The sequence below is a fragment of the Buteo buteo genome, chromosome 18 (assembly GCF_964188355.1).
Source record: "Buteo buteo chromosome 18, bButBut1.hap1.1, whole genome shotgun sequence".
Taxonomy (NCBI): Eukaryota; Metazoa; Chordata; class Aves; order Accipitriformes; family Accipitridae; genus Buteo; species Buteo buteo.
The window spans coordinates 5,511,981-5,655,717 of record NC_134188.1 but is presented as its reverse complement, the minus strand read 5'-3'; the positions used below and the strand labels follow the sequence as shown (position 1 = coordinate 5,655,717).

The 143,737-nt window shown below is 43.6% G+C and overlaps 3 protein-coding genes, 1 long non-coding RNA gene and 2 other non-coding genes across 10 annotated transcripts; 4 read left to right on the top strand and 2 right to left on the bottom strand.

Moving 5' to 3' along the window:
- Positions 1–35,021: 35,021 nt before the first annotated feature.
- Positions 35,022–74,520, bottom strand: USP12 (ubiquitin specific peptidase 12). 2 transcript variants are annotated; one of them, XM_075050693.1, is made up of 10 exons: positions 67,765–67,909; positions 66,804–66,884; positions 61,773–61,853; positions 55,816–56,029; positions 52,061–52,287; positions 46,878–46,954; positions 46,588–46,671; positions 43,922–44,119; positions 41,367–41,445; positions 35,022–39,272 (listed from the first exon to the last, which is right to left on the bottom strand). In XM_075050693.1, exons 5-10 carry the CDS (start codon positions 52,268–52,270, stop codon positions 39,171–39,173), a joined length of 750 nt encoding a protein of 249 aa, XP_074906794.1. In that variant the 5' UTR covers positions 52,271–52,287; positions 55,816–56,029; positions 61,773–61,853; positions 66,804–66,884; positions 67,765–67,909; the 3' UTR covers positions 35,022–39,170. The 2 variants fall into 2 exon arrangements, with proteins under 2 accessions (XP_074906794.1, XP_074906793.1); XM_075050692.1 differs by lacking the exons at positions 66,804–66,884; positions 67,765–67,909 and adding an exon at positions 74,241–74,520.
- A 2,810-nt stretch (positions 74,521–77,330) lies between these two features.
- Positions 77,331–89,341, bottom strand: LOC142041651 (uncharacterized). Of its 4 annotated transcripts, none has more exons than XR_012653508.1 (4): positions 89,271–89,341; positions 87,776–88,766; positions 82,264–82,348; positions 77,331–77,474 (listed from the first exon to the last, which is right to left on the bottom strand). It is a non-coding gene; the product is annotated as an uncharacterized LOC142041651 (long non-coding RNA). The 4 variants fall into 4 exon arrangements; XR_012653509.1 differs by having other exon boundaries at positions 89,295–89,326; XR_012653507.1 differs by having other exon boundaries at positions 89,161–89,295.
- Positions 89,334–94,321, top strand: RPL21 (ribosomal protein L21). Its single transcript, XM_075050690.1, has 6 exons — positions 89,334–89,473; positions 90,562–90,640; positions 91,248–91,309; positions 92,379–92,491; positions 93,147–93,297; positions 94,184–94,321. Exons 2-6 carry the CDS (start codon positions 90,574–90,576, stop codon positions 94,271–94,273), a joined length of 483 nt encoding a protein of 160 aa, XP_074906791.1. The 5' UTR covers positions 89,334–89,473; positions 90,562–90,573; the 3' UTR covers positions 94,274–94,321.
- LOC142041700 (small nucleolar RNA SNORD102) lies at positions 92,092–92,166 on the top strand. Its single transcript, XR_012653532.1, has one exon. It is a non-coding gene; the product is annotated as a small nucleolar RNA SNORD102 (small nucleolar RNA).
- LOC142041694 (small nucleolar RNA SNORA27) lies at positions 92,553–92,685 on the top strand. The gene has a single exon (XR_012653526.1). It is a non-coding gene; the product is annotated as a small nucleolar RNA SNORA27 (small nucleolar RNA).
- Positions 94,322–101,089: 6,768 nt separating the features above from the next.
- Positions 101,090–102,511, top strand: RASL11A (RAS like family 11 member A). Its single transcript, XM_075050412.1, has 4 exons — positions 101,090–101,298; positions 101,404–101,460; positions 101,543–101,622; positions 101,791–102,511. The coding sequence occupies exons 1-4, from the start codon at positions 101,178–101,180 to the stop codon at positions 102,241–102,243; spliced, it is 711 nt and encodes a 236-aa protein (XP_074906513.1). The 5' UTR covers positions 101,090–101,177; the 3' UTR covers positions 102,244–102,511.
- Positions 102,512–143,737: the final 41,226 nt, after the last annotated feature.

Sequence of the window (143,737 nt, the reverse complement as noted above, 5' to 3'; positions counted from 1 at the left end):
CAAAGTGTGAACTTCAGCAGCCAGGATCAGGTGCTGTGCAGTGCCCTGTGCTCTCTGGAAGCTCCTACAAGGATTTGATTAACTCGAGCAGAAAGTGAGTCTGTCTGGTCTAGCTGACAGGCCTGGCTGGTGTTGATACCGGGTTTGCTGTCTGTTACTACATGCTCATGCTCACCCATAACTCTGTGCCTTATGTAGGCAGCCCATAAGGCAGCAGACCATAAAATCCAGACGTATGGAGATACGACAAAACCGGCTGAAACTTCACCGGGGTGATGGTGGGAAATAAACATCCTTCCGTTTCCTAACACCTTCTTGATAAATGTAAAAGAATAAATCTCTTGGACTGAACAGCTCTATCACTAGTCAGAGTAGAGGGAACATGCTCTTCAAAAGGGCAGACAGACTCTTGTGCTGGAGATAGCGATCTCTGCTCTCTCCATTTGACCCCATAGAGATGCCTTCTGTGCAGCATGTCTGGTGCTGCTTCTTATAATTGGTGCAGATGATTTTCATGAGTTTCCAGTACTGAGAAGAAGGAACGATTTTCTTTATTTATGTCCTCTTGGGAACATGTTCCAAAGAGGAGCTTCCCTGAGTGACTGCATGGTCACGCACTTACCGTAGGCTCACAGACCCATAGGACAGTATGGGTTGGAAGGGACCTTTAAAGATTAGCTAGTCACAGGCCCCTTACCCAGCAAGGCTACTGGGTTTGAACTCCTAATTCTACTTCTTTACAGATTTTTTACTGTCTCACTTTCATGGGATTTGAAGCAGATGTCTACCCTGAGAGTCACTAACCAGAAAGGACATGCAGGAGCCAGCAAGATATTGGCTAATCAAAATAATTGACAAAATGGTTCTGGTTCCTCTTTGTTTAAAATTATTTACAATTTAGCAGAGCAGGAATAGTACAGTACTTAAATTCTTGAATGAATTCAAGACTGAATGAACTTCTTGCTGAAGTTCAAGGCTTCAGCAAATCACCAAAGACTTCAGGAAAAGCTTCCAGACTCCTGAAAAATAAACCAAAAGAAAATAAATGGACTTAAACAAAGACCTCTAGAAGTCTTTTCTGTGTGTGTGAATCTCGTAACATTCGAGGCTGAGATTTCATGGTGTTTGGAGCAGTCTACTGAAGACAGAGGCTCTCCTTGCACCATCGCATTTCACCTGACTGCTCTTCAGTCCTGAATCCATGTTCTTGTAACCACGACATCCAGGTGACCTCGCTATCACCCAAGGAAAATTCACCTGACTGCTTCCTCCTCACCCTGCGTCCCTCAGGCCACCCGCTCCCCCTCGGCTGATGGAAGCAGGAGTTGCTCCATTTTCCCAAGAGGCCAAGAAGTACAAACGGGCAGTCCTGCAATGCTCGGTATCGCTGAGCTCTGAACCATGGCCAGCTGGCTGGCTGTCAGCACGCAATCCAAACACTGTCCAAGGCTGCGCTGGCTGCAATAAAACCTTCAGGGCTGCAAAACAGGTCAGAGATCTCAAAGAATACAGCTCTCCCTCGATAATGATTAACAGGATAGTGGCAAAAGTCCCTGAGGCTTTGGCCAGCTCTCTGTGTGTGCATGCACACATCTGTGTATGCCAATGGGAAAGTTTATCTGTCCCAAGCCCAGAAAACCCTTTGCAGGGGCAAAGCTTCTCTCCTGGTGGGCTATTCATTCAACCCATACTATGACACCGTGTTCCTAATTTTCTCTGCGTTGGCAGAGAATTCCCTACTACTGTTACATTTAAAACCAAGAGCAGAAACAAGCGTGAGCGATCAGTCTGCTTTAGCATTTCTCTAACTTCTGTAACGGACAAGTATGCAAGACCAGATTCCAGTCTCTGGTTCACAGATGTAAATCTGAAACTGGAGTCAACTGGAGTTTTCTTAACTTCTGGACCTCCTGACTGAGAGTAGAATCTGGAAATCTGACCTGAACTGATGCTATATAATCTTTTGAGTGTTGTGATATGTGCCAGTGCATATCCTAAAACCAAACGGTTATCTGTTAAATTGTTAATTTCCAAAGCAAAATAACTTTCCAGTTACTTGTGGCTCCCATGCAAATTTTTTTACTTGGTCTTAACTTCTACTTGTTATGCTTTAGAATCATAAAGTCTAGGAATTTTTCCCATGTTTTACAAAGCATGCTATCATAACTTTTTGGAAAACAGGTGTTTAAAAAAAATTCAACTCTAAGCAGGTTACTGTTGGTATATAACTGTGTGTGTGTCTGTGTGTATATATACACACATATAATGGATCTATAATAGTACGCAAATGTGTTCTGGTTTTAGATGGACACTTAGAAAGAAAAACACTCATAATGAGATCAGAATAATTAGAAGTACCTTTTGTCACTCTTTCTATGCTCCATTATATTAAAAAATGTTCCAAAAGATGAAACACCAGGGGCTGATGATGGGAACATGGTGGAGACAAAATCCCCTTCTGACATCTCTTGGTTTCCCTTTGGTTGAGGGGTCAGCAAACAGACATGCAGGGACACTGCTGCGGTTCAAGCCCATTTCTCTTTTGAATGATCAGAACCACTTCAGCTGCTTCTTGCAGATAAAATTGCCCCGGCATGGCCATAACAGACGGTCTGCAACCTACACCAAACACCCACCACCAGCCCTGGACAAGCGTGAGGCTCCATTCTGCGCTGCCGAGATGCCTAAAGCAGCCAGCAAAGGGGCAGGGAGCTCCATGAGGAATGCCAGATCAGGTCCCTTGTAATCAATGGCCGTTTCCTTCCTTTGTCAGGATCTTGCCAGGCAATCTGATCTTTGCATGAGTTTCCTCTATCCCAAGCCAGTGTCAATAGAAAAGCAAATGGATAAAATGTAAATGGAGACCACAAAACTCCTGAGTAAGAGCGGATAACATTCCTTGACCTTCCCACTCATAAAGCTGCATTACTTCCTCCTCTACAATGAAGATTAGTTGTTATATAGTATTTACATTAGTTTATAGGGCTACATCCTCAAAGCCTTTATTGAGCCAAGTAAGGCTCTGCCAAAGCCCAGGTGTGGGTTTGCAGAGGCAGCGGGAGCTGTGGCCTCCTGTTAACATGGCCAGCTCTGCCTCATGCTCTCATTCATGTGCTCGTGAGAATGACTGGAAGACTGCAACGAAATAAATGTGCAGCTCTTAGACAGCGATTGCTAGGCTGCATGAATTCAGCCCCGTGAAAGAACACTTCATTTAGCTTACGCAAAGCGGGGGGGTGGGAACAGAAAGGCAGCTGAACCCAATTTCAGCATCAGAATATTTTTGTGCATATTGTTTTAAGTCTTCTTTTGTATGCATATGAAAGAGGAAAACAATAGCTGAAGGAGCAATCACTGGGATTAGGACTCCGGCTTTCAAAGAGCTTACACTAGTTGACAGAAAGCAACGCTTCCAAAAACAATGAGCTGATGTTGGTGTAACACTGGAGGGAAAACAAGCCTTCCGAATGAATGTAATGCAGCCCTTCCATTTGTTCTGCGCTCATCTGTAGCAGAAATATCAGGAAATCTCTTTATTCTGGAGAAATAAATTAAACACTGTGTCAGTTTCCCCTTTTAAATAAGCATTCTGTTAGGGAGCTGATTTTTTTTTTTTTAAACTCACTGGCTTATCTCTGAGAAGATAAATAGTTTAATTTACTTTATGATATTACTTAGATTAACTAGCTGGTGTTTACATGGCACGCTAAGTATGTAGAGCACTATAAATGTTCATACCTTTTGTAAAAGTCATTGCATGGAGCTCGGAGCACTTTTAGAGTATTTGTTATGAAAGGTTAAAATGTTCTGGACTCTATTCTTTGCTGAGGCTCAAACAGATGTTTCAAACACTCTCTGACTGACTTCTTAATATTATCCAGGAACAACATAGGAAAAAATGTAATGCTGCCTCAGACAGACTCTGTCCAATGTTCACCCATCCCACATGTCTCCCCTAGCCTTCCAGGAAGATCCCTGAGAAGCAGCCGAAGACACCGTTGAATTGTTCCTTTCAGTTACTTGCTGATTTCTACTTTGCGATTAAAAAATTTATTGATGATAGCACCTGGAGGTTATGCCCTTAAATAAAATTGGCTTCGGGATCTTCCTGAAAGCAAGGTTTTAAACCTTGCAGTATCTGATTATAGGGAGCTATGAGCACAGCTTCTTTCTTCCTTCCTTCCTTCCTTCCTTCCTTCCATAGCAGTGCTTGTGTTTTCCCTTGCTGCCTGTATTCTGCATTTTTCAGCCTCTTCGTTTGCTTCTTAGCAACACATTTTCAAGGCAACAGCGCCTACACTTTTGTCATTAAACCTCAATATTCATTGCATGAAGACACAACCACACAGTTTTTGGGTTAGCTGCTCTCTGTGTCGTGGTAAGGGAAGCAGCAAGGAGGAAACGACAGCACGCCGAGGTGCCAGAAGGGAGCGAGGCTGGTAGCCGAGGCACCCGAAACAGCATCCCTGGCCTGTCTGATTCCTACCAGGCATCTTTGATGGTGACCTTTTCCTCTGCCTTCCTTACAGTCAGTCTGCCTGGGCTGTGGGGAAGGGCTCGCCCGGCCAGATGAGGGTCAACCTCCGAGCCATGGACCTTGGGGCTCCTCCTGCAGCACACAACGAGAAGCAGGGTAATACAGACTTCTCCTGGCAAGACGGAGATGTGGATTGAAATGTGTTCAGGCAGGGACTGGGCTTGCACCCCGGCCGTCCTCGAGGCGTGCACGCTAGCCACAGAGCTGGGCAGGCAAAATCGGGGACAGAATGAGAGGAAGGCGCTGTGATGGCTTGGTCTCTGGTTCACTAATGCTGGTGTTACCAGCACATGGGGTCTGCAAAGCCGCCCTGAACGGCAGACGTCGCTTCTAGCTCTGGGAGGGAAAAAAGGGCTATGATCTGTGTATAAAGGAGTGTCAGTTTTCATAGCTATATGTTTCAATGACAGCCATTAAAGGCAAAAGTCACTCCTCCAGGGGCCATGCTAAGAATCTAGGAGAACTCCGTGTTAGGATCCAGGCTGCTACATCACATGAACGGTGAGACCAGACTCCACTTCACACACCTAGAGACTTTTCCTTGTATAACCTAGACCCTATCGGGAATTTAAGGTAGGCACTTAAATATTGCACACACCTGCAACTGCCAGCACAGGCTCTTTGCATTTCATTGCACACACCTGGAGTCTGCAGAGTGGCTTTACCCTTTGACTCGGGTTGATCTCCAGTGCCTGGTTCAAGGGAGCCCTAGAAATGTGGTTTGTCACTCTAAGAATGTGTCCAACCCCTCCCAAACTTAAAACGTCTCCCTCCAGGCATTCAGCAGGTGTTCTCCAGTGCTCAGTACAGAGAATTTCACATTCCTTATCACCTATTTCAGGCTGTGGCAGGATGCTGTGTCCCTGCAGGAATGAGAATTTGCTCATTCTCTGGTCCTGCAGATATTCCTTCCTTCCCCACTCTGGTCTCCACTATGACTTGCCTGCTCTGAAGCCACTGTCCCATGCGCAGGGACATGCTCTGTGTGCACCTCAGTGTTGTGGGGTTCATGCGCCTCCAAAGATTTCCCTTGGGCTTAATGAATGGTACGCATTGGCCTTACTTAGCATTTACCCAGCATTATAGACAGGTGACAGGGGATATTGCTTTATGGCTAGAAAGATAAGGAGAAAGCTGACAAAGGTGATCAAAGGTACAGAAAGGCTTCTGTACATGAAAAAAACAGGTAGAGAGAACTCGTTAGCCCCAAAAACAGACAGGAGGACATGCTAGCAGGTTGTAAATTACAAACGGCATGGAGAAGATGAAGAAGGAACCACCCATCAGCCTTTTCTAATACAAGAGCTAAGGCGACTCACAGAAAACCAGCAGGCTGCAATTTCAAGAAAAACAAAATGAGATTGATTTTCATACTGTGTGGAATTTATATGGTTGCACAGTGTTTAAATCTGTGATGCTCCCTGTGAGAGGATATTATAGATGTAAAATAAATGTGCCCAGGTTCACATATGTTTCGGACATCCTCAGGGAGGTGAAATCCACTGAGGTGTCTTAGGTGCCAAGGCCCCAGAGGCCCCTGAGCCATAGACTTCTGCGAGATGGAACAGATTTTTTCAAAACACCTCAATATACTTGCTTGGTCCTTCTACTTTTCCTTGAGCCTTTTCTGTTGGTTTTCTCCATTGGAGGTGGGCATCAACACAACTTTAACAAGACTAAATAGCCTCCTTCTCTCTTCAGCCATCTGCTAGGGGCAGGGTGCTGGGCTGGCTTGGTATGGCCACTCCTACATTCTCACCATCATCCTTATGCCATCCTGGTTTAGTGACTAGCAGTGTTCTTCTAAATATTTTGGGAACTGCTCAGGAACGGGGTTGGGTAACTCCCATCATACTCCAGCTGCTGGATTTACACACAGCTAATTGCAAATAATCACACAGTTGAACATGGGACTGAGTTGCACTCTTGCAGCTGCTCCCCTGCCGAGGGTCTGACAGTGCTCCTTGCAGCTGGGGATGCTGAGGATTGGGAGGAGGAACGCAACCCCCTCAACCTCCCCTCCTACCTCCTCACCCCAGGAAAAGGAAGGGTGAGTTTCTGACTATGCAGTTTCATCTTTGCCTCTCCATCACCTGTTTTTCTCATCCATGTTGTGTTTCAAAACAGCTATGCACAACGACGGACATGGCGGAGGTGGCATCCAGAGGTAGGCAGATTTTAGGAGCAGATGATCAGTGACTGGTATCAGCCAAGAAAAAACTACTCTAGTTCTGCCCAATTAATTCAGCAGCGCAGAGCTGAGCGCTGTTTTCTTTCCTTCCTGTTTCCCCTGAAAGCTAATACTTCTTGCAACACCAGCAAAATGTCAGCAACCCCATTATTATTTTACCCTCGCAGCAACTTCTGAGCACAAAGCTCCCAACCATTACAGCCACTTGAGTTTGGCCGCTGGTCCTGGCTCCGCACTCCCACTGTTTAATGCAAACGATACAGATGTAATCGCTGTGGTGTCCGAGCAGCCTCAGCACAGCTCTCACCGCAGCTGCCAAGCAAACCGTGGCAAATGGATGGATGCTCCCCCTAAAAAGGGGGCTTGTGTGACAGCAGCCACTGCGGAGAGTCCAGCTGTGACCATGGAGGCTTATGGCATTATGGACAACAGGACAGGAGGGATAAGAGACATGAGAAGAAGGAGGTGAGACCTTCTGTGTGCTGGGTGACCAAGAGGGATGAGGCTGGAGCACAGATTGCCACGGCAACGCAGTTTGGGGAGGCTTCGGCTGCAGCCGGTCCCGCCGGTGACACACAACGGTGACGCGGTGCCTCGGCAGGAATGCAGAACACATCGGCTGGACTGTGGTGGGCAAGGATGTGCCGAGCTGGACAGAGCCCAGACCTCGTGTCTGAAGGGGTATAGCAGCCCCGTTAGCCTTCCTCGGTGGCACAGGACACAGCCTGGGCCATAAAGCAGTTCTTATTCATTCACCTGGGCATCACACGGACACCTCCGGAGCAGAGAGACAGAGCTATGGAACTGGCTTTGCTTCATTTAAGATTTAGCTATTGTTTGCAATACCGGCCACCCAGCAGCCCACACGCACTGGCCAACAGAGCCATCAGCATCATTGCCTCGCCGCAGGGTGAGACTGGCCACTTTCCGTTCCTTTTGACCAACATGCTGCTTTTGACCCTGCCCGAGCCAGAGCTGTCCCCAGCAAAGGAGACGAAGCTGTGGTAAGGCAGATTTGGAGCTGCTTCAGGAGCTGTGCTCAGCCTTAGCCCTCCCAAAGCCTACGGACCTACTTTGCGACTGACTCCAGCTCTGCTTTCATCTGGAGGGTTCATAAGAGCTCTCACTTGTGCGGGTGCCTTGGCGTCTGACAAGCCAAGAGCTCAGCTACAGCTGTTTGCTCAGCAAAGTTACTGAAAAGGGTCCTTGTCTCCGTCTGGCTACCCACTTTCATGACATTTATATAGACACGATTTTCTTTGAAAGCTCTGTCCCGCTGCCAGGTCAGACTGTACTCAGCCAATGTTTTACACTCAATGTGGAGGGGACACTGTTAGCACAACCTCTCTGCATGCTCAAACTAAACAAGGCTAATAAGTGGTTACCAACAATTAACTTCCCATTTTGGAGGACACATGAAGAGAAGCCTAGTGTGGGTCTGCTCTGATTAGGTGTCGTTCAATGGGGTCATTGATAGGACAAGGGGTAATGGTTTTACACTGAAAGAGGGTAGATTCAGACTAGATATAAGGAAGAAATTCTTTATGATGAAGGCAGTGAAACACTGGAACGGTTGTCCAGAGAAGTTGTGGATGTCCAATCCCTGGAATTGTTCAAGGCCAGGCTGAACGGGGCTTTGAGCAACCAGGTCTAGTGGAAGGTGTCCCTGCCCATGGCAGGGGGGTTGACTAGCTAATCTTTAAGGTCCCTTCCAATCCAAACCATTCTGTGATTCCCTGATTCCATGATTATAGGGATGATGGAGTAAAGGGCACCCTTATAAAACTGGCCCGTGTCAGCAAACCAGGGGGAGTGCTTGGGAAGATGGGATTAGGATGTTGTATGATCTGGACTGACTGCAGAAATGGCCTGAAAGCAGAAAGACGGAAGACACGCAAAATAATATGCAAAGTTTGACACTCTTGAGGAACAACTGAGAGTGATATGGCAAGAGTCTTCAGGCAAGCATCAGGTCATTACACAAGGTATAGTGACCCTATTCTCTATCTCTGCCGACAGTAGGACAAAAATAACCTGGCTTCTGTAAAAAACGTGGGACACAGGAACACTTCCCAGGCTCTAGATCCAGCTGCCATGTCCCAGCTGCAGTTTGTGATGGGATCTGAGTGCACATCCCCTTCATTCCCTGAGATTCTGGGTTTGGAAGGACGGCCAAGCACAAGAGACAGGGATGGAGATGTCACACACTCCAGCAGCTCCTGTGGAGAAGGCACTGGCCTCACTGCTCACACCCAGTCTGGTGCACAGCGAGGCTTTGCTGCAGAGCAATTTGCTTTTGAAATTACAATATTTTTTCCCAGGGTACTGATGACTCCAAGGAAATTGTAGAATCCGTATGTAGACAATAGCAGGCCAACTGAAGGCCTTTGAAAAACAGGCTAGACAAAATTCTGTCAGAAGGCATCCAAGGAGATAAGTTAGACTAACTAATCTCCTTCAGCCTATTATATTTGATCTCTGATTGATAAAAAGCCAAAATCTTTAAACATTTTCTTTTTCAGAAAGGGGCATTTTATTTATTAACCCCCCCCCAAAAAAAAAAAATCCAACCCTAGTACTTTCAACTTGCCTTTGACTTCAGGAAATCATGATCATGCTGGGAACTTCTCTGTTAATTCTATCAGTGCTTGGAAACCAAATACCCTGGGGCCTTAAAAATGCCGTCATCAGACAGGCTAAATAGGTAAATAGACATTCATGAACCAGAAAGCTGGCAGGATGCATTGGGCAGAAAAGTCTTTAAAAGAGATTCTCTTTAATAAAAGACAATTATAACAACATGTGACCATAGCAACAGTGAAGCGATATGCAGAATGGAAGAGGTAAATATTCCCTTTAGCAAATGGATGTCTCTCCTGTCTTCCATTGAAATTATGTGCTGAAAGGCTAACATCAAAGATTTGTTCAGAAAATTGTTATCTCTGAATGCCCTGCACACACACAACTCCCCTGAGCCTCGGAAAAGCCTTTTTTCCATTTTACAATGTGAATGCTGTTTCATGGGGATGCATTCAGATTAGTTTTTAGAGAGCAAGCCTGGGAAATCTAGAGAACAGCGAGGCTCCCTCCTGCCTGATCTTCTTCAGCAGCGGTGCTGGGTCCCCGCGCCGTCCCCATGGAGGTCCCCACCATTCACTCCTTCAAGGAGCTGTGAACAGCTTCGGTCCCTACATCTCCAAGCTGATGTTAAAGACTGAGGTTATGGAAGCAGGGAAAGGGAATTCTTTGAGAAATAAATAACATAGCTGCCTGTTTTGCTCCGTGCTGCGTTTGTTCCTCTTGGAATGACAGAAGGCACAGGAGTTTCTCTTCCTTCCGAAAACCAGAGCCACCAGCCATGAGGCTGGGTCCACCGTGGCCGCAGAAGCAGAGAAAAACCATCCCACTGGCCAAATGAGGTCCTGCAGGCCTTTGATTTCAGTATTTACTCTTGCCTTTCGATTCCCTGCATGAAGTATTTCCAGGTGACCCTGTGTGGGTCAATAAATAATATATCATCCCCTGATGAAAAACACCTAGCTACGTCAAAGGCGCCTTTCAGTCTGAGGCTGGCGGGAGTTTATCTCTTACCTTCAACTGGCAGTTTAGAAACATTACAACAATCAGATAACCAGAAATGAATAAGCACTTCGATGGTTCAATATCTCACTCCACAAGTGACAATAAAAAGCTCATAACTTTTCCAGTGGCATATTTATATGTGCAGCAGGGCAGGGTCTGCTGACCCCAGGGAGGTGGCCTGCATGCAGGTTACACATCTGCCGCTTAAAGGAGAGCCCACAAGCACAGTTTTCCTCCAAATATTTAGGTCTTACCTGTAGAGCTTCGGACCATGCCTCCACAGCCTAGGTTGTTTTTTTTTTTCCCGGGGACCTCGTTAGGCTGCACAAAAAAAAGGGCTCCCTTTTTCTTAATATTTTGCAGGTAGAAAAAATGGGGGGGATGTACAGGTGTGGCAGGACAAGGTTATAATCCACAATTTGTGAGCTCCAGTTCAGTCCCTCTGATTGTCCCGAGCTTGTCCCTCCATCTGACCAGGACCCATGGGACCTACAGTGGGAGTTTTATAAAACCTCAAGGAAAATGCATGGCGGTTTCTAATGGAAACAGGAGGGGGTGAGCGGTAACAGGCTGCAGTCATCCCTGATATAAGCAAGGGAGCAGCCGACCTGCAACAGCTCGGGCAGCCGTGAGTTTAATTTGCCTCTGTGTGCAAATGTGCTGCATGCAGACGGCGGGACTGGAAGCAGGGGAGGCGGGGATCTCACTGCCCCCCCAAAAAGCGCTCCTCAGGACTGCGCAGAAAGCGGCTTCAGCCCAATTTTCTGTCGGGGGAACTTCATCTACACCAGAGGAGCCTTTTGGCTCCATTATTGCTAATTCCTTGCTAACCCTCCCCCGCGTCACCTCTGCGGAAGGAAACGTTGTGCACGTTCTGTAAGCAAAGACATTGCTTTTCAAGGTTTTTTCAAGGTTTCCAACCCTTTTTAGGCGGGAGGGGTGGGTCATACCTTGAAAGGCAATGGGGACCAGCTTTTGCAGCTCCAGATCTCCGCTTGCTAAGCAGTGGCACTTCACCCGAAGCCGGCTCACGTCCAGGTTAACGGGCAGAGCTGACAAACCGCCGTGGTCTAAGGTCAACCCGTACGACACAAGCGTTGCGCTGCCCGCTGCTACGACACGGGGCGTTAGCGATGGCATTTAAAGCGTTCTCGGGGCTGTACGTCACTGGGGGTCTCAAGTCCCCCACTGATCTGCAGGAGAGCGTACTGGTTTTGGCTGGGACAGGGTTAATTTTCTTCACAGTAGCTGGTACGGGGCCGTGTTTTGGATTTGTGCTGGAAACAGTGTTGGTGACAGAGGGATGATTTCGTTATCAGCGAGCAGCGCTTACACAGAGGTTCTCACCCCACCAGCGAGCGGGCTGGGGGGGCACAAGGAGTTGGGAGGAGGACACAGCCGGGACAGCTGACCCCGACTGACCCAGGGGATATTCCACACGACATGACGTCATGCTCAGCAATAAAATTGGGCGCGGCAGGGAGAGATTGGCGGCGGCCGGGGGCGGGGGGCTACAGAAGCTGAGGGGGGGGACACTGGCTGAGCACCAGCCGGTGGGTGACGAGCCATCATATCCCCTCGCGTCGCTTGTCGAGGTGCCCACCGGGGTTAAACGGCGATAACCCACACGGGGGGGTCAACACCCCGCCCGGACCCCCCTCACCCCGATTTGGGGACGGCCCTGCTCCACTAGGTGGCGCTGTGGCACCGTGCAGGCGGGCGGGGTGTCCATTTTGTGTGTGTGTGTGTCTGTGTGTCTCACACACACCCCCCCCCCCAAAATGGCGGCACCTCCTGAGGAGGGGAGGTGTTGCGGGAAGGTTGGGGCGCCCGGGCCGTGGTGCTCACAAACAATTTGGCGTCTCCGTCGGGAGGTTACGCTCCCTGCCGTCGGGCGATGAGGCCGGGACGGGCGGGTGGCCTCAGGAAAGGGGGCCTGGCCCAGCAGAATGGTGCTGTGGAGGGGCAACGCCATGGCGGGCCTGAGGTCCGCGTGAGGTGGATGGTCAGCGATGGGGATGGGGTGTCTGCAGAGGTCCGCGAATCCTCTCAGGCCCCCGAGCAGCACGTTGCGTGGAGGTGTCCTGCGGCAGGGGGAAGGAGTAGAGAGGGAAGAGTTGATGGAGATGGCGAAGTGATTTTCGAGGATGCGGGAGGGAAGGGGGACAGGTGGAAAGGGACGAGCCTGGAAGACCGAGCAGTAGGGTTGGGGAGAGTCAGGGTGCTTGAGCGGGAGGGTGTGCAAATAACTGTGCGCTGGGCCAAGGGAACACGGAGGCACACGTGCGCGCCAGCTGATTTGACAGCGAAGGTGAGGGAAAGCAAATGCCAGCTTCTGCGGAAAGGCAGAAGGGTGAGGAAGACGGGAAAGAGGAAGAAGGAAAATGTGACCAAAAGCGGGGGGGAGGGTGCAGAAAATGTTTCCCAAAAGCAAGGGCTGGTGCCAAGGCTAGGTGGGCATGGGAAAGCTGCAGGGAGGGCAAGAGCTGGAAATTTTGAAGTGGGGCTTGCTAGGGTGTGGGGAGGAGGTGAGTGGCTGCTGTTGGTAGATCAGCCCCCCCAAAACTACTTTATGCTCCGTGACACTGCTTTGGCAAAACAAAGTACCAGGGGGGTGGTACGTATGTAAGGGTTGAGATACTCTTCTGTTAGCCTGGACATAGGTCCCATGCTCCCATCTAGGCTGCACTGGCACAAAGTAAGACCAACACAACTGCAACTGGCAGTACTTGAGAGACCCATTTTTCATCCTCAGGAACTGGGAGTCTTTTCTAGAAAATTGTAAAACCTTGTTGAAGACAAGGCCGGTAGATGTTATAATCTGTCTTTCTGCCAGTGCTGAATTATTCTTAGAGCACATTCTCATAGCTTTATTTAGTTCCATTTTATACGGCCAATAAAAAAAATTCACTGTCTAATCCATCTTCCAGAAAGCTCTGTGGACATACAGCTTAAGTTTTAATTTTGCAGCTCGCACAAGCATTTCTTGTCCTCTGAGATGATTTGGGCTTAAGTTTAAGCAAAACAAGAACAAAATTAGTAGACTCATAGCTCTCAGTTGGTTTGGACTTTCAATATTGGCAACATACTGCTGTTGTTGAAGTTCGGTCTGGTGCAATAACCCTAGCTAACATACAGTAATATCTCTAAATACATTCAGTGTTACAAATACAAGCAATAGGAGAATGAGCAATAAAAAAATTCAATCATACTCTGACTCTCGGGTTGGTACTTCTTTGGGGAATCGCCTGTTAGCATAGAGATTGCCCTTCACGTAGTATGTGGTGTATCCCAGACTTTGAAAAGCCCAAGAATAAATGGACTTAAACTTGAATAAGTTGAGGCTGGCAATTACAATTTGAGGAGTGCTGTGAAAAGTGAGAGCCTGGGACAAAGTCTTCCTGGACGAGCAGGAAGATCAGACACAAGTTGTCTCCCTTGATGACTCGAATGACTTATGGAAAGGATGAGAGGAGTTTGTCAGCCGTGACAGCAGGTGACATGCTGTAGGCCTCTGCTCCTGGAGCCACAAGGGTTTGCTGATTAAAGCATGGGGTTACTCAAATGAGGAATAAAATGAGAAAGGATCGTTCCTACTCTCTGAGGAATGGAGAGGCGGTCGCATGGGTGGTGGCATTTCCCAGGTGCCGTCAGTGTTCTCTGCGATGTCTTCTCTATCATAGCAGAGGATTTGTAGGACGGCAGTGTGTACAGCCCCCTCCCTCCTCTCCTCCTTCCTTCCTTCCCTCTCCAGAGCACGTACCAGCAGTAATTCCCCTCTCCTGAACCCCAGGGACCTCACACAAGCTTTCACTGGAGGTGGCAGCTGACTGCATGGCTGTGTGGCCAACAAGCTGCTGCAGAACCCACAGGGGATGTCCACGTGCCAGTGCTCGTGCGTCCTGACTGCTAACCCCACGCCATCTCCACCAGCTGATGGCAGAGATGTTGCTGGCTGCAGAGGAATGCGAAGATTTGCCAGTGCTGGGTCCTGTTCCAGGTTTCAAGAAAGGAGTGTGCTGAACTGGTTACAGGCTGTTCTTCATCTGCTTATCCCCTCCAAGCTAGCTTGACCCCTTCTGCCCCTGCCGTCTCCAGTCTGTCTGTCTCCCAGTGCCCTCCTCCTCCTCCCCCCATATCTTTTATCCTTGAATGAACTTATTTCTGTCTGGCATTAGTACAGAGACACTTCCTTTCCCTCCTTGCTTCTCTGTGCCAGTGAGAGAAGTATCAAAAGCAGAGAGTTGAGAGGCTTTCTGGCCTCTGGTCCATGGCACCCAGGAGCTGATATAAACTATTGCTGAGGAAGTCCTGCTCTGACGTTGACCTGTGGATGACGCATGGGTCGTTGTCCCCTGGAGATGACCTGCATGCAGGGTGGGCAACGCGCCAGGGACGTGCCAGGGCAGAGCAGGCTCAGCGCCAGCATAAAGCATCTGCAGAGATGCTGAATTCAGAGGAGTCTCTGGGGAACACGTGAGATCTCAGAAAGCAGAGACTGATAAATTTCAAAAGCATTGACGGTTTGTGGTGGTGTTTTGGGCCCTGAACTTCTGCTATGATGGCCTGTGAGGTATAAAACAGTCATCTGCAAACATTTCTGCCTAATTTAGCTCTCAGAAACAGCTGGAACACCACAATCCAGTTACTAATAAGAAGCACAAGGCAGACCACTAGCATGGGAAAACTCAGTTCAAATGGTGCCTACCTGGCAAAATTGTAAAGCCACCGAAATCACAAGGATGGCGTAAATGAGAGCCTAAGCCACAGGTGGCACCACGTGCAGCATTCTTGGAAGTGATAGCTACAAGTCTGCTAGATAAGCTAGTGCCATCACACTCACTTCGTCCTTGACATGCACTAGCAATGAGTCAGTAATAGTAATTATTTAAATTTAAAAAAAAAACCACACAACAATTAAACAACCTTTTATTAAGTCATCAAAAAAAGTACATTCTCCCAAGCTGAGTCACCCCAGCATGACTGTCCTTCTGACTAATGAGGTTCTCATGCCACAGACCCTGCCACAGCATCCCTGCTCTGCTGATCTTCCTGCTGCCTTGCTCATTACAGCTTTATCCTTTGCCGGCTTTCATGTGTAACGATGACTGAAGCGAGACTGAGGGAACGATCTGCCTGCATTTAACACCAAACATGAAGTGGTTTGTGGCAGTTCTTATCAGTCAGGTGAGGTACATTTTCTGGATGGGACTGAGAAAGAAACAATAGAAAGAAAATAAACCTAGTGCAAGCCTATGTCTGGATACTTCTCCAAGACGAAACGCAGCATGGCTAGTGACTTCCCCAAGGAGACAGGGCAGAGTGGCATTGCTCGATCTGCATGAGTGAAGTTTATTTATCATCCTCCTACTCATGTAAGGAGAGGTGCTTCCCAGCTCAGGACAGTCCTTTTAGGCAAGGCTCAGCCTTTCCCCACTGTATAGACATTTCTTGCAATGAAGTTTTTATTTGTGTCTAAATTTATTAGCTTTAACTCTGTGCTGACTTTTCCAGGGTAGGTATTAGGTTCAGGTGGACTTGGAACAGATTGAGCCAAAATGGCTCCGCTCCATTTGCAAGCATGAAATAAGGGGAACTACCAAGGTTTTCAGCATTAGCAGCTTCCGAGGATTTGCTTCTGGAGAAACGGTTGCATCCCCAAGGCTGCTGGCCAATGTGACTGGCATGTCCGGAGTCCTCATGCTGCTTTTGAACCCTGCGCAGCTTTGGCCAGCTTCTAGACCGCAGTTTGCACTTGTTTAGCAGAGAGGTCTCCGTAGCCCCCATCTCTTTCTTCTCTAAGCCCGCTGTGTTCAGAAACATCCCTCTGCACAGCTTCATCCCCCCACATCCACTCAGAGCTCCCGTCTTCATCACGCACGGCTGGGCTTGGGCGCTAAGCCAGCAGCTTCTCCCTGGCCACCCATGACTCTCCCAAGGGCTGCTGCTGCAGGAGTGAACCGTCCCAGCGCTAAGCAGGGCTGCAGGCAGGGATTAGAGGACAGCCCTGGTGACTAGGCAGGAGGATGGGTGAAGTGGATGAATTCGGAGGCAGGCGGGGCTGGAGCGCTGGGGAAAATAGTGCCTATGTTAGCACATGAAATATATGACTGAAGGTCGTCAGCAGCTACTGAAAGTGTGGCCTTTTTTGAAGACAAATCTTCTTGTTCTTTTTCTCCATCTTCTCCCCCATGCAGTGAAAAGATCAGTAGCAATGAAGGATAGGGGCGCTGGGGGCTGCCTGAAGTGGCAGTAACTCTTGACTGGTGCAAAAGAGATGGCTGGTTACCGAGTGTGCTAAATAAGCCCAGCATCTCATTAATAAATCTCTGTCCTTGTCTGAATTAATAGTATTTTCTGTACAAGCGAGAAGGGTGCATCTTCCAATAGCCTGCCGTGCAATCCCAGGCACTCCCATTTATTTGCTTAAGGTTGTAGAGCTGCTGAAAGGCTGCATCTCGCATGCTTCACAGGAGTGTGCCTGTTCACCTGCGGGAAGGCTCCTGCGTGGGGGCTGCGCTCCCCGACTGCTTGTGTATCCCTTACCTCCTCCCTGTGGGCTGATTTGGTGGGGCGATGGGAGGTGGCAGCAGCATGGCCATAAGGGTGGCTCTGGCTCCCGAGTCCTGGGAGAGCCTAATGTGGGGTTTTGCCTTCCCCGAGGGCAGGAGGGAGGAGGTGGAGGGAGACAAAGAGGAATGTGCCCTTCCAACAGCCCCTGGAAAGCCCAGCCCCTGCCCACTGAAGGCTATTCTCCATCCTCAACCCCCTCAAATATGTGCCCCACCATCTCCCCCACACTCCTCCCTCCCTACTGCCTGCCTGCTGCCTGCAACAGAATTGAATTTGCCTGCGCAGCTTTGAGCCAGCTCTGGCATTTTGGAAGCTGCTGAGAAACCATTTCTTACTGAATAGATGTGCTTATGAGAGCAAAACCGTTACCTGGATCCCTGAGAGCTGGGAGACGCAGGCACAGTTTAAAGTCCACGGGTTTGTGAGTGATGTACTTCACACCTCCAAAGAATGTGACTCTGGGCTTATTTCTGAACCCAGGAAGCTCAAAGGAGTATCTTCTACAGCATCATATTCTTGAAACTGCTACATGCCCCACCCCCCTATGCTCCCCATCCCGGTCTTTGCTAATTCTCTTTCATTCTGCTGGTGAAAATCATTACTTAAAATATAGTTTTAAAAAACTCTAAACAGACAAATGGAAGAAAAAACTACCCATGACATCAGCAAAACAGATACTAATAGACAGATATCAAAGGGATGCTGCCTTCAGCTACACACTTGAAATACTGCTGACGTCAATCTGGGGCACATTTTAGCCTCCTATGCTTTGCATTTAGGAAGCTGAAGTACATTACATATAATTGGTTCCACCTACATACAATTTGTTGAGGAGAAAAGCAACAAGATGCAGGTTCTCACCACAACTGTAGGCACAAGGCATATTCCTGACACCCCAGCAGCTTTCCTGCAGACCAGCCTCGGATGAGCACCCACAGTGGAGTGCTGGTAGGAGCTCCCACCACTCCTGGCCACCACCTCCTCGTCCTTCCCCACCCAAACCGCAGACAGGGACCGGCTTTGGTCTGTGCACAGGAGGGACCATGGTCCCATACCCACATACCACATACAGCAGGTGATGAGGGGGACACAGCTTTTTACCAGGGCCTGTAGTGACAGGACTAGGGCTAATGGGTTTAAACTGAAAGAGATTTCAGTATAGACTGGACATAAGGAAGAAATTCTGCACTGTGAGGGTAGTGAGGCACTGCAACAGGTTGCCCAGAGAAGCTGTGGGTGCCCCATCCCTGGCAGTGTTCAAGGTCAGGCTGGAGGGGGCTTTGAGCAACCTGGTCTAGTGGAAGGTGTCCCTGCCCATGGCCTGTCATGGACAGATGATCTTCAAAGGTCCCTTCCAACCCAACCCATTCTATGATCCTATGAACTTTCACTTGCATTTTGAGCCCAGGAGCTGAGCGGGTGCTGTCCTGGCCATTGCAGGTTGCACAAGAAAATATTGATATTGCTGAAGAGTGTTTTTCCCCACAGCTGTCCCAGTGCTGATGGCACTGACATACTGACTCATCTGGGTGCCAGAAAGCATCCGTGGTGGACACAGGACCAGGAAGAGGTAAGCCTGGGGCACTTCAGCGCTTGGACCCCAGGTTCCTGTGACTTAGCCGACAGCGTTAGTGATGGTAAAAATATGTTGAAGGCCCTTTCTGTGAAGTGTGTGACTGCTGGCTTGATCGCTTTAATCAGAAAACAAGTTAATTGAAATAAATAATATTGCTACTGTATTTATAGCTGCACTAATGCCATCCCAGCAGGCAGGTCAGGATCCCATGTGAGCTGGTGGGAGGGTAGGGAGGCAGACAGGAGCGCGCTGCTCCTCAGGTGGAGAGGAACAGGTACTGCTTAGCAAAAGCCTTGCAGCAAGAGGCTTCGAGCTGGCAAAAGCTCTGGCTTGCCAGTGCCCCCACCCTCCTAGAAGGTCAGGGCATAAATGTTTTCACACCCCTCCAGCACCCTGCAAAGTCTCCACTGCTGGCCCTCAAGCAAATTTGTGTAGCAAGAGTTATCGGCCCACCCTTGCCATGCTGTCCTGTACTCCCCACATGGAGATGGTAATGCCAGAGGGTTTCATAAAAACCTTCATGCTTATCTCTGGATTTTGAAGAAGCGAATGCCCAGTTCTCTGAGGCAGTCCCACCAAAGTCATTCCCCCAGAGAGATGGGGGATGGTGAAGTGGGCTGCGGAGAGGTAGCGTGAAGACTTTCTGTCTTCCCACTGCTGTGCTGCTCCTCCGGTTGAGATGTAGCAGGATATTCCACTCGTGTTGTCTCATTTTAAGGTGCTCCTCCTCTTTCCTCTTTCCAGTCGCTGTTTTTCCCAAGAAGAAGGGCCCCCAGGGCCTCTCCAACCTCCCAACAGCAAGAGCCTTTCTTGGAGGAGGCACAAGTCGGGTGACTCAGGGAACGTGGACTGAGCTGACAGGCCCTAGTGTTCGTGTGTTGTTTCTCCAAGTTATTCTGTGATCCCCACCAAAAATAACTACCGAGGCCCATGATTGCCTGTAGCCATCATCTCTCATGGCACCCATGCCAGCAGAGCTAGCATCTCCTCCCCTTCACACTCCCCTTCCAAGCAGCTGCATACAGGTGAACACTCCTCCACCCTTCACATGCTTTAGCATGGCACAGCAAGAAGAGTAGGAGAACAAAGGACAACCCTGAACCAGTCACTGAATCGGATGAACCTTTTGCTCTGTAGGGATCTCACCTGACAACTGATTTCGGGCTCTTGCAGACCTACAGAGAATAGGCTGTGTGTGTGATGTACTGGAGCTCTGATTCTTCTTCATGCACACTGGGAGCTCCTGGCCTTTGCTGAAGGCAGCAGGCGGTACAGGTAGGTTGGACCTTTGGAAATCAGATCCTTTACCATTTGACTGCATCTAAAGGGAAGTTGGCCTATATCTGAGGACAGCAGGCAGAAGACGGAGGAATGAAGTTACATTTGTGCTCAGTCTGACCTACTAAACCAAACAGCCCTATGTGAGCATTGCAATGTAATATCTTTGCCTCCTACAGACTTGGATTTGAAAAAAAACTGTTTTGAAAACCTTCCTGTAGGTCTTGCTGAATCTTTTACTTGTCTGTGCCTTAAAACAAATGTGCTGCTTTAGCTAACCCAAGCTGGGTCTGGCTGCGTCTTTGGAGAAATTCTGGCTGACCGTCTGGAAGGACACGTTACCTCTGCCCTGTCTGCCAGGGGACATGAACGTCCTCATCCAGGTGAGAGCTTGGCTACTGACCCGTGGGCAGCTGGCGCTCTGCAGAGCTGTAGGGAGATGCCTTATAGGTGCTCACCCGTGGCCAGCCCCGGCTGCCCGGTGTCGAGCTCCTCGGGGCTCCCACAGCTGCAGGCAGCACCTCCTGCTCTCCCCTGCAGGTATTCATTGCCGCACCACCACGTCTGGGCGCCTCGCATCCTTTAATTACATCTCTCACGTAATATACCTGAAATAAGGACGTTTCATGTGAAGTGGGAATAATTCAGAAAGGTCTGGTAAATGACCGAGGCACTTGCAATGCTGACTTCCAGCATCTGTCCCTTCTTACCTCTCTTCCCCCACTGGAATAAAATACTCTGCATGGTGGCATAGACAGAGCAGGGGAAAAGACACTCAAACCCAGATTCCTGCCCTCTGACAGGGAGCTGCATTGAGTAAGCCGGGAGAAAATGCTTCAGAGAGCAAGTCACCCAAACCTGCCACCTCTTTTCAAGGCTCCTATATCCAACCTGCAAGGCGATGCCTGTGTCCATGCATGGCTTGGTGCTCGCACTGAGGCACTGGCCAGGGGACGGGAGGCCAGATGAGTACGTGGCCTGAGCACTCCTCCTGCTGAACCAGGGCACAGTACAGCAAATAACCCAGCCCACAGGTGGAAACCAAGAAAGGGGAAACCTTCTCATATCCATCCGGCAGTGTCCTCTCAGCCAGAGGGACAGGGCTCCTGTTCCTGGTCTCTTTATATAGTTTATACATACACCTGGGTAGAAACAAATCTGGAAGGGAGGCAATGGTTGTCTTTAACACTGGTCACTGCAAAAATCCTTGGCAAGGCTCTGGGGCACAGGGTAGAAGCACTTTGGCGTGGAGGCCCTCTTCAAGCCCACCCCCAGGGACTCTTCATTTCATTCCAGATCAAGAATATCTCTGCTTAAGTTTCAGTATCACTGTTAGGACTGCTTGCAAGCAGTTTTTAGCGTTTTCGTTACAACCTGATTCTCACAGAGGCCCTAACTACCACGAGAAAACACGGCTGGCAGCTGCTATGTGTTCAACACTGCCCATGCTACCCATGTACCCACTGCTCATCACAGCTAACCGTACACCCACTGCTCATCGCAGCCCAGGGGCCTTTTCTTGCTTGCTTTCTAGTATTGCTACCTTGAATAACAGTCGTCTATCTTTATATTCTAGCAATTTGTAAAACGTCAATCAATTAACTAGGAGATTGGTTAACCACACAGACCAGAGCCACCACGATGCTAGCTTGCCTGTCTACTAGAGACACCATTATATTGCTGCCTGGAGAACTTCTTCTCCTCTCTTTGGTACTTCCCTGCAGTCATTGATTTTCTAGAAGTATTTGCCAGAAGAACAGGTTATATTTTTCAGAGTTAAAGACGAGGGGAACAGTCCATTTTGCTAACAGCAGCACGCAATCCTCACCTGCCTGGGGAGAGAAGAAGAGCCCCGGTCCCCAGTCACTGTTGCGCCGAGCCCCCCTCCTCCCCGCCGACGGCAGCGAGCCGACAGACCCCTTGTCTTCCCCTTGCCTTAGTCAGACACACTTGAGGGGCTGACACGAGCCCGTCACCAAGCTGGCTGGTGTAAACCACGCTGGGAGGGATCCTCAGACATGGCGAGAGAGGATTTACAACTGGAAGTCCATGTCACTGCCTACTCCAGACAAGCAAACTGTGTCAGTGTGGGTGAATAATTCATATTAAGTGGAAAGATATTCATGGTCGCAACTGCAAAACCCTTTCTATGGGTTTATCATCAGCTCTAAAAATAAGTGACTGCCTACTCAAGTTCTTTCTGCCTTTGATCACAGCTGAAATATTTGCGGGACTTACTTTAATACATATGTCTAGCCTCAAAGCAGAAAGTGTGATTTAAGGGGTTAGAGGAGCACCTAAACAAGGCAGCCTTAAGGCAGGCGGGCTGGTCTCAGCCGAGGTATCGCACTTGGACGCTGACCTTAATTTCAATTACATTGGCCACAGCAGAGGGCTCGGAGGTCAATTCAGCTGCAGACTCCTGGGATATTTGCTTATACCAAGAGTATGCGCTATTTTGGGATGTTTCTAAGACCTACACACCAGCCAAGCACTGCAAGGCAGATTGACCAGAACTAAGGCCCTAGCACTGGTACCAGGGATAATATTGTCATATCATACCTGGAATCAAAACATCGTGCCATTACTTTTAACCCTGCCCCACCTCTGACCACCTTCCTTGTGCTGGGGTTGGAGAGCCCCTAATGGAAGCTTCTCGGAAAAGACCCAGTGTAAACGTAATGAAAGACTATAAATAATCAGCAAAAATGAATGCTGATGTGTGTTTTGGTAGAGCTATTGGAGGAAGAATGGAAAATACAGACTATGATGGAAATAAAATGAGATTCAGCCTAAAAAAATGCATAGACCCTTCTGTACAGGGGAAGTGCTGTAATAAGAACCTGAACTATTTGAAGAACTTGGGACGGCAGTGATGTTAAGGAGACAGCCCTGGGATTTGGGGCAAAGTCACTGACACTTGGCAGGGAGCTGGTTTTTCCATCTTCAGCTCTCAGCGCTGGTTTTCACTCCCCAATACCTCAAAAAAAAATTAAAGTTTTGAAAGCTTTAAAATAAACACCCAGTGGAAAAAAATAATTTGGGTCTTCTCCTTTACCCATCCATCAACACGCATGAAGTGTGGAGAAACTTGACCTTTGAGACTCCTGCGCCTTGCCTAGGCTTGGTTCAAAAGTTGCTGGAGAAACAGCATGGAGGGAAGGCTGCAGGTGAGGCACAAAATTCCAGGAAAGTTTTTCCGAGGTATGGTCTCTCAGGTGAGGAAGGCTGCCCTGCAGTGAGGAGGCATCGCTGGGCGCAGAGGGAGAGGAGAGGATCCCGTGGACCCCACCGGCGCGGCAGCCGGCACCCCAGCACATCACTGGGTGTCACAGCCCAAACCCCGCTCCTCTCCGAAGCAAAAGCAACCCATCTGCTCGGCTTGTCAAACTCCCAGATTCAGCACCTCCTGGTCAGGATTTTGTTCTTGTTTCTATAGTAAATGTCAGGGGAAAAGGTAAACACCTTCACCTCTGGTTTCCCAGCCTTCAAAGCTCTGGGAAATGTACTTTTCCCCCAGGACATGGCTGGCAGCAGCAGGGACAAGGGAAGGGGGGTCCTGAGCCCCCAGCAGCACACCAGGGAGCCACGGGCAGGGATGCTGAACAGCCACAACCCCCTTAGACCTCCCGATTAATCCAACCTGTTACCAAGAACAGTAATACCAACCATCAGGGTTTCCGTGGATTTCCCATCCATTGGGGAACAGGGATGAAACCTTTCCCTGTCGTCCATGGTGAGGTCTCCCCCAGGTTTGGAGACTCGATTAGCCGGGGCAGGCTGTCACCCCAGGCCCCTGGGGAGCCCCTGGCTGGTAGGGAGGGTCCGGCACAGCAGTAGCCGAGGACCAGGAGCCTCCCGAGCATCCCCGGCACCTCGGAGACAGACCTCACTTGCTGGACAGCTTCAGTGCCACCCAGCATCTCTCTCTGCACAGCCCAGTGTTCAGTGCATGCACTTTCCCTTTGGAAACACAAAAGATGAGAGTGTGATCTAGAAAAGAGAAGGTTTTTGAAACAGAAGCAGCTGCTTTCCCTTCCCCCAAGATTTCAGCAATAAATATGGACTGTCTGCACCCTTTGCATCACGGCATGTCAAAACCACTATGAAGTATAACTGTGAATCCCCAAATGACATCCACTTCACAGGAAATTTTAAAATCTAAAAATTGGTGTGTTGAGGCTTTCTGACTCGGAGGAAGTTTCCGACATTTGTGTATTTTTTCTCAGCTGGGATAGAGAGGAAATACAATACAAATATCAAACTCTCCCGCAAGCTGGTAATATCCGTTTTGCCCAGCACAACAACCGCCAAAGCAAACCAAAAGGCTGTTAGAGGTAGAACCAATGTCCGACATCTTCATCCTACCTCCAAATTAGAAAGTGCGGTGTGCTTGTCTCTGCTTGAATTAATACCAGGTAATTAGCACATCCCTACAGTAATGCTGCACAGGCACCAGCTGGCGGGATAAATTACAGCTCAGGAGCTGATTTCCCAAACAAGCCATGGCAGGCACGCAGCACAGCCTGGGGCTGGAGCCCAGCCAAGCAAGGAAGCGGCGCTACCGCCATCGGCTGTGGGGAAATAACAAGTGCAATTTTCAGTAACTGTTTATAAAAAAGATAGCAATATATTTTCATGTTTCAGCGTAATTGGAAGGAGTCCTCCTGACTTTGCCAGAGACTGTTCTTAGATGGGTAACAGCTTAAAGTGGATGGGGTTTGCCATAACTTTAGGTGATCGTAACTGAATGTCACTTTATTTATTCATCAAGGGGGATTTGTCAGGGGAGGAATACCACATTTTGAATTATCACTGGAGAGAGAGGTGCTGACAACTGTGCTCAGGTTTTTAGTACCTAATTAGCAGCATGCTGGAACTGCACCTCATCTCATTACTCCTGATTACAGCCTCACGCCGTTTTGTAAAGAATTAGCACGATGTTTATAAAACCCTTCCTCGAGAGTTTGTTTCTGAGGTTTTTTGTGTTGTTGCCAAGCTGTTCACCTCCCCTGGGGGGGACAGGAGCTGATATTTTGACAAGGAAAAGGGAGATGGGGGGTGCTGGGGAGACGTGCCCCCCAAGGCATAGCAGCAGGCTGCAGGAGCAGCAGCATCCCGTGAGCAACCTCTGCTCAGCAAGCAACTGGGAAAACTCCATCTCTCTTCATCAAAACCAGTGCGTCGATGTTTGGATGGATAGTAACAGCTCACTCCCCATCAAAAGCCCAAAAGCACAACTTTTCAGGGGTCCATCCTGCATCCGCTCATTACTTGTCGACAGAAACCCAGAAATTCTCAGCGCTGGTCCGGCAGTCTTCGTCAGGCAGAAAGCAGTCCTCTAGCAAGCTCGGTTTGTTATTGCAGAAGAGATGAGACAGGCCTGCTGTTAAACCCAGCAGCAGTAAGACAGCTGTATACAGAAAAGCTGTTGTAACACACTGTTTTATTGCAGCTTTCCCTCCTTGCCTTTCCCAGCATCTGCTGGGTTTTACAGGTGATGCTGTTTGGGCAAGCCGCCCTGCCCTGAAGCTGGGGGTCACAGCAGGGCAGCCGGAGCCCTGCACCCCACGGCTGCCTCCCCAGGACCCCCCCACTGCCCCCAGCCTCCACCGCCATGGCTTAATTACAGCAGCAGGAAACCCCTATGTGCCTGCTATGCAGGATAGAACATTAAAATGGCAATGCATTACATGGAGCTGGGAATGGGGAATCCCATGGCAGGTGGAAATCACCACCACCAAAGGAGGAAAAAAAATAAAGGAATTAAAAATAAGAGTGGACAAATTGCATCGCAAGATAAAAAAAAAATTAGTTTCCATCACTGTCACAGGGAATGCAAGTGTAAATCTGACCTCGACAGTAATGAATGCCTCCTGTTTGTGTGTCTAATATCCTCCATAGATAATGATTGCTATGATTCACCTTCCACAGCACATAGGGCCCCAGCCCCACTCGACTTGTGCTGGATAAAGAGGTGGCAATAACCTGGTCGCCCCTACAATTTCAGGATAACCCAGTAACACGCTGGGAGATAAAAATGGATACGAGTGGTGCAAATTTAAAATTAGAAAATGAGAAAAATTATTATATTATTAGCAGCAGACACAGTACATCAGCTGATTTTACAGGTGAGTTTCAAGGGTAATTTTGCTTCGGAAGGAGATAATGAAGTGAAGTCATCTTGCCAACGCTTTTAGTTTACAAATTACTAAATTTTAAGCAGAGCACTTGTACTATGCGTAAATGGAGATGAAGGGAAAGGTATTATGACTTTGTTAGGAAAATTAAGCTGACATGGTTGTCCAAGCCAGAGTGCAGATAGAGATGAGGAGCAGACCGCTGACAGGTAGGAAGTCTTGGAACTAAAGCATGTGGCTTCTGTATAGTACAACAAAAACACCGCACAGGAGAGAGGGTTTCCAGGCTGAAAACAGAGTAAGTGGTAGTGTCCCCTCTGGCAGGCAGAGTTGCTCAGGCCCCGGCGAAGGGTAACCCCGTCTTACACGGACTGTCTTGAGTCTGTGAATCTGCAGATCTCAAAGGTGGAACTCACCAGTCACAAGCCAAATGCTGGGGTTGGGGGTTAGACTTGAATCTGCAGCAGAAGCATCCTGCTGCCGAGCCTGGGCAGGGAGAGACCAAGGACTTCTAGTCCGAATGTAGAGGGAACAAGTCTCAGATTGACCCCAGAGGAGGAGGAGGGAGAGAGCAAGAGGAGAGCAGGGCTGGAGCTGGTGGGACGAGTTGGGCTGGGATTTGAGGCTGAGGAAGGCAGAGAGAGGAACTGCGAGCAGAATCAGGTGGGCGCAGACATCTGCCCTGAGATGCAGGTAGAGTTTGGATGTGGGGAGCAGGTCGTATGCAAAATGAGACTCGCACGCATGGAGAAGTTGGGACCAGAGTCAGGGAGAGCGAGGTGAAGGCAAACATGGGGAAGGAGAGACTAGTCAGATGGGAGGGGAGGAAATTGCTGGTTCAGACTGACCGTATACGAGGTAACATGAGAAGTGTGAAGGCAGCAGGAGAGAAGGGTGCTGAGTTCCACTAAGTAGTCAGAAATGCCAGCAAGAGGCACCTTAAATGAAGAGTCCTGTACCACTTAGAGATGTCCCACAGGAGCAGCTGCATGAAATTTATAGCTCTGTGATACACAACAGGTCATGTTAAGTAGTAATAGTTCTTTGGTTTTAAAACATGGAAAATGGAAGCCAGGCTATTCTCTGTGGTACATGGTGGGAGGATGGGACATAATTGTCATGAATTGACGAGAGAGTTCAGACTTGCAAGGAGAAACTTCCACAGCAAGGACAGTCAAGCAGTGGCACAGGTTGCCCAGAGAGGCTGTAGAGTCTCTGCTTTGGGCATTTTCAAGACCCAAATGGAGAAAGCCCCGAGCAACCTGGTCTGACCACAGACACTGTCTGAACACAGCTTTGGGAAGGGAAGAGTTCCTGCTCTTTCACTAACCCACTGTTGAATTCCCCAGAGCTAAAAGCAAACAAGAGGATGGCATGGGAAAGTAATTCAAAAAACTTGCCATGGGCAGGTGTGAGACAACGGAGCGTTAAGCGGGAAACAATCTTCTCCAGCCTAGGGAGTCAGAAGCTCGCTCCAAGGTCACCTATTTTCTTCAAAAATTCTGTGAAGCCCACTTGCTATCTCATATGACTCATCTCTTTTCATACCAAACTGTTCAGAAGATAACCATCCTATCTCTTGTTCTGTTAGCTCAAATGCCAGTTTTTTTTAGACAGATCCAAAGTTTCCAGTCCTTCTAGATACTGATAAATTATCAGCACAGGAAAACACCTCTGCTTCTCCCTGTTGCCTTTCATGAAAATCTGGAAAGGTACAAAAAAATCCCAGTGAATATTGTCAAGTTTGTAACATCAAGCATGCAAAGGGCAGAAATGGGAGGAGGAGAATCTTAATCCAGCCTCCCACTGCATACACAGTAACACCCAAATGCTTAGCTTGTGGAGAACTTAAAGATTCACAGCAGCCTCCAGAGATTTATGTTGTCTTAAAACCTCATGACTAACCCTAGTGGGCTCTCCCGCCACTGAAGAATTCACATAGCAAAGTTATGCACAAGTCCTAAAATCTGGGCTCCCCATAAACATGCCCGATGAGCTGGCAAGCAAGCAAACTGATTGCTCTCTTTGCTCTGCAGCTGTTTCACCACAAATTGGTGAGTTACGTTCCTACAAAACATTTCAGTTTTCACAGATCATCGATTTCTAACAAAATTATCTTTGCTGGAAAATTTCTGCCCAGCTGTAGCTCTCAAGACACAAGTGTACAAATGCAATAGGAGCTGACCCTCTTCAGCGAGCGCCGTACCCCGCTTGCAGATTTTACCCTGGCCCTTGACTGTTTGGCGATCTCCAGTCTGTCAACTCTAATCAGAGGGAGAAAGATGGGATTTGAGAAAGTTGAGGCGTATTCCATTGGCACTCTGAAGACCAGGAATAGCAGGATGGATCTGAGCCAGTGTCTTACTGGAAGCTAGCGCAGGGCTGAGAGCGCCGGGGTGTTGTGTTTATTGTGACGAGTGCTGCTTTGTAGGTGGCCCACTGCACGCTCAACAAGCTGGAACTCCTTCAAAGCTCCTGCAATCCTATTGTTTGCCCAAGCAAATTGCTGGATTTCATTTTTGACGTGGAAAGAGAAACAAGTTTCAACAGAACTAGATTCCCTTTTCTCACAAAGCTGCTCTTGCAGCCCTGCTTTTAAAAGCCTGTATCACTGGCATGAATGCAATTACTTTTCCTCACAACAGCACTCTAAACCAAAAATTCCCTAATACACCATTAGTCATCAGTGAAATTCCTGATGACAATCAAGTACTTAGCACATATCGTATGTGGCATTGCCTTGGGAGGACTGGTCTAACGAGAGTGGTTGAATTCTGCGGCAGAGTGTGATGTTTGCTCTCCCACAAGACAGCCAGAGCAGTACCTGAACCCAGGTAACAAGGTGTCCCGGCGGGACCGCCGGCTCTCTCCAGTTGGCATCGCTTGGGAGACACTGAAGGTTAGTCCCAGGGCGAACCTCCAGTTGCCTTTCCATGAAATCGTGAATTTGGATAAATCCGTTCCATAACCAGTGTTTCAGTTTTCCTTGAGTAATACGGAGCAACGCTAATCACAGTTTGTATGAAACTGGGTACATATATTATGTACAGTGGCCAGTATTCCTCTTTGCTTCCCAGTTCTAATCCAGCAACTGGAACACCAGATTTAGAATTTATTCTCAGGGCTCTTTGAAAAGAGCACAAGACAGGCATTAGGGAAAGGCCCATATTTACATCCGGCAACCAAAGCATGATTTACAAAACAAAAAAAACAAACCCTCCAGTCAGCCGGCCATTCTGTAGCTTAGAATTGCACTTTATTAATCAACATCATCATCAACGTTTATTTCAGTACTTTATGAAAGACATACACGGTTTCACAGAATTACATGTATGTATTTATATAACTTTGTAATTCAGTTCATTACATGCGATAGAAGGGGGCTTTTCTTCTCAAATAGCATGTATGCTTATCGAAACCAAAACCCCTAAGGTCCACAGTGTAAGAAAACAGAATAAGCAGTTCTCCAAGTATTATTAATTCAGTTTTGAAGATTTAAAATTCTGTATGTAGTAAGAGAGCTATTAGTGAACTGTGAATGAACTAATCATAACGATGTTTGGCTGCATTCTTCAACTCAGTTTTAGTTTGAAACTCATTCATTTGAATTTATAAAGGCATCCAAATTTATTGTGAGTGTTTTCTGCAAGCCCCAAATGGTATCTGAAGGAGACTAGGTTAAATTCTGGTGAGACATTTGTGAAATAAACTGAGCACAGTAAAGTTATGAGCAAAGACTGTTTTCAAAAGACTATTTAAAGAAGATAGAACTTCTCTCCCACACATAGTATATGAAAGTTCTTGCTGTTGATGTTAGTATTTTTGTACGAATAGCATTAATCATCCATAAACCCAAATCTATGCTCACAGAGCTTTGAATATGCTATGCTGTCATGCCACACTTAGAACATTCCTAATGCTTTGACCATTGCCATTATTAGCTCCAGTGATTTTAAGAAAATGAGGATTTAATAATGCAAAAATTTCTTTTCCATTATATGGAACTGTAGATTTTCATCACCGTCCATGAGATGGCTTCTTTACCTTATGTGAAGCTACTGAAATCTTCTATTAATAAGTAAGACCAATATTGTCAACTCCATGCAAAAAGTTAGGCTTCCAACTCTGTATTAGGCATCTACATTATAATGACCTTTCCAAAGACATTGAGATTATGTAGCTTCTTTTCATTTCAGGGGACTTTTACGGTTAACACTGAAAATATATTCAGAAGACAAGTAGAATTTTAAATCGTATTGAGACAATTAGCTTCAGGAACTTGCATTTCAGAAGTTTTTGTTTTTAAATACATAGCCTGTTTTCCAGTATAGAAGTAGCAGTTTGAAAACATTCACATTTAGATACTGCAGTTTAAGCATTTGCATGTCTACATTCAGTTTACATATGCACGAATATGTCAAAATGTTTTTTAATTCCTCCTCATGCTTTAGGATAAACATTCAAGAACTGACAGATTTGTGGAAAAAAACCCTCAAGTTGGCCATTAGCAAGAGTCAGTGATTTACATATAATTATCTAGACAACCATAACAGACTAATCTGCCAAATAAATGGAATGTTAATGTGACAGCTGACTTCTAATCTCCACATCTTCCTTACTATAATTTAAAAAATAACAGCAAAAATGGGAAACCAGCATTGATACAGGGAGACTTAGAACTTTAATTCACCAAACTTAATCACCTATAAGAAGTATTGCAGTAAGTTATTAATCACAAAACATCAAAACTGATATTCACTGAAAAACATCTCCAGTCTCAAAATTCATGTAGAACTTGCTTACAGAATGGAAAAAATGCTTCATCACTTTTCATTTTGCCAGAAAAGGTAAGTCATCTGCATTGAATCAGCATCTCCAAGACAATGCTTGGAGAGAGACATTGCTTTTTGAGAGTCCATATGCTTTTACAGAGCACTTGAAAGTTTTGTCCTCTCACATATTCAAGACCATAAACTTCCAGCACTCCTTGCTTCCACAGGAATTACTACAGCTTTTGCACTATACTATCCGTGGTCCTTATTGACAAAGGTATTTAAAACATGTAACTCCTATTAAATTCAATGTTTAATTGGATTTTTGTAATCTCCCTGCATGCTGACCCCTACGATCTTACCCAGCCCTGGAGGGAACTAAACAGAAAACGCAGTGCTGCTCTTAGTACTGGCATAAAATAGCCACGAAACATCAGGAAGTGCTTTCTAGCCATGCCCTGCCAGCAATGGAAATTGGAATCAGATAATGGTTTAATGAGATAATCTTCATGAGCAGATGCTAAATGCCCCTCAGTTAGAAACCACCAAACAGAGCAAGTTAGAACAAGGATGACTAGAATATAAAACCCACCAAGGATACGCGTAACTCCTAGAAGCTGCCGTACCTATTGCACACAAGTAGAAGAGCAGGCAACCAAGCTTATGTAGCCTTCTAGCCAGCCTTACCTCTCATTTTGCAAGGAATCTTTTAGAAGATAGAATTTTGATGTGCACTTCATGGAGGTGGCTGCAACGCTAGACTGCAGCGGAGTAAGTGGCAAGCTGGGGTCCTCCAGGGAAGATTTGTGGCAGCTCTTTGAAACACACATGTTTTTTTGAAGCCAAACACCAAGTGGGACTGAATTATTCAGGACTCTGGAGAATGACACTCAGCGTCGCCATAAACCCAAGATTTCTTTTTTTTTGGGACACATGGCAGCTGTGTTTTCACATTATTCTTTCTCAATTTCCAAACCTGAAGTTGATATTTGTGCAGTTAAAGACAAATATTTATGTGCTGTAACTATTATCACAGGTATGTTCTTTTTATAGAAGTCTGCTGTTGAATGAACAGCTGCATCTTCTGATGTATGTAGATATATCTGACATACAGCATACACACCAGGAGACACCATTTTTTGGACACGCAGGCTCATAGTGGAGGCTGGTAATCTGTATAATGCAGGGTGATAGGGGCAGTCTGTACAAACAACTTTTTTTTTTCTTTTTTCTTCCAATCTGATAGGATGGTCCTTGTTTTTAGAAGATTTCAAGGCTCTGGGGCTTTTTTCCATCTCACTCTAGTCCTTACAATACGCTTTCATTATGCTATTATTTTTAAAAGTTACTAAAAGTGGCCAAAACCAGTGTTTCACTGCTTTAACAACTACTATTACTCACTGAAGCACAAAATTATCATGCACTGTATTTTTTTAAATGCCCAAGTTCTTATTTAACCTTTTCCCCCCCAAATATATATTATCTCACACACAATCCCACTAATGAAGAAAGACAAAAGACAGCTTAGGAACTATAGTCACTTTTGTCTCATTTCTCCTCTTATGAATTATGATTTTTTTCTATATGCAATATATAGAAAAGAAGAGGCCAACTGGTGTTGTGATATATGTGTGGAACACACTTCTTGATCTCAACCTGTAGTCCCTCCCCCTAACACTCTACAATTCAGAAAAAGCTAACAATTTTTTCGCAAAAAACCCTACAGCCTATACATATCAAAACTGTATATTCAAAATGGTCTCCCTTTTATCCGAAAAAATGGAATGAAAAGGAGCAGTGACCAATCTCACTAAGCATATGCAAGGCTCCAAGTACAGTCCTGCTGAATGCAATTTTCTCTAGATATTCACTGAAGGTTCTTGGCAGCTGCTCTGCAAAATTTGGGTCCTACTAGAATACACTGGGATGAGCAAACAGTGACACCTCTTTGGTATCTAGCTCTTAATGGGTCTCGACATAACCTGCTACTCATTCTGAAAGCGCTCTCTGTAATATCGCCATGCCTCCACACTGGACTCTAAGCAAACTAAAAAATAATTCGAAGGATATCTTGTATAAAATAAATGTTTCCTTTTTCAAATATGCTTCTGGTTCTGTAACAATCTTAGGAAGAAACACTGAATGCCTTTCAGAGTCTCCTTAAAAAGAGGAAGAAAGGGGTATACCAACATTGTATTTGTTCAGTGCCGTGACTCTAAAAAGGTGTTTTTGATATTGAAAAGTACTTTCACCAGAGAGGCATGACAATTAGAAGACAAAAAGCTCTAGATATTTTCAGTGCAAAAATCTTAAATGTTGATCTCATCTCTGAAATACAACTCAGTAATTTAGCAAGCATTGCCTGTAGCTGCATATCAGCAGTCTTCCTTGACATGAAAGATGCAGAGAGAAGACTGACGTGACATAACATTAGGATAATCAGCTTCTAGAAACACAAATAAATGTGCACGCGTGAAAATATGCAACTCGAGCTGAATGTCGTTAGCACATGTCATCAGAGCTGATTAAAGCAGCAGTTACCATAAAGCAACATTTAGTGAAACAGAGTTGAAATAACGTAATGATCACAGCTCAGAGCAGTTGAACCCTAGCAACTTGTGTTACAATGTGATGACATTCAAATTCTGAACACCCGATACCGGACAGCAGTAAAATTTTAGGCCTCCATGGTTATTGAATCACTTAATGATATAGCATGCTAATAAAACACTTGGAGATCTTAAATTTCTTCTAACTTACAATCAGTAACAGAAAATACAAAAATGAATCCTAGTGAACAGCTGAAGATGCTTTGTAGATGAGATTGTTAAAAGATTATATTCCAGTTGATTGACATATGCATAAATTGTTTCTGGAGGAGCACTCACTAATACAATCATACCAACCTAACAAATTTGTGTACAGATGGAAAATTCAAATATAGGCTTAAATAGCAAATCATACACAAACACAGAGGCATGACTCTTTAATAAGCAACAAAAGCCTAGAACAGCAGGATGTTTTGAGCACCCCCTAAATTCTCCAAACACCAGAAATCTTTATTAAATGTAACATTTTATCTTTTAGGAAATGCTGCTTTTATATCTAGTATGTTAGTAAATAACTGTAAAGCTACTTCTCCCTATTCTCTAACAGATCCTGCTATGTGTTTTCTCTCCTGGATTACATAACCTGCAGAATGCAGATCAAGGACACGACTGATGATTCTTCTGTAATTAAAGCTCCCTAATGCTGCCAACAAGAGTTCTGTACCAAGAGCTATGTAGAAAGTACCTTGCCCTTTTCTGAGCCCTTACAATCTCTTATGCAGGCAGCAATCACAAGCCATTAGAGGGAAAGAGAAAATATAATTTATTTGTACTTTGGGGAAGAAAACTGGAAGATATTACTCAGGTCATATTAAAACTGGTGATGTCTGCAAACAATCCTCCTTATATACCCATTCTTGCACAAGTTCCCCCAAAGGGATTCATCAACTATAATAGCAGATTCTTAGGTTTAGCCTAAAAATTAACTCACTCAAAAAAAAAAAAAAGGTAAGATGCAGACAATTTTGCAGACATTTTTGAATACAGAGCAAAGAAAGTTTACTTCTGGCTCACTACACTCTATCGTTAAAACTGGAAACAATAGATTCCAGAGATCTCTGTATTTAAAAGATGAGACCTGTGTTTCTTTACACAGTCGTTGACTTGCATAGTTCATTCACGACAATCAATCAGTAGCAAAGCTGCTGCAAAGTGATGAACAACCCTTGAATACAGATTATGTAGAATATTAATTTCAGTAATAATTGAGTACTTGGAGGCTTGCATGTTAAGAGACTAATGTATTCTATATCTCACATTATGCTGTGAAAGGTCAGAGGACTCTGAAGCCTTACAAGACAGAAGACAAAATGTGCATATTGCATTATCATGAGGGAAAACAAAGACTGAGTTTCTAAGACACGCAAGCTTAAGATCAATCCAGACAAATGTGTGGGGGGGGGAAGCGGACAGCTTACACTGTAAAGCCACTCTTTGAAAGCAAACAAACCATATCTGGATTATCTAAACTTTTAGAAAAAAGTCACAAAAGCATCTGCAATGTAACACTGCAGGTCACAGATTATTAACATGTACTGAAATGAAGTTTTTTCCTCTTACAGATACAGGTAACTGAAGAGATACATGTACTGCTAGTTTAATCTATGAATACAGTTTCAAATAACTGCTCTCAGGCAACTTAAATAAGGGGAAAAAAACCCCCAACCCAAACCAACAAACCAACCCCAAACAAACAAACCACCACCCAACCCTTTTTGGCCCCTTAGTTGTTGATACATTTTCAACTTTCTAAAAGTCCCCACTCTCAGTCTTTCTGCCCAAGCTGAATTCTGTCATTGAACAAAGTCAGCAGTTAAACAGAAAAAAAGACATCACCTCTTCATGTGTGTAAGTAGACAAAGCTTTATGTGTAAGAGAATTCATCCCTTTTTTTTTTTTTTATAATCCATGTTGTGGAGGTATAGTATGCTAAGGGACAACTACTAATTTTAAATGAACAGTTCTGAAAAAAGTTATGAGGAAAGTTATGAGGATCTGTTTCCGACATTAACTGTACACAGTTAAGATCTTCCTGGTAACGGCAATTGGAAATCTCTGTAGAAAAAGGCAAGAAGAAACAAAGCTAAGTAAGTTCTGGTAAACAAAGACTGAAGATTTTGATTAGCAAAATTTGTGTTAGTTACAATGATAAGCTTAATAATAAGACTATACATGATCATCTTAAACCTACAGCTGAGAGACTGGACCAAATAGCACAAGATAAGGTTCCTTTAATTTTAATAAGGGAATTATGAAAGTAACTAGAGGCCTCAGATACTTCAGGTTTTAAACTTTACAAACATCACTACAAAAACAGTAACTAAGCAATACAGACTTTCATCTGTATGTGATCCAAACAGCGCATATGCAATAATGCTTGTGGCAACACCGAGACAGAGACACGGGGAACAAGCCAGGATGTCCTGTCTGGCTTCAAGCTGCCGCTCCAGAAGGACGTAGATCTTCTGTGGATCTTGTGTTATACCTGCCAGTCCTACGCAGACATCGAAGGGTATGGCAGAAGATCTGAAGCAGCATCAAATCCCTATGTGCTAACACCTGAATGTCACCTAAAGATATGCGATCTGATTTATGACTAACTTCAGAAAACACAATTCAATTTAACCATTCATACAAGTACCTGAAGACCTAAAAGCCACCACTCCCATGCAATGAAAGGCTATGCATGTGGTCATCACAACCACAAATATGGCAGGGTATGAGCCGTTTGTAAAACTGTAAGTACATATATTCATTACAAACAGTAGCGTATGCTCCAAGTGAAGAGTGACTTGATACCAAATCATACATGGAAATTGTAACCAGCTGCATCTTTTCTTTCTGATGCTGGACTCTCGTTCTTCAGTCAGTCTCTCTCGTTTGTTAGTCCTGTAAACACTCCTATTTTTCTTCTGTTTTCCCTCCCACAAGGTAGTGATCCAAGAAATCCCTTAGGTAACTCGGATGCATATTTTATAGCAAGGTACAGATTTTTTCTGAGGAAATGTTAGTCAAGAAAAAACAGTATTTCAAAACACTCCCTTGTCCTCTACCTCAGAAACGAACAACTTACTTAAAAACTAATTCTAGAGAAGTAGACCACCAAAAACATGGCTGCCACCAAACTATTTTCATAACAACACATTTAGAAAGCTATATAATGCAGTGTATTTGAACACACTTCTCCCTCCACGGCTCAGGGCACTTAGCTGAATACAGGAAATTCCAGATACTTTTTAGGTTTGAAAACACTGAAAAGCACAGAAGGCAGTTGACTGACCATTCGGGCTCCACAAAAGATACAGTACTTACCTTTAGAGAACATACTTTATTTAATAGAAGTTTTTTGCTCCAATATACAAAATAAGGGACTGTAGTCCCAATTAACATTTACATAGTTACACAGCAAATAATTTCCACCATTTACAACAACTGACGACTTTCCCACGCTCCCCACTGTATTACAGCCAAGAAGAAAATCCTATAATGTTTTACATACTGATCACTTATATTTTGTACTTCCCTGCCTCTTTTCATTTTTTTTTAAGTTGCAGTTTCTGATATCAGTTTAATTAGGAACTTACAATTATTTCAGCTGCACTAAAAGAAAAATGAAATATATAATTTGGAATACTATCTCAAAAACCCTATACAAAATAAAAGCCAGTATCTTATAAAAATACATAGCAGGAGTAAAACCAGTGAAACAACAAAAATGTTTTAAATTTTGTTAGGGTATAAAATATTTAGTAACTAGCCCCAGCTTTTAACTACACACACACACACAAAAAAAAAAAAAAAAAAAGTAAAAAAAAAACCAAACAAACCCAACCCGAACATTTTCAATTAGCAAAAAGTAATGCGACAGTTCTTTTACAATACTGTACCTTTAGTATGCAAAGGACTTCATCCTTCTAACATGCACAATTATCCAACTGATTCAACCCTTAACCTTTTTCCCACTGAAAGCTGAAAAGTTTTTAAATTATTTGAATCCTTTAAGAAAAATCCAATCATATTTTCTGCATCTCACCAATATTTAAGCTTTACTTCACAATGCTGGTAGTTTAATCATGATACATAATTTTCTATAAAAGAATTCTAGCCAAACCAAGGTTTTAGAAACTTTGCATTTTACAAAAGCAATTTGTTACAGTATGACAGTTGCTAAATAGCCCAATTTATTTAGTGACCCTGTTAAAGATTTGTTCAACTGAGTGAATAGGTGAAGTCGTTTCCTGAGCTAAAAGATACAGGTAAGTAAATAGTCAGTTATAGCAGCAGACAGGAGACATTCTTTTTAAAAGTTGTAACAGTATCAATAAAATAACCTTAGAAAATTACAACAATGTAAAAATCACTAGCTGAAGAGGGAGTGACAAGGACATCCAAGACCTGATTGCCATAATCTGGAATGCACATCCCATGACTTTCCAGAAATTACATTCAGCTACTGTCAGACAACGTACTGGTTAGTGGAAGAATGTCAAATTACAATAGTTCACATTTCTTACAGATCAGGTGTTTTGTCAAGATTTAATTCTTAATGCTGTTTCATAAACCTAAAGCAAGGTAAACTGCCTAGTTTCAGAAATTTTCACTCTGCAGGACTTAAGTATTATTACTTTTACAGGAATGTGGTATCTTCAGTCTCATGAAATTCCAAGCCTATTTCTTCTTATTACTCAGATGTAATTTATACTTGAGACATTGAGTGGGTTTTGAGATAGTCACCCACGTCATTGGGAACAGAAGTGGATCCATTTTTAGGAGAGGGAATAATATTCTTTAAATGGTGTACTTTGATCCAAATCATTCTAATTTTCCTAGAATATGAACCATTAACAAATTATTAAAGAACTATAAAGACCAGTATACCACCACTGCACCATCATTTTCTTACGATATGTGTTCTTAAAGTCTTCTATGTAATCATTTGATCACTTTTTTTCACCAATTAATGGAAAGAGGACATTCTAATTTAATTAAATAAAGTACCTCACTTAGATACCAGTTCCTCCAGAAGGAAATCTCGCTTCTGTGTTATTGATTTTTTACAGATATTGTAGTCATTGTTTTTAGAATTTATATTGGCTCTTCTTTAACATTTGAACATAATTAGTTTTAATTCAAATTGATATATAAAATTTCCAATACTTGTTAGAATAAAGGACAATACACAAGATCCTAAGTTACAATAATTTATAAATAAAAATAAACTATTACAAACCAAATCTTTCCCCATACGGAGATTAAAAGCCGTAATCTTGACTGATTGTTCCCGATCATACATTATAAATAACGTAAGCTTCTTCAGAGAAGCAAAACATACTTGCCTCCCTGACACCAGTTCATATCTTCAGTTAAACTACTACCATCAAGAAGGCAATTGTGTTGGGCCCAGTTATATCTTCTTGCTTACATCTTAACCCTCCCAACCTCATTCTTCTAAACTTAAGCACAGGAATCTAAGTTCACAAAGAGTCCTTTATCTTTTATACACAAAGTCTGTAAAAAATACAGATTTCTAATGCTCCTATTGCACCAATCTGGCAGTGCAGTTAGAATGTGATTCAAATTCCACTGAAGTCCATGAAAGGTTCTCCAGTGACCTTAATGGGCTTTGAATTAGGACCACAGAGATAGTATTACCTAACGGAAAGCTCCTGCAAGAGTGGCTGGTATCTCTTTTTGCTTATGGGATGCAGTGGAGATGTGTAGTCAGCATGATACCTGAGCAAATAAAATGAAAATTACACAAAGGTTTTAAGAATCCCAAACTCTTTGCTTAGTTGTGTGCAAACTGTGCTACTGCCCCTGGAGCTCCCTGCTTTCTTTTTTTTCAGTGCTTGCTCCATTCCAAGATAGGGAAGATGTGAGACATAAAAATCTCTCTTCACTACAGTTCCCCCTCAATCCCGAGACTGATAGAAGAGGATGTAACCAGACTCAGAGTTCTTTGAGATGTCTGATGTCAACCCGTAGAATTCTTCAATAGCTTGTGCATCAATTTTCTGCATGTAAAAACCCAAAAATTTAAAGTAAGAATATCTTGCATAACATATACATGACACTAAGTTCCACTCTAAAACTACTGTCAAACAAAAATAACTTTAACATAATTGTATAAAGTAATAAAATCCAAATAATTCCTAAACTTGTTATGTTTTGGTTTCCCCTCTGCCATCAACTGCACAGAGGGTAGTGGCTATATATATTATATAAAAAAATTTTTAAGTACTAAGGAAACGAGTGCAACCCAACGTGCATTGCTTCTGCAGGTTCCACACAGGAAAGTTTTAAAGACAACGATATCCCATTGAGACTTTATATCAATATGAAGAATGTAAGTACAAATTACCATTTCTAACTCTAAGCAGCGTAAGTCAATCAAGTGCAGAGGAGAATAAAGAGAAGGCAGAGAATGAAAGTTAACTTTTTGTATGTTTTTCACACAGAATGTTTGCTTGTGATCCTGTTAGCTTAGAAAGCCTCCTATAACCAAGATTTTGGGGGAAAGATGCAAAACTTCTGTTGAGAAGGTGAAAAGAGTATTGTCTGGTTTTGTCATCCTCTTTGGCTACAAAAGAAAGTGAAACTGAAAGCAAGCTCTCTTGCCACATTTTAAATCAAAGGCTATTAGGCTACAAACAACAAAAAGGTGGAAAGATAAATTTTCCTTCACTTAGGCAGATTTATTTAATCTCACTCCCATCATTTGGAATAAAACCTCTCTCAGAAAGGAGTGAGCCATTCCAACTTGATGAACCATGGGCCTAAATGTCAACGTTATAGACTTACGAACAAAAAGATTCTTTCCTTCCTCTTTAGAAGGGCTAAGAGAAAAACAAATACATTACTGCCAGGTGTTACTGCTTTGGAACTGGAGAGATTGTTCCTGATGTTTGTGAAATTATGTGAGATCTACTACAGCTCTCTCTGTTTTCCCTGGAGGAAAGTGAACTTTGACCCTATCAAGACATGTCAATTTACTGTATATCTTGATAAGACACAGAGGCAATCCTTTTACTTTCCCAATAGCTCTGTATATTTCCATGTTTGTCATTTCCTGTGTGAAAACCTGTCCATGCTGTGGCTTGGAGAGAACTCTTCAATACCCTTGACTCATCCTGCCTATTAACAATGTAAGTCCAATACCTCTCTCACTCATTTTTCTTCTTTTTAATTATGCAGTTCTTGTGTATTATAAGGAAAATGTAAACTACTCATTTTATAGATTTAATTAATTAAAATAAAGTCATGAAAAGGACTTGGACAGCATAATCATACCTCTGTTCATGCATAAGCATAGACAAGGGGCAAAAAGGAAGATGACAGAACAAGCAAAAAACCTGAGATGATATAATATAGGGACACCAGCAGTTTCTGCTTTTTCTCTCAATAAAGAATAAAAGATAACTAATGAAACAGAAAGATGACAAAGTCAAAACTGGTAAAGGGAATACTGCTGTTCCAAGAAATTAGTTAGAAATCTTTTTTTTTTTTTTTAAATAATTCCTGGTAGCATGGCTAATATTGGCAAGAACACCATCAGAAGCAAAAGGCTCCCGTTTCAGGGATTAACTTTTAAATTTTAGGGTGAAATCTCAAAAATCTGAAGTTTTTGCCTATTTTTATATTTGTTACACCTTTGCCTGAAACAATCCAGGATACTCAATAAAACAGGCTACCAGACTGATCCATTCCATCAAATCATAAGCTCCTAGAAAACATGAACAAATGGCTTGCTCCAAAAAATTGCCCTCAGAAAAGAATTGCAGTAAAACCAATTTATCTGTATCTTTATTTCCCCTGTCTTCTGGCTACAGGAATAGCTTATTAAACAAAGGTGAAAGACAGTGATCATAAACAAAGAAGCTTATTTTAATAAGTATAAAAACCAAAATGCAGTTCAAAGTATTGTACAATCAAATTGTAAGGCACAGCTCTGCACTCATAGTTATTGTTCATTTAGACTGGGGTTGAACCCTCTTTTCATTAGCATAGCAGTCCTTTTACTTTACTTTACTTAGGTAATCTTATACACAAGGGGCGTGCATGCGCTCTGGTCAGTATGAGAAAAAAGTCCAGGGTTACACAAAGCTTACCTCAACAATATCATCATCAAAAAGCAACCAAAAATCATGACTCTTCACTATTGCAATATAATGTCCTCTGTTAGGGCCACTGTAAAATAAAATTAGAAAAGAACACAGAAAATAACACACATGTATGTATAAATGTATTTCATTAAATGTTTTTTTTCTTGTAGAAAGGCAATACTTAATGGTAATTAAAATGGCTACCACTACAATTTCTGTTGGGATGTTTCTTTTCTTTTTTCCCCTCCACTTATACCATATTCATAATAAGGTCTTACTTATCTCTACATTTAATATTGTGCTAAAAAAAGGATTATAATTTCAAATGAGGAATAAGCAGAACAGGCATAGAAAATATAAATTAAATTAAAAAAAAAAAAAAAAAAGAGACACAGAGAAGTGAAATCAAGAAAACATTCTGATGTTTCAGAGGGACAAAACAGATCCCAAACTATTTCTGATGTTCAGAAAGAAAAAGCCGTAGAGCTGCTGTTCATCTACAGTCTCAGTCAGGAATTTCTTTATCTGGTCCACTGTAAACAAAAACTGAATTAAACTGACAGTTTAGAAGTCTCAAAAGTCCTCACAGCAATGAGAAGGGCTCCGAATTAAACTAAAACTGTTATAATGCACAGCTCTTCAGTTTATGGCAGACAAGAAATTTCTCCACAACTACGACAGAGAAAACTCCAAAACTTTAAAAGTGTCCTATTTCTAATCAGATTTCAAGTAAGGAAATAATACACTTTCTGAAATAGCTGAACCTTACAACTGAAAGTGGGCAACTAGTTAAAGCAGTTCTGGAACCGCCTTAACTGGCTAACAGCACTCGTACAATTTTTATGTCTACATCAGGGAGGGAAGGTTGCCATCTATGAGGGACATGTTTGTGTACCAAATCATGTAACTCAGTGAAAACAGGGTTCACCTCCTGCTATGGCTCTAAGAATGGGCAACTTCCTAAGACTGCAGCTTGAATGAGGGAGACAGAAATGGTCAGAATTGCTCAGAATGGTCAGAAATGGACAGAATGGATTTTGCTTAAAACTCAGAACAAGACTGTCCCAGAAAACTGTGACACAATGGGTTATTTTCCAAGACTGTCCTGGCCAACTTAAGATATAGTCACCTTAACTCTACTGTAATCCTAGGTCTACCTGGGGAGGAATGGGGGCATGGGTGGAACAAAGGGCAGTAACTGGCAAGTAGCGGGCAGGTCTGCCATTTTGAGGGACATCAAAAAGTTGGAAGAATAGGCTGGTAAGAACGTCATAAAGTTTAACAAGTACAGATGAAAATTCTTGTGCCAGATTAACTCCATCCAACAGCACCAGCTACAAATCAGCTGGCTAGGTGGGCCCAGGAGGTCAACAAGATGAGCTGTTAGCCAGCAGCGTGTCATTTTGGTGATAGGGCTGAGAGTACGCAGGGCTGTACTGTAAGAGTAGAGCCAGCAGTGACATGATAATCCCGCCACTCTGCATTCTGGGACCCAGAACTGGACACGGGATTCCAGACATGACCATGTCAATTTAAGTGAGAGACTGATAAACTGGAGGAAGTCCAGTGGCAGGCCACTACATTTGTCCAAGGGCTACAGGACCAGATGGGTGAAGAGAGGCTGAGGGAGCTGGCTTTATTCAGCCTGGAGAAGACTAAATGAGGAATCCAGCTGCTGTCTTCCACTACCCAAAAAGGAAGAGTTATAAAGAAACAGGAGCCGGGCTCTCCTCAGAAATGCACAGTGAAAGGACAAGAGGCAGTGGTCGCAAACTGAAGCAAGAGAAATTCTGACCGGATATGGCAGGGGGAAAATCACTGTGAGAACATTGATGGATTGGAACAAATTGCCCAAAAAGGCAGTGAAATCAGCATTCCTAGTCATGAAACTGAGCCCACGGTAACTTAATGTCAAAGTTAGCCCTGCTTTGAGCTTTAAGTAGTTGACCTCACAATGTAAATTTTTCTCTGATTCTAGATGTTAAATCATCATTTTCAACTTTGGGGCTTTTCTCTACTCAATAAGCAGTTTGTAGAGCAGCCCTGATTTTGAAGCCACAAGAACATTTGTTGAGTATAGCAAAATCATACAAATCTAACAGTCATATTTTGAAAGCAAGAAAACAAAGTAATCAACAAAACTCATAATATATGGATATATTTCAGAAAATGTTGCTCAAGCCTTAAAAAAACCCCAACAATGCTTTATAAAGGAATCTGTTCTATAATGCTTTCCTCCCCAATAAACTGTTTTTTTAAAAATGATCTTTAAATGTTATTAGAGTTATATGATATTGCATGTTTTATGTTTTTTTTTTTAAACATAGTTAAGTTCATACAATGATCTGTGATGTCAAATACACTGTTACCACTTTTCACAACGAACTATCGCAACAACTATGTTCTGTCATTGGTAGCATCTCCCCAAAATGCTTTCTTTTCTAAGAAACATTTTTTTTAAGAGGTCTTTAATACTATTAAATTATGTGATACCAGGTGCTTTGTTTTGTTTTTTAAACATAGTTATGCTTATACAAAAATCCCTTGTGTAAAATAATTACCTTCCACAATGAACTACCACAGCAACAAGGTCATACATTCTGTCAGGATTGGTGGCATCTCCTGAGGTGTTAAATAAACGAAGCTCTAAAGGAAAAACTACTCTATAAGAGAGTTTTGTGTATCGATGCAGCTGATCCATGTATTTAAATCTCTTCAAATGGAGAGCTAGAATCATAGGCAGCTTTTTTACTTTCATCCTGAAAAAAACAAACAAACAAAAATACCCAACAGTATTCCCAATATCCATCCAAAACATTCAGTTGATATCAACAAACAGGAAACCTGTCTTACTGAAATCTTTAAAAAATTTTGCAAGCATTAAAAGAAGCTCAATTAATCAGCTGTTTAACAAGTATGTCCTGTGTTGCTAAACTAAAGGTGGATTTTAACAATTGAGAGAATTGCAAGTGTATTTAAAATAATAAGCTATAATAATAATAATAACAACAATAACAACAGCCATGATGAACCCACATAATAACCTAGACATAATGACTGCTTGGCACAGAATTCAATTTTTAAACATACCTACCCATAGCTTTCCCAAGTTCTCAAAAGCAAAACCTAGATCCCACTTGGTATACAGTGGAGGTATTGCAACAAAGTGGTTCCAGAGATCCTGTTCCAGTTGATGTTCTCAGTAAACCAGCCAAGTTAAACAAGCTTTTTAAAATAAGCTTTGTTACATCACTTTGTTACATATGTATTACTCCGAGTTTTTGTATCAAGCCATTAATTTAACATCGCCAAGGGATACAAACAGCCCACTCTTACTCACCTTACCTCATGCTACCCAAACAAGATAAGGCTGTGCTCTAGCACAATAATTTTGTATAAATGTTGCAGCGGTATTTTATGGCAGTCAAAGCCAGAAAGTGATAATCTAGTTTTACTGAGGGCTCACTGGGCCCTTTTGCTAGTTTGAGGTACTGAGATCTCGCATCAGTGCCTACAAGTCCTCATCAGCCAACCGCAGCCGACCCAGCAGCAAACAGACTTCCACTCTCTGGGCAATAAATTTGCCCACACTAACAGAGCAACCAAGCCAGAGCGCTCTGCTTCCTGGCACAGCTAATTGCCTTAAATCAGCACTGTGCTGAATTTTTCAAACTGCCTTCAGCCCCAAAAGGTAACTCGTATAGCCCAGGTTTCAGACATGTATACTAAGACCGTATTTTCAGAATGTCAGGAAATATGTTTGTAAAAGACAATCCTTTTTCAAAAGGTAGGGGGCTGGGGGCAAAATCCTTGAAAACTCACCTTCCTTCCATTTTTCTCATTAAACTTAGACTGACAGTAACCTGTAGGTAACCCTGCTAGACTCAAATTTTCTCCATGGCCCGCAAGGGAACTGGGAAATGAAAAAAGCAGGAGAAGGGCAGAAAGATGACAGAAGCAACTATTTTTAGGGAGACTTACATTTTTATTATATTACTGAGATATGGACATAATTTCTACTCTCTTTCTTTTTTCAAAATGACGTCCTCTTCTTATAATGCAACTGTTTGATAAATGGAGCTCTTTCAGTGGTGAAGAAATTCAGTACACCACCTTTGCTAGTTGAGTAGACACTATCACAGATAAGCTCCGTGTTACAGAAATAGAAGAGAATTATGACCGTAGTGAAATTGAACTTAAGCCCCACATGAATAGCAAAATATAAACAATAAAAGCTGTGTTTTGCCAATATGGCAGTGCCTACAGTACAGGTTTATGTCAGCACAACTTATGTTGGTCAGGGATCACATTACCTCCCACACAGAAAAAGAGCTAAGGCAACAGAAAACAACAGGACAGACCTGACTTCACAACCTTCTAACACACACCAATTAGTAAGCTTAGGCAATGTGTGAAGGCAGACTTTGCAGATGAGATATGCCAAAAGCCATGTGCTGAATCTATGGTAAACCAAATAACCAGAATCAGTGGTATAACCAGCAGAGCAGAGCATGTCAGTGTTCCCACCCCTTCAACCAAATACTTTCTCAGATCATAAATACCACACAGTACACAAAATCAGAGGTTTTTCAAAGGTGTAAACAAGACTAGAAGAATTATTAGGCAGACAAGAATTGTTTTTAAACATAATGAATTTCAGGCTTCCACAGAGCTTCTGATGCTTTTCAGGAGCACCATCAAGCAGAAGTTTAGCATAACTTACTAAGCACTTTTAAGAAACCAGAAACTCAGTTAACAAAGTTATAAGCCTCATTCCAACTGAATCAGAAAAAAAGTGCTATCAAACTGATTCTTACAGCAGTTGGAAAAATTATCTTATTACCAAGACAAAATAAAGTTTAAAAAGTCACATGAAATCAGTGACTTTTCATCATTGCCCATAATCTTTGATTCGTCACTGGCAGTTTGTTTTAACTTGTCTTTTTAACTTATTCTTGGTCTTAAGACCATTCTTTTTCTCATTTGTAAAACAAATACAGATCAAAGGAGTCCCTAATGCTTTACATGGATTCTTATTACTCATGGAAGTAGGCTCATTGAATTCAAGCACGAAGAATGCAACCAAATTACTCTTAAATGGAAGAAGAGTGAGAAAAATTAAGGGAAAAAGAACATCCTCCCCTTGCCTCAAATATACACACAAGGAAATAAAAGTATTTTCATGAAATGCATGGGTTATTTTTTTCCCTCCCTATGTCTGATGTACCTTTTATGTGCTTCTTGCTTACTGCGACATTCTTCACAGTAATATTTGTATTCACTGCACAGAGTTTCTGTATTGCTGAAACCCCTGAATAAAAAAAAAAAAAAGAAATGCTGTAGATACTAGTGTCTTATCTGAAATACACTTATAAACATTACAATATAAACATAATTTTATACTCTTAAGTCTACATAAGCTAGAATTTGCTAAGCTTGTGAGCTTTTAATTTTACTTCTTGCTTTCTAGGTAACAAATATAAGGCAAATTACGAAAATTCATATCTTTGCGTCTACCTTAAACAATGAGTGATTGAAGTATTCTGCTCCACATCAACTGAAAGGTCTAAGAAGTCTTCATCTTTGCTGCTTATCTGCATGAAAAAAAGAACCAATAGATTATATTTAAAACAAGTTATACTAATTTACTTCTGGTTTTCTGTACCATTTTCTATTGACAGAATGCATCTTCTACCTTCTAACAGCCTTTTAAAATTGTTACAAGTGGCCTTTCTATTTCAGAGATTTGCTAGAACTCTGTTTCTGATTTTGTTCAGGAAGAGGGAAGTGTATATGTGCCTGTGGGGGTAATATAATGCCAGTTGTCATTATGCTGTGATTTCAGCTCAACAATATTAATGCCAAGTTCCTTCTACACCTCACTCTTTTCAAAAGAATATAATCACTGGAATTCTATTTAGTGCTCTCACGTCTGTCTTCCCCCATGATTCCCTCCAACAGAAAATTATGTATTTGCCTACCATAGTGTCCCTAATAAACAGCACAAATATTTTGAAGCCTCTTCCTGGCTAGATTCATACTCTTAAATGAGCAGCAGATAGCAAATTTGGTGGTAAATGAGAGCTTGGGACTGGGTCTGATAATGCATAGCCATTTCTTACAAAAATGCAAGAACAATTACAGTAAAAAAGAAATTCCTAGCAGCAGAGAATAAATTCCACCACAAATCCTGAAAAATGGTGATGGACAAAATCCACAGCTGCCTTGAAAATCAGCTATGTTATTAAAAGGTTTAGGAAAGAGCAATCTGCAACCTTAACTTTTGTCTGCTAGTGTTTCCCCTCTGTATATAGAGACACTCAATGTCACTGATGAGAATGTCCTCTGCCTATACTCCTAGGTACAAAGGTAAATGCTTTTAGAAAATTTGCCTGGCTGCAGTTTCTTGATTGAAAGCAGGAAAAATTAAACAGCTACCAGAGAACTAATGTAAGTTGGTCTTTAAAAGATATGAGAATTATGTTCCCTTTTCAACTCAGAATAAAAATAGATTTGGAAAGTTGTTCTCTGATTATTGAGAGATGAGAAACAGACCAGCCCTCAGGGCAGCATACATGGAGAACAAAAAGAAAAATACAGGTGGTCAAGACAAATATTTTTGAGGATTAATACCATTAGGCAAATCCCCAAACTTCTGAAATTAAGTTAAAAGCTTCTGTTAATATCTGTGAGAGGGCTGGGCAAGGATTCCTCCCAGTCTTCTGTAGCTGGGAGTAAGTGCACATGTACAAAAAATACGTCACATCTGCTACATCACTTAGACACTGAAGTGTAATGTTTATACTTTTAAAGGGATCACAGTACATATATGGAAAACTTCCAAGATGTTTCTAGAGTGGGGGACAAAAAAAGCGCCACCTGCATCTTCAGTGTGCTGCACCCTTCCTGTCTTCAGGGATGTTTAAGTGTGTGAACAATTCTTCAAAATATCCCATTGTAAACCACTTTTGGAATTACTGAACTTGAGTTTGTAATGCTAAGAACTCTGGTGGAAAACATCTTAGCCTAGGGATTAAGAACAGCTCAGAAAAAAAAAATCAGTTCTAGAAAATACTCTGCTGCACTCTTCAGCTAGGACAGCTGGATTTAAGGAGTCATGTGATCAGTGTTATTCAGACATGCAATTAGGTAATTCTTCCTCTATTGGTCTGATTCAAAGAAAATTCCATGAAACAATATAGATTTCATAGGCAGCTTTATTCCACACAGAAGCTGTATGAGCAGGGAGGAGATGGAGAAGAGGAAAGGCATGTGTTGTACTTGGTTAAAAAGGAGATTGGTACCGAAACCAGAAGTTCGCAAAAGGAATTCTTCCATCCTTAGTGATAATACTGATAATAGCGCCTTAAACAACTGCTCTCAGGTTAGCACTTAGGATCATGAGGAACCATTAAATGCTGTACTGAAAGAACAGTCAAGTGGATTTTTTCCATCTATGTTGATAATTTAGAAATTGCTACTCTTAATTTTTAAGATTTTTTGAACATTAGTATTTGAACAGTACCTTTTTTTCCAACATTAACTCATACATTTTTAATTAAAAAAGAAAAATTATTAAAAAGTCACCCTCTACTCCAACCAGGCCCCCCCTTCTTCTGTAGAGGTTCTGTTTCAAATAAACATCACTAAATTCCTTAGACTGAAGTTGCCAATGCTATATATTTCAATCATCTATAGAATGAAAAAAAGATCGACACAGTCAGAAAACCTCATCACTTGAAGAATCAAGCCCTGATGTGTTCAAAAAGCCGTCTGAGTGCTCCTCATACGAGCATCTGAGTAACAGTGAAGAATTTGAGTGTTCCAGTATTTTGGCTAAAGGTATGTTGTTCTCACATCAAGGGCAATCTGCACTCCAACAGCTCAGCTGTACTCTGACAACCAATGCCACACAGAACAGAAAACTCAGAAGGCTAACTCTCATGGAATCTGTATTTCTTTCAGTTTGGAATTTCACTAGCAATGTGAATCAGCTCACTGACAAAAGAGCTTTTGCAACTGTAGGCTCCCATGTGTGCTAAGACAGAAACTATTTTTAAATGAAGCTGAAACAAAGGCTATGATTTATCTTGGTTTAAGAAAAGAGAAAAAAAAGAGAGAAAAAAAAAGTAGGGCATAGTTAAGGCTTCTATGGTACTCGTGTAAGAGAGAAAACTGAGATTTTCCTTACTGCCTTCTCTCAGTCCAAAGTAGAATTGAGCCAAAGAATTTTATGCCTTGTAGTCACTTGAACACAAGAGCAAGACTATCAGCTGGAGGAAAACATTATCTATATGTTTGGTGCTTTTGACCAAGACAATTTCCTCTTTTTCCCTGTAGAAGTACTGCCCACAGTTAGCCATTTCAAATTTTATCTTAATGAAGTCAATTACATTACTTTCTGGTTTACTGTTATTCTTTCCTTAAATTGTGAGAGATATCTGTAAAACCAATGAACTTCTAGATCATTTTTATCAATTAGCCACAAAAATCTGTAATATTTACTTTCATCATACTGCCTCTATCAAGGAAGGGGGAAAGCATGGTAACAAGAAATCACATTAAAAACATGGAAAGATGACTTATAATCCATTTTGTAACTTATTTATTTTATCATGTGTCTTGACCCATGACACAAATCTTTGTTAAAGAATCATATCTATGTTCCTTATATTCCACTGTCCATACTTAAACTGAGGATAAATCTTTAGTCAGTTCATTTTTTTATGTTAAAGATGGGCTAATGAGATAGTGTGTCCTGGAAAGAAGCTCTTTTCTATAATCAGGACAATTGAAATTAGAATAAAATCTTGCCATGCTGATTTTAGGAATTTTGAGTAGGTTTGGCCAGTTCGAAGATGATAATTCTCACTTAGAGCAAAGATATATTATGCTTTATATTTAAGTGTCCATTAAATTCCAAATTTAAATAAAAAATATACTAAGGTTATTGTCTTATCATTAAGAAGCACGAATTCATCCTCTGTTGCTGTGTAATCTTCTACATGAGCTATATCGAAGTATTCCTGACATTTTACATTGTATTTCTAAACACGGACAGACTCTAAATGCCAACAGCTTCCAATAAACATTAAAACAATCATATATGCTCACTATATTTGAAAATAAGGCTCTATTCGCAGTAATATTACTTACTTAATGTGTCTAAATGTGTTTCTAAGTGCCATTTTCAGGTCACTGTGTTTCAATTAGGCACAAGCTGATACATTGAATAGACAGAAGCTGATAAAATAGCTTCCAGATTATCAGCGTTTGGACAACAAAGGCCCTACTATACTAAAACAAGTGTATTAGAACACTGAATTTAAAATTCAACTGGCCAAGGAGGCACAGTGGCAAACAGACATGGCATATCCTGTTCAGCAACAGCTAACAGAAAAATAGAACTGCGCAATATTAGCAAAACTCTCAAAATTGTGATAGGCCTGATAACTAATAAAATATGCTGGCAAAGAGCATATCAGCATTTTAAAATTGTATTAAGGACTGTACCTAGATCAAAATCCTGACAGTGGTAATTCACTATGCCATAGTGAGGAAAGGTAATGATGTCAGTCATGTTAAGAGACTAAGCTAAACTCATGTTTCAAGAAGAAAAAAAAAAAAACAGTTCCAGAGCTAAAAGAGAAGCAATTGACAGTTGCCATGAAATAGTTATTAGGGAGGGGAAATCTACAAGAAAAGAAAATATGGTAGCTAGAAATCAGCACCTAAATTACTTGAAGTATCATGATCTACTGAAGTCTGCAGTTACATTACATACAACACTAGGAAGCTATTTTCTTTGAAATAAGAGAGGTGGGTATTTCTAGAAGACTGAGAAAATTACATGTGAAATATACAGATTTAATCTGATTAATTCCTCCTTTCCAATGTCATGCTGAAATATGTGCATTTCTAATTAAAGTTAAGGAAAATAGGTATGAAGTCATACAAAAAATACAGTCATTTAGCATTTTACAATACCTAAGGCATAGACCATGACAGAATTGCTGTAATTTTCACAAATGTGCTGCTTTTTGTCTTTCTCAAGCAGGTAAAACTCAATCGTAATTTTTTCTGAAATATATGCTTGCTTTTATTGGAGAACTACTCTTAAAAGGAAATTTTAGTACAGCTTACTCAAAGAAGGAGTTTATTTCTCAGGGTCTACTATTAGAAGAATTCCTGTGGACAGACATTTAGGAAAGGATTACTTTTCCTGCACGTTATGTTCTTTGAGAATCCCAGTCTACTGTCTCAATGCCAAACCCCAAGCATAGTATCTTGATTTCAATGGCTTTAAATTTAAAAACTAGAAATTGGTGGAAACTGATTGAGAATACGTATTTATGGAATATATCACTAAGCATGACATCAAGTTATTAAGACATTATATGAGAACTCCACATCCCCAAGTAGCAGGCTTCTTTGCTCTTAGGAATACATCAATTTAGAATATTCGAATCTAAATTTTGAAGTTGATTATCATCACACTGACAAAAATTCAATTAGGCATTTTCCTAATATTGACCCAAAGCCTTTTCCTACAACCTAAACAAAGAAAAAATCCAAACATTCATACAAATGTAAAATTTCTAAAGAAAGAAACTAATCTAGTATGTTAGTCTGTTGAGATAAATGAATCATGAAACATGAAGTTCTGAAACACGAAGTATACAAAGTAGATACAGACTTACAGTTTCACATGTAAGACATCTGGTTTCATTAGTCAATGTTCCCTGAAAGATTTCATGAACCCAGGTTGGGTCTGGTGGGCTGTTATTTTCATTGTCGATGTTGCCATTAGGTAGGCGACCATTTTGTTTCTCTTGTTTTCTTTCCTCTTGCAAGATATCCGCAATTGTATTTAATAGATAGTTTAAGAACTCATGTGCATCCTGCTGCATGTAGTTATCAAAAAGCTCTACAAGATAAAACAACAGAAGATTTTTAATTTAATCGGTTGGTGCTATACTGCAAAAAAGTTTTTAAAAGAAGTCAAATTTCAAAACCAGTCTTTATTTCACATCTTGAATCATTCATGACAATACAAAACCAATCCAAAATGCATACTTCCTAAACCAAGGCAAAAATATAGGGGGTGGGAAAAGGGGAGGGCAGGTCAGCTTATATTCACAGAAATCTCTCAGCTGATCAGAATTAACAGAGGAGCAAACCTTTCTGCAAGAAAACTAGGGCATGATTCAACTACCTAAACATAGGTGTACATATAGTGCCACCTGAAATGTTATAGCTTATCCCATCCAGCCTCCAGATGCCAGTCCATGATGATTTGGATCTCCTACAAGGGCTATAGTATCTCTGCCAAGCTTAGGTCAATGTCTTCGATAATACAGGGCATCTCAAATGGCATTAGATGTTGATATTTTCCAGAAATTAACTGAGAACCTATGACAGGAAAAGTTTCATCATCTTTATGTTCTATCGCAGGAAGAACATGAACAATAAATGCTCAAAACATTGCTTTATTTATTTTCACTTTTAGGGTTTTAAGTCCACTGCTGCTCTGTCATAAGCACAGTGTCATCAATACCAGGAATGAAAACAACATTAAGACTAAAGACTTAAAGATACTGATATTTTTAAACAACTATTTTCTTAAATCTCTTTAAGTAAGGCAGCATTTGTAGAAGCCATATCAAATCAGCCTAAAGTTCTAGCCACAGCAAGAGCAAATGGGTTTCAAATTGGGACTGTCTTTCAAGACCTGAAATACTGTTTCTGGACATTTGTATATATGGCACCTTTATTACTGGTGGGCTTGTTGGATAGATAATGATGGATTCACTATGGTTCCTGGTTCACGTCCTCAGTTTGTCGATATTTCTAAGCATAATAGCTTTAGGATTAATTCAGTGGAAGGGGAAGAGTTTCACTGGCACATACTTGCGATGTATAGCAATGATACAGATTAAAGCATGAAGTTGAAATCTCTTTCTTGCAAGTCTACTCTCTTGTTTATGTTCAAATTAGTACCACCTGGAAAACATCGTTTATTGTAGTTCCCTGGGATATCAACCTGAGAAATCCTCTGCTGCTACAAATCCTCACATTAGGAATGGGACTAAGAAAACCATAAAGGCATTGAATCAGGTTTAGTAATAGTTACTTCTCTCTCTGACTAGGAATTGTTACAAGGAAATTTACCTGCCAATTTAAAAAGCATTCTATATCACTGCCTAATACCATACAAATCTTTTAATGTGCAATTACTTCAATTAATTGTAACTTGTAATTTGTGTGTAGTCCAAGAATATACTAAGAGACTGGTCTTCAGCAGAGGGATAGTTCCCAGGACTGGAAAGATGAATGAAAAAGATACACAGTGAAGCTTAAGTTTTGAAGTGCATACAGGGACTACATGGAAGCTTTACTATCATTCACATGATAGCATCCAGGAGTAAACTTCAAATAGAAAAAAAACAACCCCTGAGTTATCAGCAAAGTAGGGAGAATCTTATGCTAATCTAGATCACTTGTAGAGGTTAAGTAGTGCATTAGGTCAGCCAAGCATATGAACCAACTTTATTTAATGAACTACTACACTATTTTTGAGAAGTAACAGTAAGTTCAACTCTGAATCTAGCCAACTGTAAGGTCTTTATTTAATCAAGTAAGTCAAGGCAGAACAAGACCTACAAGTCTCTTGAGGTAAAACACTTCAGAGGTTCTTCACAGCAGTACATCATGGACCTCTCAGGGCTAGGTGCCCAGTCAGTAAATTAGCATTATGTAGAACAGAATGAAAGCTACACACTGTTCATTTTATGATCAGAAGAAATTTAAGCAATCATAACAGTATACCTTTGGCTGACTTCAAGCTAGCAGCTGCTTCCCAGCCAGTTAAGCTTTAAGGTCATTAATATATGTATGTAGTATTCAGACTTTGAAAATAAAGATGGAATAGCAGTGTTGTAGTCTGGAATACATTAAGATTATGTTCTCAGTCATAATCCTGGTATAGCTGGGTACTGACTGGAACAGAATCTAGATCAGTGTTGCATACCTACCTGATTCTTTAACTAACTCTTCTTTAAAGCTCAAAATTACATACCTTCACAATAAGCACTTAATAGCACATAGGATATCCAAGTAATTGCTGTCTGACAATTTAGCCATTTATTTGTAGAAAAGGTGAGAGTATCATCATTAAAAGAGACCCCAAAAGCCAACAAGAACTTAACTTTCACATCTGATTTCTCTAATGAAGATTTTCCAATGGCCTTCTCCTGCTTAGAATTTGAGAGTCATGACATAATTAAGCATTAAAAAGAATACTTTCGAAAAAGATCTTAATGGCTCCTGTGGTTTACTTTCTGCTTTCCATTTGAACCATTCTCCATGTTTGCCATAATTAGTCAACATTCATTGACACGATGAACTATTTCTGTAAATGCATCAACATACAGCATACATGCTCAAGTATACTTATCAAAGAACTGAATGCCAGTTTTCTATTCTGCATAGGTAAGAGATTGTACATTACCTCAGAGCTTTGTTTAACAATATTATTACAACTCATGGTGTGCATTTGCTGGAGGGGTCACTTCAAATTAGGAATGTCATTATAATATTTTATTTCTTGTTTGTACTACAGAGATGGTCATCATAACATTTAAACACTTTTTCAGTCTGCATATATAGTCTTGGAGAGATTACAACAGTAGAACATGTCTATTGCAGCAGTGTTAAATATGGTACCTCATAAAATTTATTTAAATTTAGCAGTTATTTTTTTAGAAAAGTTTCATGATATGTTTTTATAAAAGTGTATCCAAATTGAGTAGTAGATTACAAGGTTTCATTTATATTTTGACATTGAATTATTTTCTAAAACATTTTGACCAATTAGTCCTGCAGATAAGAAACAAGAAATGTTAAAAATCTCTAGAAATCTCTTGAAATTTAAGATAACAATTACACTAAAAAAATTTAGACAAAACTACTTAGTGATTTTAAAACTCATTAATCCTTTAAAAAGTAGGTCAAGCTAATTATTGCATACATTCTAAGTTAATTTAAAAATTTGTGGGTTTTTAAGCTAGATTCTTGCAGGGAAGTGTTAATGTCCTTTCCACACACTCAGCTCGGGAGACTGATTCCTGCATTCAAAGAATAATGCTCTTTTAAACAGAACAAAAGCTTTACAGTGAATTTAGATTATAAAAATACAATTCATAGAGAGGAAAAATTAGCAAGCAATTTCACAAGCAGCCACTGACAATACACTCAGTTCTACATGAAGACAGAGAGACAAAGATTCTCTCTCAAAACAGCTCCAGGGTTACACCCTTATTCTAGGGTCACCTCTTCTTTATACTGCAGGAGCAAGAACACTTTCCATGAGTAACAAGTATGTAGTTATTCCACTATGTGAACTTCAGAATTAAATCACAGTTGCTATAATTATTACAGAAGAAAAAAAGGTTACCATTTTCTTTTCGTAATCTTGTTATAAATTTCTTGGGAGGTATTACTCCAACTTTTTTCTTCTGGGTGGCTATACTGTGGAAGAGATCAGCTAAGCATGTAAGGAGATTCTCTTTTTTTCTTGGTTGACTCTTGTATGCTAAGACTTTGTCTCGAAATGGTCGACAAAAATAAAGTGCCTGAAGAACTGAATTGCAGTAGCATGTATTCCCAAACTATAAAATAAGAGAGAGAATTGTTAGGTTGCATTGTATTACTGTAGAGAGGTAAAATTAAATCCAAATATAAAAGAATGCATAAACAGGGGCAAATTTTCTGCAAGTCATTTCTTCTTGACTTTAAGATAGTAAAGCATATTTATGTTTTGCAAAGCATTAATAAGTACACTGTCTGTAAATGCAAGAAAAACCTAGGTAAATTTGAACAACACTATATAATTTTGTCTCACTTGTAAATTTTATATATTAGTAATGTTTTCCATTTACTTGGGTCAAAGTGTTCAACAAATACCACCAATTTCACAGCTCCCAAAATATGCCCAGGTAAAAATATCTATCCATCTACCACAAGTCAGCCACAACAGTAAAGAACAGGCACAGCATGACCTTGTACTGTGAAGAAATTCAGCTGTAAATTGAGAGCTTCTCAGACACTTCAGAAATTGGATTCTCCAAATCATATTAGTTGTGATCAAAGTCAGAAATAACTGCTTTAACCTGTTCCTATGCTTTCAGTTCTCATTTTAGGGAGACAGGATTGGCATTCAGGAGTTTTCTTAAAACAATGCAACGTGGCTTGGTTAGGCTTAAACCAGTGGCACAGCTGGTAATTTCAAATCAAGACTGAAAGGAAAAGAATGCACAATTTGAACACGCGCATTTTGAAGGAGGCAAGCCATGGAATTGAAAGGGGGCAAGCAGAATTAGCAAGAAAAGCATCCGTAACCCACTTTGTACCAGGACACTCCAGATGTCCCTCTTGCCCAGACTCATTCCAGATCTTAGGTTCTTGAGTCTTGTGATCACTGACACTGTCTCCAGCTCACCCCAACACTGCAAACCTCCCCATCACCTCTGTGAAGGCATCATGAGCTGTCGGTGGATTAAGCCACTCTCATTTTATGCTGCCCTTCTCCAAGTGAAACCTATTAACTAACACTGAAAGTGTGAGAAAAATCTTTATAAGGCCCTTAGCGAGTAATCCAACCTTTCATCTGTCGTCACTCAACCTGCAAATTTGAAGCACATACACACATTCTGTAAAATATGAAAATAACGTTCATATTTATGTTTTATATAAAGATAGTAGCATATACGGGTAGCAAATTCTAAGACTATATTGTGATGGGGAGACTGTTATATAGCAAAAAGTACATTTAGAGATATTTAAGAGCAGGTTCTTTCAACAGAGAAAAAGAACTAAAAGCTTTTACATCTCAGGAATAACAGGGAAGTAACTGGTTTTTGCTCTCTCCCAATTGAGACAATGACAAAGAAGAGCATTGTGCAATTTAATCACAAAACTGGAAAGTAAATTGTTTTCCGTTATTTTAAATAAATGAAATATGAAGAACTACTTTCTAAATACCCAAGACATACTCAAAGAATGAGTAAGAAGTGTATTTTACAAAAAGATATTAAGAAGTCTTAAGATCTCCATAAAAAGTGAGAAAATAAATGCCCATTATTTTTATTTATTTAAGCTAGGGAAAATGCTTATATTGCCTTCTTTGTGGTGCAAATCTGCACTCAAGTAGGTCAGTGAACTTAAGAGGAAAACCAGGGCTTTTTTCCTTAAAGGAAGCAGATGAAATCACACAGTAGTTTATGTCAAAACATCTAATATTGTAAGCTAACTATTTATGAGTTCATCATCTTTTTATGGCTATTTCTAATAACTACATTAAAATGTTAAGAAAGTTCTTAAATCAAATGGGAAAAGTGCTAAAACTTCTACAGCAAGTATCAAAAGATGAAAAGGCAGCAAATTAGGAATTGCATAACATCCCAATTTTAAAAAGGAACAGCCTGATGATAAATTAATTAGAACGGCAAACATGCAGTGAGAGATGACCAAAACATGGTCATCAACATATGAAGCGACAGAGAACTCAGAACACTGAACAAAATTCAGATTAATTTAATATAAATGTATGTTAACCTACATGCCTGTGAGTAGGAAACAAAAGCAAGTAGATTAAGTTCATAAAAGCTTTTCTTCAAATTCAGAAAGACAGTAGGCAACAGAAGATTGTTTGAAAACAAACTGCTGAAGAACATTTAATTAGTTCACATTTGTTTTATATCTAAAGCATCAATCTTCATCGCTTCAAAACCTACTATCTTTTTAAAGTAAAAGCTTCCAAACATTAAAAACTTATAATGGTACCTGTACTAAACAACAAGGGGGGAAAGGTGGGGAGGTTTCTAGACTAAGCAAATAGGGAATTTGTTACATGAATAAATGCTGGTCTTACCACAGTTATTACTTTACTTCCCATCTTTGACTCCAATACAAAAGCACACCCCTTATTTAGAAAACACCTTGCTCTAGTCTCTCCATCCTCCCACCACCTACTGAACACCTACACTTCACTTTCTAATTCTGCTTCTTCAATACTCAGCTCTCCTGCTAACCTGGCCAACAGAGCCCTTCCTTCTCCCCTCACTTTACAGTTAGCACTGCCTCAGAAGCACAACACTTGTAAGAAGTGCAAGCGCTGCACTCTATAACAAAACGCTCGTGAAGCCTGCCTCAGAATAACAGTAGAAAACTGTAAGAAAGACCATAATTGTAATTTTGTATCTTAAACTGTCAGCCTGTAGGGGATACTGAAACTCCTCTCTCTCATTCAGTGGAAGGTAATAAAGACTATATACAGCAGAGCTATTTTAACCCATGTTCTCAACTGGTTTCTGGCTTGCCTCCTTGTATCTGTGATGACCATCTTAAGATGCGTGTATCTAAGAAAAGTAAAAAACCACATTTTCTCTTTTTTTCAGTTCATATTGTTCTTCTGTTCTAAATTCTGAGAAGTCAGATTATTTCCTTTCACAAAAATACTGCACTCTGTATGTTTCCCACACACACGCCCTTTTTTTTTTTAAAATTCTGAAATCAAAGCTACCACACACAAACCTGTGCGGAAATTAAAAAAAAGAGGCAATCAGGAAAGCTGCAACAAAACCACCACACACTCACTAAGGCTTATAGCCTTATAGTTTACTCTTCTGATGCAACATACAACTGGGAGGAAACTTGGTTGTTGAGCCCCACAGATCTACAAAAACGAACAAGAGATCTACAAGAACTTAGATCTGCTTAGAATACTGTCTTTGCAGTACTAGGGTCCCTCCCAGCTCTGATGCATTGGCAGCTCTGACAAGTTTTATTTGTTGCAGTGGGCCACGCCAGTAAATAGGATTTTTCCAAAACACACAGATCCATTGCAAGAAACTGAGTAACCAAACTTTCTCCTCTAGAAGTCTGGTAAACTGCTGAAGGGATGCCAGAGTAGCTCTTATGAGATTAAAAATGTTCATTATTTCATACTCACTGGATAAAATAATTGATTTAATTTGTGAAGCACATAGATTTGAATAGCTTGCATTACTGCACTGAAGAGGGAAGGAAGAATGATATGCAGACTTGATGTTCTTTATTGTCCATGGGACATCATACTAGTAACATTTTCATCTTACCACGTATCTTAAATATTTCCTGCTGATTTAGTGAATGGTACTGTCCTTTCAAGCTTAAGCTGAATTTTCCATTTAGAGCTTTCATTGACAGAATCAAACATCCCATCAACCATCTGGTCTTCCATATGCTTCCCATAATTGCCCTTTCTTAATTCTTCTTTTACGTCTCAAATTGTTCTTTCAGCATATCCTCTGAATAATCCCTATATTCCACCACAAAGCTGGAGAGAAGACAAGATAGTGCTTCTACCTTCTCTTCCTTTACACTACCTCTGGATAAATGCTACATTTACCATTGACAGATCTCTATTTCAGAATTGTCATCTTTATCTAAAATCCTGTCCTGCATTCCAGACATCTCAAATGGCTAGCTATCGCACAGTTAGAAGGGAGCTACTGATTTCCACGTTACCTCCATTTTTCCATCACTCTGGACAAAGTTAGGACAAACCAAATCAATAAACAAATTAGAAAAATTTAGCAGTAAATGTTAATGAACCTCTAAGAGTTTCATTTCCTATAATTGTTATAAACAATTAGAGAAATCAATGAAGGCAAAAATTGTGATTTCTATCACTTCTTAATCTAATAGTACTCTTAATTTAATATCTAATTATCTACTATTTCTTTTAATTATCATTAGCTCTGTTGTTCTTTCTGAATGGCCATTGGCCATAGTTTGCTAATGAAGAGGTCACTACCTTTCCTTTTCCTGATAGACTTAAATTCTGCAAGCTTTTCACACATTTATGGGATATACATACTGTGTTAGTACACACAATCTGTAGAATGGATCTGAAAACCATCCAAGCAACAATATGACTGAATTTCCCTAGCCAACCACTGTAGCTGAAAAACACAGCACCAATGTGCCATAGATGTAACGGAATCCCATTTTACTATTTGTTACAATTCAAATAATTTTGGTCCATAAAACTTTATTGTTTGAAGCTAAAATAAGCAACATTTCTGTATTACACAGAAAGTTAAGAGTATAGCTGCCTGCCTCTTATGTGTATGGCTGAGGGCAATGACTTAAAAGACCAATCTCCCCTCAAATTTCTTACTCCCTCTGGCCTACAGAAAGCCAGAATTTGTTGATTCATTATATATTAGGAAGATTGCCCTTTATTGAAACTTTTCTTAAGGGTACCAAATATGTAAAACTTCAAGATTAGGCATACAATACAATTTTACTGTTAAGTCTTAAATCCCCTCTGGACTTGGACAAGAAATTAGGAAAACAGGTTATCTGTCAACAGAATAACAGACTTGAGAAAAGGCAAGAACAGCTTTGACGGAAAGCCTAACCTCTGCTACAGAACAAAACAACAACAAGTGTTAATAGTTAAACTACCGTATTTCCTCTTTTCAGAGAAACAACACATAATCTTGAAGGTATTTCAACTTTTGTGAGAAAGGAAAAAAATTACTAATTTAAGTCATGGCATTTGAGATGCATGTAAGTCAGCTTATCAGTAAGAGTGTTTACTGACTGCACAGTGTATACTTGGATTGCAGACTCTTGAACCATGTCAGTGCTAAGAAGCTAGAGGTAGAGACATACGTTATAGTAGCAGGACAGCATTAGAAGTAATTAGTTTCATTAAGAAAAGCAAGATGATAGCTCTTGCTAAATCAGCTTGGTTTAAATATGTACTTCCTGAAGCCCCATTAAAGAAAATAATTTAATATTTCATTTCAGAAGAATGCAATTTCTAACAAGATATACTTTTCATGGGTAATACCAGAAATTAAAATTTAAATTATTCCTTAAAACTAATGACTGAATCAAACAATTCAGTATGTTTTTTCCACCATTGCTTTCCCCTTTGGGCTCAGTATTTTTTTAAAATCTTAATAAAAATAGCAGATATGAACACTTCATATCATCAACAGTCTTTCACAGATTTTTTTTTTACTGTATTTATTCACTTAGATTGGCATATTATGAACTGCAAGTTACATATTTTAAACTGCATTTTTTTAAGACCTATACATTTTAATAGTAAGAAAGTGATTTAAAAAATACCCTACAATTAATAAAATGGAATAAAGTATTAAATACACTGTCCAATTTCAACAATTATTTCAGTAGCATATTTCAACAAATACACTGAAAATTGAAACACATTTCAATAAGTACGTATATGACTATATCTCTTGGTGGTTTAATTATTCACTCAGTTGCAGTCTTGTAATTTAACAAATCCGCTCACGGCATTTCAAAGCAATGAAGTTATGGACTGAAACTTACATTAACCAAACCAAAATAGTGCTCATTGACTGGAAATTGTTCCGGACCAATCTCTTTCTCCAAAGCTGAGGCATTGGCGCCCTAGAAAAATCAAAAGCAGCAAAATGTTAGTGTTGCAACTAAGTACACAGTGAATTTAACTAGCTGAGAAAAAAAAGTGAAGTCTTTTTGGCAAGGATAAATGACCAAAAACAACCAACCAAAAAAACCCTAAAAAAACCCTGGTCACAACTATAGACCTTGTTAACACCAAGCCAGTATCTTCATATCTCAGACCAAAGACTTTGGGTTTACTAAGCTTACTTACAGTGAAGCTCTCTCTAGTCAGAAGGGAGAAAAACAAAAATAAATGAGAGACTAAATATAGAAAACAGATGAAACACCTTCCTGTCTGTACCCTGGAGGGGGGGAGAAAGTGAAGTTTGTGACCCAGCTCAACAATCATACATGGCAAATTAACCAAACTTGTTTAGTTAGTCTATTGCTTAATGCAAAGACAAGCTTGTAGGCAGGATAATATTAGCCATGAATGCAGAAAAATCAGTCCTTTGAGTTCTCTGTTGATTTGTACTCTCAGGATGTTTAGATAGTCCACAAAACTATTTCACACAGGTCTTAAAGCAGACAGGAAGTCTTCTGTGCCATAACTTAATGCTTACATACTTATTATAAAGAACCTAACACTCTTCCACCACAAGAAAATTATTTCAATATAATCCAAAATACCTTAGAGATATGTTTCCAGATATGTTCTGTTTAAAAACATCTCAAAGTAATTTATATCATTTTCATGTATTTTCATGCAATTACACTGTTTTGATGTTCTGTATTTATTACTTTCACTGGAGCTTCTTTAATAACAGTTGCATTAATATGGTATTGTAAAGCAGGTGATACAAGTCCAAATGGTATGCTCCTCTTAACAAGTGTAATTTTCATACTGTATATATGTACATTATAGCACATTTCAGAAAAAGTTAAGCACATTTCAGAAATGTATAGCACATTTCAGAAAAAGTTAAGAAATGCAGACTGTTCATAGGAAGCAGAGAGACTGGTCTATTCCACTTACACTGAAAATATAAAATGTTCAAAGTGCTTTGCTAAATACCTTGAGCTTTGTAAAATTAAAAGACAACATAGTACATCTAGTGTTGGTGTGCATTACAAATGCTGCAGCCTTTGCCCAACAAATCTGTTGGGTCTGATCCTCAAAAAGTCAGACAAGCTAACTTTGGTTAGTCTGTGGTTCCAACTGATGGCTGTTCACTGAACTGGTGCAATAAACATTGGGTTTCAAAGGAAAGAAAAGGTTTTTTTAGAGACAGAAAAACCTCTACTCTGGAAAATTCAGAGAACACAAAAAACTAGCTTTCCATGAGGTCTTACACTGATTGCTTTTAGAGAAAAGCAAATGTATCCTACTCTAAATCCCTTTTGTTGCACACAAAAATACTGATACATATATATCCTCTATCAAACTAATACATGAGCATGAATATTCCAGTCTGAAGTCAGGCCTAAGTGAAGCTAAAATAGCAGAGTATGCAGCAAAGAATCTTAAAAACAGATGCAACTCCTTCCCAACATGTTCCTTCTTTGCACCAAAGATGTAGCAAGTAGCCCTGGACATTACAATAAAATTAAATCAAAATTACAACCTGCATTAAAAACAGCATGCAGGATTTCACAGATTAATTACAGATAGGGGGAAGGGGGATAGAATTCTAATTAGGACTGTATCATAATGTATAAAATTAAAATGAAACTCTGACATGTGCTATCTGCTGTGACATGATTGTGATACTGCAGAACTTAAGAGTGGTTACACAATCTAGCTTAGTAGTTCTGAAACTGGAAACACATGGTCAAAGGCCCATTAGGAGGTAACAACTTTAACTAGAATAGAGCAGAAGACAGCATAACTCCACACTTGAGACAGTACAGCCCTTCTCCATTTACAACACAGCCCCAGCTGCTTTTTCATCAGTCATATCCCCTGCAATTATCCAGCATGATAAAGCCTCTTCTTTACTGGGGATTTTGCTGCAGGGTTTACTACTTTAGAAGCTGTTCTCAAAAGGTGATGTTGGTGGTAAGGAAAAGGGGTATAAACCCTCATTTAAGATTAAAGCACTCCATGACTTCTGAATATTTAGGTTTGCAAACTTATTGAAATACACCCACGAGCTCTGGCAAGATGGATATTATTTACAAATAAACTAGAAAAAAAAAAAAAGTAACCGTGGAGGCCTTTTTATCCTATTGTTAAAATCTCTACTTCTTTAAAAATAAATAAATTCAAGAGCAGACCTTTAGGAAATTCTTTCTCTTTTCAAAGCCAGGGTGGAGTAGCTGCTTTATTCTATCTTTGGAAGGAAGAATATTATGGTATAAACTTTGATGTTTCTGTTTTGTACAGACCTGAACACTGTATTTAGTTTTCTAGCACAATAAAAATCCTGACTTGGCAATAAGAAAGACATGCTAAGATACTCCAATATTGTTATGGTTTTCTGATTATTCAAGGCTGTTTCATTCAAGGCTTAGACTTTCACATGATTTCAAAGCACAGCATTACCTATGTTTGAATGCAGTTGTTTATGAATGTTTTATTACTACAAACCAGCACGGATGATTTACACGAATATAAAACCCCTCAAGCTACTTAAGACTTCCCTCTACAGCTCTCTTTTTTACTGTCATAAAGGACGTTATTCGTCCCCCCAAAGTAATCATTTATACTGTGCACTGTGTGTTGGTTGCAGAGCGCGAAAACATAGCATGCAGCAGGGGCTTGAAAGAGTACACTAAAATCCATGTTCACATTTGACACATAAAAGCTATTTTAAAAGCTAACTATCCCTGGCTGCAAAACGTTTCCCGCTCATTATTACAGTACACATTATCAGTCCCAGTTGACTCTTCCATTATGCAAATACAGATGCAGAGGGGAAGCACTGCAACACCACCAACTATTATGGTACCATATCATCTTTAAGGTTTAAGGCAGAAGTGGAGTCTATCTCTTTTCATCAGCCAAGATGGACCTACTGGGCTTGGGATCTAGACTTGGGAGATTTCAGCCTGTGAAGCATGCTGCAGAGTGTAGAATTTCTTCCTCTACCACTTAACTGGGATGCGGGAAGATCCCAAAATGAACCTCTTTTTGTGGGGCTCACTGAACAACCCATACAATAGGTGCTCTCAGTCCCCATGCAGCAACTTGGCTTTGACATTGTGCAGGGGACAGAAAGGCACGTCATCATCTTTTGTTAGTATACCCACCTACAGTTTCCCTTACTCTTCTGAGCAGAAGCACACAAGGTCGTTACCCAGAAGTGGGAAGGAAGAGAGGCACAACAGATGTCAAAAAAAGGTAATACTGCAATAGTACTGGCATTTACCAGTTTTTGCATTGTACTAGTACAAAACCTATACATCACCGAACACTGCCTTAAATTAACCCTGCTTCTAGCACAGAGATAATTATACAGGCATACAGAACATGTATTTGTCATAGTTAATGCAATATAGCTTTACAAAGTGGGAAGTTCAGCAACTAATGTGTGTATACAAGAGAACAATATGAAATCAAGATTTGCTTAACTTCTATTTGTTATTGAAAATGATCCTGGAAACAATGTTTAAGCATCAATGATCATAAAAGAGTGTTCTCACACATAATGAAAGTTAAGTACAAAGCTGAACTACTGTACACTTTGTCCTGTGTTGAGTAATCTTAGTTTAACCATGTTCAAATCAGTTGAACACTTACTGCTTAAATCCCCCACCAAGTTAAAGAAAAAGGCTATACTATTGCATTTATCAAAGATCCCCTTAAATGCTAATTTCTTAATGAAGGGATTAAGACTCCCTCCCCACATTTACCATGGAAGGCCCTTAATCAAGTTTCTCAACTTTTATTTTCAAAAGAGCTCAAGGTTTCTATAAATTAACACATTTAACATTAACCAAATGAGTGTTTTATTTCAGTTTAGTGGAAACAAAGCCCAGAAAACACAGTGGGAGAGGAAAGCATAGTATCTTTTAATTAAGTTGAATTTTCCTGATTTTCAAGTTTTACAGATATACGTTCTCCCAAAGTTCTAAAATAAACTAAAAAAGCCTTGATATTGTACATTTCAATGGAAAAGGGGGAAAAAATATAAAGTGCAGACATATGATGGGGTTTTTCATTTGTTTAGTTTTTCACTTGCTGAAGCAGTAATACCCTTAAATGCCACTTCTGCTTTCATTATTGCCTTTTCTCACTGCTTCAGAGGTCACACTGTTCTGGTGCTACATGTTGAACTAGTACTCCTGAGATACACTAACAGCTAACATATGGCTAAGCTAACTGGAGCCAATCTGTAAAGCAAATCAGTTGGTGTTTATGATCCGACATACACACTTTGGGTTTCAGAGGGTTTTTGCCAGATTAGTTCTAGGCTGGCTCTGTGACTGACCACCCAGCTGCAGCTGAACTATGTTGCTTCATTTAGTTTCCTCCAAAAGGAATCTAATTTATGCACTCTAAGACCACTCCCAGATGCAAACCAAATTATGGTAAATTGGGATACCTGGGAGAATCACTTCAGAATTACATACACACCTTACCTGAAACAAAACACTAACGAAAATGCACCCAGCACTTGTCTAAAGAAAGAAAAAAAAAGGCACCCTATATTAAAAATACTGTCTAAAACCATGTCAGAAAGCAGGCAAACAATTGCAGTTTTAACCTTGTTGTTATTATTCAACGTAACAGGCAGCATTTCTCTTACAAAGACTTGATTCATAACCAGCCTAATGTGCTTTGAAGATTACACTGGTCTTAGTCTTATAGCGGTTGTATGGGGGGGGGTTGATCTATTCCTTTCTATAATAAGTATCAGTTGATAACTTGGTGGGTCATCTTTTCACTAGTTTCCTGTAACAGCTTTATTCTTTAGCTTTATTGAGTTGTAATTTTCCCAAGTAAAACAAAAAATTTCACCTTTAAAAGACATTTCTTATGTCAAAACTTACACTTGTCAAAATTCTGAAGATCCATTTCTCCCTTCATACATGCACTATGCTAGATCCTTCCCTCCAATGCTCTTCACCTCCCTCAAGAAGCAAGTAACAATAAAGATAAAAGGTGACTCACATAATTAAACCACGTTGCATAGGTATAGGTAAGCACAATTTTTTAAACATGACCTTAGCTATAGGTAAGTAAACAATAACACCCCCCCCCCCCCCCAAACAGAACTTTCATTCTTCCTAGTGACAGAAAGGCATTACAAGTAAAAGGGAAACTCAGTAACCAGGAATAGCAATGTTTCCTGAACAAGAATGAAACATTACAAGTGTAAAATTAATTTATTTATAATTCACAAAAATAAATCTCGGTATAGAAGCACTCATTTACTAGTGCTTTCACTTTTTTTGCCATGTGTTAGAAGACTCTTCCTTGTCTGTGGCACTAACTGAAGATATACAGAATTTCATAGCCTACACTAATTAATGCACTGTGACTGATGGAATCTTCTGTTAAAGAAGAAATACATAATTCTACTCTTCTTATGTTTTATCAGAATATGTGAAATCATACTTTTCCAACTGTTTATATAAATCAGGATTAAGAGCAAACAGAATGGCTATATTAGATCAGTTTATATCTGTTGTTCTGAGTGCAACCAAAATGGAAATGCATCTCTTTTGTCACTGTTTCTAGCCCAGGAAGCAGAAGTGAAATATGCTGAGTGGGATTCAATAATCCTCATTGTTCATTTATTTGCAAAAGAACATGGGTTAGTAATACACAACTTGATAATCCAGCTATGAAATATTTGGATAGTTTGAGTTCATATTTTTAAAATACTTACAAATTTGTGTTATTTTATTAACTAATTAGTTTAAGACATAGTCCTGTATATTCTAATCACATGCAGCTAAGACAAAAGGTTGCCTGGGCAAGGAAAATGATAGCACAGCACAAAATTACCTTCTTTTCACATTTGGTATGTCTACCAAATCCATCTTTTTGAGACTCCACTGAGTATACGTGATGTATTTTCCTTCACAGCAACTAGATATAGTCATACATCCTTCTGTTTTGAATACTGAAGTCAAAGATAAATTACTCTCACATATGAAGCTGTGACTCGGGAGAATTAGGGCTCTGAGCTTGGCTCTTTCGTGGAATAGATCTTCAAAACATGAAAAGGTGTAACGATGCTTCTACAGTTCTTCCCCAATTGCTGCCAGACTTGAAATGGACTTTGTCTACTACCCTCAATACAGAATGAAGTCATATTGCTATGAACTAAAATACTGCCAACAAGTCATATTTATACTGTATAATTCCAGAAGATTCCTGGGGTAACAGTGTTTATGATATCAGGTGCCTTTGATTGAGTTTCCTCCGATCAGATGGATTTTCAATAGCATTGGTGCAACACATCTCATAATGACACTTTTTAAGTGGGGTCCCAAAAGATTAAAACTATTACCTTCAAAAGACTTTTAGTTAAAGGTTGAACTACACTAGCAGACAAGATAGGAAGTCTGAGAGATGTATTTAAAAGAAGATCTGATGGTAAGCTTAGAAATCTTTCACTGCCTAAAAAGTACAGACAGTTATAAGCATTGCATTAATCTTTTAGAAAAATCAGACTTACCTAATCACCCAAAATGCAGTGAGGCGGGAAGAACACATTTACTCAACCACTTTTGCCAATAAACTGTCCACTGTGGTCTTTCACATGCTTTTTTTAACCCACGTAATTCCCGCTTATAAAAACAAGTATGTTGCTTTTATAATTTCCCATTTTCATGGAATTATAAAAAGAATTTGAGTTATGAAAAATTGTAAAAATGTTTCCCAGTTCTGGCCTGCTTATGTTAATAAAGCATTCTGGTTGTATGCTCAAAAAGATCTAGATGTTTTTGCCCTCAACTGAAAGATCAGATAGACTTTATTGAAATAAATAATTTGTTAAAAGCATTTAACTTTAGCAAACTTCCTAAGCTAGGAAAACAAAAGTTATCCCCTGCACAGCGCTTTTATATACCTCTTTTCTTCAACAAACTTGAAAGAGAAAAGTAGACAATTTCAATTAATGGACAGATATCCTTTTACTACATTTTTACAGAATGATTCCTAGAAGTTTTAATACAAATTAATTGCTTCAGTACTTTAAAAAGTAAATACAAAGACATATAAATGACCAATCTAAATATTCAAGGTTTGTGCAGTAATAGGATCACTTATTCTCACTGACACAGCTAAAAATTCTGTTGGCAAGATGAAAGTCCAAGTTGGTATTTCCTTGTTTCTTTGTGCTTAGAACTTGCAAGATGAATACATGTATACATACAGGTAAAAAGAAAAAGGAACATTTACATAATTGAAATTACCCAACTAAGTAATAAGCCAACTAAATAATTCTCTGTGCTGGTATAAATATTGCTTTACAGCTACAGAACTTCAGAAATTTTTTCTTCCTGTCTCATATTTGACATTTGTTTTATATTAATTTAGAATCAAATTCATATTTTGATGTAAATTTAAAACAAATTTGTCTAAATTAATTAGTATACTAAGCAGTGTCACGAACCCAGTATTTTAAAGAGCAAATGTACAGACTCATCTTTTATTATCATACTGTAGCATGTTACATCTACAAAAATGATGATGACAAATGCCACAATCATGCTTGAATCTTAGTGTCATATTTATCATGAAATACTCTCCTGATAAGAACTCCAACAGATGAGTGAACCTCCCTACTGTGGTTTAAGCTCTTGCCCCAACTGCCTAACAAATAGTTCTCCAAATTTAATGTGGTTGCAACAGAATCACCACAACAGAACATGTGCCTGAACACTTCCAGTCCACTGATAAAGGTGGATTCAGGTCATGATACCAGAGTGAAATGCAGTGGCTGAGACACAGCACATGTTCCTTCTTGCCAACCCAGTCAGCAAGTCAGACAGCTGGATAAAGGAATACCGTAACACTGCTGTTTTCTCTATGTTACTTTAGTACTCTCCTCCTCTGCTTTCTTTTCTCTCACCTCCTCACTTTGAAGCTATATTTTTCCACAACTTTTCTTTCCTTGCTGTAACTCTCAATTCTCACTTCTTCCAGCATGAGTCTTCTGTGTGCTTTTCTGTGGAATCTGTTAACCCGATCATCAATTAATGTTTAAGTATTATAATTTGTGCTTCAGAGGAGACAGTGTAATTAGAAGGAACAGGAGTGAGTACATCATCACCATTTCTGGCTGACTGCAAACTCTGGCAAACATCAATTTACATTAAGCGCAGATTTCACAATCAGGTTTGAAAACCCTATTGTAAACAAATAACTCCTTAAGCAGTAATGAAGTCCATATATGTATGCCTATCTCACTGTTGTTTATTAAACTTTCCTGCAATTAAGTGTTTTTATAAAGCCTCTCTGCTATGACATCGGAGGTAGGTGCACGGCAACCTACCCTCAGCTGGCACTTCAGGGTCTGTTTGCTCTAAGCTGCCTTTTTTTCCCCACATGCTTGTTTGAACTTAAGTACCTCCCAGACCTCTTCATCCTTGTCAAATGTGACTGAAATGGGCAAAAGGGTACTGATGTCAGTACCCTTATACAGGAGACAGGCAGGAAAAGGACAATAGCCAGCCATTCAGCATGACTCCACAAGTCTTACTCATTTCAAAAACAAAACAAAAATTTGGATTGTAAGTTATGCACAGACTTCTCATGCAGAACACAGTTACATCATACAATCGACATCTAGCTACAAACTTTGTATTTGATGTCAGTGTTGGGGGACTGAATTGATCACGAAAGACATTCAGTGACACTGACGCTGTATACAAGATGCTAAACTGGCAGATAGAGAAGGGAACATGTAGACAAATACCTGAAACATGAAGAAAAGATTTTCATGTCTAATGCTACAGCTTGTAGATTAACATCATTTTTAAATTTCATTAAACTTTTTCAGGTTGTGCTAACATAATCAACCAGTTTCTAGAAGAAACACTGAAAAACAAGTACCACTACCATTACAACTTCCCTCTGTATGTCTGAGACTGACATCTTTGTAGCTTCTAAGCTACAAAGATAATTTCTATCTTCTCTTTGCCTCAGCTACTATAGGACTTCATACCTTTCAACTGCTGGCAAGCGTTTGCTGGATTCTAGACAACAGAAGCAAAAGTCAGAAGTACTAGATTCAACCTCTATTTTATGGTGAGTATAGCTTGGGGCACATCTTCATTGCGGTTAGCATGGGTTACTCTACCACTTCTCAGCCATGCATAAAAACCCCATATAATTCAGTCAGGTAAGACTTTGACTGCAGTTTAATGCATGGATGAGGGTAAAAGACCAAGTTCTACTTTTACTGCAAAGACATTAAAAAAAACACCCCACCCCACCACCACCCCCAACACACACTTTTAACCTCATCCATTTTGCAACAAGAACAGTGGCTAAACCACTGCAGCGCAAAGGTATTTTCCAGTGCTTTTCCACAATCTCCAGCCTTGTAATTAAGACTTACTACAGCACAAGGAACCACAGGAGTGGTGATGTAGAGCAAAGGAGTCCAAGGAAGCTCAAAGGGGATACAACGCTAGAAGACAGCACTACAGGAAGAGCTCTGTCATCACTGGTATGAACACTGGAGTATAGATCAATGAACTAAGAAAGAATACAAAAGAACCAACCCTTTGTAGACAGAATGTGCTCTTGTAAGATCATCTTAAAAAGCACCATGGCTAACAAACTAAGAATAATGGATATCACTCTTCCCTGTACCCACACAACCTGCCAGTACTGTAAAAAGTAATATATTGCATTCTAACATTCAGAGCTTGAACAACAAGTATAAGATGCATAAGCATAAAATATAAGGGAGTCAGCAGAAGTGAAACTTGAATTTGGATAAAAAAAAGGAAGTCATGAAATGCAGGACGGGGATGGAAGAGCTTCTTCAACATACTTACAGACTGCTCTGTTACAGAATATAGGTTTGTGTAGACACAAACTGCCTCATGACAAAAATTGCCTGTTACTGTTTTTGTACTAACCAAACACAAGAAGAGAAGCAACAGCCTGAGAGTTCTTGAAAGAAGCAAGGGGAAAGGCAAGAAAAACTTGTAAGAATTTTTAGGAAGTTGTCTGGCAGTTTATCCAACAGTGGGTTGACACGAAGAAGAATTGCCAGAAAAAAAACCCAGTATACTCAGCAATTATATTCCTTTTTGTTTTTGCAAAATGTATGCTTAAACATGAGTATATGACTCTTGCTATAATTAAAAAGATCTGCCTGACCATAACCAGATTGTTCTAAATAACTCCACAGTAAATACAAAGTGCTTCTACCTTTACTGGAATATTCTTAAGCACAATCTTATATTCTCTATTAAGTGTTAAAAAAACTTTTACAGCAGGTATCCTACGCTAGCTGTCCCATCTCACAGCACTATTAAAGCTCATGCATCAGAAAGGCACAGGAAAAATCTTATGCATGGAGTTTATCCACCTCAGTGCACATGATTATGATTGGACAGATAATACCTAACTGCCATCAGAATTTCAGCTTCATGGATATAGACACTTTAGTTATTCATAAGAAGATTTTTAGCTGAAAAAATTGTTTTGGGATTGACCTAAATGTCAACAACATAACGTCAATGACATAATGTCATTTCTAATACACGTACATACAGAATAATCTTAAACTAGCCGCTTGGCCAGTCCAGACCTACAACTTCTATGGTGTTTAGAAGCAGAAAAGTGAGGTCCCATACTGGACCTAAATCAAGAGGCCAGCACTGAATTTATGTTGACACAAAGGCTTGTGGTCAAGCGTGGGTGAAAAGATGTTAGCTAGAATTGCAGTAAAACGACACTATCGTAGCTCAAGGATCAATCACACTGTCTCCTCAACGGTCTCACCTAACATCTAACTTCTTTAGAGAATGAAAACTCCTGAAGTACATGGTATACATCCTACAATATTTGGCCATATAAAGATGTTGGTATACAGCTCATGAATTCAATAACTCAGACTCTCCCAAGTCCCAATGAAAAAGATGTGACCTCCCATATCACAAAAAACATCACTCCAGCTGATCAACAACCACCTGAGCAATCTCACCCCATGGGCTTACAGATATCTATTCAAAATTCTCACGGACCATATCTAAAATGTCTGTTTGAGATGTAAAGCCTCATTGCAGCAAGATTTATGAAAACCATAAATCAGTTTCCAGTAATATAAAATGTAAGCATTTCCCACTGTTTGATGTTATGAGACATTATAACCCTCAATCAGCAAATTAACAAACTAGATGACAGAGTGTTTTTCCACTTAACCATCTCTTCCCTTCCCCCCCAGAAACACATTTGGGAACAAGAACTTTCATTTGGCCGTGGAACAGGTAGAAAAGAGCACAAATGCAAGATCTTCAGCCCTGAACCATCAACACGTCTCTTCCACGGCAAGTAGTAGCTTCTGCTGACTAAGGGATATTTCCTCCCTTAAACCCAGCACTCCTGCACCAGTGGATCTACGGAGCTCCCCACCCCTCTTTAAAGAAAACCCCGAGAGCCTCATCACATCTGTGTAACTGCTCGTAGCTCTAATTTATGAACCCAGAGAGTAATGAAAAAGCAAACCTTGGGAAGAAGCCTCCTATCGGGACCTGGATCGATGCAAACAAGTCAAATTACATGCCAACGCGTGGAGCGTGCTTGGCTGAGCAGATCACGCGGGACGCGAACACTTTTCCGGGTAACCGGAGGAGCACCCCCTCGGCTAACAGCCGAGGCGACCACGGCCCCGCCACACGGGGAGAGTACTCGGAGAGCTGGGGGGCAGTTCCGAGAAGAAACGTATAGAAACGTGTAGTTTCTAGAAACCCTGCCCTAAAACCGACATCGGCCGCAGTAAGCAGCCCCGAACTCGAGGCAAACGTCCTAAAGCTCTCCCGCCCGGCACGCTTCGGGGAAAAGCTTGTGCTCGGTACGACCCCGCGCTTCCACCCGCTTCACCCTCAGGGCTCGCCCCTCAGCCCGACCCGACCCAATCCCCTCAGCGCCTGCATCCAAGTTGAGTCTCTCCAAAGCCGATTAACCCCCGGCTCCGCTTCCGATCCCCCGCCCACGGCAGCTCCCCCGGGGCCGGGGACGCTTCCCCACCACATCACCCGCCGCCGGGGCGCTGCGCAAAAAAAAAAACCGCGGCCCTCCCCCGCGGACTCTTCCCCACAGCCCCTTCCTCACAGCCCTTTCCCCACAGCCCCTTCCTCACAGTCCCTTCCCCACAGCTCCCTCCCCACAGACCCTTCCCCACAGACCCTTCCCCACAGACCCTTCCCCACAGCCACCGTGCCCGGGGAGCCGGCAGGGCAGGAGAGGGCCACCCCCGGCCCCTCGCTCTCTCCCTCCCTCCCTCCCTCACTCACCATGGTACAGATGGAGGCGATTTTGGAGACTGTCATTAGGATTTCCATCCGCCCAGCGCCATCTTCCGCCCAATCACAGCGCCGAGCCGAGCGGAGCCGGGCCGGGCCGGGCGGGAGTAGGAGGGGAAGGGAAGGGAAGAAGGGAAAGCAGGCGACGGGACCGGGAGCGGGAGCGGCCCCCGCCGCCAGAGCCCGCCGCGGGCCGCGCGCGGCCCTCAACGGCCCCCAACGGCCGGGCGCGCGGCTCACCAGCTCGGCGCCCCCCGGGCTCGCTTCCCCCGCGCGCGCGGCCAGCACCCCGCCAGCCCGCCCCGCCCCACCCAGCCCAGCCCCGCCCCAACCCGACCCCGCCTCTCGCCGGGCCCTAGCGCCGCCGGGTCAAACCGGCCGGCTCCCCTCCCGCCCCTCAGCCTCGGCACCGCCTCGCGTCCCGCTCCCGCGACCCGCCCTCTCTGCGCCTGGCTCCGCCCCCTCCCCGCCGCCGCCGCCGAAGACGCATGCGCGGCGGGGCGGGGGCGGGGCCTCGGCTCTCCTCAGCCGGGCCCTCGTGGCCCAGCATGGCGGCAGGGTGGGGTCCTGCTGGCTGTGCTCGGGCTCGGCTTTTCTTTTTTCTTCCTTCTGTGGCCCCAGAGGTGAGATCTTAACGGGCGCTGGCAGTGGAAGAGTTGGGGGCGGGGGGGAGTTGGTGGATGTTTCCTTAATGGCAGCGCTGAGGCCCTTCCGGGGAAGGAGTTGCCGTGCGGCCTGGAGAGGTGGGGAGAGTGGATAGGCACAACTCCAAGCCGAACGGTAAAAGCAAACTGAAAAATAGAACTAGGACAACTTTTGCCTCCTATCAACTTAATCGCTGTAACGCCAAGCTAACTTCAAAGTGACTGCGTGCATGTGAACAGCAGTTGTCTTGTCAAAGCCCTTTCCTCTAGGGTCGCTCCCAGGAAGAGGGGGACACAGAGAGGCACGCACCTATGAGTTCCTCTCTTCTTTTTCTTGCTTCATGTCTAGATGACTGGCGCTTTGGTTTCTGTGAGTCCGGGATTTGCGTGCCCCAGCCTCGGACATCTTGGAAAATAAAGCTAATCTGTAGAGTAGTCATGTATATCGACTACTTGAGGTGTCTGCTTGGGAATGAGATGAATCACTTCAATATGCCTGTTTGTCTGCAGACTATAACAGAAATCTGGGTGACTCGTTCAAGATGTTGATGTCTGCATTAAAGAAGCCTAAAGCTAGCTAAGATATGACCCGTGCTTTTTTTTTTTTTTTCCAAATGTGGGAAACATCTAGCAGATTGAGATGCATTATTATTAAGAATAACATCTACACATGTAAGGCCTAGATCATAAATGCATCCTTTCACTGTAAAAAAGATACTGTAGTATCTATAACATTAAATCATGATACTTTCTATGATCTTCAGAAGTAACCACTCTTTAGCAATTAAATTAATGGCAATAGTAAGTCTTCCTTTAGCTAAAACATAAAGAATACAACTTTAGAAAGTTTTATTACCAAACTCTTTATTGTAATGTGAAATATCCTCAAGCAAATCTTTTATATAATATCTGTGGTCTAGAAGTGTGTATTTCAAAAGTATAGTATTTGAGAAAATGAATGCCTCTTGGATGACTACATTCAGAAACTGTTGCCACAGAAACCATGGGGGAGGACAGCATCAGGGGAATGAGAAAGAATAGAAACAAAAGAAGTGGATTGGCCATTTATGTGCAGAAAAGCAAGAACGGGTATTTGGCCAGCTAGAAGTGTCAAACCTTCAGATATCCAACAGTTCATCTACTGAAATGCAAAGCTGCAAGATACATCTGCAATACGATTCATTACAGTATTAATCTGCTACAAGAGATACCCCTGTATAATCCAGAGTGGACAGTGTTCAAAAAATGACATGAGGAAAATATGACAGGGTGCTGTCTCCCTGAAGCAAAAACACAAAAGGCAATTGCACTACTGCTGAAGTTTATAAGGTTATCTGGGAGATAACTCAGTTTGGAACCAGTTATGTGGCATCAAGTGGAACCGTACAGGCCATAGAAAACTGCAGGAATCTTGAAAGGCACTCAAATAGGAAGTCAGAGATTGCCTTGAAGTTTCTTCCTACCCATAAATTAGAGAAAGAAGGCAAAATATACTTGGCGTGAAGTGCTCTTTCTGTCTGTAGTTCCAAGGGAAAATTTAGATACTGTGGAGTATTGGACCACATTTCAGAAAGAGTGGGGGATGTATGGCTATGCTGGCCTGCATCTGACAGGTGTGGGCTAATCGTGGCTGGAGACTAAGCACGGGAGCTGGGAAGATGCTAAATTAGTAACATACAGAGAGACTGATTTTTTTTCTAAAATGCCATGTTAAGTGAGGTGCTGTGGTATGAGCAAACTGAACTCATGCCGCATAGAACAAGGGGAAATACAGAAAGACTTTCTGTGCTATTGACCATTAAAATGAGGTAAAATATGAGGAAACGAGTAAGAGAATTGGAAATTATCACAAGTGAGCCCCTTGAGGTGATGGGAATTATTCAAAAATTAAGTATGCCAGATATTTGACCAGCTAAGGAAAAACAGAGTGGGTAGACCAGGATTGTGCATGTGTTTGTGTACGCTTGAGGAGACAGAGCTTTGAAAGCAGTTAGAGTCACTGCAATGCATATAGATCAGTATGGTAACTAACCCTGCTTAGGAAAAGATATCAGTCATATCTTGTATCACTGGGGAGAGACAAGATCCACCTGACAAAATGCGACAAGAGCATCTTTGCCAACTGGCCAGCCAACCCGCTGAGGAGAACTTTAAATAGGAACAAGGAAGTCTCTTGATCACAGACCCTGGGTTTGGGGGGAACTTCAGCCTGCCTGACATCTGCTACAGGCACAACACCTCAGAATGCAAGCAGTTGAGGAGAGTTCTGAAGGGCATCGAGGATAACTTCTTGATACTGGCTGGGGCAACCAGGGGTGATTTGCAGCTGGATCTGCTCTTCACTAACAGTTAAGAACTGGGGGATGTGGTAATCAATGGCTTGGTTATCAAAGCCTGGGCTGTAGTGACTAAGGAGTTCGTGATCCTGTGGGGCCTGAGGAAGGAGAGCAGCAGACTACAGCCCCTGGCTTTAGGGGAACAGACCAGTTTATTCAGGAAACTGGTAGGTGGGATCCACTGAACAGCAGTTCCGAAGGGTAAAGTTGCTCAGGAAAGCTGGCAGGAGAGCACAAGGATCCTACTATGGAGAAAACCGAAAAGATGTATTGGTATTTTCAGCAGTGAGAAAGCAAAACTGATGTGCTGTGAAAACAAAAAGAGTGGCTAAATGGGAAATTAAATTCAGGTTGGGGTTATCATAAAATCTGTATTGTTTGGTAAATTCATCCCATTCAGATACATTGTGTTTCAGTATAGGCATAAGTAGAGTTACTTGAAAATACAGTGAGCAGGTTATGTCTGCAGAGATGAGGGACTGTGATGTGGAGAGCAGTGACTGAAAAGAAATTAAGAGTTGACAGTGGCCAGGACAGCAAAAATTAATTTCCAGTCTAATGCTATGGTAGAAGCAAATAATGGAATCCTTGACTATATAACCAGGGATGTGGCAAGTAGGAAGAGACATTGTTTTCCTTCCACAGATAGCATTAGGTGAGATTTTTTTGGTAATACTGTGTTAGCCTCTGGTGTCCTTGTTGTCAAAAGAATTCTGAGAAATTATTTGAGGCTGGAGGAAATTCTTTGCATGGAGAGACTTAAAGAGCACAATCTGTTTGGCTTATCAAAAAAAAGACTGGAAGGTGGCTACAGTGATCTTTAATCTTGCATAGTGAGGGGCATAACAAGAAAAATACCTAGAAACTGAAATCAAACAAATTGAAATTAGAAATTATGCACATTTTTTAACAGCGGAGGACATTAATGGTTGGAATATGCTGCCAAGAGACATGGCACATCCAGTATCTCCTAAAGGCTTTGGCTAAAGAATAGATGCTTTTCTTACAGAAGTACAGTAGTTGAACAGATAGAATTAATTACCTGCCATGAAAGTCCCTCAGAGCATGCAGTTGTTGTTATTACATAGTATTTGAATTACCATAACACCTAGAAACTCAAGTCAGAGACCAGAGCACTTTGCCTCCTTAGTCACTACGTAAAACATTAAGAGAAAACCCCATTCTATCTTCTGAAGAACTTATACTCCAAATGTGCAGAGGCACCAAGAGACACAGAGGAGCAAAGAGAAAATATAACAAGTGTGAACTGCTGCTGCTCTTCTTGTGCCTCTCCTTGTTTCATAATCTTGTGGTTTGGCAGGCACCCAGCTTACTCTGGGGTGTGTGGGTAGGTTGGCTTTAGAAATTGAAGAGTAGGCATGGTACAGGTATGTTTGTGCCTGTATCATCTATCTGTGACTACAGATGGGTTTGCTGAGTCTGGGGCATGTCAGGTTTTTATTAATGTTGCTTGACAAGAGAATTGGTCCCATGAATCTATTTACCCCTCCACTAACCAGTCAAACCACCAACTAGTCAGACTATTGCTGCAGTATCTGAATGCAGACATATCACATCTGTTGTTGGACTAGTATACAGTACGGCTACAAGATCATAGCATAATAGGACCATAGGATAATTCAGGTTGGACGGACCTCTGGTGATCTCTAGTCCAACCTTCTGCTCATAGCAGAGTCAGATCTGAGGTCAGAACAGGTTGCTTTGCGCATATATACCTCTTTACTTGTTCTGGAAACTCTTAAATTTGGATCCAGACATAATAGCGGGGGGGGGGGGGGTGGGTTACTTGCAAGAAAACCATCTGAATTCACCATCTGTATTTTTATTGACACATAGCCCAGTGAAGGTCATCCACCATTCTCATGATATATTAACCAGCCTTACTATGGAAATGCACTTCTGTGGGCAGTGGGTGTTGCAGGATTCATGCTATGAGGTAATAGAGAGTAAGACATAAAAGAAATTTTCCCCAACTTGTATTTCGTAATTCCAAGAAAACCTGAAGCTGCATCAGATTATATAGAAGTGGAATCTTAACGCACTATGTGAGTGAAATTGGATCCTTCTTGGGAACAGAAGAGACAAACAGGAAATATATTTGGAAAGTCATGTTATATCAAACCATCTTGTACTGACTGACAGGTAGTTAAACATCTATATTAGTAGATTAATCTTTGTAAATTATGATGAGGATACATTTCCAGAAAATACAACTATTTTCATAACAGTTGTACATGCTCTCTGGGAGCCATGACAGGGGGTGGTGGTAGACTAACTGGATATGGGAGGATCTGAACAAGTTGTTAAACAAGTGATACATTTTATTAGTAGGTTCCAAAGAAAAAAAATTCAGTCTTAGTTGTAATCATAAGCAAGACATTATCACAGAAAACTATACAAATTATAAAAATCATGATATTACAATTGTACAATAGATAAATATTATTTTATTCCTTAGCACTTTTCATCAGTAAATCTCAGAATATTTTACAAAGAGGTGTGAGAAATAATATTATTAGACCAAATCTGTAAACAGAATAAATTAGGTGAGAGTTCTCTGACAGGGTAAAATTTGTTGATTATGATTTTTCCTGTGCACTCATTTCGGAAGACCAAAGCTTTCCTCAGTAAGGGTGTTGGGTTTTGTTGGTTTGTGTTTTTTGTTTTTGTTTTAAGCAGAGAGTAATATTTGTTTCTTGCAGTGTTCACACATGGGGATATTTTGATACTTCCATTTTCACAGCTCAGCTGATACTGGGAATCTTGCCATATATATATAGCTGGCAAACAATTAACCTGTTATTACACAAAGGATTACCAGCATCTGAAAAGTTAAAAGAGAAAATAAAAAATTTTTTGCTACTAAACTGAATACAAATTCCTACCAATAGCACTTAAAATATACATTGGTTAAAGGAAAGGTCCAATAAGACTGTAAAATATAAGAATTTAATTGTGTTGAAAATAACAGGACATTTCTAAACTGTTACCACTGTTTAAGTCTTTAGACTCCTAAAAGCAGGTGGAATTCTAACTGAAAATACAGTTACAGTTCTTAGAAAAAGAGTCCATTTATAAAATGGTAACTCTTTTGAAAGATGTCATTGTATTCTGCAAGAAAAATGTGTATAGTTTGGGTCTTGGTGATCTCGATATGAAAGGACGTGAACCAGGCACAAAAACAATAACTGTGCTTTTTGATGTTGTTCTGAACAGAATCTTTTAGAGAAATAGGGCCATAAGTTTATTTAGAAATAAGGGGTTTAATATTGTAATGAAATACTTCCAATAATAGAAACTTTTCTTAAAAATTAATGGCTTTGATCTTTGACACAGGCACTAGGGAAACCAGTGTCTCAGTAACTCCAGTTTCTCCTGAGATGAAAACCTCAGGAGTCAGTGACAGTGCTCTAACACTGGAAAAATGGAAAATCCATTACCAGAGGTGAGAAGTGCAAGACGCTTCTTCATTCTCAGTGTTCTCTACCAGAATACCAAGCAAAGCTTTCTGCTGCAGTCAGCAAGGTAGTATTTTTGTGATCTTCGCACCAGTTCTCCAAAAGCAGGATTAGCCGTCATGTAATAACAACAGTGATGTACAATATGACAACAGGCAGCCTCCAGGTAAAGAGTCTTTGTATTATTACAGTCCCCCCCCACTAATCAGTTCTCTACAGTACCAAGATATAAAGGAAGCTGAGGAGGAATATGTAAAACGCCATGCAGATAGCTACGCAGTGGAAAAAATTATCAATAAGGGGTAGAAAAAATACTGGAAAGAGCTTTGTGGAGATAATAAAATTGCTAAAGAGCATTTACTGTTAATAGCCTGTGTTTTTCCTGACACTAATGGGTGGTTAATTATTTTTGTTTTAATTGAAACATATGTCACAGTGAGCAATATTTTGTGCTTCTGCTGATTTAAAGCTATTGTTCAAATGCATGTTGCAATCAGTTCTTAAACAATGCTCTCTGTCAGTAATACAGAAGTAGAATGATTTTTATTTCTTCTCTTGGAAGATTTATACTCTCGAAGACCCACAGTTCACCTCTGTACTTGCAGATGGTCAGTTAAATACTTCCATCTGGTTATACTTGTTTTTCTCTGGTTATACTTAGTTTTTTCTGGAAAAACAAACAAACAAACAAACAAAAAACCCAAACCAAAAAAACCCCAAACCCAACAACTGAAAACAACCAACCAACCACAAGTTATTGCATGAGCAACAGAACTAATAAAGCTCCATTCCATATGGATTTGTGCCCTGTGTCTTTATACTGCAGTAACCCAGGCATCACCTCTTTGTCCCGTACAGCCTCATTTCCTCCTTTCATTTCCCCTGTGATTTAATTTCCTCTTCTCCTCCTGCAGCACTTCTTCTTGCCATTTGCCCTGTGTTTGTTTTGCCCCTTCACCTGCACTGCCTCTCTCCCTTGGATAAGCTGCGGCTGCCATGGAGCAGCACATATGCTAATTAGCTCACATTACTATTTTGCATATTCCATGAAGGACTCCACAGCATTTCACAAATATTAATGAATTGATCCTTAACAATGACCCTGCTCCATAAATATGCACTATTATTCCTACTATACGTATGAAAAGTTGGTCTAGTTTATCCTTGGTTGGTTGTACCTCGGTCAAGTTTTATCTTTTGTTAATTCTCCATTTCACTTCTCCTTGACTGACCATTAATTTGTTCTTTTCTGGCTGTAGTGTTTGTTCAGAGCAGCTGTTGTTGTCTCACTGACAGGGGTTGTCAGAGCGTAGCCAACTCTCATTATTTTATTGCAAGCCTTGTGATATATGATAGTTCCCTTGTAACCACAGTTCCTGGGTTCAGGTGATGAGGATTACTTCAGAAATTCACCTTTTGTTTATTATAACAAGTTTACGGCTCAATAGGCTAGAAAACTGAAAAATGTGATGGCAGGACTGAAAATGTTCAAAACAGGGTGAAAATAAAAGCACATGTATTTTTTAAAAATACAACTATTTTAATGCATCTGTACCTTGTGATGTCATGGGTTCTGTCTCATGTTCATCATTTAAGATACTGGCATGTGTAAGACTGCAGAAGCTGGAAAGGAGGCTGGCCTGCAAAAAACCAAATCACTCAGTGAAGGCTGACATTTTCTGACCACAAATTCAAACTCTGCTAAAGCACCTAGGAGAGAATATATAATTGGAATTATAATCACATGAGAAGTGCTTTAATGCAGAGAACAGTGTGCTTTTTACTCCTGTAGTTTCTGTATTTGATTCTGCCTGCCTTTTCCTTCAAGAGGAAGCTATGAAGGCAGGATAGGATTTTCTTTTAGCATCCAGAAGATATGCAGAACTAGAGTAAGACAATAATGTTCACTGAAAGTTTGTTACAATCTGCTCAGTGCTTGAGGTTGCAATAACTCTGGTTACTTCATGCATTATTAAAAAGAGCATTTTGTAGCACTATTAAAATCATAAACATTCTACTTTGTCTTTATGTATTTATACAGAAAAACAAATTTAATTTGGCATAGTTTGAAGATAAATTTAAATTTGTGCTTACTGGAATTCAGCTAATACTAAGTAGAAAACATTCCTTTACTTGAAATAAAACTAGCAGTATTTTATATAGCCCTTTCCTTCCAGCAAGGTTCTTTGCTATTTCATAAGCAATTAAAAACAATTATGTTAATGGCTCTGATTAGAACAATTAACGAGAAATGCAAATGGCTACCTCAGATGCCAATATGCTAATACAATGCCATAAACTATTTATAGAATAGGGAATGATTCCACCCACATTTTTACTTTATGCTGTTGTATCCATCAGGCATGCTGCCTTTTTAAACTACAGCACCTGATGTTGAGAAGTTTGAATCACCGTAGACTCAAAACAATCTCTGGCACCTGTGGAGGTCTTCGGTCCAATCCCCTGCTCAAAGCAGGTCCAGCTAGATCAGGTTGCTCGGTGCCGTGTTGAGTTCTAAATAGCTCCAAGGATGTGAACTCCACCATCTCTCTGAGCAGCCTGGTTGAGTTTTTGACCACCTTTACATTAAAAATGTTTTCATTATCTTGAGTCAGAAATTTCCCATGTTCTAACTTCTGTCCATTGCCTCTTGTCCTTCTACTGTGCACCCTTTAGAGGTGTCTGTCTCCATCTTCTCTGCACGCTCCCATGAGAGAGCAGAAGAGAGATATAAAGATTTCCTTCTCCTCTGCCAGTTGAGCAAACTCAGCTCTTTCAGCTGCTTCTCCTAGAAGAAGTCCCTGGGCTTCAGCCCCATGACCATCTTGGTGGCCCTCCACTGGGCTTGCTTCAGTATGTCCATGTCTTTTGTGTCCTGGGGAGCCCAGGACAGGATGCATACTCCAGATGTGGTCTCGCAAGTGCCAAATGGAGAGGAAGAATCCCTTGTCCTGCTGGCTAACCTCTTCCTAATACAGTCCTGGATGTAGTTGACTTTGTGGCAAGGGCATATTGCTGTCGTCCACCAGGACCCTCAGGTCCTTTTCAGCAAAGCCCCTTTCATTACAGCCAGCCCTCAGCCTGTCCTGTTGCATGGAGTTATTTCAACCCAAGCACAGGACTTTGTGTTTGCCTGTCCTGAACTTCAAGGTTCCTGTCAGCCCATTTCTCCAGCCTGTCTCAGTCCCTCTCAATAGCAGCCCTGCCCTCCAGTGATTTGACCGCTCCCAACAATTAGGCTCAAACTCACCTGAGAATTAGCACCAAAAAAATTGTTTTGTAATATAGTTTCAGTGAGATTTCATCAGTTCAAACTCAGTGTGCCATTACAATAAACTGTTCTTATATATGCTTTACATCAGGTATTACATTTCAGCAGCAAAGGTCATATTCAAATCTACTTAAAGCTAAATCTCTTTGCCCTCCAAAGTTAAGCCTGTCTTGAAAAACCAATTGGCATAGGTTGAGCTTCTGTTAAAATTATACTTTATAGTGAATAAAATGGTCACATGCTAGAAATCAGATAAGGAAAAGGTCAACTAAGTCTGGCCTCCACCCGTCTGCAGTTTTTCCTACAGTATATTTGTTTTGTTTTGGCCAATCTATTTTAAGGTGATTAAAGGCCAATTCTGTCCTGTTTATTCCTCACAGACAAAGATTCTTTGAAGACCCTGAAAGTTTTGCCTGAGCAAAATCATCAGTATATACGAACTGACTTTGTGCCACTGAAATCACTGAGAGGCCGTTGCATGAGTGTTAGATTAAAAACTTGTCTCCTAGTTCCCAGCTAGCAGGTTAAGGACAAGCACTGAAACATTTACAGCCAGCAAAAAATTCAGCTTCATGTTTCATGGATTGTGATCATCTTCAGTAATAGCAGAAGTATCTCAGAAATAATTGGTGCATGGTAAGTAAGCTAACTGGGACTGTTGTGTACAAATCTGATCACTGATACTCAAGAGACATGTGTGGGAATGGGAGCAAATGGACAGAGCATGCTATGTGCCTGGAGGCTCCAAGAGCCTGGATTATTTAGCTTAGTAAAATGAAGGTGTAGAGGGGATATTCTTCTGTGTAAATAATTACAGAAAAAGGGCAAGCATTGTTGTTCTTCCAGCTAGAAGTACACATAAGATCAGACATAAACAAATGAAGAGAAAATAGTATGTTCGTAATCATTAAGCCAGTTATTTCTTAAACTGTAGTTAATAGCTCCCAAGAGGGTTAGCAAAGGGCTTAAGGGAGATTGTGAAAGATCAGATTTTTTTAAATATATTTTAATATTAATTCTATACTTATATTCAATACGTTATCAAAAGAAAAGCCCCACAAAAATCTCCACATTATGCAGATTTACTGCTGGCAGCAGCTCAGTTCCCTCATGACAGAGGAGGAAAAAGTGTCTGTAATTACCAGCTGTGTCAGCCAACGAGTGGCTAATCACCTTTAGTCAAAACAACTAAATATACAGTGAGGCTGATGCTGACAATATGAGGAGTTGCTTGTTCCTGGCTAGATGGGTTGGACTCAGGGGAGGTTATGTACAGACAGGTGACCTCAAAAAAGTAGTAACACAAGGAGTTTGAGAAAATGCTGCATTAATGAAACCAGTTTCCTGAGAAGCCACTCCATTAGTAAAGGAGGAAAGGGACATTAATTGCCTTTGAAATGAAGTTTGATAAATGGATTATATTATTTGGTACTGGTGAGAAACTGGTCACAGTTACACAACAGCTTCCTTGGAAGTTCCTGATGATTTCTGTATGCTCAGTAATGCAGTATTCACTGATGCACATATACAAGTAGAATGCCATGTTACTCAAATAAGCAGTTGAATGACAGAACTTGTTCAGTATTTCAGATTTTATGTGGCATTCAAGATAATGATGGAAAAAAGGCCATTTGTTTAGGTTCAGTATCAATCTATCTGCATCTAGTTTAGCAATTAATGTGTAAGTAACATTAGCGTAATAAAAACTTTCACCCATGTGTGTGACATGCTGGGCCCCATCACAATTCTTGGTCTGTACCGTTTTTGCCTTTTCATTTCTCTCAAGGGCACGCTGTCATTATTTTCCACTCCTCCCTCCATGGAACGCCTCACTGGCAATGCAGCTCAGTACAGCCACCTGTACTGGCACTTTTGTGATTCCACAGTGAGCCCATCCAAGGAGTTTGTACAGTCATTTTTGGAAGGTGATTGGTTGCTCAGACCCAAATTTTATTAACTCCCATGAAACTAGGCTCAGGCTTAGATTTACAGCATGGGTTTTGTGGATGAGGAGTTGAACTGAATACCAGAAATAAAAAGGTTGTTAGAGCTAGAATCATTGGGGAGCTAAAGAGACCATGAAAGGGGCCAGAAGCATGATTCTGAGATGCCACATAACATGATCCTTTTGGAAAGAGTGAACAATGGAACAACAGGGTAAACTTAAGAGGTGACACAGATGACTGGTCAGTAACTTTTTGATCAGAAGTGCAGGGTAGATCCTGCATTTCTATGGATGGGAGCCTGCCATGGGGTAACCAATTAACTTCACCATTTTAATTTTCAGTTTAGACTCTTGGTTTTGCAGCATCATCACAAGAGGAACTGCAGGTTTCAGTCCTCTTTGTTCAACACCTATTCTCAGTTATTTCTGTTAAAATCTTGCTCCAGCCATAATCAGCTATCTTTTTTTTCAAGTAATGAATGCATTATGTGAGACACAGGAGACCTAGACCCTATTGAAGGGGAATATTTTTCATTTTTCACCTCAAAGCCCTTTACAGACTCTCATTAATTTAAATTCCTTCCACAGCCCTGCTGAATAACCTAACACAAATGGAATGTCACACTTGAGATCTCTGTGTGTATCACTTGGTCCTCTGAGCATAGGAGTGAGCCAGATCCCACTGTGCATTAAAATTTCAGTGAAGGATTCCTGACAACCCCATGTGCAGAATCATCATAGCACATTTATTCTTTAGAGAGAGCTGTTATCCAGACAGATGCTGCAGAGAAGTGTCAGAAACAAAATGGGGCTCTCCCAGAGAAGATATCAGAATCCTGACAATGGGAGCTTGGGGACTGGAAATGGGTATTTTTTGGCAGGGTAGATTCCACTCTGGAAAACAAAGTGATGTTTATCTAGTCCCCACTCCTCTGACTTCTAATGAGCCCTCCCTTTCAAGCTCCTTTCCCCAGCAACTTTTGAATTGGTTCCCATTGAAGCTGCTTTCCCTGTCTTGCTCTACCTCCAAGCAGGGAGAGTAGGAGGGAAACACAGTCTACCATGGTGTAGTGAGATTTCCAGAGTACATTAACGGGTGGAGCACCAGCCTGGGACCTTCATAGGGTTTTAGATCTTCACGTTAAGCTCGGTGTTGCCACTTGCGCTTACCCCGCTCTTGGGGATGTACTGTTTCTGAAGCAGAGCCATATGTGGTGTTTGCTCTATAGCCTAGGAGAAGTTGGAATCTGGATCCTACAACTGCAGTTTGATCAAGGAAGAGCAGTTTAGGCTGGGTTTCTGAGGGCAGGAGGCAGGGCAGTAAGGGGAGCACCTGCAGTCTGAAATGTAAGGCTGCAGGTCTCCCCCACATCTGCTTGGCTGCTAGCTCATTTCCAGGCCAGAACTCACCCCACAACCTGCGCACCTTTGTCTGCTGGAGACAGCCATTATTAAGAAATCCTTCTGTGAGCAACATACAAAGGCTCTGCAGTCTTTTAAGTGCTCGGTAGGCCACAATTTTGGGAAACCATGTATCAAATGTTGGTAGATAGGATGGACTGATGGACTTCTGGATCAGACCCAGACAGCATGCTCAGTGAATGATTCAATGGAGACAAGCTGTGAAACATGATTGTTTCTTTGAAATGTGGAGCTAAAGAAGGATCCTGGGAATATGCTAATCAAGGTAAATTTTATGAATAAAAACATTACTGAAATTTCAAATAAACCTCTCATGCAATTTATTCAGGAAAAAAAAAAAAGTAGCAAATCCTGATGTCTTACTTGGCTCTAAATAAAGCAGAGTTCAATTAAGTTCACAGTTACTGCTCCCTTATGGATTACACTTACATGCTCTGTATGTGGACATGAGTTTCAACATGTGGAGTTTCTTCCCCATTCTTTCCTGCTCGATGTTGAGATTTGCCCTCTATGTAAATCACTGGCAAGAGTAAGGTGTTCGGATCACTGAAAATGCCTATCTTCCTTTATTCAATAATGCCTTTTAGGATTTGGCTGCCCATCTTTACTTTGCTTGATACCCTCCCTGAAATCTCTCTATCTGTTGCCAATATGCTTCCTCACCTAAGAGCTGTTCAGGCTCATAACTATCTTTACGCTTGGAAAAGTTTCATGGTAGCTAGGCTGAATGCATATTAAAATATACAGTTTTTCTCTGTGTAGATATCAGGTGCTCTAAGCTCTAGATTTTTCAGGGTGCAGAGCTGGAGTACAGACACGTTTTTTCTAAATATAACACTTTACTCCAAGAGATTTCGTGTGGAGACAGGGCCTCTGTCTGTCATAACATGCCCCGTCAGCTAGCTTCGCAGGCAGAACCTGATAGTGTATTTAATCCTCCATATCCATTCTTGTGATCCACAAATATTAAACTAGCTTTAAAATGATGACAGAAAGGGCTTAAGTTTTGCAAGACAACATTAGAATAACTGTGAAGTTAGTCAGAGGATCAACTATGTTTTTATATGCCGCTTTAAGTAATCATGCCTCCCCTAAATTAAATAAGTGCTTCCTTCATTCAAAACAAAAAGTCCTGCAGTAGGGCAACTTCTCGCTGAGACAAGTTTTGAACTGTCCCTGCACGTTTAGCTCAGGGGAAGGAGGCCCTCTTTTGACTCACTCCTGCCTGCAATCAGCTTCCCATGATGATTCCTGTCTGCTCTAATACTGACGGTGCACAAACACAATGAGTCACGCCGTCAGCTCTGGAAGCGGCTCACCAGTCCGCTTCATTTTCAGGCACCACGCAGCTGATGCAACCTGTGGCCACATAAAGGCTCCTCGTTGAGAATCCGTACGTTATTTATCTTTGTAGAAACATCTGCCACAGAAATTGGAAATTATGGCATTATAATAAGAAGAAACCCCATTACAATACTAAGAAACCCCAAACCTGAGCAGCCTCTTTGCGTCTGCTGTTGGTTTGCTTCTCCCACCATGCCTTCCTGCCCAGGATTACCTGGATCTCCAGTCAGGCAGCCGTGACTGACACACAGTATCGGAAGGCTCACACTACCGCAAATTTAAATTTCGGTGCAATTCCTTAATGACGTAAGACAACTTCTTGGCTGCTTATATTTTACATCAACAAACATAATTCCTTATGGACGGCGGGCCAGCCACTCCACCACAGAACTCCCTCCTCAGGATCCCTGACGGAGGCCTGCCTCGTTTTCCCGCTTCCCCGCCACCCCCGCTGTCAAACCTCTCCTAACCCTCTCTCACGGCACAGCCATGAAAAAAACCCGGCATTTGTCCCTCCCGTAGCGAAAAGCTCAAACTTCTGCCGGCGTAGTTCCGTCGTTATTTCTCAGAATCGGCGTACCAGGGCTTCCTTCCGGAGATTTACCTCACGCAGGCGGGCGAGCAGGCGCCTCCGCGGGACTTTCTCTCAGGCGCGGCGCGGGCAGCCCCGCCAAGGCCCCGCTGTTAAGTGCGGCCGCGGCCCCGCCTCTCTCTTTTCGTCCCCGGCCGCCATTTTGTAGGCACGCACGGGGAGGCTCGCCCAGCCCCGCTTGCCGGTCTCAGGTGCTTCCGCGGCTCCGGGTGGCGGCGGGAAGGCGGGCGGGGGAGGCCGGTGGCCGCCGGCTCCGGCTAGGGGCGGCAGGGCCTTGCTGGGGCGGGAGACTGAGGGAGCGAGGAGGCCGCGGCCTGTAGGCCGCGGTGCGTGGCGCCGGGCCGGGAGGCTGCTGAGGGATGGAGGGGAGGAAGGATGGAGGGGGGCCGCCGAGGCCAGCGGCGGGTGCAGGTGTGGAGGAGTGGGTCTCCGCCGAGTCGGCGGGCCCGGTTAGCCCCGCGGCCGCCGGCGGGATGTCGGGGGTTGGGGAGCGGCCCCGCGCAGGCCGGGCGGCTGGGGCAGCTCCCCGGGGTAGGCCCGGGGATGGGGACCGCAGGGTGCGGCGGGGGCTCCGGCTTCGCTAACGGACCCGGTGGATGGCGTCCCCCGTCGGCCTGCGGGGTGTGTGCGCCTTGTGTAAGGTGCGGCAGCGGGTGATAAATCTGGTAGTGGAGGTCTTGTCTTTTGGGTGCCTTGTGAGGAGGGGTTGAGGGAACTGGGCATAGTCGACCTGGAGCAGAGGTGTTTTTGGGGGGCACCTAACAGCGCCATGTTCAAGAAGACGGATTTTGGTGCTTGACAGGGAGACGCGGCAGGAGCACGAGACAGCTGCTTAAGTAAAAATGAGAAGCTCAGACTGCACGTAAGGGGCACGGAAAAATCCCAGGTTTTTGTCCTGGGAACAGCTAGGCCTCCAAACAGGCTGCCCAGGGAGGCTGTGCAGTAGTCTGTCTCCATCCTTGAAGGGTTTCAAGACCTGACTGGAGAAAGCCCTGAGCAACCTGGTCTGATCTCATAGTAGACCTTGTTTTAAGCAGGAGTTTGAGCTAGGTGACTCGATAGCATCCATTCTAATCTCAGTTACCCTGTGGTCCTATAAATACTGCTTTCTATGAATGTCTGAGCTAATAACGTGCTCGAATTGACCCAGCAATTTGGAAGCGGTGTCATTCTAAATAGGCTCAAAGACTTGATTTTTCTGAAGTGTCTGAAAATGCCATCAGTCAAACTTCTAGTGAATGAACTAGTAGCTCTGAATAATTTGCATTCCTTTTTACAGTAATCCGCCAAAATGACGAACACAAAGGGAAAGAGGAGGGGTACCCGTTATATGTTCTCAAGGCCGTTCCGCAAGCATGGTGAGTGTACCTTACAGTAAGAACACTTTGTTAAGTTACTGAGCTGTTGGATGTCAACAGTCCCTAAGTATCATCTATAAAACAATGGTTTGTGTCAAAGGATTTCTGACAACTTGGGCTAAAAACTGTAGAATGATGTGCAGGTAAACTCTCGGTTCTTACGGCTTATGCATTGGTATTCTGATTGCTTGACAGTAATAACTGCTAATTCTGTCAGTGCTTGAAAATTAATTTGAAGATGAAGAAAATATTTCAACAGTTACTTAAAATGTAGCTGTTTGCCTCTTAGCAACAAACAGTGGTAACAGCTGTGTTCACGATGAAGTAGTAAATAGTTTAATGCCTTTTCAACTTCTGCATTAGGAACGAGATTAAAGCTGTAATTTTTCCTGAGTTAGCTGGATTTTCTTAAAACTGGGAGTGTGTGAAGAGGTAATTACAGCTTTAAAAAAAAGATAGTTTGATTCTCAGTTTTGTGTTTTTGAAATTGAATTTAAATTTGAGGTATTTAAAAAAAACTTTATCAAATGCATAATCTGTGTCCCCACCCCATTTTGTGTGTGAAATTGTGGGCTTCATAAATATACAAACTTGTATTTCTTAACAGGAGTTGTCCCTCTGGCTACCTATATGCGCATCTACAAGAAGGGTGATATAGTTGATATCAAGGTACTTTCTATGATGTTACATAATTAAAAGCTAAAGCAGTGTAATCCTTTTCGGTATCCAGTTTCTTGAGGTAGTCTTTTTTGTTACTTGGCTTGTGTGTGTCAGTGCAAATACCCACTGCTCACTTTTGAAGCAGTACTGGAATGGCGATGCTACTGAGCCAATAGTAATGCTTCAGTGTCACATGCTGGTTTATGTGGGTTTTTACATATATGTACAAAAATAATATATTTAACTGTGCTTCGTTCCTGTGTGTTCAGCTGAAAAAAGTGAGTGAAAGATGCCAGATCTAATACTTGGGTTGCTGTATGGTGCCTGCTAGCACTACTTTCATAGGAATCCCCGCTGTCATTTTAGTAGTTGTTCTGTTTTGCCTGACTTGCACCCGCTATTCAGAAGAGCCATAGTTTATGGTGGTGTAGCTGATAGTTATGTCTCTGTCTCTGTATCATGGTAGGACTATACTTAAAATAAATGTGTACAGGGATGGTGATTGCGAAGCCGCATTAAAACTAGAAACCAAGAAGTAAATGTAAGGATACATTATATATATTGTACGGGGGGGGAAAGTGAAGCAGCATTTCCCATCACTTGGTATTTTCTAGAACTTGTCCTTTAAAATCAACTACTTTCAAAATTAAGTTCCTATTTCATTGAATCCTTTAGTTTCACTTGAAATGCAGGGTTTTTGTAACAATCACACAGAAGATGGTGTGTAATTTGCTTGTTTGTTGTTTGACTCGAACTACACTGTTCAGAATTAACACTTCTTGACACACTGGAGCTTGATGATGATTGTCTCCTGTGATTGCTTGCTGAAAGCAAAGTGATCAATCATTTCACCGACACTGAAAGCAACCAGAATTGTCATATCAAATTTGGTAGTGTCCAGATACAAAATGTGTGGTTATAAATCCTAATGTATGAATAAAATAGGAGTATTTTTAAATCAATCTCAAGTAATTTGAAATGTGTACTTTAAACAGCTTCTGAAAGAGAATACCTTGATGTTGCTTCCCCTTCCCCCAAGTTAAAGTTTACACTTTATTCTTGTTTTACCTCTTAACAGGGTATGGGTACTGTTCAAAAAGGTATGCCCCACAAGTGTTACCATGGCAAGACTGGAAGGGTATATAATGTTACTCAGCACGCCGTGGGCATTATTGTTAACAAGCAGGTTAAGTAAGTAATGAAATTCCATGTATTGAAACTTTGTATTTGGGAAAGTTGATCTCTGTAATTGCACCCTCCTTTCACTTTGCCAGTTAGACAGTTATTGTCTTGATTGGTCATTCAAGGTGGGTAAAGTGTATATCCTTTTTATAACCCAAGCAAATGATGGTCGTTTGACTTGGATCCTGTCAGAGGAAACAGTTTTTATTTTCCTGAGCAGCACTTAAAGCGACATTACCTAATGGGGATTTTCAGCCAACTTTTACATTGGTACTGAAGCCCTTTTTAAATATTAATTTGTAGCTGTATCCAGCTGGATTTTATACAGTTCAGTCAGAGAAGGACAAGTTGGGCTTTTTTCCAGGAACTGGACTGGAGTACAGTGGTAATACAATTCTTTGCTTGTATGTTACAAGGTTAAAATTATGCGTTCTCCGCAATCTTAATCCAAAATTGTCAGCACATCGTTATATATTAATAAGATTTCAGTTATATAAGTTATATCTGATTTGCATCTGCAGCAGTGTATTTTGACTGACTGCCCCTTAAAGAAAACTTATATGTGATTGAGCTTATGGAGTTACTCATGTAAGGGCCATAAAACTAGCTTTGAAGTAGCCTTTTTTTCAAGTGCAGTAGATTAAAAACTGATTTTCTTTCTTAGGGGCAAGATTCTTGCCAAGAGAATTAATGTGCGTATTGAGCATATTAAACATTCCAAGAGCAGAGACAGCTTTCTGCAGCGTGTGAAGGAGAATGAAAAGAAGAAAAAGGAAGCAAAAGAAAAAGGCATTTGGGTTCAACTGAAACGTCAGGTAATATTTTTATTGTAGTTGACACATTGTTGATTCAGTTCACCAAAAAAACCAGCTAGAACCAAACCAGTTCAGTAAAATGTTTTCTTCCAAAACAACAGTGTTATGCTGTAAACTGAGCTCTTTCTGTCTGTCTTTGAAAAACAAAACCAAAAAATCCCACCCCACATGAATGAAGCTGTTTACAGCATTCTGAAAAATCCACGTCTTTGCCAGATTGTGTTGGAGGTGTCTGATGCCACCACCCTCACTTGGGTTTGCAATCCTTTTGTGTCAGGTTGCTGCTTTTTTTTTTTTTTTTTTTTTTTTGAGTAGAGTGGCAGCATCAGTGTGCCTGCACCTGAGCTGTCTGATACATTTGGTGCTTGAACAGAACTGCACTGTTCCTGAATGGAAGTTGTCACCTTGGCTGTGAACAAAGGGACGGATGCTTCCTGTTCTGTTGCTGATCTGCAGCAGAAGCTCTGGCTGATTTCTAAGATCAGTGTTGTCTTTGGTTTAGTTGAATTTAGCTGTGACAGTTTCTGTTGTAACCCTTTATAAAAAGAATTGATAAATAGACTTTAGAGAGGAGATAATGGCTGCTGCTTCTGGAACCCTAGGGTATGTCACTTCATGATAATTTGGATTAGTAAATTGCAGAGGGTAAAATGTTGTGTTTTTTCATTCAGCAATGAAAATCAAGCACACTTTCTAGCAGATCGTTTTCTTACTGCTATTCTTTGAATCAAATTTTGAAGAGACTAGGAACAGTAAAATTAATGTAATGTTTATATAATAATGTGTTAAAAATGGTTGCCAAAATGAATTTTCTGTAAGGTTGCTTTTGAGTTTTAGTGCCATGAGTTTTCTTTTTTTTTCTTTTTTCTTTTTTTCCTGTTTACAGCCTGCTCCACCCAGAGAAGCACACTTTGTGAGAACTAATGGAAAGGATCCAGAGCTGCTGGAGCCAATTCCCTATGAATTCATGGCATAATGCATGTTTAAAAAAAATAAATTAAAGATCTGGTTTTGGACAAGTGTATGTGATTGTGGCCGATTCCTTTGGTTTTTTGGAACAGATGCTTTAGAAAACTTTTATTTTATTGAAATTTGTTTATTTAACTTGCCTTGCATGGTGTTTGGTCACTTAAATAATCTGCAGCTTTTGTTGATCAGTTTAGTCATTTTATATAGACCATAAATTCAGGGAACACTGAAATTTGCTAGTGCTTAGTGATGATCATAAGGTAATATGAGAGGACATGGAATATTTCAGCAGCAAACTAAGAGCATGTACCAAGAATTGTACAGTGTCACTTTCAGGTTTAATTTTCGTGTGGGAAGAGAGATAATGGGGTTCAGATCTCATTGATAACAAGCTTTTGGCTAAGGGGCCTCAGATTAATACCAAAGAATTGTGGAAACAGTTTTTGAAAGCAGCCTCTTGAGAAATGGCTGTGGGCAGATTTTGGTCTTTTGTCATTGTAACCTGCAAAAGGATTTTTGGAACAGCCCCAGGCCAATAACCATTTTTAGGAAGTAGTAGTAGTTTAGAAACAAAGTTTTAATTCCAAAACTGCCAGCCTTTGTAATTTGATTTTTATCATTTGAATTGGCTGGCATAGCTGAACACTTGCATTTTGTATGTTTGTTGTGTGTCTGTTGAATCTAAGCATCTACCTGGATGCTGTAATGCATTCCTCTCATCCCACTGATTTTATTGATACTTCACAAAAGCCCACTGCTACCTGCCCAGGGTTTCTTGAATGTAAGAACATCTTTGCTGACTACTTACTAACCGGTGCTGGGTTTGTGAGCTTTGTTTGAAATGGTGTGAAGCTTGCTAAAGAAACTGCTGAAGGTAACCTGCTTAGTTAGCTTTGAACATGCATAAACTTAAGCTTAACTTTGTTATAGATACGGATAAATAATCTGCCTTTCTAAGTGTGATGTAAGGCATTGCTTAGCTACCTCAAGTAAGTGATGTAAAACTAATAGTGTCTAAACATAATGTCTATGTTTAGAGAGAGTAAAATACTAGGGAAGGGAGTGATCTCAAGCAATTTGTAGGTATTGACTGTTGAAAATTATTGTATAGTCAGTTGTAGGACAGCTAATAGGCTTGGGAGTAAGAAATGGAGAGATGATGTTTGCTTTTTCCCTTAATTCTGAAGTGCCTTAAGCAGAAGCGTTGAAACTGTGTACAGATTGCTTATAAATTAAAGGATAAATGGGTATTTGACTCATGAGATAAGTCTTGTTTTCCATTGGGCTTTGCATCTGAAGGAGTTACATGGGAGGTTTTACTGGGTACAATCTTTGGTGATGGTATTTTAAATTTTTTTAGGCATGCTTGTGTAAGTTATTTTGGTTCTATGTCTTGTACTTATCTGCCAAGATTCAAGTGGATTAGCTGTAGCATCGTGATGAAATGGTTAACAGTAACTATAAGTGGTGGGTAGTTCTAAACTTGAATTTATTTTCAACAATTTGGAATAATAAGACTAAACAGCACGCAGTGGGTCTTATTTAAGAGCTGTGCTTCCAGAGGTGCTGTGCATTCAACAATTTTCAATTTATTTAGTCTTGGTGTTTTTAAGGTCACTATGCCAACAGTAAATGCTCTTAAATGCATATTTGGAAGCTGTGTGTGGGCTGGGAGGAGAAGGAGGGAATGCTTTCCTTGGTCAGGATTCCCAGAAATGACTGAACTGGGTTTGTACAGGAAGAGAATAGCTTTTTGGGGTTGGGGTGGTTTTTTTTGAAAACAGGACAAATTAAGGTTTAACCCGTCTTGTGTTTATAGACACTACCTATTAGTTGCTCTCAGTGCAGTGGTGGTTTTCCTGGTAATCTCAGGTTTGCAGAAGCACAGCCCAGATATTTGCAGATCTCTGTATCTGTTGTTGAAGTTCGCTTCCCATGTGTTCAGCTGCCCTGTTTTTGCACAGTCCTGACAAAAGAGGGAGATCTGTGAATTGAGAAAAGTTGCTGAAGAAACTGCCTGTCAGGACATCTTCAGTCATGAAACTACTGTCTGAATTGAAATGCATCCTTCTTTATAGAAGAGAGTAGTTCTAGGTGTATGCAGAACTTGCAGAAGATTTGGGAGGGAAGGAGAGTGATTTTGGGCAGTTCAGCCTTTCTGTCCCTCTGGGCGGAGGACACACATTTCCTATGGTGTTTGGAGTTGCAAGTTCCTCTCCCCTTCAGCTCTCCCTGGAAGGGGTTTTACACACTAGACCCATTAGCTGTAACTGCTTCTCTGCGCTCCTGTTCTGAGGCTGTGCGTAGCGAGCAAAAGCTTGCAGCATGCGTGCCAGCTACAGGTTAGGTGTGTCCGCTCCACACTGTGGCAGTTGAATTTTGTTTCATTCCGTGATACTTTGAATTGTGGAGAACCCTTGTGAAATCTGCAAAGCTATCGGTTTCCCATATAATTGGACACACCTTGAGCTAGCAAAATTCAGGAATCCCTTGTTTAAAAGCCAGTTTCACAGAAGTTCAGTATTATGTGTTGCCTGTTTTCCAGTCCCCTTCTAGCGTAGAGTCTTTGTTATCCCAGAGCTGGTGGACAGGCTGTCCCTGTACAACATGTGGAGAGTGAAGTGCTTATGGATTAGCACAAGCCGTTACACTTCAGTGTAGTGCTTTGTCTCCGTTCCACTCAGCCTAATTAGGAGTTGGGGGCTGAGCTGCCTCCTGTTCCAGGTTTTACTGCCTCAAACCATTGCAGCTGGTTCCCTCCTGAAGGCCCTACCAAAATCTTCCTGTCTTCTCTTGGAGAAGAAGCAAGGAAGCCTTCTCCCTAGCTGTTGGCTTTTGTCTCTTTTAGCTTATCAGTGGCACTGCAGCCTGAGATTTCCCCAGGGCTGTGTAGGCAAGTGTTAGTGCTAATACTGTGTGTGGCCAGGAAGGTCACTGAAAAGGCAGAAAGGACGGGGGAGGAGGAACCATGCCTGTGCAAAGGGGCTGCAGGCTGAGGACCCCAGGGTGGAGAAGGTGAAGCATGCATGCCTGAGGGGGGTGAGGGATGTGCAGACACCTCCAGCCCCATTCCTGGGGGAGAGGCAGGTGAGCAGCTGCCATGAGGATGTACAAACAATTCATCCTTTTGTAATCTGTATGTTATCAGATGGCGGAAACAGTCCTGATGTTCACTCCCTTGTCCTTCTCAGTGCAGTCCTGGACTCAGCATGTTCATGGTCCTTGTGATCAAAAGGACAGCTGGCATCCCAGACGCCGATGCTGTGCTGGGGTGCCCTGACTGGTCCAGAGGATGCCAAGAGCTGTGCATACACCTGCCAGAGAAAGTGATCCTCCCTATACCAGCTCAGGCAGACAGGCTCCCACTGTCCTTGTGAGGTGCAGTGGCTTCCATAATTCAGGGTGTGTGGTGAAAGGATATGGTTAAACTGGGCTTATCGTTGTCTGGGTAGTACCTCATGACTCAGGGGTGTGGATAGAGTCTCCCACAGTGCAGAGGGCATCCTACTGCTGCAAACGGCTTCCTTGCATGGGATCAAGGTACTGGCAACCCCTGTGATTCTGAGGGTGGTGGTATGGAAGACGCAGATCATAAGCATTTCATGTCCATGCACCTACCTCAGTGGATGTGCTACCAAGGTCTGCATAAGAATCAAGTTGTAGCTGCTGGGATTTGCATAGTTGTAACCATCCTTGCTCAAGTGTTGGGTAGGGACATTGATCCCATCAGCAGCACCCATATAGCTCAGGAACCCAGAAAAATGCAAAGCTCTGGTTGAGGTTGCTGATTTCATTTTCCACTATTTGGAGGAAGAGGCTTTGGGTGATGGCCCCTGGGCCCTCAATCACCTTTTTGTCCATGCCCACTTCAAACTCTTTAGCCATTGATCAGCAGGAATTGTGGAGTCTAAGGAACACTGCAGTCTTGAACTTGGGCTTGTGCTCCTGAAAGTTTATAGGAGGGTGGTGAAGCCATGCCAGCTCACAGCAAAGGTTCTCACCACTGCTCCTCCACATGGAAAAGCTTTGTGCCTGCTGCTCATTACCTCACATGGTTCTGCCAATCTTAAGCCTGGAACTTCTAGCTGACTCCACAACATCAGCAAAAACTCCCAGGAAAACACTGGGCATTTTGTTTCTTAGAGGAGAAGGTTGCTCCAGAGGCTCTCAGGATGTCCTCCTTGCTGCAGCCACAGGAGTAAGCCACCTCCCCCAAGAGTACCTGCTGTTGAATGTTACCAGAACTTGGAATCGGGAGGTGGGTCAGGCAGCCCTGTGGTGTCCCTGGGACTCCATGTGAGTGGGACTGAGTGGTGGTGCTGTGGGAAAGGGGATAGTGATAGACCACAGGGATGGTGGCATGGTCCATCTGCACAGGGTGGGTGAAAGTACAGCCTGGTGCTTCCAAGTAGGACCTCCAGCCGAGAAAGGAGAGGCTCCTTGGAATAGCTTTGAGGCCCGTACATCCCAGGGATCGCTTAGTCTGCAAAATGGGGACAGCTAATCAGAGTCCCAACGTGTGAGGAATTTGAGCCCCAACTGCTTCAACCTACTGAGCTGCTCCTGTTGCACCAGAGTAGGTGTTGATGGAGAGGCAGCCTGTCGCTCCCTGGAAATTAATTCCTTCACAGGGTTTCCTACCTGGGTTTGCACACTGTCATCTCTGTGCTCGACCATCACAGTTTGCCCTTTGGGGGTGCTCTCAGCAGCAGGTGAGGCAGCATGAGCTCCACAGCTGTCCAGAAAGGGGGAGCTCCTCGAGTTTTGGGAGCAGTGGTTGTTTAATACTACTGCTTTCACAGCTCAGCACCTGGGAATCATCTGCCTGGAACGGACTCATTTCGGACTCATTTCGGTAGCGTTCTTCCAAGGGCATGCTGAATGTACTCCGATAGCTCTTTTGTAAAGAAATGCATAAAAATAGCCTGTGTTGGCACTGTGAGCAAGGCCAAAGACAAGTGGTGCTGCATGACAATGGGAGCAGATAACAATAGCATGAACCTCTGGAAACCAAAAGCTTTTAGTGGTACAAGAGAAATCTTGTTAGAAAAAGGGCTCACTGGCATGATGGGAAGTGAACTAGAAATTTTAAAGACAATCAGTTTTTGAGGTTAAAAGTGGCCTTGATGTTACCGTAAGGGTTCTTAGGCATCAGAGTAACACAAATGATCAACAGCACTTCCTCCACTGTGCTTTTCTGCAGGCACTACTTTAACTGATATTAATTAGTGTGGTCTTTACTGTGAAGTGTGTGTAACCCTTCAGCAAAGAGCAGTGTGTAATTGTCATTAGGTAGAACGTTTCTGGGGCACCAGGGGAGAATCTTTAAACAGGGCAGAACATTGCTTTGGGGATGGCCGGTCCTCTGGCCACTGGTGGGGTGCAGAGCCTGAGCTGTACCTCTGCTCCCTGCATGAACTCTGCACCCATGGGAAGGGGGGAGCAGTTCCTCCCCATCCTTGTCCCTACGGTGCCGAGGGTTCACTGTCCTCAGGAACACCTTGGCTCTGGTAGAACAGAGCTGGCGATGTTACACTGGTGCCCTTGTTCTGAGTTTTCATCGCTGGAGGGACTGGGGCTGTGGATGTCCGAAGAGGTCCACAGCAGATCGGGTACCTGGGCTGTTGCGTGGATGTAGGGCGAAAGTAAGGGGGAGGACAAGAGGAAAACAAGGGAAAACATGACCTGTTGTCATTGCGTGCATCTTCTGAGAGCTGTATGGAGGGGGAAGGCGACAGAGTGTAGCACCGGTGCACAGCCCCGCTACTGCCGAGGTTCGGCTCCGCTGCCTGCCTGGGGGTGTCCAGGGCATCAGCCCTTCAGCCGGGGCCCAGCAGCTCCCATGGCGGCTCCGTCCCCCCATGGCACCGGGCTGCGAGACCACAGACCCATCCCGCTCCTTTTGAGTACCAACCTGCTGGCTGCTTCCACGTTGTTTCCTGCTGGCTTGTGTTATCTCCCTGATAAAAATAAAGCAGCCCCTGAATGGTTTATTTATCTTGTAAACACTTACATGCTTGCAAAGCTGTGCGCTGCGGAAGCGGTTTCGCAGGAGCCAGGGAAACGGTTTGCAGAGAGACTGAAACATCCACACAGCTGTTTGCAGGTTTGAGGCTCGTTTAGCAGCAGCCGGTGATGGAGCGCCTTTCTTTGAAACTTTCCTCCGCTTTAAAAACCCAAAGGGCCTCATCTAGACCTCAAGGCCCCGTGGACCGCTTTGGTTTCAGGGCTGGCCGTTGCTTGATCCACAAGCTGGGATTTCCACGCTGACTGTGGAGGGATGCGTCCGGGTGCGGGGAACAAAATAGCTTGAAGTAAAAGAATAAATCATTTCCCTGCGTTCACGACTCGAGTCCCTCGCTGCGGGGAGGGTGCGTACGGCGGGAGCCTGTTGCCGGTGGTGGGGGCTGGCGTGGGGTGTGGAGGTGCACCCTCCCAAACCCAGCGGGGCTTGTGCTGCCGTCCGAGGGCGACGCAGGGCAGGGTGCTGCCGTGCCCTCTCCAAAACCTGGGCAGCGGTTTGCATGGCCTTCCCCGGGCTGTTGTGCGAGTCCCCCCCCCGGCCTCCCCAGTGCCTGCACCCACGGCGGGGGGGGGGCTACCCTGCGGGAACGGGCAAGGTGGTGGAGAAGAAGGGGCAGGGGTCCAACTGAGGGCCGAGTTGGGGGGGAAGAGATTTTTACGGGGGGGAACTGCTGGGCGGAGCGGCCGGGCTGGGGGCGGTACAGCGGGGGGGGGGGGGGCGGCACCGCGCTGCTGCCGGAGCCTTTAAAAGCCGCTGGCGGCCGGCTGCTGCCGAGCCCGAGCCGAGCCCGAGCCGAGCCCGAGCCGAGCCGAGCCCGAGCCGAGCCCGAGCCGAGCCGAGCCGAGCCGAGCCGAGCCGAGCCGAGCCGAGCCGAGCCGAGCCTCCCATGCGCCTGCCGAGCATGTCGCAGCCTTTCCTGCTGGCGCCCATCGCCGAGTGCGCCCCGGGGCCGCCGGGCGCCCAGGTCCGACTGGCGGTGATGGGCGCCCGCGGCGTCGGCAAGAGCGGTGAGTGGGGCTTGGGGGGGGGTGTCTGTCCGTCCCCCCTTCCCCCTGTCCGTCCCCCCTTCCCCCTGTCCGTCCCGCCCTAACGCGGCCCCTCTGTGTTTTCAGCGATGATCGTGCGGTTCTTGACGAAGCGCTTCATCGGGGACTACGAGCCCAACACAGGTGAGGTGGTGGGGAGCGGCGGGGAACCCCCCCCCCCCCCCGGGGCCGCCCCTTGGTGCCTGACGGCTCTCTGCCTCCCCAGGTAACCTCTACTCCCGGCTGGTCCGGCTGGACGGGGACCACGTTGCCGTGCAGATCCAGGACACGCCGGGGAGCGTCCAGGTACGGAGACACTTCGGTTCTTCCCAGGTTTTGAGCCTCAGGCTGGGCTTAGTCTCCCAAGACGGCGCTCGGGCTTCCCTTCGGACCTGTTTAACGGTGCCTGTCTATGTTACAGGCTTCGTACTTTCACGACCCGATGCCCAATTTGTGCTCCCTGTCGTCCCGCAGGTGCAGGAGGACTGCGTGCAGGTGCTGGACTCCCTGTCCCGCTGCGTGAAGTGGGCAGAGGGCTTCCTCCTGGTCTACTCCATCACGGACTACAGCAGCTACCAGTCAGTCCGACCTCTCTACCAGCACGTACGCAAGGTCCACCCAGATGCCAGGACTCCCGTCATTATCGTGGGGAACAAAGCGGACCTCCTCCACACCAGGCAAGTACAGGCGAAAGAGGGACTACAGCTGGCAAACGAACTGGGCAGCCTGTTCTTGGAAATCTCCACGAGCGATGACTCCCAAGGCGTCTGCGATGTTTTCCAGTATCTTTGCAAGGAGGTCAGCAAACTACAGCACGCCGGCAGCACGGACAGGAGGCGGTCGTCCATCATCCCTCGGCCCAAGTCTCCCAACATGCAAGATCTAAAGAGACGTTTCAAACAGGCTTTATCTTCCAAAGTCAAATAAACCCCCCCGATGAGATCCTGTGTGACTCCATAGACTTTATTTTTGTAAACTAGTTAATGAAAATCTTTATTTTTGTACTAATGCCAGCAGTATGGAAGTAAGTATGTTGAAGCTTGCAATTTCCTTGCCACTCCCTCTTGTTTGACTGCTTGGGTTATTTTTACAAAAAAAAAAAAAAAAAAAAATGCTGCATAGCAACTACATAGAGGTAGTTGGAGAAGGGGGTTTTTGCCAGGAGGTTTTGATTCCATTTCTGTTTTGGGCTGGGATTTGCTGGTTTACTCTGCTCAGGTGACTTTCTTGGGCCTCAGTTTCCTGTTTGTAAAATGGGAATGATGATGATGTAACATTATAAAATACTTGGAAAGCCTTTGATGGAAAGCTTTATATGGAGAGAAAAAAAAGAAAAAAGCTTTATTAGCCTGTAAGAATTCTGATTGTAACAGGATCTCTGTTTTCCCTCAACAACTGCTGTTTTACTTGCACCTGTAATCGCCTGAATGATGATAAGCTGTTAGGAATGAGTTCCAATTTCTGATGTGCTGTAGAGATCTATCCCACAGAATTAATCTTTTGAGCCGAAAGCATTTGACAGGAGGGTTGACTTTCTCCTACAGATTACTGTAGTGCTGAGCAATCCGCAGCAGGGGAGTGTGTAGGATGGCTGTTGCTTTCTCTGGAGATGTGTGATAGGAGGGACTGATGCGTAGGTTCCCTTAATAAAATAGCTACATTTAAAAGGAATCACATCTTTATCTTTCCCAGGCCAATTTTGTAGTCATTGGAAACAGGTCAGACTTCTTACTCTTACTTCACATAAGCTCTGTACCATACTAGAATGGTTTTTATTAACTGCTTACTGGATGTCTGAACATGGAATGTGGGGTTTGCACTTCAAATATGCCTCCGAAGTACGTGCATGGTATTGGTAAAAAATAAAGCTCTGCTCCATGCTGAGTAGAAGGTGTGGAAGTGGAGTAACCTGTACAGGGGGAAACTTGGTGTCCCCACTTAAGCACAACTCCAGTAAGATTTTCTTGTTGTTTTGTTTCTGGGTTTTTTTTTTCAATCTCATAGATTAACTCCAAAGACCATTTTCTTCTTTCCTTTTGTTAGGAGAAGTGGGTAGCTGCTGTGTAAGTCCCTGTGCTGCAGGGACGCTGCTGTGCCTTGCAGTTAGCGGACAGTCTCGGTTGTTTCTGACCCCTGGGACGTGAAGCTTTCTGGGACACCTCCACTCTTGATCTGCAGATGAAAGTCTTCCTGAAGGTGGTAATCGAGGGAGGGGTGACTGAGCAAGTTAAGGATGATGCTTAAGCATCAGAGCCCCATGTTAGCACTGGGTAGGGGTGTGGGATGCCAGCAGCAGTATTCCCCATCCAGGCACGTTGTCTGTAGATCTCCTTTCTGAAGGCCCTGCCAAAGGGAATGGGAGAGCCGAAGGGAGCCAGCTCCAGACCTGCAGGAACGGACTGAAACTGGGACTGCAAACTGGGTCCAAAACTCTTGAGTGAATTCATGGAAGTGCAAAAGCATGGTGCCAGCCTGGACAAATCAAAGTACTGTTTAGAACACATTTTAATTATTTCTTTGCTGTGAGAGTTGCTCTGCCAGGCCCAGGACTCTGGGCTGGGGGCTGGAGGGGAGCAGGGGGACGGGGTGGATGAGAACGATCACATCCCTGGCAGACTCAAGCTCACCACACGGGCAACACGTTCAAGGGGCAATTTGAAGGGCAGTTGAAAAGTCACAAGTGGGGTATTTATGCAGCATTTCACCATCCTGAAATCAGGGATAACAAATTGTTTCCAAGAGAAATTACCGCTGTGATACAGTTTTGGTGGGTTTTTAAGCTGTAGCTTTTGGTTTTGGAAATCGGGAAGCTTGATTTCCTACTCACGTATCCAGTACAGAGTTTCACCAAGCAAGTTGCTAAAGGTATCCAGCTTATACATGAGCACAAAATATGCTAAAAGGGCAGGTAACATGTACTGGACCTGTCTGCATCTCACCATGGTCCTCAAAGACGAGGTGAAGAAGTGCATTAGACACCAACCTCCAGTGCCTCCCGCTGCCCCTGGCAAAGCAGGAGCTCGGGGCCCTGCTGAGGGACAGGGGGAGAATTTGGGCAGGAGCAGGAGGGTAAATACAGTATATGCCCCGTCTCTGCGATGGGGAGAACCTAAGGAGATGCCCCTCGTTACGTAGGCACCCACATTCAGGTGGAGACCTCCCGTCCCCTCCCCAGGCTTTCCATGCTGTTGGGCTGGTTTGGCCCCGTGTTGGGAGCAGGATGAGGCCCCTTGGGGATGTAATGGGGAATCTTGCTGGCTAAAGCATGCCCATGGCAGGGAGGGAGGGCTGCTCTGACCTGCCTCCAGTCTAAGGCAGCAGCTGAGCTGGGACATTCTGGATAATGCTTTTGGGTAGAAGTACATAAATTAGGCATTTAAGCTGTTTGTCAGGATTTTCCCCGGCTGGCACAGATTTACTTTCTCCAGAAGTTTTCAGCCTGGGCAACCCTGAGCTGACAGGTGAGGTGCAGGAGGAGCCCACTGGCTCCCAGCTCGTTTTGCCCCGGCGTTTTCTTCAGTCCTGGGCGAGCAGGCGAAGAGGGGCACAGTGGAGCAGGGAGGGAAAAGCATCTCTCAAGTGCTAGCAGAGGAGCTCCAAAGCCTTGTTTCTCTTGGGCCATGGCCACTCACACCCTTCCTACAGAATATTTGCCATCACCAGTCTCTAAGCCCTTCACCCAGAGGCCAGGGCAGCTTCAGGAGGGTAAGCGGGGCGTAGCCTGGCCTTTCTCCTTGATCAGAAGAAAATATGCGTCTGCCTCCTTCCTCCCACCACCTCCACTATCAAACAGAATCACAGCAATTTCCCCTGACAAGACGGATGAGTGGGTTTTCAGAAGCGGGGATGTGTGCGGCATCACGCCCTATTATGGCTGCTACTACATCAGCATCTCCCCCCTGTTGGGCTATTTTGTCTAGTTATCTCCCAGCAGTGAAATCATCCAGTAATGCTTTAAGACTTCATGAATTTTAAAATAGCTGCTGCCATCAACCTGTTCCATGTGCTTCAGTTCAGAAGCAGCAGATCCCTAGACAGAGATAGGGATGTTTTCTTCAAAAGGCTTTATGGATATCCCCTTGTTTTCTGCCCTGCTCAAGCAGCTGGGACCCGGGCTGCTTCCTCGCTGCCTCTTGCCAGGGTCTTGGCTATCAGCACATGGGATGGTCAGTGCCGCAGGTCCATGCTGTATTTCTGTGGTTTGTTCGGACGAAGGACCGTGGGCGAGACGGACCATGGACAAGAAGGACCACGTTCACATCATGGGCAAGAGCTGGGTTCCAGCTTCAGACAGGGAGCAAAAGCGGTCAAGGTTTGGATGGATGGACGACTGGAAATAAATCTGCATCCCGTGCTTGGGCCTCCTAGAAAACAATTTTAGTCCTGGGGGACTTTCATAGCTTTTGGTGAAGCTGCTTTTTATTTAGGAAGGTCTGAATAGGTTCAGGATAAAGTCCTTTAGGGAAAGTTGACCTTTTGTGGCAGTTGTTGCACTTGGCGTGTGACTGCTGGTGATTCACACTGGTAAGACAACACGGTCTCTTCAGTTGCTCCTAAAGCCAGGATCCAAAGCCAGTTGTCCTTCTAGGAGCAATATCTCATGGGGTGATGCTGTCGCTGCATCACTGCACTGCGGTACATGCAATCCTACAAAGAGCTGTCTTCCCGAGGTACCTTCAGGGTGACATCCCTGAAAAGCTTATTATGAGTTAGAACATGGCTCAGAAAACAGCAGCTCAGCTTGGATTTGGAGTAATTATTGACAATTCAGACTTCCAGAAAACCCCATTGATTCTCACACTCGCTCTTCCACCGCTCTCCTCTTTCCACCTATCTAAAAAAAGGAGAAAGCAATGCCTTTTTATTGAAAATGGTTTTGAGGTAATTGGTTTATGAAGTTTTCTTAATACATTCATTGCTTGATGCTTTTGACTGAAAGAAGTATAAATACATATTGTGACTTATTATGCCAGTGTATATTGTGGAGCATAACCAGTTATGTACTATCTTCCCACAGTACCAAAAGAAAAATTAGGATACAGAAACTAAGCATCCATTTCGTTGGCCTATGATACTTGATTTACAATTAAAAAACTATGTAGTAAAGTTTGCATAGTGATTTTAGAGCTCCATAGATGTTACAGCTGCCGTTTTAAAAAATGCACTTGGTTGGTCGCTAGCCATGTTTTCCTTTCTTGACTGAACATAACCATCCATAGAAGTCCTCACCCAGAGGCCCTCATGGTGTAAGGTGCTGTGTATAGGTGGCTGCTTTAGCCCCACGCCTCATCCTTTGGGCTTTGCTGGGTAAGTGCTTGGGCAAAGGCATCTGCCCAGGCTTGTGGGGTCATGGTTCAGCAAACTCTATTTTGCTCTTGGTCCGTGCAGAATATTGCCATTAAAATGTATCTGTCCAGGAAATTGCGCAAGGTTATTTGTCAACCTGCATTACTGGGAAGCGGTAATTAATTCTTGAAGCTGGAATATTTATCTTCTAAGGTATTTGGCTCTTTCCCCGTTACTAAAAACATCCTCTTCTCAGGTTTCAAATGGTCGTTGTAAACATTTCATAGTAATTTCCCCCCCCCGTTGGGATGGTAATCCAATATCAGCAAATATTGTTTCTGGGAGCAGCTCTGAGAAGAGGGGACTAAACTCTCCCCTGGCTGGGGCAGTGAGGTGAATTACAAACTCCGGTCCTGCAGCTGATGCTTCCTTCCCCTCCTGCAAACAAATCCCAGCGCAGGCAAAGCGATGTGCTGCTTGTCTGGGGCTCACAGCCCTAAAACCTTCCAGGAGCCTTCAAGAGCATGGTTTGACCCGAACCATGCTCAGCAAGCAGACTTCCCACTGATACCATTTCTTTCGATATTAAAAAGTCGAAGGTCTCTTTAACCCTAGGAGACAGAACTGGCAGAAGCCCGAGGAGTGCAGAGATTACGGAGAAACCACAGCGACAGCAGCGTGCTGTTGGCAGCCCCATAGGGTCTAAAGCAGCTAAGGAGGTGTTGCCTACCAGTAACGCAACAGCAGGCGATAAATATGGATGCGATTAGGCTGATTTGGGTGAAAATAGGTGAGTTGCATTCAGCGGCTGGGAAGGAAAAAGCCTGGCTGTCACCCCACTGTGCCTAGCGATGGGGGCAGCTGCCCCCCCAGCCCCCAGGAATTAGCTCTGGGTCCTGCCCTCACCTGAACTGAGACATCTCAGCAGCTTCTGAGCAAAGCATCCTCTACGGCCCATGAAGAGAAGGAGGCACATCTGACCATTTTGCTCCTTCACAGGGAGGAATCACCCTGCGTGAAGCCCCCATCTTGGGCAGCCCCCCCTTAGTCTGTGCACCCCAGCAATGAGGAGACAAGTCCATGGTCCAGATTTACAGTATTTCGTCATTCTTCACCATCTCTGAGCAGCCACATTTCCTCCACCCACCTCTGAACTGAGTTGGGAAAAAGCTGGCCTGGGCTTTAGACATGAAGTAACCACTCTGTCAGCACAGGCAGGAGGGACATTTGAGGATTTTATATCAGAACTATGATTTTTTTTTACCCTTTCTCTCACCCCTTCATGTCTCAGACAGCATATAGAGGCTAAACCAGAGAGCTTTGTTTGGGTTTATTGCATTCTTCAAGGTGCCCGGTATCCCATTCAAGTGGCAATGTCCCTGCAGATTAAGGGTGCTTAAAACACAGCATTGGTCAAGAGGGAATTTTTCCATCTGTCCAAGTGCTGCTCACGTATGGCCTATTAAAAGACCTCCTAATGGACCATTTTGTGGCTGTTGCACAACAAGGCTTTGGCTGTTATTTAGAATGTGCAGATGAGCTACAGCACCTGCTCTGTGCTGGGGGCTCCCCATCCCTTGGTCACCCAATGTGGGTAAAGATGCCGTATAATATTAAGGAGGGCCTCAAGAAAGCACTGGTGCTTCTGGAGTGAGCACAAGCAGGTGCAATTCTGAAGGTGGGTTTGACTCCATTTTCCTTTAAACAGGTACCAGCAAGTGATTTGCTATGAAAAAGATATATAAAATGTCAGATCTGGAGTTTTATGTAGTTTTCCAGCACATAGCAAATGGATGCAGATGGAATGTGACTTCTGGAGTCCCTTTAGTATTTAAATAGGAAGATGCAAATGTAAGAGGTAATCTGAATCTCACGTGCCTATCTCATACCAATGATCTTGGCGTAGAAGAGCCTATCTAGAATTAAGGGCTATCAATAGGAGGCAGAGGTCTGTGCTAATTTGGGCTCATACCTTGAAGATAAAATATGCGTTTGATTGTTGAGGTGACTGCTAATTTTAGCTCTGGTTTTGAATAATGGAATAGCGTTATTGGTCTGATGTAAAACTGTGCATATTTCTTATGCAAGATTGCCATCACAGTAGTGAAACAGCCTACTTTGATTTTGCCTAGATACTAAAGAACAGAGCACAATAAATATGCATGCAATTAGGCTAATTTGAGTGCACAAAGAGGTATTGCCTAATATAGCTAAAATTCCAAGAACTGATGCATCAGATGCAATGAATTGTTTTCCCTGGCTTTGGATTGTTTGAGGGATTTCTGAGCAAGATTGCTTAGAAGATGTTATAGTCCATTTGCCTTTGTTAATCAGATGTTCAGATACGAAGCTGATAAAATACAAGCAAGATCTGAAGCAGAACCGAATTATTTTAATCTGGGCAATGAGCTGTCTTGCTGCCTGCATCATTCTCTTGCACAGTAAGGGGAAAACACAGGAGGAATCTGGCACTTTCGTGGGTCCACCTTCACGTGGACACAGCAGAGAAGGAGAGGTAAGGAGAGGTCGCTTCTCCTCCCCGCCGCGCTGCACAGACACGTGCTTCCGAGCTGTACAAAGGGAGCTGGTAACTGTAAAAGCTTCTTACTTACGTGGAGGTAACACGGTGGGCTCCACCTTTCACTGCTTGTGCCCTCCTTGGTTTTCAGTGTCCTTCTAGAAGGGAGCTGAGCTGGGGGACGTGACTTACAGCCATGGGGGAGGCTTCCCCTGGCAATCGACTGTAAGTCTCCTCGCTTGTGCCTATGCTGCCAGCTGAAAAAGGGCTGGTGACTAAATCCCAGTCCCAGGGCCCAGTGGACTGGTCCATATCCACTCTGCTTAAAGCTAATTGTCCCTAGATTATGTAGGTCTACATAAAATAGCATTCAGTCTTGGGTCTCTTCTGGGACCTCTGGGATACTCAGGTCCCTAATGACAATTTTTTCCCTTTTTTCCCCCCTGCAGTTCAAAATATCCAAAATTATTTGAAAGCTGTGTTTGAGCCCATGAGAGTGGTATTTCTATAATGCAAAACAGGGTTTGTGTTGTCTTGCACGAGGCTTGTGGAGGCATTTTAGGGTGCAATGCGTGACAGGGTCCTATTAAAGGTCATGGGGGAGGACCCTCGCACCACCCTGTCCCCACTGTCTTTTGGGGACAACTTGGGGAATGAGTTGTTCCCAGAGCAGTGCCTGGGCACTGGCTGGGAGGGAGCTGGTTGGGGCCACGCAAGGCAGAGCAAGGCAGTGAGCTGTCGGCTGGAGTGGGTGGTCAGAGGTCCACCACAGAGGTCCGCTCCATGACCCTCCTTCAGGCCCCCGAAGAGACAAACCTGTTCACTCCAGTGAAGACCAGGCTTTTTCTGTATAGCTTGCCACTACCATGGAGAGTTTGGCTCCATTTCTTTGTTGTTCCCCTTCATGTAAGTGCAGGCTGGTTTTAGAACTCTCCTAAGCCACCTCTTTGCCAGACTACCCAAACCCATGTCCCTCAGCATCTCCTTGCAGATCATACGCTCTAGGCCACCGACCATCTTGGCAGCACTCCAGTGGACTTGCTCCAGTTTCTCAATGACCTCTTGAACTGGGGGTCCCAACGTGGGACAACATTTCTGGGGCAGCCTCACCAACATTGAGTAGAAAGGGAATAATAACTACCCTCCGACGACCAGTCACATTGCTCCTAACACATCTCCAGTATATGGTTTGCCTGACTCGTGTTAAATTCTCACTGAAGTCTCATAGTAAAGCCAAAATCCTTTCCTGCATGGCTGTTCTGTAGGCAGTAGGATGCCATCCTGCACCAGCGCATCGGCTTTGCACTGCTCCTATTGAACTCTGAGGAGTTCCTATTGACACAAGTCCCAAGTTTCTCAAGGTCCCTCTGGATTGAAGCTCTACCAGCTCTGCCAAATGGAGCTGGATGTCATTGCTTCTAATCTATTACCATCTGTAAATGTGCTGAAAGTGCCCTCTGTGTCATCAGCCTGGTGACTGATGAAAATATTGAACAATATCAGCTCCTGTGTCATTCCCTGGGGTCCTCTGTTCATTACTGGTTGCCAGATGGCCCATCACAACATTGATTACTATTCTTTGACCTAATGGTCCAGCTAATTTTCACTCCATCTAACAGTTTGTTCATCCAACTCATGTTTGCTCAGGTTTTGCATGAAAATGCTGCGGGAGACTTTCCAGTTGTCAGAGCTGTCCCTGATCACCATGAATTTCTGATGATGGACAGCAGCCATGAAGTCACATCAGCACCCTCAGGTGAATCCCATCTGCTCACCTGGATCTGAATACTTACAGTTTCTGTAGGTAGACCTTCATTTCTTGCTCCTCCCATTGGTTGTTCCTTTCCTTCCCAAATCATGCTGGACATGTGAAGGTGTGGGAGTAAGCTTTGCCAGTGAAAACATATGCAAAAAAGGCATTAAATTCTTTGGGGTTTTGCCTGTTATCTGTCAGTGGGTTGTCTCCCCCATTCACTGGTGGACCCACAATTTCTCCACGTTTCCTTTTGCTGCTAACGTATGTGTAGCATCCCTTCATGTTTCTCTTTGCCCCAAGCCAGTCTAAGCTCCAGCTGGGCTTTGTCCTTTCTGATTTCATCCCAGAGTGAATGAACAATGCTTGCATGCTCCTTTTGGTTGCTTGCCCACGCTTCCAATTGTCGTTATCTCTTATTCTGCATGTCAGTTAATTGAGAAGATACTTGCGTAGACAAACTCCTGGTCTTTCTTCACAAGGGGATGGTTTGCTCCTGAGCTGTCGTTTTTCATACCCCTTGGGCCACAGTTACTCTTCTCTGACCTCCCAGGCCTTCAGCTGGGCTTAGGGCAGCAGGTCAAAGGCATTCCTCTTCGGGATCCCACCTCCAGACTGCAATTCCCCAGCCGTTTGTGCTTTGGGCCCATGGCACCAGCTCAGATCTCACCTCATTTCTGAGAACATGGGCTTTGTGGTGAGGAGCCCTCCTGCCCTCAGGCATTTCCACAGCTCAGGTCCCTCTCTGCAGGGCTTGTCTTCTCTCGTCCGTGTCAGCTGTAGAGAAGACAGCAAATAATGCATTTAAGCTGCAGCACAGGGGTTTAGGCCAGAAATTTGGAAATCATTTCTAAGGGTCTGGACAGTTAATTCTGGAAAAGGAGCACAGCAATCCCATAAAATCTCACTCTTCAGAATTTTTAAGAACAGTCTAGAGATATATATAAAAAAAGAAGAAAGAAGAGGGCAGTGGGGCTAGGTGTTCCTGCTGTGGGGCTGGCAAAGCTGGAGGCATTCCTGAGCCCTGCTCAGCCCCAGCTTTCTGTCATCTCTTCGATGTACCGCCTGCTTTGTTCCGCTGTGAGTCTCTGCCCGTTTCAGCTCCTTCCTCCACATCACCTGGTCCTCAAGGGCCCCCCCCCCCCAACCCTCACATTTTCCAGGCTAGAGAAATGCGTTTCATTCCATCACTATCAGGAGCTCCATCTCTTCACCCACGCTAGTGGGTGCCTGTGAGAGCACGAGCTCCTTGGAGAAATGGCCAGTTATCCTCCCCGGGGGGCTGAAGGTTGCCCGCCAACCCATCAGCCGGCCTTCCCGGAGCACCCAGCGAGACGCAGGGAGGGTGTGCTGCTGAGCGTGAAAGGGATCTGGAAAAATAAACCACGAAAAGTCTCCCCCCAGCATGGCTGCTCCCCCCTGGTGTTGGGATTATCGCTGGGGGGGGATGGATGTGGCACCCTCCTTCTGGCAGCTGGAGCTGCTCCCACCTAGGGGGGAACCCAAACCCTCGTGCATGACCATCAGCTGTGACTTGGACACTGCCGAGGGGCATTTTTAAATGACTTAATTTAGAGAAGCACTCAGCAAATCCCAGCAGAAATCTGGTACAATTGTCATAATTTCCACTCTCGATAGTAACTCCTTTTTGGTCCCCCCATGTCGAAAAGCAACAGAGCTGTGGTCTGTGGTCCTGCGGTCGGGATGCTTTCTTCATCTCCACTTCAGCAGCGTACCATGGAAACATGGAACCGCCTCATCAATCGTTACCAAATGTGGGATGTGGGGCTCTGTGCTCGCTGGAGAGGAAAGCCCTGGGGCTCAGGGTACAGCTCAGCTCCCCAAGGAAGGCTCCAAGGGCTGCCCCCACCCGCGCTGCCCACCCTCCTCTTCCCCAAAATCTTCAGCCAAGCCTGGGCTGAAGCTCTTCGCTTCAGCGTGCGCATCTCTGGGAAAAAGTGGCATCTAATCACGTTGACCCTTCCCCAGCCCTCCCGCAGGTCAGGTTTACCCCACGGGGGCCACAGTTAAGGAGACTCGCTGCCATCCCAAGTCACAAATCGTTATCTCTGCCCAGGTTAGCTAAAGCCAGATGTGATAAAAGCAAAACCAACCCCAAATCTCCACATTTCCTAATGAAATCAACTTATTCCTTGGTGAGCTTGTGCAATCTGCAGTTCCACAGGTCTTCGAAAGTGGTTTATAAAAATATTAACTCACGGGTGTTCACTGCTTTGCTTTAGTTCCCAGTGAACGCTCAGGATTTGCTGCAAAACTGTAAGCAAGGTGGGATCTAGTTTTGGGATGGTATTTTGTACATTGCAAAGGGTGAGGGAAAAGAAGATGATTTTTTTTGTGGGGCAAATATTGTACATATAACAGCATGCACTCAAGAAAGGAAATTATGGACCTTACAACACAACCGCGCTAATAGTTTATAGCATTTAAACAACATTTAAAATGGGGAAACATCCAGATGCCTCCTGCAGTTTGTCAATACCAATTTTTGTCCTAAGGACACTTTAGAGCAGCAAACTTCTTAACGAAAGGTTTCCCAAAGCAAATGGAAACTCTGAAAATTTATGTTTCTTATATTTCCTTTCTGCTCCTGATCATAAACTCTGTATAACATATCCACAAGCAGGAAGCATGAGAAAAGATTTTATTACTAACAAACACTGACAGTGTTTCTCCTGCCTGAATAATAAAGACAGATTGGCATAGCCATTGCTGCTGCTCTCAAGAAAATCCAGTGTTCCTCACCAGAAATCAAAAGCAAGCCAAACTTCTTTTCTTATTCATTTTTCTAAATTATTTCTAATGTCGTATACTTTTGTGTTCACAGTACAAGTCCCATGGTGTGGCTTTTACTTAAAAACCCTTGGCTCATGGAGATGAATCTCTCCTGTCATTCAAGACAAATTTCTAGCCTTCACATGTGAAAAGAAAAGTGATGGGCTATGATCTAACGTGACCCAAAGGCTCAGAAAATGAGAGGGCATTCTCAGCTCCAAAGCTTGTTTTTCAAATTGTATGATTTTTAAATCAATCTACTGATGCGGAGACAGAAGGAGGGAGGGAGGATGGCTTGCGGTGATTTTTCTCCCTTCTCCAGCTTTTCTGTACTTTAAGAGAATGGCCATGGGAGTGAGCTGGGGAAAGTGGTGTCAGCAGAATTCAATGGCTCATGGAAAACCTGGGAGCTCTTGAGAGGACCCTCCTGGGAGCTTCAGACAGGGGCCGGCTGTGATTTTGGAAAGGAAGCGCTGGTTACTGTACTTCATCCGCTTGCTTTCCTGTTACCCTTTTCTTCCTCCAGGTTTGTTGAGCCCCTTGATTCATCCCTTATGCTCAGAGAAAATATTGCTCATTGAGGACTCGGACAGCTTTGTTTAATCTTCCCGGGGCTCTGCTCGGAGGCTTGAGCAAGTTGTTATTAGCAACAGCTCTAATTTGAACCAGGCTCTTGTTGCTATCAGTCAACACCGGGCAGAGGGAAAGCCAAAGCAGACAGCCGTCCCTGCCCGTCCCTGTCCTCGTCCCTGTCACTGCACCCCTCGCCGGGGTGCTGGGTCCCCTCTTTGTGCTGGGAAGGGGGGCAGCACCCCTCCAGCCTGGGCAGGATTAAGTGCCCCATCCTCCCATCATCCCCAAACGTGAGCTATCGGGGTGGTGGTGTTGGCTGCGTAGGTTGGTGTGGGGTTTTTTTCTTCCTGGAGAAGGAGGTGAATGGAGGAGCTGATGGGTCAGCGGTTAATTGGGTTTTGTTTCTGCTGCAGTAGCCTAAACGGGTGATGGATGGTCCAGCCGGGCAGGAAGGATGTGTTGTCATCCCGCGCTCCCCCTGAGGGAAGGGCTCTCAAGAGGGCAGCCTCTGGGAACCTTCTGGAAGGAAGAATCGGTTGCACACATCCATGGGGACATCCTCCGCACCCACTCAGTCCGGACACCAAGGCTTGGGAAGTGCCAGGTTTACTTGGACCTTCGTGCTCTGGCCCTGCGTGCCTCCCAGTACAGCCTCAAAGTGCTGGCTGACATTTATTTTTTTCTTCAGAAGCCCCAGTTGCGTTAGGCAATCTCAAACGCCGTGTTTCCAACTCCTGTGTGCTTGAGTCCTCCACCAGAGCCGCCGCTGATACGTAGCTGCTGCCTGGTTTTGGCAGGGCTGGGCTTAATGCCCGTGGAGCCCAGACTTGCCTCCTTCTGTCGGGAGGACACGGTGGCCCATACGTCTGGGCTGCTTCAGTTTGCCCTCCAGAAATTTCCGCCGGTCAGATGAGGACAGAATGTAATTTGCTGATTTAATTTCCCACAGATTACTCTGAAGACACCGGTCAAGTTGCAGCCGGCTTGCAGCTTTTAAGAAAAGCGCTAGGACATTTCTGCTGCGTGGCTGCTGATGCTCAGCTGAGCCGGGGAAGCTGGGAAAGAGGGTGAGATAAACTGGGAAATGCTGCCGTGGTATTTCACCATCCTGCCTTGCAGAGGCAAACACCACACACCCTCCGACCTCGTTTCCTAGCTCGTCTGCCCGCTGCAAATGCCCTGCGAGGACATCACGTTTGATGAGTGGCACTGGGAGAAACTTTTTCAGTTGTCGTGCTCCCCTCTGCCATCCTCTGCTGACTGAGCTGATGCCAAGAGCAAGCGGTGATGATGGGACCGGCGACCACAGATGTAGGGGGTATGTGTGTGTCGGTTCCCGGCGCTCTCCACCCTCTGTCCTTACACAAGCATTGGGGAAGATGTTTGACACAAACATTTTCCACTTAAAGCAATGAAACAGAGTCTTGATGACATCATTTGCCAAGCAGCTGCAGATAAACAGCTTTGTTTTTTTGCTTTTTTTTTTGCTTTTTTTTGCCTTTTTTTTTTGCCTTTTTTTTTTTGCCTTTTTTTTTTTGCCTTTTTTTTTTTGCTTTTTTTTTTTTTTTCCCAGAATGGGGCTACAGGTTGTTTTCCTCCTACCTAAGCATACCGCACGCTGACACCACGTTCAGTGCTGGGGGAACCGAGGGTGCTTGGGGCACTGAGGGTGTGATCAGCGCCGTAATGGCTATGCCGTGCATCTCGCCTGGTTGGTAATATCGGTAATAACATGGCTGGTATGCCGATACACCCACACGTTGCAGGAGGATTCGGCTATCCTTCCTCCTTGTAAGAAGTGCAAGCAACTGGTCGAACTGGACGGTCAAACCTGCTTCAGTCTGCTTCTGTTTGCAAAGCAAAACCTCCCAAACCTCCACACAACCCACGGGAAGAATAATTAAGTGAGAGGAATGGGTCAAGGGGCCCTGGGAAGGTACTTTTCACAGCTTTTACCTTCCACCCGTTGAAACTCAGATGCTCCTAAGCGGATGTTTTGCCTTTCCAACATCCAAGCAGCTTTGGTATTTGAGCTGCTAAAATCAGCGCCAAGTACTTTCCAGAATGGTAGTGAACTGCTTTGGTTGCCCTGGATTGCTCAGCTTCCCCGCCTGCTTCGCTGAGCAGCCAGCCCGTGAGCTGGGACGCCAAACCTTTCTGGGTGCAATGCCTTTAATCCCCAAGGCCCCCGCTACACTTTGCAGAGAGATGTTCTGATGGTGTTGCATCATTCCTGAAAATTGTCCTCTGTAATAAGGGCAGAATTATATCTTAGAGCATGAAATCTTACCACTCCTCAAGACAGCTTGAAAGGTAAGGCATTATTTTACTGACTGTAGTATCTGACCTTCAGAAAGCACACAAGGTTGTACCAGAGGCAAAAGCCACCGTGAAGACCTATGTGCCAAAATGAAGGTTTTATTACAAATGTGTACCTACATCTTCTCTAAAGATTTATTTTTGTATAGACATAGATAAATTTCAGCTTGCGCTTAATGTGCTTTCTCATTTTTTATTATTTTCAAATTACTCCCACATACAGTCTGATAGCTATGCCGTGTCTTCTTGCAGTCACTGGCTGACTGCATCATGAGCATCTCTGTTGTGTTCACAGCCATGCGTAGAAAGGAACTGAAAAGTCAGAGTTTGACACAAAGAGAATGTCAGAGGATGGATACATAGGTCAACTCTTTCTTTTTCTTTTTTTTTTTTGTGGAAACTGCCTTTATTTTTTCAGGAACAGCAAAGTGGTACTGTTTCTTTTATAAGAGTACAAGTAAAAACAATTTCACTGATTATGGTTAAGAATGAGACCCGAGAAAAACAACCTTTAAGTATAAACCTGTTTTTGTGTTACTGCTCATTTCACAAAAGCTTGCTGAGTCAGGTGCTCTTTCTGGCAACCTGAGGGGGAGAGGGATTACATATTCCACACCAAGATGACAGAAAATGCTTTAAATGTTTAGCTTGGTTTTTATTTGTTGGTTGGTTGGTTTGGCGTTTTTTTTGAGAACAACTAAATCTTCATTGATTTTTTCTGTAGATCAAAGCTGAGCATATGTAACTGGAAAGAATAGCCCCAGGGAGAGCAGAAAAAAGAAATGCATGACACTTTACATTGATTTAGCCATTATGTTCTACTGGACAAATGGAGTATAGCAAGAAGAGCCATTACACATCGTTGTTCCCAAAGGTGGCCTTGATATTTGCAAGTACTCAAACACAATTACAGCTTTAAGTAGAGTAGCAAGTGGTAGAGCTTTGCCCTTCCCTCTTTACCTTTTAAGTCATAGAATTACAAACAGTGCTTCTTAGTCATCCAAAGGATGTCACAGAGGTGGGCAAAGCATCCTATGTTCCTTTTTACAGGGGAACTACTAAAAGGGTGGAGAGAAAAAGCCCTAAGCAGATACAAAGAGGAAGGAGGAAGGCTTTTCCATGCAGAAGAGATGCTCCTCTGTGTTTTACTGGCTGCCGACAGCTGAACTTTCCAAAATCCTCTAACTCCCAGTTCCTGGGGAACACACTCAAGTTACTGCCTGAGGCACCAAAGAGGAAATCAGGGTTTGAATTGGAGTTTGCTATTTCCAGCTTCACATTTTGGGCAGTGAAGAATGACCAAATCAGCTGGCTGCTGAAAAATCTCTCCTAAACAGAAGGAAATGTTATATGAGGACTACTTAAAATCCATCCAGTGATTTTAGAGAAAGAGTTGCCACTAACAGATTCTCATCTCCCTTTTTGTTCCCAATGGAGAAGGGACAAACTCAAGTTGCCTTTGACTGGATAAAAATATATTTGGGGTCAGGGATGGGAAACACTGCACACACCTCCTTAAAGAGCAATACATTTGCTTTCAGCCCAGAAAACTTGGTAAGTCCTATTTAGGACTGAATCACTGCTTCTTAAACTTTTATGCACATAACCTCACCTCTATTTGTACTTTTTGATTCATTTGCAGGCTTTCAACCCTATTGTAGTTCCAGGATCATGAGCAGCTTCATATCCTACTTCACGTGACCACGAACCCCTTTTTGGATCTGGAAGTCTAAGGATATGTCTATGTACTGAATACCCAGAGTCTGCATGGCTTTGTCCGTACTGCTAAATACAGTGGAGACTAGACCAGTATTTCTGGAGACTAAATACTGCCGGAGACAGACCCCCAGCCATGCTGCCCTGGGTGTTCACCCTGCTCAGGGCTAGTCCTTCTGTGGGAGATTTCTCTTGGAAAGAGCGTGTTGAAGAGATCCAAATGGAGCCAGGGAGTGAGCTCAGAGCGTGGACAACTGTGCGGGTGATCCAGCGTTGAGCTCTCTCCCTGTCCCTCTTTTACTCAGTAATGTACATGCAACCTTTAAGACTTTACACTTTAACCTTTAAGTTCTTACACTTTTAGTCCACTTGTTTATGGGTTTTTTCACAAAACCAAAGGTGGGCCTTGGCCAGCAAAGACACCTATTTCTTAGACAAAGGTAGCAAGTTCTTACTCTTGTAAGCTCCCTTGTACAGGCTGATGGATGTAGACAGCCTGTGCTAAGTGTAGCCTTGTAAGAGTCACTTGTGCTTGAGAGAAAGTACCACTGGGGTTCAAGTTCTGTGTGGTACGCAAAGGAAAGGGATGGAAGTCAGAGGACAAGGGAAGTCCCAGATGATCACCTGTCCCATCTCCTGACTGACCCTATTCAACCGTGCCCCTTCTCTGTAGGCTATACTTGAGAAGGAAAGGATGGATGGATGGATGGATGGATGGATGGATAGATAGACAGACAGACAATCTGTTTGATGTGTTAAATGCCTGAACTGCTCTGTTCCCTGTGTTGCTTTTTGTCCTTCTTAGCAAATCTTTAGAACAGAGCAGCGGAAAAACTGAGCTAGAACTATCAGAAACATGGCAGAAAATGGGAAGGGCTAAGGTAATGTCAAGTCATGGTCATGTTGGTCACCGTTGCCTTTGAGGTTGAAAGGGATACCGCCAAATACATGGTATGAGTACAGGAATGCCTGGATCTAGTCTCCAGGACTTTCTGTCTTGTGGGCAAGACCTACCAAAGTCCACTTGACTCAATAAAATCCGTAATTGCTGTTCACGGCACTATCTCATATGTCCAGGGCAGTACCTCATGCATCTACCGTTTGGCTACCAGTACTTCCGCAGGTATTTCCCTGTAATACACCTGCATTGCACACTTGCCCCCCTCTCTTTCCCTGATACCCTCTCTCCATAAGCAAGGCATGAGGACTGTACCTTTGCTAAAACAGTACCTGCTTCGTTCTGGGGACATTTGCAGGGTAACCATCAAGACCTTGGGTATCACCTCACCTTTGCTGAAGGACTGTATTTAAGTTGAGGCCCTTGCCCGTGGTCCCTGCCCGAGCCCCGTTGCAGGCATGCCTGTGCCTGGCCATGTCCCTTGCTGAGCCTTTTCTTTTGCTGCTCCCTGACAGCGAGGGCACACACTCGGGACACAAAAATAAGAGGCCAGGATCTTTTGACCTGTTTGCTGATGTGAAGTATTTGCAAATCTGTGGAACAGAGAGTCGTCCTACGCTTTGTCCCCTTCAATTAACTGCACTGGATCCTGTGACATCTTAGCTTATAGCTGTATAGGTATAGCCGTAGGGCTGCACGCTACCGAGCTGCTGCTCCTCTGCCACAGTCGTGGAATCCTGGTTTTGTTGGACCGCTGTGTGATAAAGGCTTCATTCACTCTGTAGTGCTGTTGTTCGCTTCCAAGTGGCTCTTATGTTTCCTCTCCCTTATTGCACTGCTGCAAGACCTTTATTATGAGGAGCTAAAATAGAACTAATTCATTGTTTGCTAACAACTCCAGTGTTTGCGAGGCAGCTGCACACTTACTCTCCATAAAATAAAGAATTCCCATCATTGTGGGCCTGGCTTGGCCCTCTCTGGAGCCAGCAGGATTTTGTTTTGATATGAATTAAGCCTCAGGTGCTGAGACTGATATCAGTAAGTACAAAAAGAACAAGCCCAGCTTTCACAAGTATTGTATAGGATAGACAGAAGCACAGTTGCTTCAGAGCTGGATATTGGGCATTCTGGTCAGCGGGGCTGATCTTGATGTTCACAGCCATGGGCTGCCCTCCCAGAAGTGATGCTGTTAATTAGCGCATGTTTTGCCTGCCAGAAGCCAGTCTCTGCTGTAGAAGAGCCATAATGCAGTTCACGGGCAAGCAATTGTACCTGATGTTTTATGAAACTAGTAAATTTATCATCACAACTCTGCTGAAAGGGGTATCGGGCAGGCAATGACAAAGCCAGAGGAGTTGTCTGGTCTAATTCCGCAACCCGAAGTGCATGGCATAACTTTCACTGCAACTGATGGTTTTGGGGTGGGTTCCCTCTTCTGACAGCATCACCAGCTGTAATGTTCCTATGCCAAGCTATCAATCCCTGTTGATTCGGATGGTTGGCCACTGCTTTGTGCAGTGATCTCCTAAGTTTCCAGGCTGGCTTCCCAGGCTCCTCAATGTCCATAAATTCCAGATGAATGGCCTTTGCGGATATATAGTGGATCTGCTGCTTCTTTGACATTGGAGAGCAACTGTGCCTGTGTTGGTACATTGAATGATCTGAGAGCAGACCCTGTCAGTCTTGACTGCAATTATTTTGAATAATTTAGTAAAGCTGACAAAGTTTTGGGAAGGATATCTGGATTTCCATGAAGTTTGCAATTATTTCATCAGACTTAAGTTTACTTTACTGATTGCAAAGCAAGCCTGTTCATTGTTTTGACTGATTTGGTCTCATTCATGAACAGCATGTGGTTTTGGACAGGCCTCTAGTTTTTAAGGAATGCTCCGTGTTTCACAGCTTCTCTGCCTGCGCTGCGTCCTCCAGCCACTGTTACTAGACCCACACCAGTTCGCATGCAGCACCTAAGGAAATGGCCTAGTGACTTTTGGACAAGGAATCTGGTAAGGTTTTGTTCTCAGCTTCCCTGGTGCATCTCTGCCCACATGATTTTTTTTTTGCTGTACCTAAGTGTAATTGCAATAAATATCTGCTCAGGTATAAAACAATAACTTACCTCATAAAAGTTCTCTGGTTAAATTGCCCATGTTTGTGTGGGAGTGTTTTCTTTTCCGCTGGCAAAGAGTCCATATAAGGAGTAATAACACTGAAGAATCTGTTAAAGAAAAATGTTTATTGAAGGTTTACTATTTCACAGGTTTTACTGTAGAATCATTTACGCAAAGCTGTGAGTCACAAGCTGAAGTTCAGTGTCTGAAATTGCTGGCAGGGTGAATGAATTTTGTGCATGACAAAGAGATCAGTAGTCTGCATGTATTACAGTCAATTCATAATTGCTTTAAAATCACATGACAAGTGATTATTATTAGGCCAGGAGCTGGTAAAGTCAAGAACAAAAGAAGGCCAGAACCTGAAGCTATTTACTGCTACGTTTCTCCTTCTTGAAGGTTTATGAAAGACGTCCTAACTGGAAAGCACACTAAAAATCATCAGTGCCCCTTCCAACTGCTGCGATGTCAGTAAACTTGGCAGAAATGTCTGTGAAGTGCAACATTTACTCGTGGTACATGTCACAGGGACCTAGGTATAAAGACCCAAAATAGACAGGTCTTGACAGCAATAACTTCATTGTCCTGCCTTGATGGTTGAGCCTACCTAGTGAATTGACATGACCTCTGTCTATGGCTGTTCTGTCTCCTCTGCGTCCGGGGTGTGCAATTTCTATTAATACAGACCTTCCTCTGAGGGGTTCTTTCTCTAGAAGCAAGAAGGAGAGTTGTCTGCCTGTAAAGGGAATATCTCCAAAGGAGAAAGATGCCTCGGGAAAGTACGTGTCACTCTTGAAAGAGGTGACTATCCTTCAGCCCCACAGACTAGAGGAGGACTGAGACGGCAGCTAAGTGACTAGAAAAAACAGAACAGAATGAAATCTTGAAAAGAGATATTTTGGTGAGAGAGGCTAAAACCAACCAACCCCCCTGCCCCCAGCCTGACAGCGCAGACAGCGATCGATTACTAGTCAATGGGTTAATGCAGTGGTGATACAAGAATGAACTCAGCCTACACACGCCCCAGCCGCCCGGCTGTGAGCTCTTGCCATGGCCCCCGTCTCACTGGTGGTACAGAGACACAGTCCCTTTCCTCAAGGTGCTCAATGCCCCAGGACACGGTGGGTGACGGCAGATCTCTTGGCAAGGTGAGGAGCTGAGGGAGACAGTGGGACAACTTCGAGCACATGCGAGGCGGTGATGCAGCACATCAGCAGCTGAAATATTGCCCAGAGTTTTGAAGCCATCAGAGCAAAGACAAGGTTTTAAGGGCGCCTTCATTGCAAGCGATGGCTGTTGCGTCTGGGTATTTGTGCTTTATCCATGTGAACGGTGGGCAAGCTCCCCCAGCCCCCTGAGAGTGAGAAACTTTCTGAAGATAGCTCTGCGCAGGACAAGGATGCGGATTCCAAAGTGCGTAGGCATAACTGGAAGAAGTGAACTCACCCAGTTTGCAGCAGCTGGTACAGATCATTATTTAACTGAATCAGAGCAGAGCAAATGTTTCCTACCCCATAAATCCAGATGAACCTGCTTAATTCTTGGGAGATTTTATTATCAAGAGATTATATTTACCCTTCATTTGAGGATTTGTTTGAGGGTCTTTTTTGGCAAGGCCAGCTGTTGTGCCGAGCCTGCTTTCTCGCCTGTCGAGCTATCCCCAACACTGTGCACTTTGTTGTGGAGATGTGCCACAGAGCTGCCGTTTTGGCGATGTCAGCCCCGGGAAAGGGGACCATTGCCCACCCCACTGCTGGTGCACGCAGCAGTGGAAGACCGATTGCTCTGCCGCCGAAAGATGCCAAGACTCAGACATCCCAGCTTTGGTTCTGTTCTTAACTGCAACTTCCATCACAAACACACGCCCAAGAGAGGGCTAATATTTTCTCTTCACAGATGAGACAGAAGGCATATTAGCAGGCAGCTGCTGCTGCCAGGAAAGCATGAGTCTGGGAGGCTGCTGAAGTTCCTCAAACAATGAAATTTTCTCTCTTCTAATGACTCCTGGATGACACAGCAACCCCTCTTACCTGCTAGCCTGCAGTTTATATGATAATTGCTTTAGGGGCCCTCTAATGTGTGCTAAGATGAGATTAATCTGAGGAAGAACCCTTGCTTCTCTTTCCAAGGCTCTGACCAGGAGGACTTTCTCCAGGTGACATATTCTGGATCACACCATCTTTTTGGTCTCAGTGAGCCAAGGCAGGCAATTCTCCTGCCAGGTTTCTCCTTCCTTCTGCCATGCCTTCTGTAGTAAGGAAACAGGAATGGCTAATTCTTGCCTGCATGAGGCTGACCCCCTTCTTTTCCTAGAATTAAGAATACTCCTCAGATGTTTTGGTGGAGAATTTAATAACCTTCCTGAATAGCACAAGGAACTCCAGGGCCTGGAGGCATCATATTTAGTACTAACAATCAAGCATGCTGTCATGCCCAGATTTAGCCTCCCTGTCAGCCACACAAGAACTAGAGAAAAGAAACTTCAGTAGGATCAGAGCATTTTCATTGACAACAAATCCAGACGACGCAGGACCCAGACTGATGCTCTTTCAAGAGGCACGTGCAAGTCACTGCAGCTGTTCCCAGGATATGAAGTGTTTGGAGTGATGCCCAGAAGATCAAGGTGCCTACGGTCTGACGCAGCTCAGCAGCAGTGAGGCCGTGCAATGTGCACCGTCTTGGCAGATACACCTGGTATGATGACTACGGAGACAATGCTAGTTAGGAAGAAATAGATGTGCTGTCAATCACCAGTGTAAAACCAGATGTTATGAGCTTACATTTGTGGCTAGCTGGCTAATCAAGTGACAAATCCTTCATCTGCAGGAATAAGAGAGTTTGGCATACAGCTCTTTCTTTTGACATGGCAAGGAAGAAGTCTGATGTGTCTCAGTTAATTGGTTAAGTGCAGGATAAGGCGACGGCAGCAATGGACCTGAGATTAAAACCACTAAGTACAAAGAGACAGTTTAGACTCCAGGTGCTTTGAATTTGTGCATCTGTAAATAATTAAGATGATGTGTGAGGGGTTGTGATAGTGATTTTTATTTCCCCTTATGTGTGTTTCTCAAGCCTCTCTTGCAAGCCAGACTTGATGCATCATCTTATGTTACAGCACTTGTGCTTGTTTCTTCTCTTCTTTTCCCCAGGTCTAGAACAAGATTAGTCTCTGATGAGGTGTGGTAGTTCTGCAGGAGGAAAATAGTAGTCTAGGACAGCTTTAATCCCAAACTCACAAGCTTACATGGTCTCTGTTCATCTGTTGGAGAGACCAAAAATCAGCAAAATAGACAAAGGCAGTAGGTTTTATCAGGCTGTCTATAACGGGCAGGTACTTATGAAGTCTAGCCATGTTTCCAGCATGCACTTGGAGCCACTGGACTTCTGTTTCCTTCTAGAAAAGAACAGTAATAGGCACTATAAATGAATGGGATGGGATATCTACATCCTGCATGACAGCAGCTTAGAAAAGGTTCAAAGTGGCTTCTTACAATCTCAGCTGCATCCTTCAAGTCAGTTCAGTGTGGCTCAAGCAACCTGAGGCAGGGTATGCCATTATTCCGAGGGACATCAAGGCTGTGATGGGCTGAGGAACAGGGAAGGAAGGAAGCAGTGATAAATGGTATGGAGCACTCCTCAGGAGCACTCAACAGCTGAACCTTGAAGACTGAATCTGACTTTATTCCTTGACTTCCTTTCAAGTGGGGAGAAGATGGCTATGAAAATGAAAGCCAAAAAGAAGCCAGATTGGAAGAGGTCTAACACTTTGTCCTGGTTTCAGCTGGGATAGAGTTAATTGTCTTCCTAGTAGCTGGTACAGTGCCATGTTTTGAGTTTGGTATGAGAAGCATGCTGATAGCACACTGATGTTTCCAGTTGTTGCTAAGTAGTGTTTAGTCTAAAGTCAAGAATTTTCCAGCTTCTCATGCCCAGCCAGCAAGAAGGCTGGAGGGGCACAAGGAGTTGGCACAGGACACAGCCAGGACAGCCGACCCAAATTGGCCAAAGGGGTATTCCATACCATGTGACGTCATGTCCAGTATATAAACTGGTGGAGTGGGGTCTGGGGGATAGCCGCTCAGGGACTAACCGGGCATTGATCAGCGGGTGGTGAGCAGTTGCGTTGTGCATCACTTGTATATTCCAATCCTTTTATTGTTACTATTGTCATTTTATTAGTGTTATCATTATCATTATTAGTTTCTTCTTTTCTGTTCTATTAAACTGTTCTTATCTTAACCCACGAGTTTTACTTCTTTTCCCAATTCTCTCTCCCATCCCACTGGGTGGGGGGGGGTGTGAGTGAGTGGCTGCGTGGTGCTTGGTTGCTGGCTGGGGTTAAACCACGACACACTGTCCATAGGACCACTGGATGTCAGAGTGCAGTTGGACTCTTATTGCCAGAGAGGGGATGAGACATCGAACATCATGGAGATATTTGACAAGGATCACATCTCATGGAAAAGTTAACCTGCAGATGTTCACACTTGGCATGTAGAAGAAGATTCCCCAAGGATATCAATTATTAACCATCCAGTGGGACAGACACTCAAAAGGAAATTCCCATCCAGAGCATCTTCAGTTGTGGAGGAAGATGTGAGTCCAGTTGTTTATTCAATAGGCATGTCATTAGAAAAAGCAAACTGTTGAAATAGCCAGGTTGCTTTATGCCACATCATGCATTATTAGTCTGAGTTATACAGACTTACAGTCAACTTCTCTGTCTCCTGCCAGCATGCTTTCCAGTCTCACATACCAACACAGTTCATGTGCAGGGTAAATTTATTGAATTTCTCTCAGCTATCGGCTACCCAGCCTCATTTGTTTTAGTCTTAGGTTTTCCTTGAGTGGTAAAGGCGCAGATTTCTACATTTCTGAAGAATGTTTAAGCAATTTCCAGGAAATAGATGCATATCTGGACGTGCTCTAGCATTACCTAAATGGTCCTTAAGAAATAGGCAGCAGATGTTTTAAGACAGAAAACCCCAGTATTTCACAAACAGTCTTAAGTTCTGTTTATTTAAAAAATGTACTTAGTAAGTCCATTGTGAACATAATCATAAATAAACTGGATGCATTTGCTATGACATTGTTAGCTGGAACTTTTCCGGATTTTGTTTTCTTTGGAATTCAGTGAGAGCTGAAGACCCAAAAGGTGACCTTCATAATTCATTAATCATCACAAAACACTTCCTTGAGGGAAAGGAGTATGAAAGGCATGTGCAGTGCTGAAAGAGGGCGGCTTGCTTCACAGCAGATTTGAGCAGATTTGATCTGGGCTCCGAGCCAGAGGATGATTTTTCTTAACGAAATGGTCCATCCCGCCCCAATGTGCATGGTGGGTCCATCCAGCCTGGTGTGCATGGTCGTTGCCCCTCTGCCCTGCCTGCTCCTTCCACCCTGACACCTCCTGCTCGCTCTGCAAGGGGCCAGGCTCACCTCTCTTGGCAGCTCAACTGAAATGGACGGTACGGTGTCTTGGCTTGTTACTCCAGCTACGGCTTAGCTCTAACGTTATCACCTCTGCCTGAGACTGTCCTCGCCCTGCTCTTCATCAGCCACTTTCCAGCACAGCCCATCTTCTCCTGGATCTCCTTTTGATCTCTGGCTATACTTATGCAAGCAAACTAGAAAGGGACAGGACATGGGCTTTCACCGCTGGCCTGCAGCTGTCCTGGTGGCATACTGAGCAGCACACTCCCTGGTATGGTTTTGGGCCCTGGCAGCTACCCCTCTATGCAGCAAACGCCTGGACACAGCTCAGCTCCCAGTAGACCCAATGTACAGATAGACCCAATGGACTGTATGGATCTACACCTTAGCTGTAGGTGAAGTCGGGTTAGCCAAGAAAATGCAAGCTGTGCTGTGCCACGTGCCCTCGCAGGCTGGAGAAGAGGCTGTGGACATGTTCACACGTACAGTTGCCGTCAACGGAGTCTATCCTTCTGCACTCCCTTCACACTTGGTTGCTCTTAAGACAAGCAGAGACAATCTGTTCTGGTACAACAGAGTCAAAAGGAGCAAACAGGCATCCCAGAAGAAAACTCCTTTGGCCTCTTGGGCTCAGTAACACAAGACTTGTGAAATCTGAACTCATGGCAAAATAAGCCTGACAGACGGAAAAGCCCAGATCTACCATCACCTTGGAGGTGAGGCTGCCCTTGTGCTGTGTGTGGGTGTTTCAAGGATCCCAGTAAATTCCTCCACCAGTGCTGCCAGCAGCAAGCCTGGGTGTCCTCACCGTGAGCAGAGCCACGGCTGCTCTGGTTCCGTGAGTCCACGTGCCATCTGCAGCTGGGGCAGGACGGCAGCTCCATCGGCACACACCATTTTTCACCACGGCACCGCTGGGTGTCCTTCGCTTTCCCCCCACGCATCCTCCCGCTCTCTGAGCTGTGCTTGTGGCCACTTTACTATCTGACTAGTGCAGATGAAGCCTCTGGTGAGTGTCGCAACTGCTCACGTGGTCTCCTGGAGTTCAAACGTACTGATATCTTTTTTTTCCCTCACACCACAGATGTTACGTCTTCAAGCTTGTGCTGTTTGAAGCAGTCACCAACATCTGTCTGCCTTACCAGTGCTGTACAGCCAGATGTGAAGAGCCTCAGCTCTTTCTTGTAGGCCACGTGTCATCAGAAAACACGGCCCAAGCTACAGATCTGTAGAACTAGTGTTACACTCCTCAGTCCATACTTGGACATCTAAATAAAGTAGATCAGTCTTTAAAGGCACTCAGCGTTGCAGATCTCCCTGATTTTGTCAGTTGTTCACTTAAAAGGAGTGAGAATGTAATTAGCACAGTACAACTCCTCGTAACTCATCTGGGATAACTCCTTGTTTCCTCAAGCAAGTCTCCTTTTAGCCTAGTTTCCTAGTAAAGCTCTGCAATACCATGGTTTAGGTAGAAGAGCCTGTGTGCAGGTGTTCCTCTTTATTACTGCACTATCAAACTGTGCTTGACATGAGCCAATGTGTCCCAGAGCTCAGTTTTTACAAGTTTCACAAAAATAAATGGCTAAGTCCAGGAGAAAAAGAGACCCTGTGAGCGTGTCTGTAGGGAAGCAGAAGAGAAGGACCAATGTCTTCGCAGATACCAGGGAAGCTCTATGGGAGACGTACATTAGGGCTACCTCAGCCACCTGAAAAAGTCTTGAAGTTGGCACAAAATAATCCAGTGACCCAGCAGAAACCCCCCAGGAAACCAGTCCTACGCTGCCTGCTAGCCACTTCACCTACATTCCCACTGCCATGGAACATGTAAGTCATATTTTCTCCAAGTAAGTGCTCTTTTTAAGCTGGACAGAAGATAACAAGAATGTGACTTGGCTTGGAGGAACATGAGTTTGTTCTGGAAAGTTACATAAGCCCCAAATGTTTAGAGGGAGGAGAAGCGCAGACACAAGAGTCCGTCTGGAGACACTGAAGTGATAGTGGGCAGCAAATCAGACAAATACTTGCAAGAGAACACACCCCAAACTCTATTCACACACATGCATTTTGTCATGGAAAAATGGGTGAAAAGTCCTTTTTTTTAATGGGCACGATGCAGAATAAACAGAACCCTCTGGTCCCACTCCAGCACAGCAGCTGAGCAAGGTTTTATTTTAAGGGCATATGTAATCTCGGTAAAGCAAGTAGGATTACTCGTGTGCTTAAAGTTAAGCACAGGTTGAAAACTGCTTCTCTGGCTGTGGGCCAGGGTGCTTACCATGTGGGTCATCCTTGCTGCCTTCACGGCTTCTAGGGGTCCTGAGACCACCGTCTCGGTGGGATGACAGAGTCCGGAGTAAAGCCACAATCTCAGGAGAAGAGCAGAGTGGTCAACTTCTAAGGGAAAAATCATAAAGCTAAATAGGGTTTGTCTAAAACATAACACTGTGTGTGGGCAGATGTGAAAATAGTCTGTAGATATCTGAGGAGAGTAAACACCGTTGATAGAGAAAAATTGCTTAGGCAAACACACTGGCAGTGTAATTAGGGTAAATGAGAGGAAATTAAGAAGAGGAAAACTCAGATTAAACACTATGAACATTACTGATGAGAGAGTTTATACTGCTGTCTGCAGTTTTGCTAAATTCTGCAGTTCTGCTTCTCATAAAGTCATCAGGCTGGAATTGAACAAATTAACATTAATACGGTGGATTTTTAATTTGGTTTAGTTTTAATTGAAATTTCCTTACATGGTTCAATGTATTTCTGTTACACATCAGACCACTTGATACCGCCTTTACAAGAAGGGAGATAATGAGCCAAATTATGCTGTGAATGATACCAGTATAATTCTTCTTCACCTTCACTGGTTTTGGGCAAGTGATGTTAGAGCAATGAAGATCAGATGCTGTTCCAGGCTGTTCAGGTTTAGGTGATGTAACACATTTTGGATGTCTATTTTAAAAAAAAAATAATCTTTCAGTGTCAAAGAGCTTGTTGTATCTTCACATAATTACTTCTATCATCTAAAAATAGCCAAGTTTTACAAAATCATTCACACAGCTGTTTCGCGTGGTGAAGCAAACCACACACTGGGATTTTAACGTGAGCCGTCTGCCTAAATCTCATGTGTCATCAAAGGAGAACCAAAGACTGGTCCCGATGCCACAGCCTGCAGCGAAGGCAGGTCTGCCATTACCTGTGGCTTTGTCTTCCAGACAGCTGACGGCTTTGCTTTCACAGAGGACGTGTTGCTGGTTGATAGGTCCCTGGATCCAGATCCATGGGACAATTTGGTCCCGGTGGGAGGACTGGAGGACTCCAAATGCCTGTGTTGAGCTAGACGGTGGTGTCTAAAAGAATTTGTGATGAAGCCATCACCCCTTGGCAGCGTTGCGTCCCAGCTTTAGGCAGGGCATACCCTGCTTCTGCTCCCACCCTTGTCCTTTAATTCTGCTTTTGTTTCTGTACAGAAGTAGCCTGTGCCGTAGGATCACGGGGAGCCCAAATAAACATCATCCAGGGCCCAGACCCGTGGGCATATGCGGCTGGCAAAGCAAGCTCCCAGAGGAATGGTTCCCACTGGCACCACCAGCTCCTCTTTGCCTACAACCCCCCCCAGGATCTCTTGGGGATGTTGCACCAGAGTTGGGCGAGAGGGACTGCTGCAAGGACATAGTGCCCGGTCCGGTCACAGCCCACGCTGTCCTTACCTGGGAACCAGTGTGCCAGGGCGAGGAGAGAGCCCAGCTCAGCCCACGCGTGTGGTTCCCCCCCAGTATCCCCAGTCAGGATACCCCAGAGCTTGCAGCCGCTCCTCCTCCCCCAGTGGGAGTTAAAACATTACAAGCACAAAGTGTGTTTTATGGCTTGATTCGTTGCTGCGAGTACCTTGCTCTGCTATTTGCCTCCTGGGGTTGTTAGAAGAAGTTGCGGTGAGAGCAAGGTTTGAGGCTTTGTTTTTCTTCCATGGTAATCCTCTTCTTGGCAAAAGGACCTCCTGTCTACATAAGCAGCTGGTGGCTGAGCAAATAATTTCAGGGGAGCTCAGTCTCCGAGGAAGCATTGCATGTGCCCCTTACTGTAACATTCCATAAACACTGGTGTCAGTGCGAGATCGGACGGCAGTTATCGCTGCGTTTCATGATAAACACAGATGGTGTTTATGTTTAAATATGCCAAATGTGGTAATGAGAGCAAACTTTGAAAGGATTTATTTTTATGTTGTTTCCATTCTGGCCTCTGATAATTAAGGCTGCTGTGACCTGCCTTTTGGAGGAGGAAAATATATTTAAGCAGTGCTATTCAGGTTTCTAAAATAAGTCAGGGAGGTTTTGTTTGGTTTTTGCTGAAGGACACTGAGCTCCCGTTTCCCAGGAGGTTTTATTGCCCTGTATTGAAAACTGTAGACCAAGGTTTACAGAGCTAATCTGGCCATTGGTTTATGCATATCTTAACTGCTTCTAAAGCACCCTTTTAAAAATTATTATTCTTTTTTTTTTTCTCCAGAAAAATGAGGCTAATGTAAGAGTTGGAAAAGTTTTACTCTGTTCTATGTAGGTTCTTACTCCACGCTCACGCAGTAGCATTGACCACCAGCGAGGAGTGTGTTCAGCCGTGTACCTGTCTTCTGGGGCACGTCTCTTCTCTCATCTCCTCTGGAGGTCAGCGTGTTGGGAAGCCCTGTTTCAGATAAACACTGACACATGCAAATACACACACAAATGTTTATGCTAGAGGCAAGATGTAAGAAGCAAGTCCTACACGCTGTGAAGAAGGTGATGGTATTTCCCGGAGCTCCCTTCACAGCTACAAGCATCCCCGTTCTCCTTGTCCCTAAGGAAAAGCATCCCTGCAGGGATGAGCCTGAGACCCTGCTTCTCTGTAACACAAGGGCAAAACTTCCCCTGGATTATGGTGCTGAAAATCTAGACTAAATCCATGTGAGGCTGCTCTGAAAGGGCAATCTGCCTGAGCTGGAGCAGAGAGCAACCCTATTTGTCTTGTGCCTTCAGGCCAATGCATGGGAAATCTTTCAGAGCTAACGCAACCGTGTGCCACTAGCACTGGCGCTGGCTGCTTGGACTGAAAGAAATGGGCTGTGACATTTCAGTGGGGTCAGCGTGGAAAAGATGTTAATGCGGCATATCAAGCAAGCTATGAGAGACAGCTCCAGAGATGCCTTTCCTCCGAGGGCCTGGTACAAGCCATGCTGGTTGTGGGTCCTCAGGATTTAAATTTTGATCCTTGTTATCCCACTGTCTTATTGCACTAAAGGTCACAGACTCCCAGGCACCTCTTCTGTTATCAAATATAACCTGTAGCAGAGCCTCATACACTGAGTTCTTAAATAGCTGTGCCTAAATGTCACTGTTCTGGGAGGAGACTGTGTGCTCGGAGACTGCACGCTCTGTTAGTACAGAGCTACTGCGGGGACAGTAAACTAAGCAGAAGAAAAGAAAAAAAGTATGATTTCTTTACATTATTTAAAATTTTTTAAATCATCTTGAGGTGACTGTATAATGCAAACAGCTTTTTAACCATTTGAAATTCCAAGAGTCCTGGCTTCTTAGAGGAAAACAAAAGTCTCACTGCATATTTTGTGTCTTTGAGATAAAAATAATTCTTTAAATCTTTATTCTCTCTTCCTGTGGCTTGCAGATACAGTGAGGAAGATGCTAGGGTGGTTATTTGCTTCTACAATTGTTACCATGTAAGTTGTGGCTGACAAGACCTGTGTGTAATGGTACTTTCAGGAGTCTATAAGACAGCAGCTACGTTAGAGACACCTGTATCTGTTTTCTTCTTTATTTCAGCTTGGCATCTATAGCTTTTTTTTATGGACTTGCACAAGAAGCCTAATTTCCTGCACTGCCAAGCATCTTCAGCTCCCACCTTTGAAAATGAGTGTGGATTAGGGACCTGAACACTGGAAGCAGAAAATACGGACTTCCACGGCTGCCTCAGCATCACGGCATCAATTGACAAGACACTCAAATGCAAATCAGAGCAGGAACCGCCGATCACACCCGTTTCTTTTTCAGTGCTACACATAAGTCTATAGGATGCTACTGGTCTATGGAGTCTGTTCCCGTAAAAGCTGACCCAGCTGAGGACGTTAACTTATTCTTCTAGGGTCAATGCAAAAGTTACTGTTGAAATGATGACTGGATCACTGGAAAGAAGGTGGTGTAGATACGGGGGTGTTACATGCTTTGAGTGAATAACCTATGATGAAAGCATGGGTAAAGATTAACTTTTGCATGTGTGGAAACCAATGACAAAGGCCTGGCAAACTGGTCACTCACAGGGGCAAGCTTAAAACCAATTCCAAGTTATTTGTTAGCGTAGCTGCTAAACGCTCAAGAAACTTAGACTTTCAGTTCTGGTTTTCCAGATCCCCCTATGACCTTCAGCGATTCACCTCATACTAGTTTCGTACCACCTAACTTTATGTATTTAGGCTCCCCCTGTAGTCAGTGGAGAGAGAAAGGCACTTCAGAGAGAATTCATCCGCCTCACCTCCAGGAACACATACCTCTTGGTGGCCTCTGCTGAAGTCACCCTGGCTGGTTGACGTTTTTCCTGTGCTGGGGAATCCAAAACTGGATGCAGTATGTAGATGTGGTCTAGCAAGTGCTGATTAGAGGAGATAATGCCTTCCCCTGATCCACTGCAGTGTTCCCGTTATTTCAGCCCGTATGAGCAAAGGCTGAGGAACGGTCTGTGTGCCTCATCCTTTTCCCCAGCTCGTATGAAGTGATGGGGCTATAAAGTATTTCCCTGGCCCTGTTTCCACCCCATGGCAAAAGCAACACTACAGCTCCGCTCTCCATGGACCTCCAGGCTTCCCCACAAAAGTGCAGATGAGTTTTAACGTTTAAGTTCAAGCAGGACTTAATTTTACATCCAGTCTCAAAGATGGGAAATACCTGGACAGCAGTTTACTAGGATGTGAGCAATACCTGTTCAGCAGAAAGATTCTGGCCCACTTTGTCATCAGGGTCCCAACATTTTCCCTCGAGAACCCCATCGTGATAATGAAAAACTGTTTTCTTAAAAGGAACACTGGAATTTGGTTTGATTTTGCAATGGCTAGGTGACAAAAATAGTCACAGCCAAACATTAATTCAAAAGAAATGAGACATGAAGGATCAAGACATAGAGATCACTAGATTTTCCATGTCACTTGATTTTAAACAGTTGTTAGGAACAAGGGGAAACAACAGAAGCGCTCGTCTTTCTATAAAAACAAAATTTTTGAGGGAATGCCAACTGCCCTACAGCATCCTGAGCTGAAACCTAAAATAGGCTATTGAAGTGCAGTGCAGAAACATGAAAAATATTTTAAGAGCCTTTGGAAGAGATGGGAACTGAAGTTCTCCACTAGAAACAGAGAGAAGAGGTCCCGGGAGCCGTGTTTAACTGATCCTGACAACCTCAAATCAGGCAGATTTCCCTGGCTCCGTCCTGCCCTTGTTTCCCCTGCCTGCTGGCACCATCTCGTGGCACCTAAAATAATACTATTTATTGAGAAGCAGGGAGGGCTGCAGGAGGAGCAGAGGGCTGCCAGAGCCCAGCAATTCCTTCCTCTGCAGGAATGGAAAATGCTTCAAGGGAATGGATAAATCAAAAGCAGAGCAAACTCTGTTCCGGCTCTCAGAGCATGATTATTAGGAACTATCAATCAAAGCAACGTGCCCTAATCGCTTTCTTATCCAAAACAGTCACGTTGCACTTATATCCAAATTCCTGGCAATATCATAGCTAGGCAGATTTCCAAGATTTTCACATAAGTGGTATTTTACAGAATACCACTGACATTTATACAGCTGTAAATTCCAAAAGACTTTAAAAGCAATAATTATAAGGCACCATTAAATTCTCTCTGGGCTGGAAGATGTCAGCTGGGGGTAGGTAAGCAGTGCATCTAATGGGAAAAGTGAGAATTTTGCCAAAGGATATCTGAACTAAATCACGTTGTAAAAAAAACCCCACCACCACCCTCCCCCTAAAACCAAGAAAACCCAGTACAGGACCTTAAAATGCAGGAGCTTTCCTTACAGGAGCTTTCTTTACAGGATCTTATCCAAAAGACCACGACAAAACAAGCTGCATTAAATTTCAGCCAGTCTAGCATTTGAAATCAGACATTAAAGCCGCTAAACACTCTTCTTCCACATGGTTGACAATGTGAACAAATAATTTTCTGCATGATTTCCATTCTTATATCTCTAGAAGGAGTTTATTTTATAATTCACAAGATGAAGCTTAACATTGCTTATTTGTCTCGCATGTGAAATATACTGTGCTTGCTTATAGTGTCCCGATTTTTAGCACTGACTTAGCTATGGGGGAGTAGTGATTAATAGATGAACAAACACTCTGCTTTGGAGCATAGGGAAGCTTTCTTGGAGATCAGATGGAAGTAACCTGGAGATATTTAGATTTGGAAAAATATAAAAGAAGTAATAAAGGCAGTTTAACTGGGCTTAGCAACAGTAGTTGAGACTTATAAATCTGCAGAAGATATAATCAAGGAGGCTTGAGCTGAGGATACTCAGAAGGAGTATGGTGGACTGGAGAAACTATGGGCCCATTAGGTTGCACTCACCAGCACGCAAAACCGCAGCAGAAATTATGCCAGGGTGAATAACGAAAGCCAAGGAAGTGGATGTAAAACAAGAATAAAAAAGCTCACGGATCTACAAAAGATAGGTCACACCAGATCAACCTGCCGTCTTTTTCGGTAGGGGAAAAACAGTATTTGATCTCTGTAGGTACCTGAAAAATGTCTTACGCAATGCCCTAGGAGAAATTATTAGGCAGCTTGTAGAAAATGGGATCCAGCACAGCACATAAATAAGGACAGGCATTGGGGCAGCAGCAAACTTGCAGCATTCTTCAAGGACTGGTCTTGGACAGAATTTCCTTGGCGGTCCAGGCGGATAACAGGACCCTGGGACGGTATCTGGAGATGCTTGGTCAGGACATAGGAGGACTGGGACATTGTCGGGGAAGAACTGGTGGCCTTGGAGACTGGAACAGCAGCGGTGAGATGGGGGTCAACTGTATCAAATAGAAAGTCACACTCTTGGGAAGAGACGCTAAGAAAACTGAGAGTAATTGATGAGTGCTCATCTTTCAGGGATGGCCAATAGTGAAAAAGAGGTGGTATCGCAGAATCTGTCTACACCCATGTTTAGGACTGCTCTCGAAGCTGCCTACCCCCAGCCTGAACCAGCTCTCCCACCCTCAGCTCACTTTTTAACCCGTATCACAGCTTGGCACTTTACTCTTGCTGGTCCTCCAGTAGAACTCCTCCTGTCCCAATCTTACACTTTAGGAGCTGAAAATAAGTGTGAAGAGGTAACATAGGAAAAGAGGACGAGGTGGATTAACATTTATGGTATTGCAGATATTGCAGTGGCTGCAAGTGGTATTATACTGTGGGAATGCCAAAATACTGCTTGTACAGTCTCTGCAGCAGCCTCACCTTGCCTAAACACAAATTATATACCAGGTGCCAAAATAATAAAGGACTTAAAAATCACAATATTTGAAAGAACAAGTGTTGTTTATTTTCTATCCGCCTCTGAATTTGAGCCTTTAAGTACTGTATTTACAATTTTTTTCTTTGCAGCTGCACGGGTTAAGAACTTGCAAGTAAGCAAAGCAAGCTTCAGAGTCTCATGCAAGAACCAAGACATGAAGAAATACTGCTCCAGCTACAGTCTTCTGGCCGGTCTATGCCTGCAGCCGGGCACTTGATGAGTTGTGTCCAGCCAGGGCAATTTGTTGAGGATGGATTCAAGAGTTATTACCTGAAGCTTGACTATAATATTGCATCACACCAGAAGCCACCAGCTCGGAACTACTTTTTTAAAAAGGACCCCCGTATTTCCTTTTTGCAACTACTTGTTGGATTAATTATTATTCTGGGTTTTGGAGGAAGTTAGGCATTTGCTTTTTGTTAATATTACCTTCTACTCTTCAAAGGGTAAAAAACTTTAGAGAAATTACCATTAGTTTGCCATTTTTAAACAAATCCTAGGACCAGAGGCAGCATTTTTCTGTAAAGAAAACTTCACTGGTTTTCACTGCCCATGTTTAGTTTTGCTCTGGACTGGTTGTGAATTTTCACGTAAAGAAAGAAATTAAAGATCCAAAAATCTAATCTTAATTACAGGGGAATAAATCTCACGGGAATAAATTACAGGGGTATAACCTCCATTCATGTTTAAAGATTTCTCACAGCTTTGCACCGCTCCACTTGAAAAATCAAGTCTTGTCCTTTGGTCAAAACCTAGAGAAGGGCCCTGATGTGGGGCACACAGCCTTCGTGCAGTTATAAAAATCATTTATTGGCTTTTACCCTGGGACAGGTAAACGAGCAGTTACCACAGCACACGACCTCAAGGATCACTTTATTGGCACGGTTAAATTTAGAGTCGTAAAAGCATAAAATGAAAACGAAGAGACGGTCGGTAGATGTCACCCATGCATCAAGCACCAACCGCGCAAACCTCAGCCCACAGCCACCCAAAATACCAGTTTCCTGCTGCAGGCAGGAGCCAAGGCCAGGCAGGGAGGCTTGAGAGGAAGGTTTATTTCAAAAACCAGCCCACGGAGGGTCCGGGGACGTTCAGAGGGCAACCAGCCCTGGTGGCTTTCCATGCGCGGTGGCCCTGGCAGCTTCTGTGCATCCCCCCCATGCTGGACGTGGGGAGAGCACCCAAACTTCTGCCTCCACTGCTGGTACCTGTGCAAGGGCTGAGCCCAAAAGGGAGAAGTGTTGCTGAGCACGGGGAGACCAGCCCCAAGCAGGGTGCCGGCACCCAGGGGAGCTGGTCTCCACCATCACCCCATCTTCTGTCCCTGCCACCAATGGAGGTGGCAGGGATGGGGCTGGGGATGTCCCCGGCAGAGCATCACCCTCTGCAGCCCTGAGCCCTGCTCGGGACTGCTAGCCCTGTCACTCTTTGCACACACGTTTCATGGAAATGAAACTTCCAGCTTGTTTTTTCCCCTCTAAAAATCGATAGAAAGCAGCTCAGTGCTATCCAGCTTAATTATTAATAAGTGCTGAGCTGGCTAATGGTGTTTGTTCAGTGTTTCCATAAAACATTTAAAACCAAAACCCCGCAATCCCCCCCAAAGCCTGTCCCCTAGAGTCTCATTAATCCCAGACATAAACACACCGCTCAGCCCCTGCATTTTTACTGCAAGAGATTTAGAAATAGCCAAGCTTATGCCATGTTCTGCTTATCACAAGGTCATTTGGGCTTGGCCCAGGGTTTTGCTGCTGTTCTGGTCTGGCAGAAGGCAACGGCTTTGGCTGAGCACCTCCTGCCTCTCACCAGTGCCAGAGATGAACTTTGCCGTCGAACCAACCCTCACGTTTTACAGACTAATGGTGATTCCTGAGCAAAATGTGGGGAACTTCCAGCCTGAAGAAATGGAAACAATGTCAGTTGGATGTACCGGTGGCTTTGGCTGTTGCTTTGGGTTTGCTACTGAGAGCTCTTGAGTGTTGAGCGGGAGCCTGGGGAGCAGGAGCTCCCTGCAGTCCCTGTGGAGCTCTGTGCTCTGGTGTGCAAAATCATGGGCTTTTCAAGCTACCTCTGTGGTTTACAGGAATTTAGGCATTGAAATATAGGATGGACAAATCTGAATTTAAAAAAACCAAATTAGCCAAGCAGTGTGAGATGTGATCATCCCTGAATATATCAAATGGATCAAAAAACATCACTGATGTTTCTAGGGTTTTTTTGCATATCAACCAAATGGAAAGAAGATTTTCTGCCACGTTGACTCCAGCTAAATAATCCCTCCAGGATCCCCGATCACACATGTTGAGGGTAGCAGCCACAGTTACATGTTGGCTGCAACAGATTGCTAAATATAATTTTTTCTAGACAGAATAACAGGGTTTGGAAAAAATGAAGCATTGCTTTTCTGACCCATACAGCAGACCTAGACTTCATTTCCCAAATCAGAAGCTTTGGAAGGGTAGGAGTTCACTTTGTTTTCCTGACAGGAACAAGAAACTGTCAACAGAAATCAAATGAACCCGCCAGAGCAGATTCAGTCCTGCAGCTCCTTGCACGGGCACAGGAGCTCCTGACTGCTGGTGCTTTCTGTGGGAGCTACTGGATAATGATTTCAGAGCTGCTTACCCCTCTGCCCAGGTGTTGCCTGGCTTGGTTCGGTGCCAAGCGGTGCCACAGGACCTTCCCTGGGGGTTTCCAGGAGGAGAATGGTCTGTCATTACCGTCCTGCTTTATGTTTGAACTAAGTGGGTAGAAACCACCTTCCCTTAGTACATGTGGGGAAAAGAGGAGAGGGCCATTTCTACATACAAGAAACCCAGCAAACACCTGGGTTCAAAGAGCTGCTGACTTGCAGCATCTCCTGGGCCATATCCTTCTTGCTTGTTGAACGGCTCTCCGGTGACGGCTGACCCAGCTGTTTTTTGGGGGAATCCCTTGGTCCTCAGGTCTGCTCTGTCTGACGCCTTCCTATCGCCGCCCGGTCTGATCACATCAAAGGCCATTTAATTCCTCTTTGCTTCAAGGAAAGATGCTTGGCCTAGCCTTCAACCAGGTCTCTGACTGTAAAGCAGAAACCTGCTGTAACCTTTTTTCTTTTCAGTAGTGACCCAAATATTACTACCGTTCACACGTGCTGCACAGATTATTTTGAGCTACGGGAGAGGAAGACCCAGGCACCCCCCCCACGCCTGTGCTGGTTGTGCTGTGACTGACACCGAGATAAAACCTTTTATTAGACTAATTGGTGTGGCAGCAGGTCCGACGTGGGGCACAAGATCGTGCTGGGGCTCCCAAGCCACCCCACAGCAGGGGGTCGCTTCCACGAGGTGGGGCTCTGTCCCCAAATTTTGCAGCTCTCCTGAAGGCATCTCCAGCTTCTCCCTCTTGGGTGCTGAGGGGGGCGGATGGCAGTGGTGCTGGAGGTGGGAAGGGGCAAACATGGGATGAAATTTTGACAGGCCGGTGATTTGGGATGCTCAGTGTAAGGATGCTCAGTGTCAGCCTCCTGAAAGGCGCTGATTCCCTGCAAGCGCTCAGCACCCCCCGTCTCCGCAGCACAGCTCTGGGAGGCAGCTCAAATCAGCACCCAAAGTCCAAAGCACTTTTTGCAAATAAAAGCACTGAGCTGGTACTTGGGCTGGGCCTGTGGAGGCCAAATCCTGCCACGTACTGAGCACTTTTCCACGAGGATGTTTGGTCAAGGCGAGATGCTTCACGCAAAGGGTTTTTCTTAGCAGGAACGATTTGCTTCAGGCGGCAGGGTCACAGATGTGGGCATTTTCCCCATTTCCCTGCACTTGATACAACTCGTGTTAACATCCCAGTAAACGTGTTTTCTTTTCAGCTACACTGCTTGTGACAGTATTTGCCTGAATTAGAGTGAGTTTGCTCTGCAAACTGCATTTACCTTTCCCAGATACAGAGCAGCTGTTCGCTGTACGTTCTCGCAAGGTCCTTGTTTGCACAGACTTTTGTCAGCAAATACACCCCCGCCGAACAAGCCACTCACTTTGACTTTCCAGCACTGATAGGGGAGTTGTGAGCCCTGCAAGACACCTTCATCCTTGTCTTTTTGTTTCATTAATAGGCACCTGCCTTCGAGATGGCGCCAACAAGGCTTTGCTCATGCCATCAATCATGACGCTAGGGTTGATCGAGTCTTGCAGAAGTGTGAAAGGAAGAAGCAGAGGTTATTAATTCTTCCTTCGGTGAAATCTCTTCGATCACACTCTGCTGACACTCGCTATGTCTCCCCACCAGCACAAACACCAAGGCCGCCAGCTCCCAAGTCAGTATCCAACAGAAAATGTCTCCCCCACACCTTCCCACATGGATGACAGCATTTACTGCCTCTCAGGTGCAATCCTGGCTTGTGGAAAACGCCAAAGCAGTGGTGCCTGCTGGGATGGTGGAGGCAGAGGGAGCTGTGCAGGGGGCTGCCCTGATCCCCAGCGAGCTGGGCTGAGGGTAGAGCAAGGGCTGGCTGGGAACCTTGTAATGATAGAGCTTCCCAGGCTGGCACATCAATCTGCAGGAGTCAGAATATTCTGAAAAATACACTCATTTCAATGGGCACGTGTCTGTCAGACGTGACCGTGAGATGCTGCCAGCTTGTCTTGCAGGCAGTGAGGCAGCCTGGACTCCAGGGCTCTGCTGAGCCAAGGCTGGCTGCGGCAGAACGGGGACTTGGTAGTTCTCAGGACTTGGTGGTTCTCAGGACTTGGTGTCTCTCAGGACTTGGTGGCTCCTGGGACTTGGTGGTTCTCAGGACTTGGTGGCTCCTGGGACTTGGTGGCTCTCAGGACTTGGTGGCTCCTGGGACTTGGTGGTTCTCAGGACTTGGTGGCTCTCAGGACTTGGTGGCTCCTGGGACTTGGTGGTTCTCAGGACTTGGTGGTTCTCAGGACTTGGTGGCTCTCAGGACTTGGTGGCTCCTGGGACTTGGTGGTTCTCAGGACTTGGTGGTTCTCAGGACTTGGTGGCTCTCAGGACTTGGTGGCTCCTGGGACTTGGTGGTTCTCAGGACTTGGTGGTTCTCAGGACTTGGTGGCTCTCAGGACTTGGTGGCTCCTGGGACTTGGTGATTCTCAGGACTTGGTGGCTCTCAGGACTTGGTGGCTCTCAGGGTTTGTAGACACCTGTTGCAGAGCTGCGAGACGGAGCCCAGGCTCTGGGGGAGTCAGAGAAACCACCTTGAGCATTGATCCTCCATGCGGAGGTATCAGTGTCGCTGTGGGAGGTATGGAAATGCTGACATGGTGGTGTGTGCTGGGGGCCTCAGTGCCCCCACGCTTCTTGCTGCGCAGTCAGGAGCCTGCACTCCTGGCTCCAAAACTCCGGCTTTCCAGTCTCATTCATGTCTGCCAGGACTTCAGCCTGAGATTCAACCTTTGAGGAATGTATTGATCACTTGGATCTGGTGGCAAGAGAAGTAATGAGCTGCCAAAGGGTGTCACTGGCTCCAAAGAAGCGTTGTCTTCATACAGATCCTGAAAAGGAGAACATTTCATGGGTATATGTGTGTGGGGAGGAAGATACAGAAGAGTCAAGATGGCAAAGATAACCATCAGGGGCTTTTCACCTCCATCTTTTACCACCTGTCATACGTCCCTGAAGATACAAGATGGGGCTCTAGAGAAGGCCTTCTTCTCCCTCCAACCTCACGTTCAAGAACTGCTGTTCTAGAGACCTGTGGGAAGAGCCACTCTGAGTTTGGATACAAGTAGAGACTCCAGCCACTGCTTTCCTCCATTTCTCAATCTGCCTCTCAATTCTGCCACAGAATATTTTGGTTTTGAGGTGAACAAAGAGGGAACACCAAATGGGGCTTCATGCCATCTACTATGGGCATCCTGTTAAGCTGAAGTTCAGAGCATCTGTTGGAACCTCTTTCCTACAAAGCCTGGGGAATCGGTGGCTTTCAGAGGGGTTAATCAGAGCATTAATCACCACCCATGGAAAGAAGTTAAGGTTTCTTCAGACTGCTTACTAAAGGTGCCATGACATCTTTCTCATTGCACGGAGCCTTGAAGAAGCTCTGCAGAGTGGGTGGTCTGGCTCGCCTACCACTCCCGTGTATTTGCACGTGAGAGTAAGTGGCAAACGCAGCCGTAAAGGACCTGCCCAAAGTGTCAGAGAGAATCTGGAGTAGAGCCAGCGACTGCACTTTGATCTCTTAAGTCCCCCCTCCATGCCTTAACCTGAAGACCGTCATTCCTCACCCATAGTTGTGTCTGATGACTTAGCGATGAGACGCTGACTGACACCGGACTAACACGGCCCCGTTCCACAGTTTCCCTGCAGCGCTGCGCTGGGGGCTGAGGGACTCGGGTGCCTGAGCTGTGTGTTCTGGGACTGCCTGCCTGGTTTAACTGGAGGTCCCATCACAGCGTGCTGCTCATGACGGACCCTGGTTTGACAGTACTGAGGGGGGGCACCTGGCCACAGCTGGGGAGCTGGCTCTCATCTTCCTCGTCCTGAGGAGGTCCACACTTACTGCTTCTTCTGCTGTCAGGGGCAGATACACGTACAAACACACACACCTGTGCTCTTCTGACCCCAACCAGAGCTGCCAGATGCTCAGGCCAGCTCGCAACGTTTCTTTGAAATGTATTTAAAAACTTACTCTTCATCGACATCAAGTTGTTGCCTAAAATAAGAATGCAGTTTATTACAGCATCCACGGTTTCATGCCTATTGCAACTAATTCAGCTGGCCCCAGGTTCCTCAGAGGCAAAAGCAGATGTCCTGGCAGATGAGTGCTCTGGGGAGATCTTCAAGGGCAGGTCCAGCTTCCAGGGAGATGTAGGAGGTCCGTCATCCTGTACAGTCAGTACCCAGTGAACCTTCCCAGAAGACATTATTTTCCTTGCTCCGAGCTCCCCGTCATGGGAGATCTCCACTACCTTTCAGCTGGAGAGGGCTGGCCATAGCTGCCTTTAAACTTCAGAGGGGATGAAGGCAAGATATGGTTCTCTTCCCAGAAAGTGCCTGCAGCAACCCCACCCTGTGAGTTGGCTTGATACTATCTGAAGTCATTTAAGCAGACATTGCATGAGTAAAGAATGTTATACATCAACCACACACTGAAAGACAGTGCAGTAATGGTATTTGACTTCCTCTCCAACGGCTTGAGCCATTGTCCCTGGCCTATCCTGGTCAGGAGACGCATTCCCATCTCCTTGATAGCAGCCAGGCACAAAACGGTTACATTAGTGATTCATACCCTCAGCTAATTCCACAGTCATTTCCAGGTCCAAGAGTATTTATTAATCTGGAATGTTTTAAACTGGCCAAGGTTATCTCAGAAGCCTCCTGACCATGATCCATTGAGAGACGAGGACGTGGCATTTATTACAGACCTGGATGCAGGTGGTTCTCGGGTAAGGGCTGTGGGCTGGGGTGCTATGTTAAGAGTCGGGCTGAGCCCAAGAATATGAGTGCTGAGGGCAGAAAGATAAAGGCTGTTTT

What these genes read in the sequence shown, in the direction of transcription:
- USP12 (XM_075050692.1), bottom strand. Translation starts at nt 74,288, where the DNA reads ATGGAAATCCTAATGACAGTCTCCAAAATCGCCTCCATCTGTACCATG. An exon ending in TCGCCTCCATCTGTACCATG is followed by an intron (nt 61,854 to 74,240) that starts GTGAGTGAGGGA and finishes TGATTTTTCTAG; the next exon opens with GGCGCCAATGCCTCAGCTTT. An exon ending in AAGCAAGAAGCACATAAAAG is followed by an intron (nt 44,120 to 46,587) that starts GTACATCAGACA and finishes TGTTTTTTTCAG; the next exon opens with GATGAAAGTAAAAAAGCTGC.
- RPL21 (XM_075050690.1), top strand. Translation starts at nt 90,574, where the DNA reads ATGACGAACACAAAGGGAAAGAGGAGGGGTACCCGTTATATGTTCTCA. An exon ending in AAGGCCGTTCCGCAAGCATG is followed by an intron (nt 90,641 to 91,247) that starts GTGAGTGTACCT and finishes ATTTCTTAACAG; the next exon opens with GAGTTGTCCCTCTGGCTACC. An exon ending in ATTGTTAACAAGCAGGTTAA is followed by an intron (nt 92,492 to 93,146) that starts GTAAGTAATGAA and finishes TTTCTTTCTTAG; the next exon opens with GGGCAAGATTCTTGCCAAGA.
- RASL11A (XM_075050412.1), top strand. Translation starts at nt 101,178, where the DNA reads ATGCGCCTGCCGAGCATGTCGCAGCCTTTCCTGCTGGCGCCCATCGCC. An exon ending in GGACTACGAGCCCAACACAG is followed by an intron (nt 101,461 to 101,542) that starts GTGAGGTGGTGG and finishes CTGCCTCCCCAG; the next exon opens with GTAACCTCTACTCCCGGCTG. An exon ending in ACACGCCGGGGAGCGTCCAG is followed by an intron (nt 101,623 to 101,790) that starts GTACGGAGACAC and finishes GTCGTCCCGCAG; the next exon opens with GTGCAGGAGGACTGCGTGCA.